Source organism: Micromys minutus (assembly GCF_963924665.1).
Source record: "Micromys minutus genome assembly, chromosome: 24".
Classification (NCBI taxonomy): Eukaryota; Metazoa; Chordata; class Mammalia; order Rodentia; family Muridae; genus Micromys; species Micromys minutus.
In genome coordinates, this window is record NC_137959.1 from 44,222,647 (window position 1) to 44,346,143 (window position 123,497).

The 123,497-nt window shown below is 54.8% G+C and overlaps 2 protein-coding genes across 2 annotated transcripts; both read left to right on the plus strand.

The window, feature by feature from the left end:
- Positions 1-36,777: 36,777 nt before the first annotated feature.
- Positions 36,778-49,190, plus strand: ZNF469 (zinc finger protein 469; the record flags this gene model as incomplete). Its single annotated transcript, XM_080937437.1, has 1 exon — positions 36,778-49,190. One exon carries the CDS (start codon positions 36,778-36,780, stop codon positions 48,097-48,099), a length of 11,322 nt encoding a protein of 3,773 aa, XP_080793563.1. The 3' UTR covers positions 48,100-49,190.
- Positions 49,191-59,040: 9,850 nt separating this feature from the next.
- On the plus strand, positions 59,041-111,833 carry ZFPM1 (zinc finger protein, FOG family member 1). Its single transcript, XM_080936589.1, has 10 exons — positions 59,041-59,381; positions 80,677-80,799; positions 82,766-82,915; positions 99,453-99,586; positions 106,350-106,452; positions 107,971-108,177; positions 108,705-108,935; positions 109,210-109,305; positions 109,391-109,537; positions 109,701-111,833. Exons 1-10 carry the CDS (start codon positions 59,342-59,344, stop codon positions 111,461-111,463), a joined length of 2,994 nt encoding a protein of 997 aa, XP_080792715.1. The 5' UTR covers positions 59,041-59,341; the 3' UTR covers positions 111,464-111,833.
- Positions 111,834-123,497: the final 11,664 nt, after the last annotated feature.

Genomic DNA, 123,497 nt, shown 5'->3' on the forward strand with positions numbered 1-123,497 from the left:
CACCTATTCTGTAAGTCATCCTTTCTGATGCCGTGGCTCCACAGCACACACTGTCCAAGGTCACTGAAGCGACCCCTGGACACAGCCAATGGTGCTCTCCCTGGACAGCCTACTTTTTACACGTGGCTCCCTACTGCTCCTGGCACATACGTCTGCACAGTGCAGTCTTCAGTCTCCTGGTTAAAATAAACAAAAACGGAAAACTATTGCCTGGGTCTGGTGTCAGCTCATCCAAACACCCTTAAGCCCAGCCCCAGGAGGCCCTTGCTCCAGAAGAGTACTCTACACTTTGTCCAGCATCAGGTTGCTCCTCGTGGCTTCCCTAGCACTTCAGTGAGGCCAGGTAACTAAATATCCAAGCTCCTCTATTGTCAACCAAGGAGCAGATGAGTTACCTAAAGACAGTCATCATCATACCTCACTGATGCCCTGCCAGATGCCCTGAGGGTGTCCCTGGCAGGAATGATTATGTCTATCCTTGAACTACATGCTCTGAAGACATTGCTGACCCTCAGTGCCCAGATGCAGAGGGTCTTTCATCCTGTGTAAGACAGCAGTTAACAAGGGTCAGCTGTGTTTGTGCCATACAAGGTGTGTCTGGCTAAGCGGCCCTAAGCAGCTCCCAGAGAAATAGTCCCTCATTTCCCCAATTAAGAGTTCAACATATCAAGGCTTAAAAAAGACAAGGTAACTGGCCCGAGACCCTTACTAGGTCATAGGAGCAATACCTGTGACCAGTCCTTGTAGTTATAATCCTGGGATTTGGGTTTCTTTAAATTTTGAGCTGTCCACAGCAACTGACTGTGATTTGCCTTGTGCTCTAGCAGAGGCGTGGTTTTGCCAGCTGCAGACGGTTTTTACAATTGTGTGATTCTTGTAATTCTGGGGACTTTGTAGGGGTATATAAATGCTAGAGCCTAGACAGGCAGAGTCAGTGGTTGTTGGTCATTTAAGTTGGTTGGGATCTGTTAGTAGCTATTGTTAAAGAAGAAAAGGAAAAAGATAGATTCAGGGATTTTCCTAGTTCCTCTCTCCCTCCTGGCCCTGTTGCTCTCCTATCTAGTGTTAGGAGGGAAACAGAGAGGATACAGGATGGAAAAGAGAAGAAGCCACAAAGTAGCAAAGAACAGCTACAAGTCCTGACTCCAGAGCCAGAGTGATGCTTGTCCTCCCGGCAGGTAACAGGTTTCTTCCTTCCCAGCAGAGGCCCTTGAATTCACTAGTAGACAGCGGCAGCTGGGGCACAGCACACCAGTGATATTTGGCTGATGGGTGTTTGCTCTTCATTCTGAGAGCCTGAAATCCCTGCTCTCCAGATGAGCCTGCGGAAGCAACTGTGGGGAGTGAAGCAAGCAAATATGGGCACTGAAGAGCAGCGAACAGGAGCTGGGTGTTGGGATTACCATGGAGACAGGGTGCTGAGATACCCCTGTGGGGCAGAGAGGATGCTGAGATACCCCTGTGGGGCAGACAAGGTGCTGAGATACCCCTATGGGGCAGAGAGGATGCTGCGATATCCCTATGAGGCAGAAAGCGTGGCATGCAGAGGCCATTTTGGGCTTCTGGCCTAAAAGCATATAAAGCTCCTTCAGGGAACAAACCCTGTCTGTGCCCCTCCCCCCATGGCATTTTCTTCTTCAGGCCCCAGTTCCTATGTCTGTGGTATGAAAAGCCTAGAACAAGCTTCGTCCCTGGGGCTTCTGGCACTGTTCTCCTCGCGACTCCACCCATGACATATGCACTCTGGGTTAAGCACAGAAGGCTTCCTGGGGGTGCAGGCTTCCTGAGAAGGTTTTAAAGGAGAGAAAGAGCTTCCTGTGTCCAAGATGAAAACATTGCAGGGGAGGGAGGGAGGGTGGTGTGATGGACAGTAGAGGTAGAGAGGGAGGGTGGTGTGATGGACAGGAGGGGTGGGGAGGGAGGGTGGTATGATGGACAGGAGGGGTGGGGAGGGAGGGTGGTGTAATGGAAAGGAGGGGTGGAGAAGGAGGGTGGTGTGATGGACAGGAGGAGTGGGAGGGAGGGTGGTGTGATGGACAGGAAGGGTGGGGAGGGAGGGTGGTGTGATGGACAGGAAGGGTGGGGAGGGAGGGTGGTGTGATGGACAGGAGGGGTGGGAGGGAGGGTGTTTTGATGGACAGGAGGAGTGGGAGGGAGGGTGGTGTGATGGACAGGAAGAGCGGATCCCATCTGTCCTCACAGAGGAGCCCACCACCCGAGGTCCAGCAGAGGAGTCGGGTGCTACAGGCTGCAATGTGAGGAGGTGGCCCATGTGGGTCTTGGTGTGAGTCTCTCCAGTGGGAGCCAGGAAGCCACGTGGTACTTCGGAGGGACAACGTGGCACCACAGTCTGTAATCTGTAGCTTAGAAGGCTTGTCCACAGACATTTCTGCAAACGTAGTTTGATTGACAGTGACCCTCATCAGCAGTTACTGCGTGACAAGCCGGGGTGAAGGCTTGACTGCTGCACACTTGTGGGAAGAGGCCTCGTGCCTACCACTCACAGTGACGGGGGCTCTGTGGGACAGGCGGCATGCTGAGGACAGGCTTGGTGCTGACAGTGGGTCTGAAGCGCAGTGGCTGATGACACCATTAGACTTCTTATGATAATGGAGTATTGTTTGTGGCCAGCGTGGAAATGCAGGCCAGTGGGAGAGAGAACGAGTTACCCACAAAAGCCACCGAAGGAGCTAGGGTGAGACTCTGACTGGTTAAGCTGAGGTCCTGAGTCTGCATCCCTGGCCCCCATGTGAAAATGCAGGCACTGCGCAGATCTCCCCAGCCTCAGGGCCCCTGAGCACCAGAGAATCCCTGCAGCTCACCAGCCAGACTGTCTAGCTTAATTGGCAAGCTGTAGGTTCAGGGAAAGGCCTTGCCTAAAACTAAGATTCACCAAGACTCGTGAAAATTAGCTCCTATGAGAATGTATCCCAGGCTTCTCTGAGTGCTCCGAACATCATCCTTGATCCCCATGGAGACTTGCTTGGGAAAACTGAAGAGTGGACAGGCGAGGCAGTGTTGGCATTTGAACCTGGAGTCTCTTAAGCTCACGAGCCCCTCAGCATTGATATGGAGAAATTCCAAGGTCCAGGTTTTTGCAAGAAGCCCACCAGGAGCAAGAGTTTACGTCATTATCACAGTGGAGTCTGAACATCATACCTGAAGGCTTGGTTTGTTCCCCCATGGGTTTCCTTCTGCCTGCTTTTTTTTTTTTTTAAAACATTTCTGTTCACTTATCCATTCAACAAACACAAGTTCTTACACATGGCAGGCATGCTCTGGGCCCTAGAGCCACCGCCACTGGCTGGACTTGGGCCATCAGCCTTCACTGTGGGGCAGAATGAAGTCTGCTGATGGGCTGACTGTCTTGTCTGTATGAAGTCAGAGAGGAGCATTGTTCAGGCAGCAGCAGCAGGTGGCAAAACGGAAGCATGGTTTTTCTTCGGTGTCACCAGAGGAAAGAGGCTCTGGTGTGAGTCTGGTCAGCCTGAGAAGGGTAAGTTATCTGGAGAGAGAAGGATCCCAGGAACCTTGCCATATTTTTTCCCCTAAAAGAATGTTGGAAGTCTCCATGGCCAGGTACAGAAAAGACAGCTTGGGCACACTGAGGCCATTCAGGGTGCTGACGCAGACCCAGGTGGCAGAGAAGGACACTGCTGTTCACCACAGACCCTCAAAGAGCCAGTTGTCTGTATACCCAGTGGGCACCCTGCAGATGGACAAAACGCTGCTCAAAGTGCCTTTCACACAGACCTTTCTCACAAACCTTCCACAACACCCCGAGGCAGTGAGGGACCAGGACACGCAGATCACAGGATTACAGAAAAATGCAGGCGTGATGATTTGGACAGAGGGACATCCAAGCCCTTCATGAGCCGGGTTGGGATGCAGAGGAGGGATGGAGGCTAGCCCCAGGCTGCTGTCCCTCTGTTCCCTACCCAAGGAACTGCCACTCCTTGGACCCAACCTGGTGCCTCAGCCAGGCCTCACTCCGGTTGTGACTCATGAAAGAGCCCATTCATGCCCCGGCTGCTGGCTTGGGTTACGGCAGCGGCTGCTCTCCGCTGCCTCTGTTTTCATTAGAAGAACTCCAGTCCTGAAGGTCTGTGCTTGGCTGAGTCAGGGATGCTCCAGAGTGGGTGTCTGGATAGAAGAGCCACCCATAGGCCCCAACTCATCCACTGGATGGCAGATGGGGAAACTGAGGCCCCACAGAGTGTATGGATGGTTTGGGCTTAGGCCACCAGCTGCAATGGTACCTCGGGACGCTCAGGGGCAGCCAGGAGGTAGGCTCTGAAGAGATGAATGTAAACCCAACAGGGCTCTGGCTTCTTTCAGAAATGCCCAGGGTCTCTAGGGACCCAGCCTTCCATCCTACACACAGGAGCAGTGTTTACTAGGGCTGGGAGAATAGAGGACCTCGCACAGACCTGGATCCCACAATATAGCCTCAGCCACTCCTAAGAACAATTTTCCAGGGGTCCAGACAGGTGTTCAGTACCTTCATACCCCTGTGGAGAGAGGGGAGCAAGAACCCCAGGCAATGCCCATGAAAAGCTCTACGGGAAGCAAGAGCTTCCTGGAGGTGTCAGCATAGAAGCCTTTAGAGTTGGGGTAAAAAGACTGTACCTCACACACAGACCTTCTGCCATCGAAGCCTTGACCAGCTGCATACCAAATGAACGTGGGTGGGGTGTGCATTGTCCCTGTGTGCCGTGCTCCCAGAAAGGACACCCTTGCCCACCCCCTCTTTAAAAAACTAAAATGGGATCGCTTGGAAGTGGGGCAGAAAAGTCTCACTCAGGGCTCTGAGTCATGCGCCACCGTCTGTCTGGAATGTCTCCTGGCCCAGCAGCTATTCAACCCTCGGCCCGCCCTAGCTGGGTTTGACCAGCACAGCTTAATACAGATGAGATGAGAGGATGGTATGACTGTAGACCCCTCCTCACACTCTCCCTCCCCAACCCTCACCCCTCCTCCTCCCCTTCCCTCCAACCCCCCTCTCTTCCCATCCTCTTCTCCCTCTCCTCTCCCTGCTCCCTCTAAGGTACAACCAGCCCCTTATAACACAAGGCGTTCAGAGATGAGAGGTCTATTCATTCCTGCTTGACTTCCTTCCTCTACCCCAGAGCCTGCATGTTGTCTTCTGATGCCAGGGGAAAACTTGGCTCCACTCTGACCAGACACCAGGAGCAGGGCAGCCTCGGGGATCACAGAAAGCTGTTCCCAGGGCTGGCACCCCCACGTCTTCAGGAGGTCCACATGTTTTTCCTGCCTTGGACAGCAGTTGCTATGTGTGACTGATCTCGACCCCAGGGCCCCTCCTGTGGCAGGGCATGTGAGGACAGAGACATGGAGGCCTGTTTCTGGCAGCTCTGCCTTCCTGACCAGGGGATGTTGAGATGGCTGAGAACCCAGAAGAGCAAGTGGACACTCAGAGAGGTTGCTGACTCCCCCCAAGGACACACAGCTGGCAGGAAGTGGGGGCTGGGCGGTGGGGAGGTGGATCCAGGGCCTTTAGTGAACTCTTTGGATGGCTACAGTCCTGACTTGTAACCTGACCAGTGGGACCCACAGACACTGGACCTGTTCCTACTACAACTTGTGGCTCTGCTTCCTAACAGCTGCACAGGTGACCCACGCAGCACTGATGTGGTGACCATTCCTAGACAGGTCCCTAGAGTTATCAGAGCATCCTGATGAGGAACAGCCATAGGACCTTCCGAATCCACTTGTCTCCAGTGGCCACAAGGCCCAGGACAGAAAGCATAAATCCACCACTGCCCTTTGGGCTTCTCTGCTACCTGAGGTGCTGAGCTGTCTGGGGCAGGGGATTTTACTTGACCCAGACTCTGGACCCCGGGCTCTTTTCAGTCTCCCCTGGTCTTGGTAAAGAGGCAAGACCTACAAAGTAGTGTGGTGGCTGTGCCCAGTGAGTTCCACCGGCCCCCCGTGTGCCTGTCTGGGTATTCTTAGCTCTTCCAGCTTCCGTTTCTCCACTCCAGCAACTGGCTTTGAAAATGCCCGGAGGGATCCAAGGAGCATACAGTTGTCTGGGTCTCTGGTTGGGGCTGGTCTGTGGGGTGGAACACTGCTTCTTGCCACTTATTGGAGTGTCCTGATGCCCCAAATGTGTCTGGTGCAAGCATGTGGGGCAGGGTGAAACCTGGCCTCCTTCAAAGTGTGTGTGTACATACGTGTGCATGGTGCACACATATGCGGGTGGATGGATGACTTGTGGCCACCGGCTGAGGTAGCTAGGGTCAAGCTTGCTGGAGTGTGACAGTGTGGTCCTGGAATCCGCCAGAGGCTTCGGCTCCTCCATTCTGCTCTGTGCTGGTGGTGTGGTTTGTCTCTGCATCAGGCAGAAGTTAAAGTGATGACTCAGGAACACTGCTGGCTCCCAGGATACCCCAGGGCCAGGAAGCCTCTTCTAGAGGTGGCCAGCGCTGGCCTTGAGTGCTGGGTTGAGAAGGGGCTTGGTCAGGACCAGAGACTTGGACTCTCCCAGTGTGGCTGGGTAAATCAAGTTAGCTTCTCTGGCTGGGCCATGATTTCTCTTGAGAATGGAGACTCAGAACTCCCATCCCTTCCCAAACAATTCATGTTGGGGTGAAGGGCAGGAGCAAAGAGGCCAGAGCTCCCCAGGAGCCTCTCCTCTGTCCCCCAGGCATATGTGTGTTAGCAGTTCCTCCCAGGGCAGACAGATCATACTGTCAGGAGCTCTGGCCCATGTTCAGGACTGAGAGGAGAAGGTAAGGCTGCCAGAAATAAGTCCATGGTGTTCCTGAGGACCCCGTCACCCAGAAAAGCCACATAATAGCTTTCTCATATGACTGATGTCTGGAGTGGGGGGAGGCCTTGCCCCTGCCACCCTGTGCACACTGAGGCTTCATGGTGTCATTGTGGCCACAGCTGTGTCTGAACATCACTGGTCAGCCGCAGGTAGAGATAGAAGAGGATGCAGACATCCTCCAGTCAGAGGACCCAGGACAGCACAGGAGCCTGGAAAGGAGCAGCAGCTGACAGAGCAGAGGGGTCTGCCTTGCTAGGGCTCTGAGCAGTAGAGCAGGGCTGTGGGTCTCACAAGGGCCTGGCTTGGGAAGCACGGGGTCCGTCCACTGTTAAGGCTGTGGCACCAGGAGTGGGCACCAGTGATCTCGGTTATGGTGTCTGCAGCCTGAGCAGTGTCCAGAGGCACACAGCTGGAGAAACGTGTCCAAACACTACATGCATGCACACATATGTACACACATGTATATGTGCACACATATATGTCTGCATGTGTATATGTGTGCACAGATACACACACCTAAGCACATGCACAAATAAGCACACTGGTATATTTTGAAATCTTGGCCTTTCTTAAAGTCAAAACAGACATGTCTTTCCAAGGTCTCCGGGGTGGGGGAACCCCAGCAGTAGGGGGCTATGAAGCCTGGTTTGCTGGGGCTCTCCTACACTCACAGTTAGTCGCTCAGACCCTTCCTGGGTGTTTTCTGAGGAGCAAAAGATCCCCGGTCCAGGCCCAGAATGATATGGCAGAAATGTGATCGGAGTTCCAGGGCTGGGGTACAGGGCAGGGTGAGGACCTCCCAGCCCAGATTTCATTCACATTTGCATCCAGTTCTGGCTCAGTGTCACGTGCCACACTCAACAGTCTCAGGAAGATCAGCTTTGCCCTGCAACCACTGCAGCTCAGAGCAATTCACAAGTGAGTTGTTCAGTATAGGCCTTGGGACCTGCCCAAGGCCAGGAGTTTCCCAGGAAGCAGCCTGTGCCCAGCCTTGCTTTGCATGATAAAGGTGTTCCCAGGAGTGAAACCCAACTTCTGAGTGGCAGCTAGACCTACTGGGGGTGCGGGGAGCAGCTCTCATTCTGACTTTCAGTGAAGGGCCCTCACCTGGTGGCCCACACATCCATGGTCAGTGACCCAGTCCATCTAAAGTGGGAAATGGACTCAGTGGTCTTCTCTCTCCAGACCTGGGTCTGTGAGCTCTCATTGTGTGTGTGGAGACCAGAGGTAGGCCTCGGATGCTGTGCGCTTTGTTATGGGAGACAGGTTGGGTGCCCTAGAGCTTACTTAGCAAGTAAGCTAGGCTGTCCAGCCAGCTAACCTCAGGGATCTGCCTGGCTCTGCTTCCCCAGCTCTGGGATTTCAAACACACATCACACCTTGCTTTGTTACCCAATGCTGGGGCATCGAATTCTGGTCCTCATGTTGAGCTCAAATCTTAACCTCTTCCAGCTTTGTGGCCTCTGGCACATTCCTGATCTGTGGAGCCTGGGTTAGACATAGCACTTTGTCAGATGATCTTAAAGGAGCCCCTCCATCTCTAGGGACCTAAATGGTTCCTTCCCTCCCCACTGTGTTTCCATATGCTTAGCCCCAGGCTGGATGATGATGGTCCAGTAAGAAGCTACAGTGGTTGGTGACTTGAGCTCTCCGAGTTCATGACAAAATCCCCCTGGACATCTACTCCCACCGCCACGACTCCTTGAAGTGTCAGACTTGTGTACTGGGGGAGGAAGAGGCTTAACCTGAAATTTCCCCTAAACAGGTGCCAGCTATGATCCAGGCCCTAACCTTCCGGGGCCAGAAGCCAGAGGAAGAGGTTTAGTTGCTTTTGGTGGCCCAGGGACTGGGAGGAGCAAGGGAGGGATAGAGCTGAGACTGGAAGCCACACGGTGGAATGGTGGCAGCCGTTTCCGAAGTTGCGCTGAAGCCAGGCTTTCCGCCCAGCGGCGTGCCAGCAGTAGGACTGGCCAAGGAGTGTGTTGTGGGGGGAGAGGGTTGGTGACCGGGGAGAGAGTTTCCCACCAGGCCGGCGTGGCTAGGTGGATCCCATGAAACCAACACCTAGGAAAAGCCGTGCTAAAAATAGCCGGGGCGGGGCGGGGGGCAAGCGTGTAACCCAAGCCGGGGCGCTGCTGTCGGGCTGTGCGTCCGGCCTCCGCGCGAGCGCTGCCCGCCGACCGGCCCGGGAGGCGGCCCTCTGCTCGCACCCCGCCCCAGGCGCAGCGCGGCGGCTCGGTGCCCGGCGGGCGGGCGGGCGGGCGGCCGGGGCGCTGCAGGCGGGGATGAGCGCTGGGGCTGCGCGGGCCGGGCGCGGGCGCCCCGCGCGTCCCGGGAACTGGAGCTACAAACGGCCCGGGGCGGAGGTGAGTACGCGTCGCTGGGGTGTTCGGGGACGGGCGCGGTCACTGCTGCGCTCCAGGCGCACAGCCGACCTCGGGGTCCGACTCACGGTGAAACTAGCTGCAGGCGCCGCGCACCGAACTCGGGGCGGCCTCGCCAAGCCCCCGAGAGAGCTGTTGGCGATGTCGCCCGTGGGTTACGAAGCGCAAAGCAAGCATCGCCGGAGCCCGGGGAGGCAGAGCCGTGGGGCTGCGGGAGGTGACCCGGTAGCTCATTCATTGCGACTTGGAGCCATTCGTCTGCTACTCCACAGCTGCCCGCTCGGGACACCCTAAGGTCCGATCCCGCGGGCCGGATGGAGTCCTGCTAACGGACTTGAGGGTCGCCACGCCGTTGCTTCCGCCAGGAGGCCCATCGCGCCCCCACCCACCCTGTGCTTTGGGGCAGCTCCGCTGGAGGAGTCCACGGAGTTAAGCTAAGCGGACTGCGAGACACTGCGCCCCTCGTGGCGATGGCGGGAAGGGGAGGGTATCGGGATTCAAGCGGACTTCCAGTGGCGGCCCAGACCCTGTCCTGCACCCGGGACCCTGGGGTGGAGGCAGGGATGCCCACAGGAGACGGTGGAAGCGGGTCAGCGGGGCTGCTGAGTGAGTAGGGCTCGGCCTCCAGCTGAGGCAGTTGACGGCTTTTCTGCCGGCTCCTCTGAGCCGACTGTGTGGGGACTGTGCCACGTGTTACTACTGCATTTAATCTTCGGTCGTGAGATGGGTGGAACCCTGTGCTCTAGATGAAGAAAGTGAGGGTGTACCACAGCAGGAAAGCAAGGCGGCAGAGGCGCGGACAGTTGTCTCTGGTCCAGTTCTGCCTGTTAGAGGGACAAAGGTGTGTTGAGGCCTCTGTGTCCTGCACTGTCCCAACCATCTTGACTCGGCCAACACCCAAGTCCGGAAAAAATAACAGACACGCGAGTAAAATGCTTGGGCGTATTGACAAGGCCAGTCGGGGAGAGCAGCAGCTGGGCAAGAGTCCCTTCGGGATGGCAGCCGGATGCCACAAGCTTGGCCTGGCAGGTCCCAAACAGCTGGCCAGAGCCAACAGAGAGTGTCTCCCTTATTGTGACTGAGAGAAGGGAGCAGAGGACAACATAGGGTCCCTTCAGCCTGGGAGATAAGGGGAGATGGAGTGCTTAGACTCCGGGCTGGCAGTATCCCAGGGCTTTGTGAAGGCCATCAATCAGGTTCCAGATTTCAGAGCCAAAGAGGGCTCTGAAATCATGAACTACTGGCCCTCATCAGTGATTTAGTCTACACAAGACTCCAACCCCCCAGATCAGTGGCTGCTTGTATGCCTCCAGTGACGGGCTCTGACCCCTCTCCACAGCCTGAGCCCGCTGTCCTGCCCCTACTGGAGGATCTGTTTCAGTCCAAGCCCATAGCTGTCAGTCACCTAGAGTGACAGGCAGCACATGAAGCAAACTTAGCGAAGTTGCCCTGGGAGAAGTTAGTGGTATGTCACTCCCCACCAAGTCTTGTACCTTTTACAACTTGGCGCTGCAAGCCAGGAAGCGACCTGCCACCTGCCTTTGGGAAACAAGCCCTGGGTCTCTCTCTGCATGCCCTTGCTAAGTACTGACATGGCCCTGGAAGCAAAGGCCAAGCCACACGCTGAAATTTATCTGCAGCTTGGGCTTCTGGGCCAGCCCTCCCACCCCTCTTGGGAAGAATTCCATTTCTGTGTCTGCTTTCTCCTCTCGAGGTGTAGCAGTGTGGGGGAGGGGTGTGTCTGCACAAGGATACCCAGGCTGGGAGCATGTATGGGAGGTTGTGTGGCCTTGGGCAAGTGACTAAACCCGTCTGGGCCTGGGTTCCAGCTGATGGTGTACATGGAGGCAGGTGGCCAGGGACTAGACGGCATCTGCTTCTCTTTCTTGGCAGCCTGTCATTGGGCTCACCTCATTTTCTCCTGGAACTTGTAGGTGAAGGATGAAGGGTGAAACACCCTTTAGCTCCTACCTCCCCACACCTGCCCTGGGTGGAGGGGGCACTCAGTTCCCTTCCCTCTTGAGACACCCCCCATTCTGTCCCTGTCTTCACTGGCCATCTGCAGAGCAGGTGAAGCTGTGTCCCCTCCCCCAGAGGAACAGCAATCACCGCACGGCCCAGCCCATCTCTGAACACCCCTCTGCTCCTTCCGCCTCTGACTGACCCCTCGTCCCCATTCTCTATGGAGCTGATCCGTCCGTGCTCTGACTGGAACATGGCAGAAGAGAAGTTACAAGTGGGCTCCGGGCTTTAGATTGAGGTCACACAGCCCAGTCACTACCAGGAAAGGGCTCTTGGGCCTCTGTCTGTCTGTGCTTGCCATTCACCCCGGGGGCTGGGGCCGGGGCAGGAGACACTGTCTTGCTGTGTTGTCCTGCAGCCCTGTCACAAAGTCTGCCAACAGCCCACCCTTTCCAGTGGCAGAAGAGCAGGGCCAGTACAGGTGGGTAGCGGTTCAAGGCAGTAGGGTACTTTGCTCACCGAGAGGCCACAAACCCCAGGACACCTCATCATATGTGTCAAAGCCCCTCCCCACCCCCTGCTTTGGTCCTGTGATGCAAGCTGCTGTTTCTGTTTCCAAGGGCTACACTCAGCCTAACCCACTCTGCATATTGGAAAATGACCTCCCTCCCCAGAGACACAAAAGCCAAGGCATCCATTATCCCCTCTTCAGGGGATCTTAGTGTACATCTCTTCCCCCAGGTATGGGGCAGGGTGGGAAGCAGGTCATAAGGGACCCACCTGCAGGCGCCTGGCCTGGCCGAGGTCAGCAGTGAGTTCCTGTGACCCGCTCTTCCTCGGCACTAGTCTCTGCCCCTCTCTCTGGCTGCTGCTGTTACCGCAGAAGCTTGTGCCCAGCCCAGGCTGGAGCAAGTGTGCCTGACAGAGTGGAGCTGGGGGCTGTGACCTGTCTTTAAACCATATGCTTCCAAGTTCAGCCTGGCAGGATTGAAGTGGTCTCTGGGAATTACACTGTTGCCTAAGTGGAGGCTGCTCTAGGGAGCCAACGCCCAAGCTAAGTTCTGCTGATGAGCACAGAGAGGCTGGAGGGAGGCTTGTCTCAGGACACTGGCCGTGCACCCAACACCCCACTATCCCAGCCTCCACGTAAAAGAAGAGGGGTCCACTGTCAGCTGGGAGCTAAGATCCAAGTCCTCTTTTCCTCTAAGTGATTCTGACCTCCACACCCCGCCTCTACTCAGTTCTGCTCCTCCTGGGTCAGAGGGGGGCAAGCCCCATGGGTCTTGGGGCCTTGGAACCCCAGGCCTAGTTTCATCTGTCCTGGCCTTCGAAGTGTGCAAAAGACCAGGACAGGCATAGAGCCACAGTCTGCATAAAAGTGGCCACGAATGGTAGGCCTCTATGCCTCCCCCAACCCTGACCTAGGGTGCAGCCTTACTGAACAGGCAGAGAGAGCAAAGACAGGTGAGAGCCACCGTGAATGGCCACACATGTGAGTCACTGGAGACGATGCCCAGGAGACAGGCAGAGGAAGCTTCCCCTCCCATCCTGGCTCCTCCTGCTGCTGCCGGTGCCAGTGGCAGAATGGGGGACATTCCGTCCCCTGGCTGTCTCTCACAGTGTCTGTCCTGTCTTTGGCTGCTCCACCGCTGGCATCTCAGCCAGCCACCTAACAGAGTCAACATTCATGAGCAGCAGTCAAGGCCCCAACCGGCTGGGGCACTGCAGAATGTGACCATTAGGAGCGCCCCTGAGCGGCATTTTCCACATTCCTCGGGGTCCACCGGGCCAATGTGGCCTTGGCCCTGTGTAAACAGGGTGCTCTGCAGGATCTGGATGTGGCCACTGGGCACCACAGGCGCAGGAGCATGGAATGCTGAGACCGTAGCTGGCCAGGCCAGGAGCCAGGCTGCCGGTCTGGTCCTTGGAGAAACAGCTCTTTTGGCAGAGGCTGGGGTGCAGGCTGTGGTGGGTACCATCACTGTCCGGGCAGCCTACAAAGCAGAGGCTTCACCACCATCCCCCACTTAATACACAGCACCCTTTCAAAGTGTAAAGTTCTGTGGGGTTTAGTATGCTCACGCTCTAGAACATTCCACCCCTCCCCCACCTCCTCCCAGCAGCCAATAATCTCCTCTATCTCTACCTCTATAGATTTGCTTATTCTGGACATCTCATGAGCATACGCTCTGCGGCTTTCTGCGTCTGGCTTTTCTCACTGGATGCCATGCGTCCAGGGCTTGAGCAGCTGCCTCAGTCAGAGCTTTTGCCTCTGACTGGCAGGACAGTGTCCCCCTGTGGACTCCGCGTACCTGTCACTGAAATGATGTGTGGTCATTGTGCACCCTGCTGCTGTGGACGTGTGTGCTCAGGTGTTTGTGTGTGCGTGTGTTTTCATTTCTCTCCTGTAGTTCCTAGCAGAGGCGCTGGGCCCACGGTCACTCATGAAGAGCCACCCGACTGTCATCCCTACAAGTCAGTGAGCTGTAGGAGCCATGTATTTGAGAGCCATGGACTCTGGTGGGTAGTGCATCATTCAGGGCCAGATTCCCACTGAGCTGCAGACAGAGTCATCAAGACAAAGAGAGCAGCCGTCACGACCCTGAGCAATGTCTGGGGGACGCTTCTGTCCTGCAAGTTGCTCCCTCCTGAGATGTTGGAGCCTCCATATTCTCACCTCATGGGGGACTGGGCTCCAACCTCTATGCAAAGCATCCAGTGTCTTCCTCATGAGACCCTGAAGGAGACTGGGCCTTGAGGAGGGACCCTAGAACATGACCAAAAAATACATCCTGTAAACCTTCCCTGTAGCCTCCTTCAAGGGAGCTGACTGCTGACTATGTGTTAAAGACAGTGGCATGTCAGACCCTTGGGGAGCCACTTGCTATGGGCTCTGAGCCACCACTGAGTGTGGGATCTTCTTGCCCTGCACCTAGAAAGAGGCTTCCAGAGGTCAGGAATTATTCAAGCCTGCCTCAGCCCCTGGGGACACTTAATCCTCTCTCATAGATCTCGCTCTGGGACACACTCAGGATCGGTAGACTAAGTGGGCAGCCTACACACGACTGTTGGCACCTTCCCCAAGCCACCCAGTGTAAATACTGGTGGTGAGAGGGGACCAGGCCATGCTGCCCAAAGCCTGAGCAGGAGGTTGCCATGATACCATGTATTCCTGCTGATGCAGCCAGGGTAGCCATGTCGGGTGGATGGAGTTTGACAGGAAGAAGGCAGAGCTCTCATGACAGGACCCTAATGTTGGCACCAAGCACCTATTCAGGGAGATCCTGGAAGCCAGGCTGCACCTCAGGGACAAGGGACAAGAGCACAAGCTGGGGGAGAGGAGTACATGGAGCCAACACCATGATGTGAACAGCGAGGAAAAGGCCAAGGTAGCCCTAGGAAATTCAGGGAGGATGTGGACAGCCTGTCTTGGAGCCTGAGCCCATGCACATCAATAGCCCAAGGACTTCTTCAGCTTCAGAGCCCCGAGAGTGACCAAGGGGAGGTGCCAAGGCCAGGCTCTTATAGGAGTGGTGGGACTCCACCTAAGATGGTCATCTTCCCAGGAGCAGCTTGCTGTTGTCCTGTTTATAGTCAAGGAAACTGAGGAACAGGAGGTGAAGGGACTTACCAGGAAAGATTAATGTCTGCCGTCAGGAGCCTGGGGCCAGTGTGTGTCACGTACACCTGGAGAGCCCCGGGCACTCTCAGAGGCTCTCAGGTGAAGGCTTTTCTGGAAGGTACTGGCCCAGTGTGAGGCCACCAGGGCTGTGCTGTGGTTTGTCACCCAAGGGTTTGTGCCATGAACATCAGGTCAGGCCTATTGTAACCTGTACTGTCCAAGTCTGAGAACAGGAGGGCTGTGGCGGGGACACACTTCATCCCAAAAGTATGAATGTCTACTTATTTAGTGTGTGTGCGTGTGTGTGTGTGTGTGTGTGCGTTTGTGTGTGCACGTTTGTGTATGTGCGTTTGTGTGTGTGTCTGTCTGTCTGTGGCTGTGTGTCTGTATGTAGGTCAGAGGTCAGCCATCATCCACCTTGCTTTTAGAGACGGGGTGTCTCATTGGCCTAGCATTTGTCAGTTCAGCTAGGCTTGCTGGCTGGGACTCCACCTGTCACCACGTCACCTGCATTGGGGTTACAAGCATGCATCATCATGCTTGAATTTCCTTGTGGGCCTCGGGGTGGAAGTCTAGTTCTCATACTCACAGTCAACGCCTTTCTGACTGAGCTGTCATCCCAGGCCTGGACATCCACTTCTTTCGGCTGCTGCACATAGCACATTGTTAGAAAGGGTTTTCCTTGTGTTGGTGCTGGGTGATAATACCCACCCCCCAAGTCTGTGATTCCTCTTGTCATCACATCTGCCTGGCTCACGGCTGTGTGCTGAGAGCCTCTAATGCCCTGGCCTGCTGACTGACACCCACAGCATTCTGCCTTTTTGTGCTTTTGCTCAGGAATCTCCTGAGCCGCCGGCTAGCCAGCTATAAGGTGAAGTGTATCCCTGCAATTCCCTTTGAGCAGATAACTAATGAAGATCAAGAAGACAGTTCAGCACTGAGGACCCAGGAGAGGCCCCCTGGAGCTATAGGTCTCGGAGATGCATTTCTTAGGATAACAGGTTTGCCAAGCATACCTATAGGACAGAGGAATCCAGGCAAAGGAAGCAGCATGTGCAAAGATCCAGAGACACATCCCTATGGCTTGTCCTGACCCCCTGGTGTTCCTTGTCTGTGTGTATCAATCCACACCAGTTGTACTCTATGAAGTAGTAATGGAATGGAGTTGTGAATTCCCCTGTTACCCACTATCTGTGAAGCCCCAACGAAGTCATACTTGTTGAGAACGTAGTTCCTCAGTTTACCAATAGAGACACAGGATACTCTGTTGATACTCTGGGAGCACTGAGGTGTCCAAGGTATGTGCTTACTCCCAAGGGGATATAGCACTGGCACCAGCGGGATTCGAAAGTGCCATAGGTCAAAGTCGCCAAGTCACTCTGGGAGAATTGAGAGTCTGTGTGCTATGAACGTGGCTATCCATGTTTCTCAACCCTGGCATCCCTGGTCTGGGTGTGCTTCTGGGTAAAGCCCTTGGGACATCATGCCCGGGCATCTGTGGGCGGAAAGAAGCTTTCCAGAGTGTGGTATGTCCATTGTGCTCCTAGGTGAGGTCACTCTGACAAATGAAATAAGCCAGGATCTGCTTCGCAGGCTGGCCCACACTACTGGAGAAAAATCTTCTGGACCTTCAGGGAACCAAGAATCTGCATCCACAAGTCTTGCCTACAAGCAGATGCTCACCACAATCACCTGAGAGGCTTTTCTGTGAGCTCTCTCTGGGAATTCTGTAAATGTCCAGACTCCTTGCAGGCTCTGGTCAGAGTTGCTCAAAACATAGTGTACTCGGGTGACCCAAAGGCAGAAGCTGTGGGTAACATTCGGATTCTACAGGGGTAACATGGTGCCTTGTTGATCCTTTCGATTTTCTCACTGGCCTAGTTTCTCAAGCTCCTAGACCATGATACCAGTTGAGGGCTGTGACCCTTCAAAGTCAGGGACCCAGCCTAGCCCTGGTGCAGAGGGGCCTCTGGGCGTGGATGTGGGATGAGTCGGGATGTGGGTGGACAAGTCGGTCCCTACAATCTCAGTAAACATCTGGCCACAAGGCCCAGCAGAGGAACCTGACCTTGTGGGCACCACTCCGCTGGCAGCTGTGACCAGACTATAAATACATTCTGAACTAGCGCAGCCCACATTCATTCCTGCCTCCGCACCCCAAGTGCCCTCCCAGCGGAAGACAGGCCGCCAGGGGCCTTGTGCCTGGCCAAGCAGTCACTCCTGGTGAGTAGGAATATGTCCACCCTGGGGTCAGCTCAGGGCTCGCAGCATCCGATTGTTATCTGAGTACCCACAGCCTGCCCAGCACCGGCGTCTGCATTTAGCTTGGGGAAAGGCTCCTGTGCCGGCAGCCTGCTTTTCTTGGATGTCTAGGCTGTGTTTATACCAGGCTGGAGCCTGGGGAGTAATTAGAGTCTCCAAGGGGCCTGCCTGCCCCGGGTGGCTGGGGGTCTGGGTACCAGAGCTGGCCAAGCAAGTGACTTGCTTGGGGAAAGGGTAAGGGTGCATTTACCCCAGGCAGGCTGAGTAGGCAACGTTTGTTAGGAGGGAACTTGGAGTGGGGTCAGCCCTGAAGCTGAAGGGCTTTGTTGAAGTTACCTCTCAGATTCCTGTGTTCATCCAGAGGTCATGGGCCCTGCTTTCTTGACTGGGGTAAGGCTGGCAGCTAATCTGGAAGCCTGGGCACACTGTGGGCTGGTCCTAGTGCCCCACGTTATTGTCTCCACAAAAAGTAGAACTGGTACTGTGTCGCCAGGAGTATCCTAGATACACCAGGGCTCCCAAAGCATGAGCCATGCTGGCCTCAGGCAGGAGGGGTGACATCCTCACCTGCACCAGCCAGGCAAGGTGAGCACGTGATCTGGTGTCCTTTCCGAAGTTGTGATTTATAACTCCAACCCGCTCTATTCCATATGAAATCTGTGGCATTCACATCAGGATCTGGGATGTTTTCTGTCTTTTAACTCCCAGCTTCAAAGGCAAGGGTGTGTTTACATGTGCTGCATCTTGGGAGCCACACGTGGTAAAGGAGCCAAGAGGGGCAGACCTGTGGAACACAGGACACATATCCCAACCATGCATGGCCCTTTGGAACATTTCTAGGGTTGTCTCTGCCTGGTATCCCCAGGACGCTAGCTGGGTGCTGACACTGACTTGGTTCTAAAGACCAGGGAACATCAGGTCCCCCAGAGGGTGAAGCACTGGAGAACCCAATGCACTAGGGTCTGTTCACTATGGCGCCTTCTGTGGTCTAGAGTCACTGCAAACACCCATGTCTACTGCAGCCTTGACCCTCACAGCTACCTGTCCTCCCTTACATTCTACAGGTGCCTTTACTATGTCTCATCCTCTGCACAACAGCTTTACCTGCACCAAGTTCTCTATTCTGGGATTCTGACTTTACTGTCAGCCTGCTTCCTGCAGCTTTGGGGTCCCTCCCATGGTTCCCCTAGGAGTGAGTTCTCCCCAGGAACTCTTTACCTGGAGGAAATTTTACACAGGAGAACATTTCTCTTATGAGGATGTTAAGGTGTACATTTCATACATTCTTGTAAGCATATATAATTATGTAGCTATATGTTATACATGTTATTATATAAATAATATGTAACTATATGTATATGTATACACTGTCACACATTTTTATTGTTACTGGGTGTTTGAAAGTGCCAGTCTTGACTATATCAAACATTGTGTAGGACTTTGACCTGAATTTTGGTTCCCATCTCATAATCACCCTGTGGCAGGCGACATTAATAACATGCCAGTTTCCACTTGGAGATCAGAGGCTAAAGTGAGATGCTCCAGGTTGCACAATCTGCAGGCAGGCGGCATGACTAACAGTATATAAACTCTAAGGTTGGTCTCCTGCACTCCACACTGGGGCAGATTGCAAGCACTTCAGCTGCCATCTTTGGTCTGGACCAGTTAGAATCAGGTGTTGCATCCAAAGAGTTCTGGCTTCACCTTCAGCACTGTGGCAGAATGGCGTGGCCCTGGCCGTGCTGGTGAACTTGGCAGGGCAGCGTGAGGTCATCTGCTGACACTGTCCAATAGCAGAGCAGCATGAGTTCATCAACTGACAGCGTCCAATGGCAGAGCAGTGAGCATGAGGTCATCCACTGACAGTGTCCAATGGCAAAGCAGTGAGCATGAGGTCATCCACTGACAGCGTCCAATGGCAGAGCAGTGAGCATGAGGTCATCCACTGATAGCGTCCAATGGCAGAACAGTGAGCATGAGGTCATCTGTTGACGGTGTCCAATGGCAGAGCAGTGTGAGGTCATCTTCTGTATGGGCTCAAGCTCCCACATTCAGCACTTGGAAGTTCTCAGAAATCGTCAAGCTCATCTATAATTTCTAGATCCTTCTGTACATTTGATCCTGTCTTCTTTCTCTCCATGACCCTGCCCTTTAGTTGGCTCTCCTTGTATTCAGGGGCTCAATTATGAGCAGTAGAAATACAATTCAGACACTACAGTAGGGAAGATATTGTCTTGTGAGTCCCATGATACACACACTGAGTGTGTTTCAGACAGAGGTGCATCCAGGTTCCCTGGCATCAGAATCAGCCGCATGCCTTGGCTCTGCTTGTACCTATTCTGGCTAAAGTCCCAGAGACGCTCTTTAGGGTAGTTCAGAAACCACATGCCCTATCCAATCATCTAGTCTATGACGGGTGAGTTCTCCTGCAGCCAGCTCCAAGTTATTTCTATTCCTGAGACCTGCAGTGTTATCAGCCCCTCCCAGGGCTCCAGAGTGGGTGTGCCCCACTCGCCCTGCCACCTTTTTGTCCCCATATCTCTAAGGCTGTTGTCTTGATGACAGTGACCGACAGGAAAAACACAGTAGTGGGGAAGAGAGGCTACATGGGGAATCTCAAGCTCTGGGGGCCAGAGCGGCAAGAGCATACCTCTGCCAGATTGCCAACATTGGCCATCCTGTGGGCATGAATTTGGTGTTAATACACATGGGCATGTGTGACTTGGGTACATGAGGTGGGCAAACAGAAAGACAGCATGAGGAAGGCAGGTGGTATAAAGAGAAGATGAAACAGCCACAGGCTGTGTATAAAGAATGCACGGGTCCTGTGCTCAGCGTGGCCTTTCATCCTGGCACCTGTGTGTGTGTGTGTGTGTGTGTGTGTGTGTGTGTGTGTGTGTGATCCTTTAACCAGTGCCTAGCTCTGTAGCCTCCAGCTCTTTGAGGGGCACTTGGTGCCCCTCACAACTGTCCCTGGAGGAAGGGCCTCCAGGGTACACAGTGGGTTCAGAGCCCCTGCAGCAGACACCAGCATTTGGCACGAGGTCTGAGCTCTCATCACTTCCCTACAGACCATCCTTCTAAAAGTTCTAGGGACAGGGAGGGTGACAGGAGTTTGTTTGGAGCAGTGCAGACAGCGTGGACAATGTGGATGTCAGGCTCCTGTGTCCGTTGGGCCTGCGGGAGAGCAGCCATCTGCTGTGTCACTGGTCACAGCTTATGCATGTTTGCTGCACTTTCTGGCCATCTGTGCCCCCAAGACCCCTTCAAAGAGCCCCTCACCCGTGCCTGCTTCAATCTCTAGTGTGCCACCTTTGAGGGACTGTCCTTCACCATCAGTGATGGCTTTCATTTTATTCTCTGGTCACAGGCAGGACGCTGCCACAGAGACACACAGCCATCAGCATTCTTGCTCAACCTCCTTGGGGGGCATCTGGGTGAGTGCCAGCCCCCTCCCTCCCTCTAGATGTGAGCATAAAGGCAGGAACCAAGGCCCAGACTCATGACATCACATCCTTCCAGACTCTTATGATGTCACTTCCTTCTATATATGTAGGTCAAAACTAGTCAGGGGCCAGCCTGGGTTCTGGGATGGGGATACAGTCCCTATTTTAATGTGAGGTGCCACACACCCTTGGTGGCCACATGATATTCCCTCTAGTGTCACCAGGTTCGAAGATGGCTACTAGAGATCAAAACAGGTTTGGGTGAGGGGCTCTCTACAGGGGTCTGGGGACCACAGATGGCCAATAGCCTATGTGAATACATACAATGCCCATGTCTATACATACAATGGTCAGCAGCTTGAGTGGGTAGCTACAGCAGCTGCCCTCACCCTTTCCCTCACCTAAGTCTCAGGATGGGTAAGTGGAGGTCAGAACCCTCCTGGGCAGCAGCCTCCCTCCCACGTTGCCCTTCCCTAGGGCTCTGCCATGCTGAGCTCAGCAGACGGACAGACTGATGGAAGTCTGGGACATGAACATATGGTGGGAAGACGGCTCTAAGACCCTGCCTTGGCTTCAGGTGGTGGCAGCATGGTGGCCCTGCCCTGGTGGCCCTGGTGGCCCAGTACTGTGTCACTCACTCCTGGAGTTCTCTGGACCTGGATTCTTTTCCAGGAACCTAAGGATTATGTCACTGCTACTTCAGCAGGGTTTAATTCAAGAGTCCAGCACAGATATGACAGTGGATCATGGGGTCAGGATGACATCTAGGGGCGCATCATCATTGTGGGGTCAGTGACAGCTGAATGAGCACTTCCATCACCGTGCTCCAGGGCAGAGCCTGGCTTCTGCACTTGTGAACCTGAGTTGGGTTCTAGTTTTGCCCCAACCCAGGAGGTGAGCCTGAGCTTCCGACCCTTGATGGGATGGATGATGGATGATGGATGATTGGCACTCACACACAGCCTCTGAGCCCTCACATCCCTACAGCACCAGAGCTAAGCATCTACAGCAATCCAGAGAGAGCTCCGTACACCCAGAACAGTAGCTCACAGTACGGCTGAGGGACCAGCCAGCCGGGACAGCAGCTGCTCTTCCAGATGGAAGAGTGACATATGTCACAGGCCAGGGCCCAGCCTGAGCCTCTGCTTCACTGAGATTACCCTTCTGCCTGCCAGCCAGGCCAGGAAGGAGCTCCATCCGGGCTACTGTGTGTCCTGGAACCTCTAGGCCAGGTGACCTCCTGGGAGCCCAAGATCGGGCTATCTCAGAGCAGTTCCTCCTCTCAGCCATGAGAGCAACAGTGGCGTCAAGAGGGCAGACCATTCCAGTCCCTCTCGGCCTCTTTAAAAAAAAGTAGCTGAGTGGTGGTGGTACACCTTTCCTCCCAGCACTCAGGAGGCAGAGGCACACCCAGCACTCAGGAGGCAGAGGCACAGAGCGAGTTCCAGGACAGCCAGGGCTACACAGAAAAATCCTGTCTCAACAAAAAAAGAACAAAAGAACTAACAGATAAAGTGTATGTGTGGTGTGGTAGGTGTTTGTGTGTAGTGAATGTGTGTATGTGTGTGTAGTGTTATGTAGTATGCATATAGTGTGTGTATAGTATGTGTGTAGTGAGTGTTAATGATATGTGTGTATGTGCAGTGAATATGTGTATAGTGTGTGTAGTGAGTGTATGTTATATGTATGTGTAGTAAATGTGTGTGTGTGGTGAATGTGTGTGTGTAGTGAATGTGTGTGTGTAGTGAATGTGTGTGTGTAGTGAATGTGTGTGTATAGTGAATGTGTGTGTATAGTATGTGTGGTGTGTGTGTAATGAGTATGTGTCTAGTGTGTGTGTAGTATGTGTGTGTAGTGAACATGTATGTGTGTGTGTGTGTGTGTGTAGGTATAGAATGTGTAAGTAGGTGATAACCAATTGCTGGGCACTGTGCCTAACACCAGGAGCACAGCAGTGACCCTGTCCCTGCCTCCTGGAGCTTCCTCCTGATGCAGACTCACCCTGGTCCTGGTAGACTAAGGACTTGCTCCCGTCCATGCTGAGGTCTTTGTTCTAAGCAGACACTGCAGCAGGACCATAAACCCAAAGATGTACATACAACAGGGAAGAACTACCGGGGAGGAGAGGCTTGGGGTACCAGAGCTTCCTGAGGGACGCTGGGTCTCGTGTTTCCACACTTGTGCAAAAGCAGCCATAGAGGTGGCACATGCCCCACACCCAGCAGATAGACGGTACAACCTGGGCATCTGGCTTCGTCGGCCTGTGTTCCTTGCTCATTCTGTATTGTTAAATAACATCAGAAACGCCAGGCCATTCGGCAGTAGGGAAGCCCTATCACTGTAACGTCTTCTGCCAAAGGCAGCAGGTACCCTTCAGTGTGTGGCAGGCATGAGAGACAGGGCTGGCGTCCACAAGGTGTGCCGACATGCCACCAGTGTGAGCTGGTTATCTGTGCAATTTCAATTAGAGCACTGTCAGGGTGACATTGTCCTGGTACCCTTTCCTCAGCCTCTTGAAAGGAAAGACCACAAGGAAACACTACTCCAGCCGCATGGCAGGCCCTGGAGCTGCCTGGAAACTTCTGAGACAAGAGTTCCTCAGCATAGCTGAAAGCTCTTACCAGGTGGCTGGAGCCCTCTGTGCTTGCGAATGTGGGCTAGTACTAATGAAGTCATGAGGCTTAATCCCCATAGCATTCACAAGTGACAGACCCAGGACACACCAGAGAGCACCCAGCAGGACGTTCTGTAAGTCCCCACATAAGTTCAGGTTAGCTAGACACAGGAAAAAAGAATCCAACTCAAAGTAGGCTTAGAAGAAACAGCCTGGCTTTGGGGGAGTCCTTTAGGTATAGCTAAGTCCAGGTGCTCAACAGCCTGAAAGGAGGGATTGGCAACTCCCCCAGAGGGAACTTGCTGCCAATAGTAAGAAGATGGGAGAGGGTGCAAGGAACTGAAAGACACAGCAAAGATTCTTTTACAGCCCTGAGGATATGCCAGGTTAGAAAGAAAGCAGAGCAGGAAGCCCCCAGCCCAGAGCCCTGGCTGTGGAAGGCCCCTGAGCCACACCCACCCAGCATGTGTTTGCTTTAGCCACAAGCTGTCTTAAAAATACTGCAAGCCCACAAGACTGCCCAAACTTCTGTAGAAACAGGAAGGGATGTGTTAGACATGGCGTGGGGCTAGGTACCGATGCCTGTGGGGTCTCCAGCACATCCTGTTTCCACCTGCCTTGTTCCTCACCCAGCAACGGGGGATCCTGGACCTTGCTACAGAAGGCGTCCAGGCAAGACATAGGTCTGCAATGAGGAACGGGCCTGCGGACTCCAAGGGAATTTAGAGCACCCCCTTCCCAGGAAATGCCAACAGTTCTTGAGATCTCCAGACCCCAAGACCAACCCCTTTGCACCTCCATCGTGGGAGGGAAGTGGCTCCTCATCTGACCTGTCCCTAGCCCTCCTTTCTGGGATCTTCCCCTGCCCCTGTCATTACCCAGGCCTGCCCTCTGCTCTTGGCCCCAGAAGCTGAAAAGCCCTGCAGCTCCATGTGGCCCTGTGTTCCCCGACCCCCTCCCTGACACACCCCAGAGCTTTTGGCAGCTGGAGAGTGCGCTAACCTGGCTGAATGACTTTGGGGGACTTTGAAGGAAACTAATTAAAACCAGCTGAGATGTGGGAACTGGGAGGTGGGGAGCCAGGGGCACTTTCCACAGGATGCAGAGGGTAGAAGGGCCCTTGCAGTAGTCCACTGCCTCTGTGCTGTGGCCAGGAAGCCTTGCTGGGCAGATAACCCACCCAGTCCACCTCAGCCTCTAGCTAAAAGGAGAAACTGGCAGGATTGGCCTTCTCTGAGGTGAAGTGGGGGGGTCTGACTATGGGAACTGGGCAGCAATGTTGTATTACATTGTTACTTGGGGTTTGTTACATTGTTACAATGTTAGGGTTCATTGTTTATATGTGCACGAGTCTCACACGTGCCTATGTTTATAAGTATACTCATGAGTTGTGACTCTCGGCAGTCTTATGTATGTGCCTCAGTTTACCCTCTATCCAAGGGTGCCAGCCTGCATTTGCTCAAATGAACACTGCCTCCTTCCCAGAAGGATCTGTCTGCAGAGCCAGGGCCACCTGTGCAGCAGGGAGCACCAGTTGGCTTCTATGGCTGGGGTCAGAAGTGATGTCTCTCCAGGACACTTTTCCAGTCCCTGGAGCACAGTATCTGAAAAAAGTCTTCAGGAAGGAACGGTTTGAAGGAACAGTTTCTTTCGGTTTGATGCTTCCATGGTAGTGGGAGAGCCTGAAGGCAGCTCCGTTCACAGGCAGTGGGAAGGTGTGGCAGAGGCCGTTCACATCACCAGGGGCCAAGAAGGAGAGAGCACAAGAGAAACCTGTGGCAGACACAGCCTTTTCTGCAGGGCCTGCTCTACTTCCGCAATCCAGGCCCCACCTCTTGGAGTTCCTGGAGCCTCCCAAAATAGCTGGAGCAAACACTCATAGCATGAGCCTATGGTGGAGTCTCATATCCAAACCACAGCAGCTTCTCTGTGTCAACCCAGCTGGGTCTCTCTCTTTTGCTTACAGTAATGTGGTGTGCCCTACTGAGCCAAGAGGACACTGGCTGCCTCCGCAGAGCCTCGGGAGTAAGAAAGCCAGCGCTGAGCAGGCCTCAGCTCCACAGCCGGGTCTAGGCTGGCCAGAGCCAGGGAGGTCTGTCATACCCATTTTTCGGATGAGAAAATGGAGTCTCTAAATAATGTTTTAATTTGAGCTAGGCTTGGTAGCACACATCTATAATCCCAGCTCCTAGAAGGCTGAGGCACGGGGGGGGGGTGGGGGGGGGACGTCCATGTCAGCTTTAGAACTTGATGAAACTCTGTCGTGTGTGTGATACATAATCTTCAAAAACTAAGAATGACCTTGGACTTCTGATCCAGCAGCTTCCAGGGTGTGCTGGGATTTCAGGCATGCATCAGCACAATTGGGATTTGGTTTGGGGGTTTTAAAATTACCCGGTTTGAGAATCAAACCCAGGGCTTCAGCATGCAAGGCAAGCACTCTACCTACTGTGCCCCAGTCCCCCCCCCCCCACACACACACTGTTTTTAAAGCATTCCCTTTTATTTCTCTCTCCAGTACTGAGCATGGAATCCTGGTCTCCACTTGTGTGAGGCAAATACTTCAACAGTTCGCCCTCCCCATAGCTACATCCTGACCCTGAACCACTTCTTCATAGGTGGTTTTTTTTTTTTAATATTTATTTACTTTATGCATATGAGTACAGTATAGCTGCCCTCAGACACACCAGAAGAGGGCATCAGATCCCATTACAGATGGTTGTGAGCCACTATGTTGTTGCTGAGAATTGAACTCAGGACCTCTGGAAGAGCAGTTGGTGCTCTAACCACTGAGCCATCGCTCCAGCCCCTGAACCACTTCTTAAGTAGCCACAACCACTCTTGTTTCAGGCCCTTCCTCACCACCCTAGGGCAATTGGGACAGATGATCATATGAAGGGCTATGACATCACAACCAGCATCAGTGAGAACTGTCACCTGCTGGACAGTTTGTTCCTACAAACTCTAAGAGGAAGGACGGTTTTCAGACCTGTTTGCAGGTGTCACATGAGGCTCAGAGCAGCTGAGTCAGTTCTCTGTGGTCACACAGCAAGAAAGTGCAGAGTCTGTTCTTTAACCAGCACCTACCCCACAAAATAGGGACTGTCAACTGAAGTCAAGTCCCTTATCTGTGTCATAAGTCACATCCCAAGCCCCTCCAGGGACACTGGCACCAGTTTCCCCATCTTGGCAGTGGGGTGTCACCTCCAGTCTGTAAGCTTTGGGTTCCCAGAGCTCTGAGCCCTGTAGGCTATAGGTACACAGACAACCCTGAGATTCCTCCCATCACTCTTGCCCAAGATGGCTACCCCACTGCCTAGGTTAGAATCTCATGTCTTTGGGTAAGATGTTCCCCAGGGTCCAGACTGGGGAGACCTTCTTTGGGGGGGGATTGTGCTCACAACCCTACAGTTATGGCGCTTGGTTTGTGGAAGGTCTGAGCTGAGTGACAAGGGACTTGTGCCTTGGGCTTGTGGGCAGCTGGGCACAGGCGTCTGGTCAGATGTGGTGGCACAATGGGAAAGTGGAAAGGGTCAGGCTCTTACTGCATCTGTGATGTGGGAATCCACTGGGCATCTGCGCTTGGTGGTGTTTCTGTCTGTGTATGTGTGTCTGTGTGTGTGTGTCTGTCTGTCTATGTGTATGTGTCTGTGAGTGTATCTGTGTGTGTCTGTCTGTCTATGTGTGTGTGTCTGTGTGTGTGTCTTTGTGTGTGTATCTGTGTGTGTGTCTGTGTGTGTGTGTGTGTCTGTGTGTGTATCTGTGTGTGTGTCTGTCTATGTGTATGTGTCTGTGTATGTGTATCTGTGTGTGTGTCTGTGTGTGTGTCTGTGTGTATATCTGTGTGTGTGTCTGTCTATGTGTATGTGTCTGTGTGTGTCTGTGTGTGTGTGTCTGTGTGTGTATCTGTGTGTGTGTCTGTCTATGTGTATGTGTCTGTGTGTGTGTCTGTGTGTGTATATCTGTGTGTGTGTCTGTGTGTGTGTCTGTGTGTGTGTGTCTGTGTGTGTGTGTCTGTGTGTGTGTCTGTGTGTGTATATCTGTGTGTGTGTCTGTGTGTGTGTCTGTGTGTGTGTGTGTCTGTGTGTGTGTATCTGTGTGTGTGTCTGTCTATGTGTATGTGTCTGTGTATCTGTATCTGTGTGTGTCTGTCTATGTGTGTCTGTGTATGTGTATGTGTATGTACATGTTCTTGCCTGCATGTATAAGTGTGTGAGATACTCTGCCTCTTCTAAATCATTTACTTCGAGGCCAGGATTGGCTGGTTCTCAGGGACGCTCGGTTTTCCCTCCTGTGCTCTCTTCCCTTTGGACAGAGAGTGGGAGAGACAAGCTCGCTGAGAATTATTCCTTTTGCCCTGGCTATCAGGAAGCTCCTCTGTAAGACTTCCTCTTCCAGTTTGTGTTGTAACCACCTTGTGATCGTCTTCACAAAGCTTGTTTTTGGTACCTTTTGGGCAAAGAGAGTGCAAGTTTTTGAAGAAACAGAGTTGGAACAAGAGGATTAAGGAATAGGAGAAAACTGCCACCATGGACCACTATATGATGAGCCTCAGAATGGCCAGCGGCTAGAAATCCATCCTGAAATCATCTATAAAGCACTGTAGGCATAGACCTAAACTGGAAACTCCCCATTTGTTTTTCTGTCTCCTCCTGGCCTATTCCTCTGCTCATCTTCTGACACTGCTCTGTCCTCTGACCTAGGTCCTTCCACGTTGGGCTCCAGTGAGGCCCCTGATCTTCACCCATCTCTCAGACCACAGTGCACCCCAGCCCAGCAAACACCCTCTAACTGGAAAAGGAAAACAGCCGAGAAGAGAGGGAGACAGAGCAGGAGGGAGGAGGAAGAAGGAAGAAGGGAGGAGAGAGAAGAGGGAGGAGGGAGAAAGGAGAAGTGGGGAGGGAGAAGGGGGAGGGAGAAGGGGGGAGGGAGAAGGAGGGAGGGGGAAGGAGCCATTCTGGCCCCAGCCAACACAACCCTGCAGGCCATGGAGCTGTCTCTGAATGTTACCCTTATTCAGCGGCACCCCATTTCCCTCAAACGGGCCCCTCTGTAGCTAGCTGCTGAGAGCTGGGGCTGAGCCCAGTGAGGGGCATCCCTGCTAGGCCCCCCTACATGACTGTGTGTGTCACATGGCCCATTGTCACAGAGATGTAGCCTAGAGCTGGGGGCCCAAACTCAGGTCAGTGTGCTGGGTGAGAAAACTCCTGACCCCACTGTACCTCAGTTTCCTTACCTTCAAGTGATGTAAGGTGGCCAGGCCTTGAAGAACCTCACAGAGCCAGCGTGGGCATGTGAGACCAGGGCTCCATACAATCTGTGACTTGGACAGGACCCACAGCAGGGATGCAGGGTAGAGATCATCTACACTGGGCCAGGGGAGACCTTACTGGGGAGTAGTGGCCTTTCTCTGTCATGATAGGAATCCAGAGAGCCCACGGTGGGAAGGGGGCCTCGCAGCGTGGATGAGTAGGACCTGCTTAGCATGCGGGAGACCATAGCAGGGTGCAGGAGACGTGCTGTAGAATTCACGTGTGTCTTACATATGATGCTTGGGCACAGGGAGGAAGCCAGGCCTGGAGACAGGGCTGGTTGAAACCGGAGGAGAATGCACAGTTTGTGCGGCCACGGTTAGAGGTCCTCACAGCTTGGCGGCTGAAAGGCCATACGCAGCAGACAGCAGGGAGAACCTGAGCTCTGGCAGCTTGGCAAGGTCCAGGCTTGGACATCTGCACAGCCAGTCTACCCCAGTCCCTGACACACCCCAGAGCTCACCCTTACAGGGTCCTCTCCACAGCCTCCTGTCTGTCCTTGGGCACATTGCTAGACACCTCTGAGCTCTGCTGCAGGAACAGCCTACGAAAGTACTTCTCTAGTAAGGAACTCCTGCCCCATTAATGGTTGTCAAAGTCCCTAGAACTTTCCAAGATATGGCATCCCTTTTAAACACAGGAGACCTTTACGTGTATCCCAACTGGACCAATGGGACCAGTTGATCTCAAGCACAGCAGTGTCCCATTTCTGAGGCAGAGTGTATTGGATGGGTGAATGAATGAGTGTGCGAATATATGAATGAACGAATGAATGAGAATGAATGAGTGGATGAACAAGTGAGTGAGTGAGTAGTGAATAAATGAATATGTGAATGAATGAGTGGGTGAATGAATGAATAAGTGGGTGAATAAATGGATGAGTGAGTATGTGAACAAGCCAGTGAGGGTATGAGTGTGTGGATCAGCTTGGGTGAGGACAGCTGGACCTGTGTGCCCAAAGGGAGGTCACACACAGCAAACCACAGGCTGGATGCAGCCACAGCTTCAGCCCACACAGTGGTTATTTTGTTTCAGGTGAATCCATTGCCAGGTTTTTAAATGGGGAGATTTCATTTTAAAACTTGGATTCCAGACTTTTCCTGAAAAATCAGGACTCCCGCCCTGTCCTTAGCTTCCTGACATCCACCAGCAGTCAGACTGCCGCAGCACCCACTGATCCAGGAGGGCTGGAAGGAGGCCCAGGAGTACAGAGAGCCTAATCTACCACCGCATGCACCTTTCCTCCGGCAGATGCTGCCCGCGTCCTTAGTCCCAAGCAGTGCCCTGGCCCTGGGAAAGACAGCTGTGCGTACTGCACAGAGATCTCAGCCCCAGAATACAATAGAAGAACCGGTAGCTCGGCTAACAATGCTCTGTGGCAAAGGTCAGTCACCCAGGGAAGGTCAGTGCCAGGGATGTGAGGGCTCCTGGAGGTGGGTGGGCTCAGTAGGTGACCGACACATAGAGACCCAAAGGACAGCAGGAGACAGGACACACCTGCAGCCACACAGACACCCCTGCAACATCCTGGCTCCTGCTCTTCCCAACAGCATCTTCTCAGCAGCTCTTGGCATCACAAAGCCAGCCTGTCCCAGGTCCCAAGCTCCAGGTTGCAGAGCAGCCATGCAGACTACAGATTGCAGGCTGGGTGGAGTAGCGGCACTGGGAAGGGCTGTGGTGGACGGGAAGAGCTGGCAGAGAAACTCCAGGCTTTGTGAAGCCTGCTTAGGACTGGGAGAGAGACATGGTGACATGCATGGAAGGGAAGGGACGTGGGGGTATCCTGAAGTGATGGCATTTGTGCATTTGGTCAGTCCAGCAAGCTCTGGCCATGGCTGTTGGGAGCAGGCCAGTCTCAGGTCTAGGATTATAAGCACCTGACATGGAGGGAATTGGGTGGGTGGGGGTTTAAAGGGGCTCAGAGTAGGTGACCCCACTGAGGAGCGTATTTGAGACTAGAGGGCAGCCTGCTTTTGTTGTTCAGTCAGGAAAGCCCTGACTATGAGGGGAGGGTCCCTGGGACCTCAGAGTCATAGCTGCCCTTGTGTCCTCTGACCCCGGGCAAGAGCAGAAGGAACACATGTGTGAGCCGTCTGAGAGAGCAGAGTAGCCAGGGGAGCCCTGGGTGACGGGAGACTTCCAGCCAAGAGGAGGGTCTGGCAAACCACTAAGCAGGAGCACCTGGGATATTATGGACAGGACCATGTGACTCAGTAGGATCAGAAGCCAAGAAAGCCACTGAGAAAGGACAAGGACAGGCCCTGCAGTAGGAAGCCAGTATGGAAGACCAGTGATGCCTTCTCTGCTCTCCCTGGCCAGGCCTCCTGTCAGCGTCGTGAGCAATCTGGGGAGGACATTCTGGAAGGAGTTAGTTCTGAGCAGGTGCTTCCCAGTCAGGGTGTGCTGTGACATCCCCCCCCCCAGGCTGGTGCAGCCAGACATCCTGTCCATGTGACATCCTGGGCCTTGAAACCACTGTGAGTTACAGGTAAGCAAAGGGACCAAGCCTGGGTTACCACCCTCCATCCACCAAACGGTCTTTCTAGATGGGGTTACCCACTCATAGAGAATGATACTCTTAGATCTTCCGGAAGTCATTGGTCAGCCAATCTAGAGGAGCAAGCCTGGTCTCTAGAAGCCAGATGCCCAGTGGTTGCGTGAGGCCACACAAACAGTGACAGTGGGCTAACTAGCTGGTGCCCTACAGCCCTGAGGGTGGCCATCAGTCTGAAGGCTCCTTTTCTGAGCCCGTTCCTCACCTCAGTGGTAAGAAACAGCAGGGTCTTAGAAAAGATGGACGTGCCAGCTATCCAGAGGCATCCTGGGCCTTGGGGCTATTGCTGGTTACAGCTAGGCTGAAGCCTTGACAAAGAACAGGGACCATTCCTGTTGGCAGCCAAACCTAGACCCACCCACCCACCCACTGCCCTCCCTTGGCCTCTCGAACCTCAGCCATATCCTCCGGGGCCAGTCCCAGAGAACAGAGGGGCAGCCACTGGGCGTGGCTCAGAGCATCCTAAACAGAGAGCCCTGGGCTATAGGAGGCACCACACCCATGTAGAATGGAGCACACTAAAGGCAGGACCACTAAGTTGGGCCTTTATCCCGGATCTGGCTGGAACCAACTCAGAAGAGGAAACATGGTCCCTCAGTCTCTGAAGATGGTCCCTGGGACTGCCATGGTCCAGTCCAGGTACCCGCTGAGACCAGCTCGTGCAGGAGCTAGGAAGAGGCAGTAACGGGATGGAGCCTAAGAACGCACATAGCCAGAGAGAGGACAGCCTGCGCGACAGACATAAGACCCGGAGCCCACACTCGTACTCTGAGCCTCAGTTCCTTTTCTGTATCGGGGGGTGGCACCCCCTTTCAGGGGTATGGCTGAAACAGGGATCTCCCTCCATACAGTCAGTGCTCAAAGACTTCCTTCCAAGTATGGAGCTCTAAGCAGTGCCAGCCAGGCCACCTTCGCTCACCCTCCCCCAGCCTCTGAGGACCAAACCTCCTCAGGAAACAAAAAGTCTAGTCACTTCAAAAGAGGAAGCTAGGACTGGAACTGAGACACAGCGAGAGAACTTAGGCATTCCCCCAGGGAGTGCATTAGCCCCGTCCCTTGGGACACATGTCCTTGCCCATAGCCAGTGTGACCCTCAGGAAGGAGACAGGCACAGATGACCACCCAGCTTACACTGTTCCAAGGTGCCTATTAGGGACCTGTCATTTACCTCAGGCAGCCTAGGCCCCCTTGTCATTGACCTGGTTCAAATACAACCCCAAGCCTGCAGGAAGGCAGGAAGACAGTTGAGGCCACCTCATGCCCATGCCCACCCTCACTCCGTGTCACACACCAAGTCTTCCTACTGCATGCCCAGGCCCAGCCTAGGGCTCTAGTCTCATCACCCCAGATAAGGTCACTGAGCAAGCCAGGCGGTACAGCCAGTGTGGTCGTGGAAGACACCCATGGTGACCTCACTCGGAGCTCCCTGGACCACTGAGCCCAACCTCACCTCTGCATGAGAGGATGCTTAGGATGCAGTGGGAGATGGCACATGGGCTAAGCTTGGCATGGACAGGGAAGAGTGAGCTAGGTGCCAGAGCATGTATCTTCTTGCCGTTGAGTTTAACCCTCTGCTCCTTGGTGCCTGAGAAGCATAACCGACTAGCATGGGCCTTGGAGAGCCAAATTCTGAGCCTGGGCTTTTGCCATGCTCATTCTGGTCAGAGAAGGATTCCTAGAGGCGTTGGTGCCTGGTCTGAAGGCTGGTCCTGAGACGCTGTGTAGTTGGCTAAGGAACTGAGTGCAGAGTCACCAAGTAAGGTCGCAGCTGTCTTGTGCACAGCTGATGTCTAGAGTCTGGATGAGCAGAGCACCCATCTCAGGACCAGCATCATGCCTCTGTAGCAAAAAGGGATGAGGAGACAGTGGCTGGTACCTGGCCCTGTCCCACGCCAGCTCCCACCTCTCTGCACCGTGCTACCCTCCTTGTCATCTTGGACAACATTATTGTCTCCCCCCATACACGCTCGCGTGCACGCACACACATACACACACACACACACCTACTAAAGGATCTCAAATGTGCACTCCGATAAGGCAGCAAGGCTGCCGCTTCCCAACCCCTTCCCAAAGCCAGCCTCCACTTTCCCCAGAGTAATTAAGATAAATGCAGCTGATAATGTGCACCGTTTTCTTAAGCCCACCCTCTGGGCCACATCGCAGATATAATTTTACCTGCCAAGGTTTATCTGAGCACTCAGGTAACAGTTTGTAAGGAAAGCGGCAGCGTTTGAAGAAACAGGAAAGGGGAATCGCTGGGAAGAAACATCAAGGCATTTGCAACCGCAGGCCCTCCCCAGGACACGGGGCAGCCCAGGCAGCTGAGAGGGGCTGCTGACTGGTCTGGAGAGGAAAGGAATGCCACACCCCTCCCGGGAAGCTGGTGCTGGCTGGGCATCTGAGGTTTGGATCGCTCCTCTAGTTCAAAGGGGTCCTGGCCGGGTGAAACCCACACCTATACAACAGCCCCGAGAAGCTTTGCCAGGAGCCCAGGCAGGGAGAGCCCCGCTCACGCCACCTGCAGCCCTTGCACCTGCACAGGGAGCCAGGGGCTGGTGCTCTAGCCCTAGGGTGCAGATGGCACAACATGGGTACAAAGACCAAGGACCGAGTAGATGGAGCAACTGAAGACTGAGCACGAGACCCTGGGAGCAGCCAGGATGGAAAGGATAAGAGTCCAGGTGCTGAGACAGAGACCCCAGGCTTCGCTGGGTGCCAGAGAGACAAGCACATACTCTGCCTGCATTTAGATCACTGCTTGACAGTGTCCCCACCCTGTCCCCTTGGGCACGTCCCACTCAGCCTTTATTCCCACCATCTATAGCTGTTCGCTGTAGTAAACCTGGAAGCCATGAATCAACCACACACCTCATGCCAGCCTGGCACAGCATCTAGTGCTGTGGATGAAGGATGAACAGACAGATGGATGGACAGATGGACAGACGGGTGGATAGACAGATGTATGGATAAATAGATGAATTGATAGATGGATGGACGGATGGATAGATGGATGGGTGGATGGATGGACAGATGTATGGATGAATAGATGAAATGATAGATGGATGGGTGGGTGGGTGGGTGGACGGACAGACAGACGGATGGAAGAATGATAGGACGGTGGATGCATGATAGGTAGTGGATGTGAGTTCTCTGCACCCCCGTGCCAGCCTCTGTTCCCCATCTCAGATAAAAAGGCCTCGGCCAAGCCTCTAGAGTCTGCAGCTGTGAAAAGTACCACAGAGTAACCATCAGTTCAGCAGTAGGTCCTTAGGGTCTTGTCATCTCTGGGGTCAGGAGTATAGGTGTGGCTGGTGTCCCACAAGGTTGCAACCTGGTGGTCTTGGTGGCCACAGTCTCATCAGAGGCTCAGCTGGGCCAGGCCCACTACCTAGGTGGTTCCTCCCGTGGCAGGCCTCAGCTTCTCACAGTTTCTCTCCAGACAGCCATGCAATGTCTCAAGTGTGCAGTCAGAGAGCTGGGAGATGACCTGGGCTGGGGAGCCCAGTACCCTCATTGCCACCAGGATCTGTCCCTTAGCAAGTTGTTATGTTCAGGCAGCAGGGGTGAGGTCAAAGGGTACTTAACTTACATTTAAAAAATACATATGTATTCAGTTTGTTTGGGGCGGAGAACATGCTACAGTGCTCATGTGAAGGTCAGAGGACAAACTTTGCAGGAGCTAGTTTCCTCCCTCCACCATGTGGGTTCCAGGGATCGAATGTGGGTTGTCGGGCATGGTGGCAAGTGCCCTTACTTCCTGAGCCATCTTGGCAGCCCCTGTCTGTATTCAAAAACCACACAAACAGCATCTCCAAATTGGAAGTCCCACAAGCCACCCCTTCGGGTCCCTTTCGCCGTGTGCAGAGGCCAAGGTAAGAGGCTACCCAGCATCCCTGAGGGCTCTAGACCTGGAGGCAGCCATGCGGGGATACAGATGGGGTCTTTGTGTGGGGTGCTGTGGAGTGAGCGAGCACCAAGTCTCACGTGTGCACAGTGGCAGCAAGCAGGGAGCAAAATGCCAAGCAGATGCTTGCCCAGGAGCTGAGCAGACTGATGGGGGCACGGCTTTGGAGACCTGCTCTTTGGGCAGTTTGAAGCCATGGCACTGGGCAGGCTAGAAGCCTCAGGTCTGACAGCTCCTGGGCTGCACAGTGGCCGGAGTGCAGCTGTGGCGGAGTGGCTCGCGCTGCCCATTGGCATTTACTCTGTTTCAACACACACTGAAGAAAAGCAGTAAGCTCTCCTGGGGCTCCCAGCTCAAGCAGGACTGAGCAAGAATCCTCTGGAGGAGACAGAGCATCCCAGATTCTAACACATTGTCCTCTCTCTCCTCTCTTCTACCGCCTCCCTCTCTAGACAAGAAGAAGGCCCTGTTCCTCAGGCAGTTGTTTGGAAGCCCACTGAGAGGCCCCAGATCTCCAGGTATGTGACAAGTACAGCTAGTGTGACTGGAGAGCCACCACTGACTGGAGGAGGTGCCCTATCCCCCAGGCTTACCCCGACCCCAGCATAGCAGCTCTTATCTACTACTCAGACAATAATTGGGGGTGGTAGCTGACTCCCCAAGGCCGTCTCGAGCTAACAGGGAGTTTGAAACGACAGCTCTGAGCAGGCTAGATGGTGGCATCACTCGGGGCCCCTGGGACCTAGCAGACCTGCAGCTCTGACAGCTCCTGGAGCATGTAATGGCTGGGGCACAGCTGTGGTAGACTAGACCTCACCACCCACCCGCAGCGGAGCTCAGTTCTGCCCTAGGATGCCTTCCTGAAGACAAGAAAATTCAGTAGAAACCCCACCTCCTCCTCAACTCTCAGCGAGAGCTCCTGTTCTTAGGTGGCCGTGTCACCATCAGGCAGGGGCTACGTGAGAGACCCTGGAATTTCTAGACCCAATGTGACATGGCTGAGTTCTTCAAAATACTAGGAGGTGCCCCTCTGCAGGGCCCACTCCCTTCAGTAGCAGTGAGGGCTTGGGAAAGTTGCCTTGGTTCCTCGCCCATCATCAGAGGTGACATAAGCGATTCTGACTGACGATGTCACATTGAGCAGTGCAGAGCTGGTGGTAAACACTATCAAGCGAGGCCTTCCCAAGGGCTGCCTGTGGCAGTGAGGACCAGAGAAGAGGAGGAGACCCTCCTCCAGGTGGGTAGGCTAAAGAGGAGCCTGTGTATGACAGAGGATAAAGTCCGATACTGTGGCTCTGTCACCTCTCCACGCACCCCCCCCCCAGACCCCCCACAACCAAGTTTACTTTGTTCTCTGGGCTTTCATGGTTGCTACCAAGCATGAGGGGTATGCTGCCCACTGCTGGTGGATATTGGAACTGCATCTACCCTGAAGATCTGGAATAGGCCTGCCCTGTATTAGTGGGGGCCTTTCATTCTCTGCAGGTAGCTCCTGGGACTTCTCTGCAGAGGCAAGCTGCCTTCTCTGATATTCAGACACCTCTCCCTTTCCCATTTTCTCCCTCCACTTTTCTCTATACCACCCTAGCATTTCTGGCTCCGTTGGTCAGGGCTCCTGCTGTCCCGTCCACTCAGCCTCTTTTCTGAGACAGGGTCTTCTGTGACAGCCACACAAGTGATGGCTGCTCCTGGACTCAGCCACCACAGGAAGCTACAAAGGCCATCATGGGATCCCTCCCCGCAGGAGACCCAGCCACCACGAACCTGCAGCTCACTGGTGTCCTTTCCTTGCAGGCTCTACACAGGACCATGAGTATCCGCTTCCGTGAGCCCGGCCAGGGGTTGAGGATGGCCACCCAGCCCATTACCGGGGCTCCTTCTCCAACCACTACATCTTCCTAGCACCCGGGACGGTGGGGCCATGCCAGGAGAGCGGCCCCCAACTTTACCCAGAGACTTACAGCCCTGCCAAATTACCAGGAGTCTAGGGTGCCCCTCTCAGCACACCCCCAAGGACCTCGGCTCTGCCAGAAGGACAAACCAGGGCATGAGAGATGAAGGCAACAAGGCCCGAGGTTCTCCAGAAGCCCAGCTGAGTCAGGCCAAAGAGGTGGAGCAAGAGGACCTCCTCCTGAGAGTTCAAGCCCCAGCGGGACGGAGCTGTACACATGCTTGCTCATGGCTGGCCAGCAGGATGGAGAGCAGTCACCCACAGCTCCACAGCCTAAGTACTTCAAGGATCAGAAGCATCCTGGATGAGCCACCGAAGGATCTGCATCATGAAGCCCCGCGGGTGTCAGATACCAAGGTTCCTCAAGGCCAAAAGACCAGAGCCCGCCACAGGCCTGGCATCCCAAGGGCCGAGGCCCTACCCTCCCCAGAAGACAATAGCTCCCAAAGGTGCTTTCAGGAGGCCCCTTCCAGCTTTACCTCCACCAACTGTACCTCACCAAGTGCCACCCCTGGGCCTGTACCCCGGAGGGCCCCCCAGAGCAGTGGCACCAGCCCCCATGGGCATGCTTCTGCCACTGACCTCCAGGCCATTGGGACTAACCCCTGGCCTCCTGCTGCTGAAAACAGCTTCCCAGGTGCTAATTTTGGGGTCCCCTCTGCAGAGCCCAAGCCCTTCCCTGAAGGCAGCAGGCCTAGCAGCCCCCAGGGGGTCTCTGTCCCCTACCCCTTCCCTGTAGAACACGTCCAGCATGAGCGGGCATCTGAGACAGTGTTGTTCCCCTTCCACCAGCCCCTGGTAGGATGGTCTGGGGAGACCCTGGGTGCAAACCCTACCTACCCATCCCTGCCTTGCAACCCAGGCCAGTCAGGGGGAGCCAACGCTCCCAGCGATCTTGGAGGTGCCCTCTCTCCACCTGGTGCTGCTCGCTTGGTCCCAAGCCCCTTCCACGATGGTTTGCACAAGAACCTAACCAGGGGCCTTCCTGAAGGGCCCCCTCCCACTCATGATGGACTAGGGAGCCCCAGAGGCCTCCCAAATCCTCCGCCCCAGAAGCACTTTCCAGGACAGGGGTATGGAGCTAATGGGGTGGGCACCAGCCCAGCATCTCTGGACGCAGAGCTGTCCAGCCCTGGGCCTCCGCCCACCCATCTGCCGCAGCTGTGGGATTCAACAGCAGCTCCTTACCCCGCGTCTGCCCTGGGCCCCGCAGCTGCTGCCAGGACTGCTTTCTTCGAAGGCCAGCAGCTCTGTCTTCCCCACAGTCCCCCCCTGCCCTGGTCCCCGGTGCTTACAACCCCTGGGCCGAATTCCCACCAAATGGGGGTACTGAGCCGACTGACATTCCCCAGGGGGTCTTCTGAATGGCAGGGGGACAGCCCGGGGACCCTGGGTACTTTGAATACAAACCCCAGGCCTGGGGAGACAATGTCAGCTCTCAGGAGCAGTGCAAGCCAGCCAAGCAGTTCCCCAGGGCTGCTAGCCTATGGTGGGTTGAAGGACCCTGGGACACAGCCTCTGTTCTTTGGGGGAACCCAGCCCCAAATGTCACCCCAAGGGGCCCTAAGCCTGCCCCCACCTAGGGTGGTGGGAGCCTCGCCCAGGGAGTCCCCTCTTCCCTCACCTGCCACCAACACAGCCAGCAGCAGTACCTGCTCATCACTGTCACCACCCTCCCGCAGCCCAGCCAACCCCAGCTCTGAGGACAGCCAGCAGCCTGGACCTCTCAGGTCCTCAGCCTTCTTCCTGCCCCCTACCCATCCCCAGGAGACCAGCAGCCCCTTCCACTCCCCAGAGCCCACATACACCCTCCCCACAGGATATCCGCCCGAGTCAGCCAAAGCCTTCACTCTCCGCACAGAGGGGCCAGGAGCTGAGGATGCCTTCAAGGGCCTGGAGGGGCCCTCATTCTCCCACAAGAGCCCCTCACTGGGCAGAGACGGGCTGAAGGGTTTCCCTCCAGAGCCTCCGCCGCCTTACTCTGCTCAGCACTTCTCCCTGAGCAGCGCCAGCCTGGACCAGCTGGATGTCCTGCTGACCTGCAGACAGTGTGACCGAAACTATAGCAGCCTCGCAGCCTTCCTGGAGCACAGGCCGTTCTGCAGCCTGCTGCTCACCAAGACCAAGACCAAGGATGGCTCTCTGCAGCCCCCAGGGCTCCCCACACCCACCACTGCCACCTCGAAGGCACCTGCAGAGGCACACACAGCCTTGCTTGAACACAACCCGGCTGTCCCCTTCCTGCTAACCAGAGATGACCAGGGGGACAGCAAAGATGACTCCCTGAGGACCAACTTCCTTCCTGGCTTGGCTGTCACCTCCTTCCCACTCCCCACCTCAGACCTTGACATGGAAGATGATGCCAAGTTGGACAGGCTCATCACCGAGGCTCTCAACGGCATGGAGTACCACTCGGACAACCCTGAGATAGATAGCAGCTTCATTGATGTCTTTGCGGATGAGGAGCCTTCAGGCTCCAAGGGGCCCAGCACTGGGCATCCCCTCAACACCCAGGTGGGAGCAACGTCCAAGAATGGTACCCAGCCCCAGCTCTCATCCAGAGCTGCTGTACCAGAACCCCAAACCCCCTGCACTAGAGGCAGGAGCTGCTCAGCCCGGAACAGGCCCAAAACCCGCTCCCTGGGCCTTGTATCTGCAGCGGCAGATGCGACCACCCTGGTCAGGCAGCAGAGGAGAGGGAAGCAATTCAAGTTGTTTCGAAAAGAGCCAGCTGTGACCAAGGGCACTAACAATCAGGCCAAAGCCATCTGCCTGAGGCCAAGGAAAAAGGGCCGCAGCGCCGAGCGGCCCCGGCCCCAGGATCAGAAACGACAGGCTCGAAAAGGCCATGCTCATGCAGGTCACAGAGCCACCTCCAAGGAGAGTAGGAGCTCCAAGCACTTGCAACTGCCCCCTGGGAAGGACTCCAGGAAAAGGAGGGGGCGGGGCGGCTCCTGGAGCAAGGAATTCATCCATAAGATAGTCCGGCAGAAAAACAGATGCCACCGGCAGCAGGCACCATGTAACCAGGTGTCCCATGTCCCCCCACTGCCTGCGAGACCACCTAGCACCCAGGAGGGCAGGCTCACAGGGCAAGGCTGTGCCTCTGAGTCTGAGGAAGAAGGTGGTGTGCAGCAGCAGGATTTGGGGGGTCCTACGCAAGGCTGTTCCCCCAACAGCCGCCAACGGCGGCGCCAGGGTAAGAAGAGGAAGAAAGAAGATTTGACCCAGAACCCAAGAAAGGTCATGAGGCAGGAGGATGGCGAGAACAGGGGTTTCCCCACGCCAAGGATGCAGAGCTTGGATGCTGGAGAAATTCCTGTGGAGAGAGGACCTGGACATTGTGGCCATCTCATCGTAACCCCAAAACAGTCTCCACAGGTCCTCACCACCACTGAGACCCAAGAGGAAAACCATGCAGCCCCGGACTTCCCGAAGGAGGGCAAGGAGCCTGAAGGTGCTGCTGTGTTACAACCTGATACCACGGAACTCAGAGAGCGGTCCTGTTCCCCAGCTAACTGTGATGGGGAAACCCTCAGTTCTGCTGTCCCCGTGCCAGCACAGGTTGGCAGTCCTAGGCCATCAGAGAGCCACCCTGAAACACTATTGGGAAAGAGCATGCCAGTGCCAGATACAGGCTGTCTGCTGGGCGCGTCTGGATGTATGAAGCCCCCCAGTTTGCAGACCAGAGAGGACTCTGCATCCCAGCCCGGAAGGTGCCTGGTACCCATCGATAAGGTGGCAGATGCTTTCTATGCCGAATCCAGCATCCCGGTTTTCAAGAACTCTAGTGCTGGTTGTGACCCTGACCACTGTGACAGGCACTGTACAGAGTGTCCAGCTGCCAAAAGAGGACCCCCACCTACCAACAACGCCTCCTGTGAATTGTTCCTTGGCTCCAAGGACCTAGCTAACTGTTTCCCTGGCGGTTTGTACGCCAAGCCTTTAGCCATGGACCCATTGCCTGCTCGCAGCTGCTTCCTTAGCCAGGACAGTATGGACACCCTTGAGTCAACACCACCCAAGAGTCCACCCTACCCAGTTGAGACAGACCCAGGCAAGGTGCATTCGCCACTGACCTTGGAGTCCACATCCCTGTTTGCGGGGCTGCCTGAAGACGGATTCGACGCACCGCTCTATGACAGCTTGTCAGCAAACAGGGTCACCAACGCACCCCCGGCAGGTCCTGACCCTCTCCCTAAGAAACCTCTGGCAGATCCTCTGTACCCTCCATTCTTACTGCTGGAGGAAGTTTCTCCGGTGCTACCTGGCTCCTTTCCTGGCCTCTCCAAGGGAAAGTCATTCAGCAAGAAGTGTCCCTTGGAACAAACAGTGCCTCCCAGCCCTCCCACTGTACCTGAAAAGGGAAGCGAAGGTTGCCTTACACTTGGGAGCAGTCTGTGTGAGGATGAGCTGGAGATCAAAAGATTGGTGAGTGAATTAGAAAGCCAGCTGCAGGGGAGAGGAAGCACACAGGGGGCCCTGAGAGAGCCTGAGGAAGCTACACGTGAAGGCAAGGTGGACACAAGCCCAAAGCAGGCCTCCCTTCTGCCCACAAATCAGGCCATCTCACCCGAGAGGGAGCCAGCAGGCAACCTTACAGGTCTTGAGGGATCAAATTTACAGCAGGGAGGGGCCCTTAGGTACCCCCAGAAACAATGGTCCTACCCAGCCTCCTACGACTCAGAAAAAACAGCACCTCCCCCTGGAACCCAGGAGGACCCAGGTTCCGGGGCTCCCCTCAGCCCTGAAGGATTCACACTCAGTTTTCAGAGAGCACAGGAGGCCATCATCCCTGATGCAGACAGTCGGGTCACCCTAAGTGACCACCTGCCCGTCTCCAAAAAGCAACAGGCACCCTTGCTACATGCCGAGAGTTTAGCCAGGTACAGCCCGAAGAATGGGCTTTTGTTTTCTAAAAATAACGAAGCTTCTGGGACACAGAACAAGAATGCTCAACCACTGCTTCCTGGTAAACATGCAAGAGGACATTCTCTGGACCCCTGCGAGGCCCAGGAGCCCTGCCCAAGTCCCCCTGCACTGGAAGGATTCAACAGCCCCAATGTTCACCTAGCCCTAGAACCCACCTTGATGCTTAAGGGTGATAAGGATGTCACCTCCCTTCCAAGTAACAGTCTCAGCCATGATTCTAAGGGACACCTTGAGAACCAAGCAGGGAGTCCTATAGGAGCTATGCTTAACAAGCCTATTGTAAAGGATCTTGGCTTTAAGGGTGAGTCTATACCTGCAGGAACCTCTCCACTATCCACCCTTCAAAGTGGTGGTGGGGTTTGGTCTCAACCCACGCCAGATCCTCCCTGGGAGCTCAGCGCCTGCACCGGACAGAGGCTCCAGGAACCAGCCTGCCGTTCCTTTCCTCTGCTTCAGGTCCTGGACGATACCCAGGGCCTTCAGTCTGGAGACCCCTCAGTGACAGGAGGGGCCAGTATGAAAGACGGTTCCACAAGGGCTGTAAAAATGTCAGTTCTTCCTGCAAATAACCAAAAACAGCTGAGGTCCAAGGCAGATGGACATCTGGGCTCACCAGGTCAACCTGAAAAGACCAAGGGCCAAAGTCAAGCCAACAGACTCCGGCCAAAAAGCTGGAAGAGCCCGGAGAACCCAGACGCACTCAACAAGGTTGGTGCCCATTTGGAAGCTAGGCCAGCCAGGGGCAGAAGGCCACGCCAGGGAAACAGAGCAGCCCGGGGCCTTAGGAGGCAAGCACTGTCCTCCACAAGCCCCACCTCCCCTGATGGCACATCCTTGATTCCAATCCAGAAAGTGCTCCCTCTCCAGAAGGAGCCTGCAGAGAGAAGCCTAGAAAAGGCAGCCAGCCCACAGCCGTTTAGCCAGGAGAATCCTGCTTCCACTAATAGAGGCCTGGCCACATGTGTCCTCTCCACTATCCCCCAAGCCACGCCTACGCCCAGTGCCCTGGAGCAGATTCCCCAGGAGGACCCCCAGGGCAGAGTCAAGCCTATTGGGCCACCAGCTCCTTCCTCCCACAGAGACCTACCCAGCCTCAATGATCAGCCAACCTGTCATGACCAAGCCACCAAAGATGCTGAGTCCCCAGCAACCCGTACATTATTGGTGACAAGCTATTATGACCCTGAAGAGGCTTTATCCCACCACACTCTGCTGGGGACCAGCAGTCCCAAGGACCCTCCCTTGGGGCCACTTGGCTCCGTTGGTTTCTCAGTCCCTGTATTACTTGAGAGGAACAGCCTGAAAGGCATCACGGGAGGAACATTGGAAGATTCTGGAAAAGAGGAGCTGAAGATATCTCCTGCCCATTCCAATGCTTCTCCCCCAGGGGATCTCAGCTCCCCCAAAATGATCATTGAAGCTACCCCTCTGACCAGCATTCCCCCCAAAGATGACCTAGATTCATGTGAGACACTTGAGATGCAAGACCCCCACTGCATGGGGGTGCCAACCCTCAGCAACCCAGAAAGGACATACTCCAAGGACCCTTCCTCAGGCCCCCAGAGCAGCACACCTTGCCCTGGCCACAGGGAGGGCCACAGCATTATAGCTGTGCCCACAGACCTTGCCACACTGGAGACTATAGGACCAGACTCTCAAATCTGCCAAGATGAGGCAGGAGCCAGCAGCAAGGAACAGGACAGCCCAGGAACACCTGGGACAAGACACTGTGATGTGACAAAGGTAGCCAGAGCCAGTGCCCAAGGCATGCCCACAGGGCTCCACTTGGCCCTGGAAACTCCTCTGAGCGGCACAGCCAGTGACTTCAGGTCTGACTGTCCTCAGTACCATATCAGTATCTCCCATCATCCTCCCCAGGAGGACTCCTCCGATCCCCAAGATCATAAACGGAGGCCCCGTGGCTTGAACAAAAAGCCAGAGCCCACCGAGAAGACCCCAGCAGAGCTACTCGTGACCTGCCAGCTCTGCTCAGCCTCCTTCCGCTCCAAAGCAGGCTTAAGCCGGCACAAAGCCAGAAAGCACCGGCCTAGGGAATCTAGATCCCTTCTGAGCCCCATGGTTATGCCAGCTTGCCAACCTCCAGAGCCCATGACCGAAGTATGCCAGACTCCTAGGAAGAAAAGCCGCAAGGTGTCTGGGAAGGGAAGAGCGAGTCACCCAGCCCTGGGCACTGGTCACTCTTCTGGACCACCTCCCTCCCAGGTCTCTACAATGCTGGAGGACACTGTGGGTCCTGAGATACTGAAGGTGACTAGTGAGAAGTCTGAGGGAGCTGGGACACTAGATAGTCCCCTCAACCAGCACCCACCCACCTCGGGCATGACTGAGCAAGGAGAGAGTGCAAAAGTTCCTGCCTCAAAACCAAGGAGACCAGGCAGGTGGCGAGCAGACCAGCTCCATCCCAACCAGACAGAAGTGAGGGGCCTGAGGCAAGGTGGGGAGCCTGCCAGTTCCCCCCGACACCCAGGGAGGAAACCAAACCGGAAGGGGGGAAAGCTGAGAGGGAGGAGGCAGAAGTATGGCCCCAGAGACGCTACCCATGTGACTTCAGACGGGTGCCTCTCAGACCCATCAACCGCCTGTGGCCATCCTATCATTCCCCTGAGCCTCTCACCTGAGGGAGAATGCAGGACAGCTGTCAGGCCTCCACCTCCATCCTCCACAGTACGGCCCAGAGCCCTGGAGGATGCTGAAGACATTGGCCCAGGGGCCCTGTGTACAGCACAGAGGGCCCCCCAAGAGCAGAGAGTCTGCCAAGGGACAATAGAGAAAGATCATCCAGTGGAGCAGAAGGCAACTTGGACACAGTGGTTCTGGAGACCAGAAGAGGCCAAGGCACTGAACATTAGTGGAGAACCCTCACAGGCTACTGAGAGCCAGCCTTCAGAGGACGGCACAGGAGTCAAAGGCAATTCTGACGAGGACACCGGGAAAGGAACACCTGACTTACCTGACAGGACACACAGTCTTGAAGTACACAGCACCTGCCCTGAGGGACCTATCAAAGACCCAGAAACCCAGAGTGGAGTTCTGGGGTCCGAGGGCGCCACTCCTGACGCCCCCAGCCCCGATCAAAGGGAACCTCCAGACTTGTCTGATGATGAGGCATCCTTTTCTCAGCTATTCCCCCTGGATGGCCGCCTCACTCAGAAGAACTTGCGGGTCTATGGGAAGCGCTGTAAAAGGTCAAAGTGCTCATCACCGAAGGAGCCCAGCACTGAGGTGATGAACAGCATCTCACTCAGCTCCACACGCCTGCCCACGGATCTCAGCGACTCGGGCTCTCTATGCCTGTCCCGAGAGGAAGAGGACCTGTGGGATGATGAAGTCATGAGTCTGCCTGAGTCCCTCCTCCTCGACGGGCTCCTAAGCAATAAGACACCTGGTCTTGACCCATGGACTCCCAGCCTCAGCCTGTGGGCCCTAGAATCCAACAGGGAAGCCAGCTGCATGAAGGAGGAGCCCTCCTGCTTCTCGGAGAACCAAGATGAATGGTCAGAGCCCATCCCCCAGCTGCACATGGTCCCAGCAGCCTGGCGAGACCTGGAACCGTGTAGCCCAGCCTGTGAGACAGTCTCTTCTATTGGAGGAGACATGAGCCCCGAACCCCCCAACCTGGAAAGGGAACATGACAGCAGGCCTCCCGGAAATGCCAGCCTGCCCCCACTTTACATGAAAGACTTTGAGATTTTCAGCACCCAGCTGGAGATACAAGACCTGTGCTTCCTAGGACCCTGTGATGACATTGCTGGCCTCTCTAACCCCGGTGCCCTAGACTTCCAGGCCACAGCAAGTTCACAGGGCCCTCCAAACAAAAGAACCGAGGGAGCTTCCAGGGCCAGACGAGCCAAAGGCAGAGACCTGCGGGTGAAAGGCAGGAGGGCCTCCTACAAGTGCAGGGTGTGCTTCCAGCGTTTCCATAGCCTGGGCGAACTGGATCTCCATAAGCTGTCGCACAGCCCCTCGCCGCCCCCCACTTGCTACATGTGCGTGGAGCGCAGATTCAGCTCCCGGGAGCTTCTGCGGGAGCACCTATGGGAGAAGCACGTGCAGGGCAAAGCAGGGCCATGGACCTGTGGCATGTGCCTGAAAGAGGTGGCTGATGTCTGGATGTACAACCAGCACCTTCGGGAGCATGCAGCCCGCTTTGCACGAAACGGACAGGCCCGGCGAGCCTTGGGAGACCTGCCCGGGTGCTTGGAAGAAGAGAACACCCTCACGCACTTCCTGAACACCATTGTGGAGCAAGCATCCAAACCCCAGAGGACCAAGCGCTCAATTGGCAAGGCCAGTGGGGAGCCATCGGAGCAGGAAGGAGAAGCTGGAAAGAAAATCCCAAGAAAGATGAAACGCAAGGCTCGCGCCTCAGTCACCCCCAGCCAAGACAGTGCTGAAGGAGGCAGCCCATCCGTTCTGACCAGCAGTTCTGCCACCTGCTCTGAGTCTGCCAAGACGCCCCCAACTCCGTCCCTAGACCCTTGGTCCCACGGTGAGTCCCCACTCCAAGCTGTACCAGTGCACGAGGACTGCAAGGACACCTCCCGTGACTGCCACCACTGTGGGAAGCAGTTCCCCAAGCCCTTCAAACTGCAGCGCCACCTGGCGGTGCACAGTCCACAGCGCGTCTACCTGTGTCCCCAGTGCCCACAGGTCTACTCTGAGCACTGGGAGCTGAGGGCGCACCTGGGCCTGACCCACAGGGTGACAGAGGAGAAGGAGATACCACACATGCCTCTCTACACCTGTGAGCTCTGCGCTAATGTCATGCATGTCATCAGGAGGTCCTTTGTCTGCAGCTCCTGCAACTACACCTTTGCAAAGAAGGAACAATTTGACAGACACATGGACAAGCACCTGAGGAGCGGCCAGCAGCCCTTCACACTCCGAAGTGTTAAGCGGCCAGGAGTTCCTAGGAGGAAGACCCATGTCTCCCAGGATGTGCTACCCAGCAAGCAGCACAGATTGACGGCCCCCTCCAGCACCCCTGAGCTCAGCACTGACGGAATCCCATCCACAACCAGCCCTATGCCAAGTGAGGTGTTCCTTCCTGCACTGCCCCTGATCTGTTCGGAGACAGCTCCTAGCCTCATCCTGGACCAGCCCAGTTCTCAAGAGAGACCTATGGACCAGGAAGATTACTCACCCATGGGGATCAACCCACCAGTGAGTGGCCAGGACCTTCCACCCCCATCTCTGTCTCCTTTCTCAGCTGCCTCAGCTGAAGGTACAGGTGGCTGCAAGCTGGAAAGAACCCTGGAGAAACCAGAACATGAGGCTTCCTTGGGTAGCCTTGAGCCATGTAAATGGCAGACTCTGGTAGGAGGAAAGAGGGACCTTCACCTGTCCTCAGGAAAACACAGGAGCCCAGGAACCAGAGGCAAATGTGTCTCTGGATGCTCCCCAGGAGACCCCTCTCAGCTCCAGGAGAGGCTAGTGACCACACTCCACATGGCACCCGAGGGGACAATAGAGGGCCCCTCCCAGAAGGGCAGTACCACCAAACCAGGAGCCTGCTCAAGTACCTCCAAGCACAGACCAGCAGAGCCCACCAAGAAAGCATTAAAGGTACCTGCACCACCCAGAAAACCTGTAGGGATGGGGATCCCGGCTGGAGAGCTGGTCTTGAGTCCCAAGGACAGGGTAAAGCCCAACACTTCTAAAGGTAAACTGAGATCCAGCTCTCAGAGCAGTGGGGGGCTCCAGCCTAGTACTCAGACAGGGGGTGGCAGCCAGCCCCAGCCAGCCAGTGGGCAACTCCAGAGTGAAATGGCCTCCACCCCCACTGAGCCCAGCTGTCCTAGCTGGGCGAGCTCCACCCCTGACCAGCCCGCACCTCGAGCCCACACCAAGGGTGTTGCCAGGGGGCCTGGAGAAGCTGTTCAGGGGGTCCAAGTGCATTCAAGTCCCAGGGAGAAAAGAGAAAGCCATGAAAAACAAAGGAAGGGCCAGGCCCTGGGACTTGGCAGACAAGGAAGTGTGGAAAACACCAGGAAAGCCTCCTCAGCCCCCGACAAGTCATCCAGGGCCCCCCGGAAGCAAGCAACTCCCAGCCGAGTTCCTCCTGTCAAGTTGAGGCCCAGTGGCCAGAGCAGTAGGGCAAAGCCACAGCCATCAGCGCAGCAGAAAGGGGATCCAGGCCACACTTCAGAAAAGGGTTCTTTCCCCCAGGCAAGACCCCTGCCCAGGCCCTACAAAAGGGTCAGATCTGTCCATGGGGTTGAACCCATGGAGTCTCGAGACCGCCGGACTGCAGAGGCCCAGAGCGACCTCCTCAGCCAGTTGTTTGGGCAGAAACTGACCAGCTTCAAAATCCCTCTAAAGAAAGACAGTTCCCAATGACCCACAAGAGAGGATGCCTGGGCAGCCAGCTGGTGGGCTTCCGTGTGGCCTTCAGCGTTGGAGACAACTCACTCGGAGACCATTGTCGGTTTCTCTGCACCTGACTTCCCACAAATTCTTTGACAGATTCGAGACTGGGTGTGTGCTCCTGAGAACAGGGCTTTTTGCTGGAAGGCTCGGAAGGACCGGCCTCTACCGCCCTGAGATGGTGCACCTACTTCCCTAGTACCAAGTACTTGAAGAAAGCAGTTCACAACCCACCACAGCCAGGCCCTGTTGGCCAGGCGCCTCATGCCATAAAACTTGTATTTGAGGGTTTGCACAGGGTCCCCTATCTCCTAGCCGGGAAGCACATGAAGGCAGTCAGCCAGCCAGTGACAGCTGCCTTTGCTGCTGCCCTTGCTAAGATTCCAAAGTGTCCTTAGGCGTCATAGTAGAGGGACCATGCCGTCTACTTGGGCCATTTCTGAGCCACCTGGTCTTTGAGAGCATGGCAGGACCACCCTCCCCCACCCCCAACCACAAAGTCATGTTGGCCTTTGGCTGCACTGCTGGTGTCTCCAGCTCCTCCCCCACCCCGCCCCCAGGAACAGGGTTGCTATAGGGAATGCAGAGAAGGCCCTCCTTAGCCAGCGCCCAGTGGGTCTCTCGGCCCTGTGGGGCCTTCCTAGTGCCTTCCTTCCCTGTGGGGCTCCGTCTCTAGTCCCACCAAAGGCTCTGGTGCTACTCCCAAGCTGTAATGTGAATACAGACTCCCTGGTCTTCTTTAAACCATGGGATGATTAGGGTGGGGAGACCTAGCTGGAAAGGCTGCAGCCCAGGACTTGAGAGATCCTCACTCACCTGTCTCCCCAGTTGAGCTCCAGCCCAGGGTCCCAGCAGTGAAGGGACCCTCCAGGCTGGGCTGTGGGTCTGGCCTGCACTGGCACGAGCCTACCAACTGCACGCCTGTCTGATACAGCAAAGTGGGCAGGAGAGAGAAGCTTCCCATTTCTCCTGGGAGTCTTAGAGACTCCTGGCTTATTTTGTTGTATAGGTCTTTTTGTTTTTGTTTTTTTTTTTTGTTTTGTTTTGTTTTGTTTTGTTTTTAGCTTGGGTGCAATGTGAATGTCAAAAGGTTTTATTTTGACGTTTTTTTTTTTTTTGAAACGAGACCAAATCAGGCCCAAACTGCCTCCGTAAAAGGTGCTGGGGTCTTTCAGAATGCCTCCTTCAAATGGATTTAAAAGATGTGGGCGGGGAGGGGGCGTTCCCCCCCCCAAGGTCGTAAAAGCTACAGCGAATTTGTCTTTTCAAATATATTCCCACTATTTTCGCAGAAGCCTCGTGGCTGTGTGGCATCTGTCCTCAACCCTTGCTTCTCACCGGAGCCCTGATGTCCTGTTTGTCATTCCCCAGGGTCACTGTGTGTTGCGAGCCAAGCCGAAGTTGTGGGGACACTTGAAGCAGGATCCAAGGGGGATAGGAATCTTCTAAAATGGATTTAGGAAAACATGGAAATGAGTGAGGTGGTCTGAGCCTCGGACCGGGAAGGGGCAGGGGAGGGGCGAGAAAAGGGGAGGGGTAAGGGGAGGGCTTTCACCATATGGGGCCTGGGCCCTCACTTGTAGTACTGGGGTTGGGATGCTCAGGGGAGTGACTGTCTGTCTGGGCCTTAGAAAAAGGTTTGATAGGCCCCAAATGAAGACCCAGTGGACCAATAGCGTCCATCGCCCTGCTTTCTCTCAAAAGGAGTCAAAGAGTACCATGGTTAGCAGCAGCTCCAACACCTCACACTAGGCTTGAGTTACTGGTTATGTGTCACAGACTGGTGGGACTCTGCCCGCTCACACACCCTTAAGAGCTGACACTGGGGACAATTTCTTAGAGCCATCTGGGCTTGATAGGAGTAAGGTATGAACCCCTGTTCATACCTGCCTACTCCAACCAGAGGGCCTAACCCTAGCCTGACCACCAGGTGGCAGCATCTACTCAAACGGGGAGCCTTGACTTGCCACCTGTGCGCAGATGCAGCTCTGGGGTACCACAAACCGCTGCAGACAGAACTAGGGATCTCCAGACACAGTCGGGTACCCTGTCTGCTCACGTGGCCCACTCTGTTGAGTGTTCACACGTGTATAGGCGCTCTCTGAAAGCACACCTGCTCCGCCTCCAGCTCATATTCCAGGTCCCCATTGCCCACCTGGAAAATACTTTGATGTGTGTGATCTGGGATGTATCTGGCAGACAGGGGGCCTGGCTCTGAAGGAGCCATGAGTAAGTTGCCCTGCCAAGAAACAGTGAGTTACCTAGAAAAGTGACTGCAAAGAGTCCAGGCCCTGTGAATCATTTGGGGTCACAAACCTTTCCTTTGACCTTAGACAGGGCAACTCCGCCCCTGAGGCTCTGGGGTCCCTTCTGGCTGCCATTTCCTTCCAGGAGCTGCTTTAACTGGGGGGGGGAGTAGACAGACTATACCTTTCTACAGCCCCCCCCCATCTATCTCAGCCTGACTAGGGAGGAGGAGAGAAGAGATGACCACGCCCAGAGTCAGATGGAAGACAGACGAGGGGCAAGTAGAAACTTTGAGTTTCAACTCTGGGCCAGGTGGCATAGGTAGCCACATGTAAAGAACCAGGTTCAAGTGGACCGGGTTCTCTAATGAAGAACCCGCAGCACCCAGGAAGCTCAGCATGTTTATTGTATAGAGTTGAGCCGGGAGTGGGGCTTATGGGGCACAGCTGAATGGAGGAGGCCAGCTTTGCTAATCTCAGTAGGCACAGTCTCCATGGGGAGCAGGCTTTGGGCTGTAGACATCCAGGGTGGCCATTTCTGCACGCACTGTCAACATCCACGCATGGGCCAGAAGAGCAGGCTTTGCTATTTCCCTCTGGTTTTGAGACTAGGGTCACTGACATGGCCCTACCCATATCAAACAGCACACACTCACTCGGAGCTTCCTCCACACCGCACGCACGGGCTGCCTTGGATGTTACCTTTTCTTGGCTTGCTGCATCACCTTGCAGAATCAGTCTGTGCCCCTGGGCCTAGGGAAGTGTGGCCAATATGGGAAAAATTGAAAGCACAGAACTGAGCAGGCAAGATGGTGGCTCCGTGGGTAAAGGCGCTTATCTGGCAGTCTGTGTTCAATATCCAGAGCCCACATAAAGGTGGAAGGAGAGAGCCAGGCCCTGTCTTCTGGCCTTCAAATACGCACACACCCTCACACACAGCAGTGATATAACAAAAGACAGGTCCAGAAAGGCACCTTTAGTGGAATACATGCTGCCTGAGTATGGGAGGGAGCAGTGAGGTGCTAGGTGACCATGGCTGGGTCCCTTGTGGTGTTCCCATGAGGCACTGGGATCCCAGAGGCCACAGGAAACACACATTTGTCCATGGTCCATGGCCAGGCAGACCCAGTTGCGACACATACATTCATCCAACCTCCAGCAGCCAATAAGAGTGAGCTAGGACAGTCCCCGATACCCCGGGTGTGGGGAGGGGGCATGGAACATCCCCGTCAGGCAGACACAATGAGACCTGCACTGCTGTCCTCCAGTTTGCAAAGGAACCCAAGGTCACAGGCCACTTTCACGTAGGACACTGTCTGCCTCCCTGGCTTCGGGCACGGCCTTGAGGGTAGAAGGTCAGGGCTGATCTCCAGCTCTATGGGAATGGATAAACAGCACCTCAGTCTCCACTGTTTAAGATCCCCCCCCCATCCCGTGCTGTTTCTGGGTCCCCAGGAAGAGAACATGGGACTTTACCACTGCAATGGTAATGCCAGGATTTGCCTGTTTCCTCTGGCCCTAAACGGACATCATTCTCGACACACATCCTGCCACCTGGCTGGCATTCGGTAACTTTCTCCTTGGCCCCGACTCCAGGTGGAAGCTGGCTGGCACGGAGTGGATTCCACCACGGAACCTTGCCTCCATGGCAAACACTCACTGCTAAGAGAAAGCAGAGGAAACAGTGGGGGGTGGGGGAGGGGTGTTATCTACACTGTTCCAAGCTCCTACTGTAGGCTGCGGAGTGGCATCACACACAGCTTCCACAGGGTGTAGAGCAGGACGTAAGACAAAGGCCACCCGAGCTCCCATATGGAAACGGGGAAGGATGACACACAGCAGCTGCAGCCAAGAGAAGGTCCACCCAGGTGATGCTCGCTTCCTTGTTCCCACCCTACTGAGTGAGCCCCGTGAGGATGAGGTCTAGCTCTGCCAAACTGTTCACTGTTTCCCCCAGGACAGCCTGGCAGATGTCCTTCCACCTGATCATGGCTAAGGGTTGGTAGAGCCCTGGGGACATGGGGACTCTGCCTGTGCTTACAGCCACCCTGAGAATCTTTGCTTCCATTTGCACCAAGGGCTCCTCGACCTTATAACCACATCTTGGACATGTACAGCTTGCTCGCCCTCCCTCCCTCCCTCCTTCCCTCCCCCCCACTGGCTATCTTTCAACCTGTCATATTGAGGTTCTTGTGCATTGCCTTAGCTCTGCTTAACAGTAACAGTGTGTTCCCCCAACATCTTGTCATAAGCAACCATGGGAGCCACAGCACATTAATAACTTCCCTGGCTACAGGTCATGACCCAAGTTCCTTGGCACCTTGCATCCCAGAGGCTCCCATGCCCAGCGCATGGCTGGTGGCCCTAGATGTCCAAAGAGACCCCTTCCAGCCTTCATCTGCCGCTGGTCCCATGACTGGCACTGAGTACCCCGCCCACACATGACTACTGCCCTGGAGCTCTTCCCCCGGTAGCCAAGGCTGAATACAGAAGGATTCCGCCCAGGTGCTGGTTTTGGGTGCTGACTGAGCAGCTCCAGTCAGCTGAGGTGCTGAGGTGGCTGAACACCTAAGCAAGCTTCCTAGTGACATTTGCCTCAGTCCAGCCCAACAGTGCCCAAGGGTTTAAAAAACAAGCACATTCATCATCCTTGCTGACTTCCCATTGGCTGAAGCAGGTCTTGTAGCCAGAATGTGGGTGGGCCTAGGAGGACTGGGTGAGGGCTAGGCAGTGAGGCCTGCTCAGCCTACACCTGGTCTTCCCTAGGTATCAGTCCCCTCCCTTACCTCTTGTCTCTATTCTGGTCACTGTATCACTAGCCTCCCCTAGCCACAGCTATACTGATTTAGCTTTGCAGTTACTACAACACAATGCCGGAGGCAGCCATGCAGACAGAAAGGTTCCAGTGAACTCATAGGTCTGGAGGTTTGAGGCAAGCAAGCACCTGCATCCACCCACAGGTAATTGGTGAGGATTAATGGTGAGGGAGCAAGCATCCACAGTCAGAGATCATAGGAGAAGCAAAACTTGGATGTTGATTAGGAGCAGAGGGCACAGGGACTCCCTGTCCTTTTAAGTGCACAACCCAGTGACTAAACAGCCTGTACTGGACCAGAGCTTGATAAAGACTCAGTACCCCTGAACATTGCCACGTGTGAAAAAAAAAAAAAAAAACTTCAGCATAGGCTTTAGGAGGAGACTCAGCATCTCAGCACTCAATGGCACCCCAGGTATAGTCTTCCCTTCTTGACTTCCCAGGACACTCATCCTTCTGGTATGTTCTACAGCCACCCACTGTGTTTAGCCTTTCAGGGCTCCCACAGAACCAGTGTCTGACCTTCCAGGACTATCCACATCCCTTTGCTATCTGTCAGTCTAGCTCTGGCCTCTGTCACCGCTGCATCTAACCTTCCCCTGTGATCCAGACACCCACTGTTCCGTCCAAGTCTCCCTCTCTCTCCAACCTGTACACCGGTGACAGGGACATCTGGGGTCCGACGCCTCGTCTCAGGACGCCAACCTGGGCTCATGACGTTTTGTGAGGAGAAGGAAGGAAAGGAGGAACGGAGGTAGGGTGGAGGCAGGGAGACTGTGAGGTGAAACCGACCAGGCGTGGTGAACGTGCAGAAAGAAGCAGGTCCTGCCAGTGACATGTTCTCCTGACCTCGAGCTCAGATGTAGGTGATGCCCAGGGGAGGACTTGTTTCTGCCCACACCCCTGCCTGGAGGGCAGATAAAAATCACATGAGAAGTAACATGAAGGGCGGCTCTTGGCTGATGCTCACAGTACCCAAAGACAGCAGCAGCATCAAGGCTTTAAGCCTGTGGTGGCTGTCAGGACATGCTTGTTAGAGACCATGGCTGTGAACGTGGAAGCCAGGTAGAAGGGCTTATGCAACTGGCCCGAGCCAGCTCTTTCTCCCGATGATGCGGTCTTCTGATCTCTTTGATGGCCAAGAACAGAGACAAGGACCGCCTGAACCCTCTCCCCAGAACCAGTCAAAGCCAGGAATAACAGGCCAGAGGCCCACACAACCTAGACAGCCAGCCAGGTGGGGGAGCTAGCGCTGTAGACCTGCCTCCTTCAGTGGCCTCCCAGTTCCTAACTTAATTTATTTTGACATCCTGGGCTGCCGGTTGACCTCCTCGGGGAGTCACGTGGTGTTTAAAACTCATTATCCTTCATTGAAACAGGAAGTTAATTAAACCCTTCACAGAGCTGGCGCTGACAAATGTCAGGATGGCCCTTGGCAGGACTGCCTGGTGTCTTCAGGGCCGGGGATGACTGACAATACAGGAGGAGAGAGGCCTGACCCAAGCAAGGGGTAGGGAAAGGCATGAGTCTCTCTCCAAAACAGCATTCAATATCCATTCTAAGACAAAGTATGGGCATTTCTGGGGGGGGGGGCAGCTCTGTCCTTTCCTGCTGTGTGGCTCCAGGCAAGTGACTTCACCTCTCTGAGCCTCCATTTATCTATCCACCTGACAAATGGTAATTGTATCAGTTCCTCCTTCAGAAGGCTGTGTGCTGTACTCATGGACAAGGCAGCTGCCATGGTGCCCCTCCTTGCCGCTGCTAGTGAGAGGTGGTGAAGTCTCTAGTGCTGAGGGGCTGCCTACAGCTGCCTTATAAGCTGGAGCGGAGAGGAACAGGAGTTCCCTCAGGAAAGGTGGATAGGACGGATGGGCCAGGCGATGGGAGGGAAGGGTGCCCACAGCACCGGAGCAACAAATGCAAAGGCCTGGTGGCCACACGACTTTGGGACCCACATGTAGGACCTTTAGAAGTTAAGGCAGGGCAAAAAACAAAACCAAACAAACACCCCCCCCCCGAAAAAAGAGGGGATCTCACTCAAGGTAATACATGAACTCATGGCAATCCTCCTGCCTCAGCCTCCCTAGCACTGAAATTAGGAACATGTACCACATCACCCAGCTGAGACAAGTGGTCGTGTAGTTAACATCATGCCTCTTGGGGAGGTCCCACTTGCTTCAGCCTCTAATGGGGATATGAGTGGATGTAGGGATGAACCAACTGGAGCTGGGGATAGCGGTCAGGATGATAGTAAAGGAAGTCAGGAAATGTGGTGAAAGCCAAGTCGCAGAGTCTGAGCCACCGGGAATTGGCGCCACTGAGACTAGGTGGCTGCAGGAGCAAGTGAGGTTTGGAAGGGACAGAGGAACCAGTGCAAACAGTCATCCTGTAGCCCTGACCTCCGGCCCACAGCCTCATGCCCCACATCTATTTTGGTGTCAGATAGGAGTTCATGCACACGCCTCCCAGCTTCTGTACGAGAGCATCTCCTAGTACTGCATCCTTATTCTCCGAGGTTTAGTATCATTTTCTACAACACACCTTGAGTTCCTAGGTTCTCTTCCAAAACCCAGTGCAGGGCGTGAATCATCACAGAACATGCCCACCCGGCAAAGAGCCAGCCACAAAGCAAAGGAAACATAGCCAGACAAGACATAAACCTAGAGCCCCCGGGGAGGAGGATGGAGGTCTGAGGAACCCTGGGCGATTGTAATCCACTTCCACCACCAGTCGCTGAGGAGGAAACCAGAGTCCTTCCCGGGGTCCCACCCTTCATAACCACAGAAGGGGATCCAGGGCAGTTGGACCTGTACCTAGAACCACCCTGCTGCTTTCTGCCTGTAAGATACCTCCTCTGTGGTATAACCCTGTGAGACCTACACAGGGTCCCAGGAGAGAAAACCCAAGATAGCTCTGAAGGGGGCTCAGAAATTGTTGACAACAGCAAAACCTTCACCCATCCTGTGTGCCCAGAATGGGTACTGGCCACCTTGGTACCTCTCAGCCAAACTTCAGAGGACCTGCTAGTAAGCCTTGGGTCTCTGGAAGAGCAGAAGTCCCTGCAACCACAGTAGGGCTTCCCTGCTCTGAGCAGAGTCCTCCTGCCCCACAAAGAATCAACTAACAGGCCCTTGGCTGAAGTGACCCTGTTTCCCTGCTGACTCTGGTCATGAACTTGTCGCTTCCAGTAGACAAAAGCAAGAGAAGTTGTTGCCCACAGTGGGAGCCGGTGGGAGATAGAGGGGAGGAAGGCAATCAGGAAGCTGCAAGCCCAGAATCCTGGAGGACACATATCCCCAGACGGGAGACTGTATCCTGTCATCACACAGGGATTCATTTTTAAACAGGGTCCCATATTTTCATTTTGCTTTGGGCCCCACAAATAATTCAGCTTGTCCTGGCCCTCAGGCTCTGTGTTGCTGGCTGAGATACATATGTCCTTCTGTCCCAACCTGGGCTCTGTATACATAGCATCATACAAGTAAATCAGGTCAGGCAAAGAAGGGCCCAAAGAGACCCCATCTCATCCTCCTGCATCCCAGGCAGACATTACTAATCGAAAACTAGTTTCCTCTCATGACTCTCAGATTTCCACTCAACACAGATTTTATGCAGCAACTTCAGTCTGGGTGCTACTTACTGAGTGCCCAGGTTCTCACCTTACCCTACCTGCCAGCCTCTAGCCACCTCCCAGGACTCCCAGCTCCTAAGCCCCATAAAGTGCCATCCCCTTAAGAAGATACAATGTCCAAAGAAATAGACAAAGTGTGCCTTGTCCAGTTCATAAGCATCTTGGGGCCCCTAGACTGAGAAGACCCAGCAAATGCGGGGTCCCCAGCAAGAGAAGAATAGCTCCTCTGAGAAGAGCTAGAAAGCCAGGCAACCTTGTGCAAATCTTGGATCCTGGCCTTGGTGCTCCTGTATGACCAACAGAGGGGGCAGTATTCTGTCCCACTTGCCAGTCTTGAACAGTGGCCTTCCACTGAGTAGACATGGTGGCAGGGAAGAAGCAGCCACCTCTCTCCTTTGCAAAGACCTCAGTATCAGAAGCTGGAAGGAAACAGGTCTCATACCCAGAACGCCTGGTACCTGGCATCTGGCATACTTCCAAGGGGATGTGGATGGTGACAGTTGTACCAACTGAGGACTGTGTCCCAGGTAGGTGGGGCCATGTGTGGAGACCTTTCTGTGTCCCTGTGTGCTATGAAGAGAGGCAGTAGACATCAAAGATGCCATTGGGTTGTTACATTTGGATGAGGACATGACCCATCCCCAACTTTGTGATCTTGTTCATGGAGTTTCAATATCCTCAAAGGACAAGAGGTACATTCTTGACCTGGGTCTGGAGCACGCTGTGTGGGCACTAGAAACCTGTCTCCTTAGGCTGTGAGGGCAGGGAAAGCTGTGGGTGTTGGGGGGGACACCTCCTTGGAAGATTTCACTGTGGCCTCGGCTGCAGTTAAACAAGGCCAACTGACGTCTGACTCCTCCCGGATTTCCAGGCAGGTTTGATTGAGATCAAGAGGGAAAAACCTGAGGTCCCTCCCCCGCCCAATTAGGCATAAGACTGAACCACTTGAGGCCACAGCCATCGGAAGTTGCAAATCTCATACTGAAGTTTCCTTCTAGACTAGAGCCTCAGTCACACTCCAAAGTCCAGCAACTATTCTGAGTCCAGGCCTCAGGCATCCGGACCCCACTGCTGGCTGCCTGAAAGGCACAGCTTCTAGGGGCAGCACAACTTAAACCATGGGGGCGGAGCTCCAGAGCGGGGTAGGGTAGGGGCAGGGCCAGATAAGCCAGGGGCCTGTGCCTCGGGGCTGCTGGACAGAACAGGTCTCCAAGTCCTAAACAGGCCTGCGGACGTAGCCTCAGGAAACTGGAACTAGCGAAGGAGGCTAGAGGTCTACCTAGAACCGAGGGTGGGAATTCGGGGCAAGGCCAGCGCGGCCTGGGGACAGTCCGGAGGAGGTGAGGACAAGGCTAAGGATTGGACCGACCTAAGCAAGGCCCGGGTGGGGGGCGGGGAAAGTCTGTGCGAAGGACTATGGAGCAGAGGCGGGGCCAGGGAGAAGGGCGGGCCTGCTGAGGCGGAGCGAAGGCAAAGAAGAAGGAGGCATGGGCGGAGCCAGCACGGTGAAGAGGGGGTTGTGGGCGTGGTCATCAGGGTGGCAGGGAATACAGGGGCGGAGCCCGTGGGAAGGACAAGTGAGGGGGTGGGGTCAGTTTGGGGACAGCTGAGGCGGTGTTCTTCTGAGGAGGAGCAAAGGGGCGGAGTCAACATAAGTGTCGCTAAGTGGCAGGGTCATTGTGAAGAGGTCAGAATGAGGGGCAGGGTTAATTAAAAGGAGGCCCACCTGAGGCGGAGTCAATATGAGCTGAACGGCTGAGGAGCAAGAACAATGTGAGGGCGGATCAGGGGCAGGGGTAATGTGGGGACGACGACTGATAGGCGGGATCAGGGTCGACAAGAAGAGGATGACTAAGGAGCGGGGTCAATGTGAGGAGGACGAGCTGAGGGGCGGGGTCAGCATGAGGGGCGGGGTCAATGTGAGGAGGATGGGCTGAGGGGCGGGATCAGCACGAGGAGGACAGATGAGGGGTGGAGCCAGCGCGAGGAAAGAAGGCGGGGCCCAGTCTGGATGAGTACGCGGAAGCCGGAGCAAGCAGAGAAAAGATGAGCACTAGTTTGGGGCGGGGCCAGCGGGGTGGGAAGGCGTGACCGCGGAGGCCAGTCTGGGGCGTGGCGAGAGGCGGAGCCGCCGCCAACTACGCGAAGGCCCCGCCCGCCTGGCCAGCCTGCAGTGAGCGCCCTGGCGGTGGCCGCCGGTTCGCCGCTCGCTGCTCGCAGGTTCCATTGAGAAAAGCTGAGCAGCGGCGGCGGCGGCGTCTGCGCCGAAGCAGAGAAGCCGCCACCAGCCCGCCGCCCGCCGGGCAGTCCGCGCGCCCGAGCACAGGGCCGTGGCCTCGGGCCTCCGCGGCGGCGCCGGGGGCCCACGCGCGGCGCGGCGGGCTGGGGGCGCCGGCCGAGGCAGCCGTGGAGCCCACGGGCCGGGGGCATGAGCCGCCCCGCCATCTCGCCGCGCCCCTGCCGCCCGCCGCCGCCCGCCAGGGGCTAGAGGCGGCCGCCGCGAGGGCGCGCGGCGCTGGAGACATGTCCAGGAGGAAACAGAGCAATCCTCGGCAGATCAAGCGTGAGTCAAACTTTGCCCGCGGTGCCCGTCAGACCCCCACTGGCGCCCAGCCGCCCCGCGCCGCCCCTGTGCGGCCGCCCAGCCCCGCTGTGCCCGCGACCTTCACCCCGCGCCGCGCCCCCCGCGCCGAGTGCCAAGCGCGCCGTAATCTAATCTCTGCCGGCGGGCAGGGCCCCCGCGTCTCGGCGTGGGCACCCAGGGGGTCCGGGCCCCGGAGAGGGTGGCGGGTCTCGAGAGCCGGAAGGAGAGTGGCTGGGGGCGCGGCTCCGGCAGAGCCTGGCCACCTCGCGGCCTGCACCTCCCCCGCATCAGAGATGGTGCGGCGATAGGGCGGCCCCGATCTGGGCTCAGATAAAGTTTAAAATATTCCATTCTGCAAGTCCCATCCTGATAAGATCGCTCTGTCGGGACGGGCTGAAATTGTGATCTTATCTGGCGCGCTTGACTCTCCCAGGCTTTGTATCTAGAGGCAGAAGGAGAAAGACCTGGGACTAAGGGGGACTTGGGGCTGTGGAGACCGGCCGGCGCCCACCGCAGCGCTTTGGCTGCAGAGCGACAAGGCAGCGGGATAGGTAGTGGAAACCCAGGCGCTCGGCACTGGTGGACCAAACCCTCTTTATCCGCTCCGGCTCTAGAGTTTTCGATGCGACCTCTGCCTGCTGGGGAACATGTGGAGGTTCGACCCACCAACTGTCCAGAACAACGCTACGCGGGCAAATGATGCCCTTGTGTGCCCATGAGCACCTCTCTCTCCACCCCCGAATCCGAAGGGTTATTCGGAACCATACAGGGACCTCAGGGACGCAAACGTTGTTCCTGAGTGAGTCCAAGTTTCTCGCAGGTCCTCCCGTGGGCACTTTCCCGAGCAGGGCAGGCCCCATCCTCCTACATCTACCGTGCCCTACAGTAAGGGCCTTTTGGGCTCTCTGGCCCACTAGATTGCGGGGCCTCTTGGCTGCTCTAGGAGCGAGTAAGCACACAGGAAGAGCTCCTCCCCACGCCACGCCAATAATAACTTCGCGCCTCTCCCGGCAGGGCGCGGGGCTTCCTCCCTGGAGCTTCCCTTTGGCGAGAGCGACTGGTCATCTGGGCTGCCCAGGAGGTGAGGGGAGGGGGGCTGGGCATCCGGCTTCCCAGCTCCAGACGCCTGAGCTACCCACATGACACTGCCATCCCGACCCAATGTGCCTTTTAGCTTGTGAGAGTACCCCTACCACTGAAGTCTCGAGGGGGGAGGGGGGACGCAGCGAGGAATCTGAATTCTGGTAACCCGACTCCCCAAATGCGAGCCGGACCTGTTTTCCGAAAGTCTCCTTCTATCATGTCAACTGAAGTATTAAAGCCACCCACAGGTCCCGATCTATGCTGGTTCTCTAGTTTCTTTTTCCTCTCTTCGCCTGTGCGCCTCTGCTGGGTTCTGTTCTCGCGTGTATGTGTGTGTGCGTGAGCGTATGTGTGTTTCAGTTTGATGAGAAATGCAGATTGCAAGGGCAGGGAGATCTCAGGTTGGGAGCGGATCGCCAGCGCTGATAAGCCCGCAAGAGCCCAGCAGAGCCCAGCAGAGCCCAACCCACTTGGGTCAGCGAAACCCCGCACTCTGAGGTCCAGGACCGAGACTGTGCAGGAGAGCCCCTCCGATCCCCTCACAGTGCCCCAAGACTCCAGAAAAAGAGGAGAGCAGGCCTGGGGGGCGGGGCCCTGAGCCCTCTGTGCAACTCGTGGCCCGGGCCCCTCCTCCCCCTAGCAGATCTAAACGCGTTAAGATGCGAATGTTGATTGTCACCATGCGGAGGCGCCTGCTGGCCTGCTCTCTACCCAAGGCAAATGCGTGAGGCCCTCACAGCTCCGCCAGCTGCCCTGGCCTCACCTGTGGCGGGTCTCGGGGTGCGGAGGGGAAGCATGCTGAGCTCTAGGGGCCGACGCCCTCCACGCCCCCACCAAAGCCTGGTTGCAGCTGCCCGCGCCTCTGTGCGCCTTTTGTTCTGCGCAAAGATAGATGTGCCGAGCTGATAAGGCTTGCAACCGATGGCAGCTGCGATAGCGCTTCCATTTATTAACTTCAAACGTGGGAGAGGGGGGAGGGCGAGGCAGGAGCGCGGCCTTAGCCAGCCAGATGGCTGACATGATAGGCCAGGCCCCTGAAGGGGGCGAGGGGCAGGGTGCAGCTCGGGACCCTCGGTGCCCCGGCCCACCAGCTTTCCTCCTGCCCAGTCGATGTAAGCTCTGATAAGTGGGGGCCTAAGCGTGGGCCAGTCCGCCCAATGGCGATTGCCAAGAGTGATAAGAGGCCTTATCTACGGCCACCAGGCCCCGCTGGGTTGGAGGCAACAGCAGTGTGGGGGCGTCCGGCGGCAGCAGGGGGCCTGGGCAGCAAAGCGAGGGAACTACGTGTGTGTGTGTGGGGGGGGTTCCATCTGGGACACTTTCCCCAAACATACTTAATTAGCAAGAAGTTGATCTTCCCCCTGCGGCCAGTGGTACAATCCGTCAAAATGAAAGAAAACTGACTTCGTGCTGCCTGAGAGGAAGGGAGAGAGTGAGCGGACACTCCACCCCTCATTCCATCTAGGTGGCACTCAGAGGCTAGGGGCGGTTTGTCACCTGCGAAGGGTGGTTTCCCCTGAATCATGCTGGGTTGCTCTTGGTTCCTGGCAAGTCTTAGGTGTGACCTGTGTGGAGTTATTGAAAAAAAACTCGAGGTGGTTTCCACTAACCTGGCTGCTTTTGGGACGCCCAGGAGGGGCACAGTCCGAAGAGATCTGTATGGATCTGAGCAGACAAGCAGTTATTGAGAGCTTGTTGCGTGCTGTGTGCAGTGGGGTGTTTATTGTGCTCCCGCTGTATGCAGTTCTCTACTTATTAAGTACCTGCTGTATGCAAGCACAGTTCTATCCACAATACGAGTAAGGGAGCAGAGCCAGAAGGCACAAGCAGGCCAGTCAGGGTCACTTCCCAGCAGCTAGCCTCTAGACTGTCAAGAAAAAGCCAGCCATGGGTGCACTTCCATTGATAGTTACCTGGCTTTGGAAAATTACGTTTCTGCTTTGGAAAATTGGGTTGAGAGTGTGAGGAGCTGAAAGACAAGATGCTGGTGAGAACCAAATCAGGAAGGCTCTGACACGCAGGGCTGGCCTCAGTTTCCCTCTCTGAAATAAGATCAGTTGAAATAAGCATCTAGCGATACAGGGAGCCCCCAGGTCAGGCAGGAGATACTGATCCCAGTTGCTAAAAAACATAGGTCGTAGGTCACCAGACACAGGTTTGAAGGCGGAGTCTAGGACTTAACACATCCCACTTGGTGCAGCAGCTCTTGCCTCTGAGGAGATGTTTTCACACATTCTTACAGTTCAGTTAAGCAAATTAGTGGTAGCCACAGGATGACTAATTCACTCCAAGCCCAGAAGCCATCTGCCAGCTCCTTCTAATACCTAACACCCACCCACAGGGCCATTGGTGCTAACAGCGGGGGACTGCCCCATTCCCGGGAGCGCCATGGTGAAACCCCAATAGCAGCCGAATGAGTTTTTTTTTTTTTTTTTTTTTTTTTTAAGCAACATTTTATGGACATAGGAGGGACCCTTTACAGAGAGCAGTCCCCACTCCCCTTGGTAAGTCCCTGGAGTGGGACCCTCAAGGGCTTTTGTGTGCCATGACACCTCCTGGAGGTTACTGTCTCCATGTCTTCCCTTCCTGACTGTGTCTGCCATCCGGAGCTTAGAGAGTCTGAGCAGGAGGCTCAGGATTACCCCCCTTCAGCCTTGGCCCCACTCTCCCAACCCTGGTCATTAGCATTGGCCTGGTCCTTGGTTCTGGTCCTCTAGAGTACCAGAGAGGCAGAAGGCACTGTGGTGAACCCTTCCCAACTCTGCAGCCCACATGAAGTCTCCTGACAGTGGCATTCCAACCTTCCTGGAGCCCCAAGAGGACAGTAGGGGGTACAGTACAGTCAAAGGCAACAGTATCCCGGTCATGGATAACCGCCAAGTACAACCCTGTGCCAGGCCTGGATGAGCCCATGTTCACATTGTTGTACCTCCAGGAACCCGAGTGCTAAAAAGTAACCTGTGCCCCGGTAGTGAAGCCAGAGATGGAAGCGTACAGTGGAGGCTGCCCTCTGACTTCTGCCTACTCTCGGTCATAGTCCTCAATTTTCACATCTGTACAGTGGACCTCTGAGGGGACGCTGAGGGCCTCTGTCGTCCTATTGTTCCTTTCTGAGATGCCGCAACTCAGGGGCAGCGCCTGGGGAAGCCTTGCCCAGCCCTATCCTGGCCTGAGCCTGGGACCCAGTCCCAATGGCTCAGGCCCCTCCCCGGAGGTCACAGGAACCCAGTATGGCACCGATTTAAGTGGGTCAGTTGGGGAGAAAGGAGGAGGAATGTGATGCCATTAATTGTGCCCCTTATCTCCTGTTTCTATGCCAACCAGACGGTCCCGGGGCTTGACGGCTCGTGAATAATACTCCAGGCCGGCCTATCTGCCATCGACAGGCCTCACGGAGGCAGCTGTTGCCTCCTGATTGGTATCGGAAAAACCCATGAACCCAGCCCACATGGAGCTGCCTAGCCATACTCAGGCCCTGCTGGCTCCTGCCCACCTGTCCACCATCCCTTTGAGGCCACCTGGAGGTACTTATGGTGCTTGTTCCCATTTCACAGATGGGGAAACTGAGGCCATAGCCACACATTGCCTTGCAGACCTCTTCGAGCTGAAGGTATGGCAGAGGGAGGGGCAGCAGCACTTTCCTGTCCTACATACCCCATCCCCTCCCGTCTGTCAGGCCATGTGACCTTGGCAAACCCCGTTCCTGTGTGGTTCACACGTTCACTTTGTGTCATTAGGGTGTGTATGGCCCCTTGGCGGGGATAGAGGTAGCCCAGTGAGGGCTTGTGCTCCAGTAGAGACATTAAGGGCTGTGTTCAGGCATCTTCAGCCTCAGTGCTTTTACAGGGCTTCTTCTGGGGTACGTTTGCTGACACCCAGCTCCTCTGGCTTCTGAGGAGGAGCCTTACTCAGCCATACTCAACTCCTTGGGAGAACCGTGGAAAGGCTGAAAAGGCATCATGAGAGCAGGAACCCTGCTTTCCCACCACAGTGTGGGGTGAGAGTGCCTGCCTCCAGAGACAGCTGTAGCCCCTCCCCTGCTGCCCCTTCCTCCCTTTCTCTTCATGACCAGGCTCAGCTTCTCTGAGATGGGACATCCCTGTTGCCAAGCTCTTCCCCATGAGATCTCAGCACGTCACGTACAGGGGCCCTGCCCTTGGCCCACAGATGTGGAATAAGTGTGAGGTCCCTGTTCCTGGCCAGCTTCTCCCTCCTGCACACTCACCGACCTGCTGAGCGCCCCCGGACTGTGCAGCCGTGGTGTGCTGCTTGCTTTCTGTGACTTCCTTCAGACACCTCTGTACTCTGTAGCGGTGTGGATCCAGGCAGCCGAGTGACAGAGGAGCAGAGAGAGGGGGGGGGGGGGGGGAGAGAGAGGGAGAGAGAGAGGGAGAGAGAGAGAGAGAGAGAGTGAGTTGGGCAGAATGGGAGCGTGTGACAGCATGAGGAAGACCAAGGTGCACCCACAGCATGTAGAGTTGCCTGAACAGAGCCCTCCACTGTAGCACAAGCCCCCAGTGGGCTGCTTCTGCCGTCAGGTAGATGTGCATGCTTGTGACCTGCAGGAAGCTAAGCTCTTACTGTGGGCTGACCCTGACTAACATGAGCATGCCGATGGAGCTTGCCAGGCCACAGGAAAAGACCCCTGTCCAACTTCACACAGGTTGTCTAGGCTCGGGAGCCCAAATCAACCCTCACCAGGGCCCAGAAAACCACAGGGCTGCTGAAAGCCTGGACAAAAGCAGCAGCCACACACCGGCGTCTGGTGATGCCAGCAATGCTGGCTAGGGCTGTCACCATATCAGCCCTGGGTAGTCTGTGTCTAGGAGGCCAGGTCCTCCCCTTCCCTCTCTTCCCATTCCGGGTGTGCATTCATCCCTAGCATATGGTCCTAACTTTAGGATACTCAGCTCCTAGCCCCAGTTTCTCCCCAGGGGCCTCAGCTGGTCTCATCCTGGTGCTCAGCCAACTCAAGTTCTCTCACCCACAGAGTGGGAACGGCAGGTCCTACTTAGGAGTGGTAGACAATAGGTACTTGAGGAACAGCAGCTGGTCAGGGGAGACTCAATCGAAGGGACCCTTGGTAACATGACCCTGATCGCCTATGAACTGTGGGCTACAAGCCTAGCCCTTGCCTAGAGCCTGGCAACTGTAGAGGGGTCCCCCCATGGGGAACGGCTCAGCCTGGCTTCTCTGGGGACCTGCGTGTGGGTGGCCCTTCCACCTCAGTCTCTACTTGTACATTAGGAGTCTAATAAGAGCATCTCCTTTCTAGGGCCATAGAGAGCTTGGGGGTTCGCACTGCAGTCCAGGTGACTTGGTGCTCGGGGGACACTGCCAGTTCTGCTGGCTTTGGTATTGCCATATGCCTGGTAGTCTTTCCCCACATTCCAAGGCCAACTACTCAGAAGCCAGGGTGGAGTCACTGAGCGGAAATCCGCAGCCCGCAGGCTTAGCCCCTCTCCATCCTGCATCTCTGGAGCCTCTCTGCAGACTGACTTTTCCCTCCTGCCTCAGCAGCCCTCTGGACAAGAATGTGGCAACTTATACAGAGCTGGCCAGGTACAGCAGCAGCAGCATCCCCACATACACACCCACTGGGCCACTGCTACTGCTGCCACCACCACACGTACCTCAAGTAGCCCTTGTCCCTTACCTGCTCCAACTGGCTGTGGCCTCAGCTTTTCCATCTGTGGAGTGAGTGGTGGCTGTTGTACTCTGCAGCCTTTCTGTGCCAGTGAGGTAGAGGCTGGTTCCATGCTTTGATCAAGGTCTACACTAGACCCTGGTGGTGCTCCCCATCACTGCAAATGCTCCTGTCTACTCAGTGCTCGCCCCACATCCCTAAGCACCTCTCTCTAGGTGCTTTCTTAGGTTGGAGTTCCCCCTTTTATGTGGAAGAATTAGAAGATTGGAGCTCTTTTCTTGCTCCGCAAGAATTGGGAGTATCAAAGAGGTTGCCCCAGGGTCTCAGCTGTGTACTATATTCTCACTATGGAAACGGCCGGCCTGGGATGGGGTGCAGCCGGGTCTGCCCCACCATGCAGGTGGGTGTTCCATAGGCCCCTGGGGCCCTCTGTGAGTCCAGCCTTCTTTAGTCTCCCTGCCACACAGGGCACTGTGATGCCTGCCTGGCAGGGGAGAAGGATTAAGGAGAACTGGCAAAGGACACATGGCCAGCTAGAGCCACAGAAGAGGGAAACAGGCCTTTGTTCCCCCCCACCACCCCCCCCCCCCCCCCGTCGCTGATGGCCAGCTCTCAGTGTGCAAATCTGTCTCCCCTGAGACAGCTTCTTGCCAGATCCTCCTGATATCTGACTTTTAGCTCTATAGCTTTCCCATCTTCCCCTAAGCTTACACTTGCCTCAGTTGCCTATTCTCTCACCCTAGGAGGAAGGAAGGGGTCAGGGCTAAGGGTCTCAGCTCCTTCCTGCAAAACTCACTGCTGTTCAGGGACAAGGTATCCATTCCCACATTGCTGGAGTGGCCTCCAGTGAGGATCAGGATCTGCAACTATCCCTTCAGCACCCCTCTGGCTTCTGGTACTCAGAGATTTGTGATGAGAGGGGAAACTGAGGCTCAGACACTGGTGTGGGCGCCCTCACCCAGTCTCCCCACACTCAGCTCAACTTCCAGGTGTGACCGTGACCACATGCCGTGTGGGTCCCACTTTCTCTCTGCTCCCCACCAGCCAACAATCTGGGCTCAAGGCCTAGATGGGGAAACCAAGGCTCAGAGAGTTAGAAGATCAGATCCGTGGGAGAGTTACCATGTGGATGTTTGGAGTGAGAGAGAGTAATAGCCACTGGTTGCTGGGGGGTGGGAGGGGGAGATGCCACGCCCATTTTCAAGCCCAGAGTCTGAGGCTCTCAAGTGGGCCTTGACCACAGCCAGCTCTGGTCTCAACACTGCTCCCAAGGTTTTAGCAAAGGTGGAGGCTGCAGTAGACGGGCCGGATTTCACTCCTCTGCTGCCTGCATGCTGTCTGTCCGTTTATCTTTCTACTTCCCAGGCCTCCGCAGCACCTCTTGCCTCTGTCCCCCCATTGAGTCCCAAACCCTGCTTGACCAAGCTCAGTTACCCAGGGACAGGGTCATCCCCACTTGCCAGGCAGCCTGGACAGTTCATAGGCCCTCCTTCACCTAGTTGGCCAGCCAGCCCTCCTTTGGGGCTACCGCAACCTGGTCCTTCCTGCACTGTCTCCGGCCCCAGCCTCCTCCGGCGCAGGTTTCAGCTCCTGTGATAACTCGGAAAGTTGAACTGGCCCCATTACTGCACTGAGATGGTTGGCAAGATACAGCCCGATAATGGAGGAGATACCCACGTCTCGGTGGCCAGCGGCCTGGGCTCCCGCCCATTAACATTCCCCACCAGCGACCGCCCATTAACATTCCCCACCAGCGATCCGCGCTATCTCCTCTCCTTCCACTCCTCCCGCAGATAAGAATGGAAATTCTGACTTCATAGCTCGCTGATTAAAGTGTCTGGATTTCTTGATAATACACAGATAAATTATGTTTTTGAAAAGGAAGGTAGGGAGGAGGGTGGAGAGAAGGGGGCCCTAAAGGGGAGCCCTTGGCCAGCTCTCAGGAGATGGCCCTCCCAGCGTCTAGTCCAGGCTGGTGGCCACCAAACGTCCAGTCACTGAAACTGCAGTCAGGCCTAGTTAAGCCCGGCAGGCCCCACTCAGAACAGACTCTGGTACAGGGACTTCCAGGCTGTAGGGTCCAGCCTCCAGACTGATGGCTACCCCCCAGCACACACACACACAAACGCACACACCCTTGGGCAGATCTCTGTAACAACATGGCCTTGTTTGTTTGAGCTGCGACCTCACCAAGCAGCTTTGTCTGTGTGTTCTGCTGCCCTGCAGTGCCTGGTTAGACCATAGGTAGGTAGTTCAGTGTTAGTGTGCCCATGCGAAGCCACGCCCACCGGCTGTGAGGGCCCTGCAACACTCAGAAGCCCAATGGGGGTTCCAGGCCTGTCCTCAGCCATTGTGCCTCCCAGCTCATGACAGGCACAGGCGGCACCCAGATGGGACTCGGGTGCATTGCAAGCTTGTCTGGATAAAGCTGCCTCCTTCAGCTGATCCGAGATCCTCGCTGATGCTGATGGTGTGATGCGCTGAGATTAGAGCTTCGCCAGACTAATCCTGCTGCTGAGGGACAGGTAAGGCAGCTGTGGGAGAAGTGAGGCACCTGCCGTGTGAGAAGAGAAACCAGGGTCTGTCAGCCCCAGACACCCCTTGGAATGGTGGCCAGGCCACACTGGCGTGAACCCCTTCACAAGTCCCCCTGGGCCCAGTGGTGTGGGCACACTCAGCTCTTTCCCTGGCCCATGTATATAAAATTATTCCTGAGAACTGAAACTCAGGAATGCCAGAGATGGGGAGGCCTGAGGAGTTCGTGAACTTTCCTGTGCAGTCCTGGGTCTTCCCAGGTATGGTGACCCCATTGCTGGCCATGCTGAGGATAGCTATCTTGACTGAGTTGTGTATGTGCTCTTGGGCTTGTCCTGCTTCTGACACAGAGTCCTCCCATTATCCCTCATTCCTATTCTGATGACTCAAGGTCACACAGCACAGGAGGCACTCTGACCTGGAGGCTCTGTCCAGATCTGAGCCTCCATCTAGCTATAGGTTCTGAGGTGTTTGCAGATACAACCCCCCACCTCTATAAAGGGGCCTGGTCTCTCTACTTTAAAGAGAAGGCATGGGCCCAGAGTGGGCAAATGCTCAGGATTACCCAGCCCTATTCCCAGATCAATGCAGATTGGTCTGAAGGGTCTTGAATTCAGAGACCCTCCTGTCTCTGCCTCCCAATGCAGATTAAAGACGTGCACCATCACACCTGGCTAACTTGGTGTGATTAGTCTTGCTGATTGCTTGTAGTAATGTCATTTGCCCCCACAAAAGAGGCTCCTTTGGTGAGAAAGTTGGCTTGAAGGGATGGAGAGACAACTCCGTCAGTAAGTGCTCTCCACGCAAGCGTGAAGACTTGAGTTCAGATCACCAGCCCCCATAGAAAGAACCAAGCATGGTAGTATGGGCCTGTCGTCCAGTGCTGAGGACACTGAGACAGGTCGCCTCTGGGTGATACTGTATCCCTCTAGAGCAAACAGCTCCCACAGGACTTCTTGATGAGGAGTTAGGCTCAGGGTTTCTGACCACCACCACCTGGATGATTCTAAAATGTTTGTTTTTGTTATCCTGGGTCATTATCCCCACGCCCTCCTAACTAATCACCAGAATTTCATACCTGGAGTGTCACAGGATTCACTCTCTGAACCGTCAAGCTCAAGAATATGAGAGGGGTTAGGGTCCAGCCTACCCATCACCCTTTAGGCATCTCCCTGTTCTGAGCCTCAGTTTCCATATCTGTAAAACAGGGCTATAGATGCAAAGATTGCCCTGCAGTCCTGGTCCTGCTCCCCAGAACCCTAGCCATATTCTCTGGCTGCCCCATCGGCCCCATACTTAGCTGTGCCCACCAAATCCAGACTGCTAGAATCCAGGCCAGAGAGGCACCGCTGGACTCAGCCCCATCTGACCTGGCTGTGTGACCTTGGGCCAAGCACTTCCCTGGGCCTGGCTACCTCATACAGCAAACAAGGCAGTGAGTGTCCTTGCTGGTCCTTGTGAGGAGCTGAGGAGACAGAGCTTAGGAACCCTGGAGTCCTGGCAGACAGGTGGGACCCCCCCATACACACCCCCAGATTCTTCTCAGGGCCTGTCTCCCTTCCTGGCTGGTGCCTGAAAGAGAGGCCTCCTGTTAAGCTCCACGGGTGTGGGAGGGAATGGGGTGGGTGTGTTCCGCCCTCCCAGGCCCCCAACAAAAAGAAGAAAGAAAGGGAACCTTGATAAAAAGAACGATAGACGCCATGCGTGGAGGAGCCGCTATCACCCCATCTATCTGCCTGCTCACTCGCGGTTCTTTCCCCTTATCTCACCCTCCAAATGCCAGGAACAAAAGCGTTGCAGACTTACACATATTGCCAAGCCCATGGTCCAACTCAGGGCTGCCAGGAGAGATGGCCCTGAAATCTAAAAAGAAAGTCGAGGCCCTGCACCCTCGTCATTCCAGAAAAGGAAGACCCAAATGGCCCCCTCTGAGGCATCTAGGACAGAGTTGTCTAGGAGTGGATTCCTGGGGGGGGGGTTCCATGGCACCCCTCGAATATTGGCTGTGTGACCTTGGGTCAGTATCTTCCCCCTGAGGCACCCAGGGTGGATAAGTTGCCAAGAATAGGTTTAGTGGAGCCTGGGTGAGACCAGTCTTTCCCCATAAAGTTCTTTCCTACCTAAATCTTCCTTGGGTCAACCAGAATCTACTAACATGAAAACTCCAAAGCCCTATGGATTGTCTTAGAAACTTCCTGGGCTCCTAAGAGCAGCACCACTGAGCCCTGGCCCCCAGAACTACATTCCTCCCACTGCTGTCCGGCCACTGCTAGCAGCCAATGAAAACAGAGCGTGCAAATGAGCAGACATGAGGCTCAGAGATTGGCTACTGTTCCATGGAGGGGGTGGGGCCTTATCAGGAGTGTGTACCTGTCCAGTCTAGACCTACTGGGTAGAAGTCCTCCCGGGCTTCTGAACCTTCTTAAGGGACCTTGTGTTTGCTTTGGACAGACCAGCTTTTGAGTAAGCTCCCCTGACTTCAGCCTAAGCCACACCCTCCGGCACTAGGACCTGGGCATTCCACAAACGCTACAGTCAGCCCCGTGCCCAGTGAAAATGGGGAGGAGGTGAGAAGTGGAGCCAGGATAAGCAGCAAAGGCTGGCAGCTCCCTCCAGACCCTACTCCTGTTATGTCCCCAGGCCTCTGTGGCCCTTAGGCTCCTAGGAGCACAAGGATCTCCATTTGTCACACCGTAGTTTCCTAATCTGAAAAATGGAAAGGAACCTAGTCCCTCAGCCTGCCAGGATGCTTTGGAACCCCAACCCTCCCCCAGGCCTCAGTTTCCCCACCTGCATCATGAGGCCATTCTAGAGTTGCCCATTCCATATTCTATTCAAAGCTGCAGAGATGGGAGCCTGATCTTGGCTCCAGCCTCAATGCTCCCCAGTGCATTGCAGAACTGAGCACCACTGACTCCACGGCGCCCTCAAGCTTCTGACCTAACAGCCATGGGTATGGGTGGTTTTTAAAAAAAAATGTGTAAGTGCAAAAAAGTAGTGGAACGAGGTCCACTGGAAAACAGGCTGAGACCTAAGGAAGAGTCAGGAGTGACCTCATGGCCTCCACACTCTGAGGCCCTGTCACCTGTTTTTATACACTATGTGATGGCACACCATCCCATCACAAGGCCCTCCAGGTGGCCTCCCCCCAAAGCACAGAGCTGGATAAAAGCTGCCTGCTTGTTTCTAGATCAGCCTTGCTGTCTTGGGAAGGAAAAGGAGGAGGAAAGGAACAGGTTTCAGGTCAGTCTGGAAAGCTGGCATTACCACAGAGGAGCCTGAGGAGTCCCAAGGGATCGACCAAGTGCTCAGAGACAGGGAAGGGACCTTAGCTGAGGCACAGATGATGCGGAGGCCCCACAGTGCGGAGAAAGCGTTCTTGAATCAGAGATGGAGGCGCAGAGCGGAGCGGGGCTGGGATGTGAAGGGAGCACAGCACAGGGCCTTGTGTGTGAGCAGGGCAGGCAGAGGACGGGGTACCCATAGTTGGGTTTGGGTAAGTGCTCAGAGCACTGCTGTTCCAGGTGGGCACAGCCCAGCCTGCTGAGTGGAGGGCTTGGCACACAGGATGCCCTCCTGAGTAGCCATCTGCCTCTCTCCCTCTGACCCGTGCCACACAGTGCCGGCTCCGTTAGTGAAGCCTGTTCACATGGCTCAGTTCTTATCGTCCATCTAGAGAAAGGATCACTCCAGCCTCAGCACCCATCTCCACCGTTCTGCTTCCTCCCCTTTGCTTCAGGCCCTGAACTGTCACCTCAGTCGCCCCTGCCTGGCGCTTGGCCTCAACAGCCCCAGGCCCCATCCCAGCACAGGACCCCAGGGCCCTGACCATCCTCAGGGAACACAACTCTCCAGCCCCTGTGATATCCTGGGCCCTCCCCCACGGGGCCCCTCCCCCAAAGCTCTGGCCGTGGCTTCCCGGAGTGAAACAATCTTGTGTAATCTATCAGTGGCTATCAGCCCCATCGAGGGGAGGGACGGGAGTGGCTGGGCCTAGAGATGGCGCCAACCTTTAGCGTTGATAAAGTTTCCGAGTTCGGCCGTGATGAATGTTGAGTAAGCGCAGGCCGCAGATAGGATGTGAACTTGGCAGGCCCTGGGCTCCGGCTGAAACCAATCTCTCTCTATCAGCCAGGCTGGGCTTTCTCAGGCCCCCAGCCCTCTTCCCTCCTCCTAGCCTCCCTTTCTCTCGGCCTTGCCCTACCCAGGCCCCTGCCCCTGGGGACAGGGTAAAGGACCAGCTTACCGGTTGGATCTGTCCCGAGAGAGGAACCAGGCTCACGCCAAGGGGAAGATACTAGGGAGCTCACAGAGGTAACTGTTGAAACCTGGGGGGTGAGGGCCCAGGACAAGCCCCCACCCTGACAGGTCCTGCATCTTCAGGCTTGGCACTGAGTAGTGCTGGGCAGTGTAGCAGTGTACGGGGATTAAACCTCAGCTCCCTCCAGGGCCTCAGACCTAGGAGCTCGGCTGGGACTTTCTGTGCCCCTCCCCACACCAACTCTTTTTGCGAATAGTACCTGAGTGCCCTCCCTGGGCTGTTCTCATTTTAGTTTAAATGCCACCTCCTCTGAGAAGCTCCAGTCCCCCACAGTCCATCCCCTGTGGACTGAGCCAACCCTCTGAGGTACATAGGCCCACATCTGTCTCCTTCCTACACTGAATCCCCTCTCTGGTCTGAAACAGTCAGCCCCCAGCTAGGGATAGACCCTGCCTGGAACTTTCTGGTCCCTCCAGAGTCTCTCCATCCACTCTTTATCAGATGTGAGGTCAGATGTGGGTCCCTAGACCTTGCAGTCCAGCTAGGTCTCCATTATGTATGTCCCTGAATAGCAGGCCAGGTGGTGGCTAGGATGGCTACCCTCCACCTCAGTTTCTACCTGGGTTCACAGATCCACATGCCTGCATGTGGTGCTGGTCAGGCTCACAGTCTCCAGGGAGTGGTTGAGGACAGTGTGCATATGTTGCAGGGAAATGGGCTCAAGGAGCTGTAACTTCTAAAGACTACAGAAGTCAGAACACCCACAAAACACAGGGGTGTCCTGACTCTACCTGTGCCAGGAGCAGCTAGCTGAGGGAGCCCAGGTTCTGGTTCCAGGAACACCTAGGAACCAGGGGTGGGCAGAAGCAGAGGTGGGAAGGGGATGGGGGATTAGGGAGGGAGCCTTAGTCCTCATCTCCTGTGAACCAGAACTAGCTGAGAGCCTTGCTGATCTACTGGTAGAGAAAGCCTGCTACTCTCTGCCTCAGTTTCCCATACTTAAAGCAGGCTAGCACCAAATTGGAGAGTTAATAGTGTCATGTGCCATTGGAGTGAGAATGTTTGGCTTTCCAGCAGCCCTTGATGAGCCCAAGGGCTGAGGTCTATCTCTGGCCACTGTTACAGTGCGAAGCCATTGGAGGCACACGTCTGGGGTGCCTGGGTCCTCAGAGGCTTCCTAGGGGCTACTCAGCTACACACAGCCAGAAGAGCAACAGCCCAGGGCAGTGAAGCCCACCACGTTCTGCTCATTACATCAGGGTTGGCTTCTGTGTGAGGGTTGGACACGGGAGTAGGGTACGTTTCCAGGCAGAGCGAGCTCTGGGCTGCCCATTCGCCAGCTAGGCTCACAGCCGTGTGAAGCCCTGGGCCCTCTGGGGATAAGGGAGGGAGGGTGACTGATGTCAGAGATTTTCAGTGACTCCTTTTAAAAGTTTCTGGAACCAATTTGACCTCAGGTCACCAGCGTGTGGAGACAGCGTCATGCAGAGCTCTGCATTTTATCTGGGCTGCATGTCACCCACACACACCTTTTTCTTCCCAGTAAAGATCCATGCCTTCACAAGTCAAACAGCAGGAAAAGCCTGTATTTTATTGTGTGTGAATCATATCTCAATAGGATCTTTTTAGTGTTTGAATGCTGAGGTCTGCAGAGACCCATGTGTACCCTCTGCTTGGTGCCTGTACTGAAAGATTGCCCAGTGACTGAGGAAGGTGTTTCTCACCTCCTAGGATGTCCTGAGCTCCACCCAAGACCACACAGGGTAGAAAGGATCGGGCACAACATGGAAGGTCGTAGGGCTCAGACCCCTGAGAAGTGAGCTCCCTGTCCCAGGGGACACCCTCTGTGACACACTGGGTGAGAAACAAATTCTACAGTCCCATCCTGCATCAATTCAGCCCCCACCGATGCTGTGGATAGGTCACAGACTCAAAGATGGTGGCCCCTAGCTGCTGTCCCAGCTTGACTGTCATCACTGGGAACCCCAGGGGGCAGATGCACCTCTTCTTCTCGGGCAGAGTGTATACTCAAGTGAACCAGTGATGCTATGTGGCCAGCCTAGTGTGGACCATGTCCTTTCTGGGCTCTGTGTGATGGTGTTGCTCCAATAGTGTCCCCAACTCTACCACCAGTTTGGCTGTCTCTTCAGTGCCACCCTAGTAGCATCTTAAGTTGAGGTTGAGGTCAAAGTTGAGACCAACACTGAGCATCAAGTGACCCTTCACCTTCCCAGGTACACTGGACACCTGCTAAGCCTAAGGGACAAGGGTCTCTGAACTTGTAGTGTGCAACTGTGATAAGGTGGTGGCCCCCAGAGGACTGAGATGGCCACAGTGAGTGTGGGGACCCCGAAGGAGGAGAGAGTTCTTAAATAGACTGAGGGGGTGCAGTGGGTAATTCGGCAGTCACTCGAGGCCAGATTTGGGCACTGGTGACGACTGGCCCTTCCCTCACTGGCAAGACAACCTGGGCTATGTCCAAGGAGTATAGCCATAGACGAAAGGGACTCTGCCCTGCCCATCTGCAGTGAACATATTGTGGCCTGAGATGATCTCGTGGCACTAGGGTCAGAGTTACACCAGGGCTTCTCACCATGTCTGCCAATACTTTCTGTCTGACTTGGGTATCAGCTATTAGAACTGAAAGTGAAGGCAGGTCTGAGGAGCTTGAACTATGCACTGGGCTGCAGTGCTGGGACCATGTGCCTCTGCTTCCATACCTTAGCGTCGTCGCTTAGAGCCGAATGCCTACTTAGATGGGGCCTGGATTCCATCTAGTCCTGCTGACTAGGACTTACTGTCAGAGGTCACGGTGTCGTTAGCCAAGAAGTAAGGCTTTAGAACTTAGACCTGAGATGCAGGCCCTTAGACTGTTTGGCCTTGGTGCACAGTGGGCTGAGTCCTGTGGTGCTAAACTTCCTAAACTCAGCCCCTGGGGAGGGCAGGGCTATCTTGCCACCTGCCTGGCCCCACCATGACCCAGGATGCCTGCTGCCCAGTGGTGGGAAAGTCTGTATCTGTTGCTGTTTTCTCTCTGCTGTCATGACCTTATCTGGCAGCTGGTCCTGCTGAAGGCCAGGGTCTCTCTCCTGGCAGTGCCAAGCCACTCCAGTGAAGGGAGGGAACTCTACCAAGCAAGGTGGGGGGGGGGGGGCTTCCTATTCCTCTTGATGGCCTGCAAGAAACAGCAGTTGTCACAGTAGCCCCAGGCTGAGCTCCCACCCCACTGCTTTTTCCCTGGCCCCACTGGCAGGAGCCTCCTCTGTCCTCCTTGCCACCTCCTCCAGGAAGCCTCCTCTCTTGACACCTCTCCCTCTTGGCCACACACACAGGTACCTTTTTTCTCCTTTGGGGAAAGATGTTTAGTCTCCAGCTCTTGGTCCTGAATATGGCACAAGGGCATGGGGAGGTTTGGGAGTGTGTAAGCAGATGAGACAACTGTGGTTAGGAAGGAGGCTGCCTGTTCTCTGGGCTCTGCCTGGAATCCATCTGTGAGATCTGCGGCCCAAGGATGGCGGGCGGTTTGCAGATCACCTTTGTCCCTCCATTATAGGAAGGGAAGAAAGACTCCCTGAGTGTCCCTGAAGGGAAGACCCCAGGCCAGGCAGGCTCCAAGGGTTTGGAAAGGTGGGTGCTGCTCTGGTTCTTCCGTCTTAACAGTGGCTCCCATCCCACGTGGTAGTCTGCAGGGGGCTCACCCATGACAGACCCCCCATGCTGCCAGGGTGACACAGACTGGGGGATTTAGTCTTTCTAGGACCTGCAGTGACCACCACCACCACCTTTCAGTGAAACTCCTCAGAGCCAGGAGAGCTGCACTCATCATCACGGACAGGACTTGGGAGGCAGTGGGCATTAGCCTGCTGCACAGAGCCGGCTCCATAATTCAGTTTTAAAGCATGAAAAAGGGAGTTGATGAAATTCCGCTATCAGCGCCGAGCCAATATGCAAAATATCTCACCCCCAATCAAATAGCTATTATGTTTTCATTCCCAAGCGGCGTCCAGCTTAATGAGCAGGAGACGGATGGGCGCTCGGGTGTCTGCTCCCCGTGATAACCAAGGGGCTCGGGGCACTGTGGGGCCTGTGGGTGCCACTGAGAAGCGCAGTCTTGTACTCAGACCTCTCTAACCTGAGCAGTAGCCAGGCACCAGGGCCAGCGTCTGCCTCACTATGGGTAATAGGAGCTGTGGTTTGAGACTCTGCTGAGGAGGGCAGCAGCCTGTCTGGTCAAGTATGAATGTGGTCCAAGTTCCTTTTTTCTGCTGGCGGCCTCCCCTGCCTTTCCTTGAGAAGCATGGGCGAGCTGGTCTGTCTTAGTTGAATGGGCCTCAGTTTACCCATCCATAAAGTGGGTGTGACCCAGACTTCCCTTTTGAGATGGGAGGTAATGATTGGCTGCTTATGGAAATGGAATTTAGGACTGGCCTTGGGTTCTCTTACTTTCCTTTGCCCCCACTCCGTGGTGTCAGGTCTGGTTCACATTACATATTCTGTATGACCTCTGACACCAAGATCTAACCCAGCACAAACGTCTGTGCCTTCGGTTCCCCACTGAGACAGGACTGGACGATGACCTCACGGAGCTATGTTAGGAGGGATCAAGGAAGGACATTTGTGAAGTTCTGTGTTTAGGCTTCTTGTACACAGTTTGTGCTTAATAACCACTTCGCCCACCACCCGGCCCTGCTGGGTCATGGGTGGCAGGAACCGGCAACAGCTGGTGTTTGCAAAGCACTGGCCCCAGCACCCTATACTGCACTCTGACAGTGCCGGCCTGGTCCTGGGAGGCCACAGCTGGGACAGTTTCCATTCGTAGCTCAGGCGAAGGAGTACAGAGAGGTTGAGCGGCTTGCCCAAGGTCACACAGCAAGGACACAGTTTTTATCTGTCATTCTACCTGGCTGAGAACAGTGAGGGTCCCCAACCTATCACAGGGCATCCTGAGGAGGGACAGTGTCCAGCCATGGTTCACAGATCCCCTCACCTCCAGGATCAAGTTCCCCCCTTTCTACTCTCCACAGCCTTCACGGGTCTAGGTGGACCAGAGAGCCCAGTACCAGCATAGGCTCCACTGGAGCCAACTGAGGGCTCAGAAAGCCATAGTGGCCTCAGGCAGAGATGCCACATGTCTGTGGGCTTGCACTGTTTGCTGGTGCTAATTGTCTCCTGCATTATCAGAACCATTTTAATTGTTCTGGAACTGAATTAACAACATCAGAACGAGCCGCTTGCAGCCCGGCTTCTTTCTCCACGCTCATCCGCGAGGCTTTGTGAGGAGCCTTTGCCTTTGTTCTTGTGAATGGAGGAACATCCCAGCTCCAGGCGGCTGGGTGTGGGGGATCCACCTGGGTGGGCACCAGGTTGGGCGCCATGACATTACTGGAAGATTACTTCAGCTTTGTGCCCTCTCATTGGCTCAGTGCCAGTCTCAGAGTTCCTGGGGACAGGCTTAATCCCATTTACTGGAATAGGTAACTGAGACGCCGGGTCCTTCCTGGCCCCTGGAGAGGCATAGCTCCAACAGAGGGCTAGGAGCATGTGCCTAGGCAGAATAGTCTCCAGCATCCCGAAGGGTGGCTCTGGTACAAGGTCATAAGGGTCAGCACGTGTGTCCAGGCTGCCGTGAGTCTGCCACTGTGAGCCTTAGCCCTGTATCTGGAGGGCCTGGGTCCTGCCTGCCAATGTCCTATAGCAATGCAGCTGGAACAGACTCACTATTCCAGTGACCTGGGCTGAAGACAGAGTCCCTCTTTCCCAGCCTCAGAGGCCAGTGTGGTGGGCCTCTGCCTCTAAGATTTTGCTCACACCCACCACCCAGCGCTGCAGGCACAGATACCTTCCTCCATGAGTCATACTCTGAGTCTTAACATCTGCTCTTGCCCATGTTCCTGGCTTAGGAACCACTGTGGTCCTTTGGTCTTACCGTCCCCAGGAGCCACATGTGATGTCCAATGACACGAGACCTCTGCACCCTAGAATGGTGTCTGGCCATCTGAGGCCGGCATGAGCGGGATAACACTGACCCCAGCAGTGCGGAATCATGCACCCCATTTACAAGATTGCTCTGGAAACCTGCCATCTCTGCCATCCCCATGGGTCACCATGCCGTTGACATGACCAATACTTTGGATCCCACAGTAGATTCAGAATTGGGTGCAGGCTGACCCGTGTTGATGTCGATGGTCCTATCACAGGCCTGTGGGTCTCCCAGAGAACCTCCATTCCTTCAGAGAAGTCACAGCCTGAGCCACAGTTCAGGGGAGAGGCAGGTTTCATTGGCTTTGAAAGGCTGGGACTTCTCAAGCATCAAAGTGGTACATCCTAGTCCGCCCCCTGTCTGAAGACGCCAGCTGCCTCCAGAGATGGCTCTGAAGCGTCCAGTTGGTAGAGAGCCTTCGTCTACCGTACACAAAGCCCTGGGCTAGATCCCCCACACTGCGTATACCAGGTGCGCGCATGCGTGCTGTAGTCTCCGCACGCAGGAAGTGAAGGCAGAGCCTCTACCACACAGATATCGGTTCTCAGCCTTCCTAATGCTGCGACCCTTTAACACAGTTCCTCATGTCATGGTGACCCCAACCACAAAATGATTTTCGTTCTACTTCATCGCTGTGATTTTGCTACTGTTACAAGCGGTGATGTAAATGTCTGTGTTCTATCCCGGTTTTAGGAGACCACTATGGAAGGGTCGCTCAAGCCCCAAAGGGATTGCGACCCACAGGTTGAGAACCACTGACACTTTAAGTTCCCCCCATACCTGTGGGTGTGCCCAAGATTCACGCTCTTCGCCCTCCTCAGTGACCACAAAATGACCGGACAGGGGTTCCCTGGAAGCTGTGGCTAAAGAGCATGAACTGGGGGCGGGGCTATGACTAAAACCATTGGCTGGGGGCGGAGCAATGGCTGGGGGCGGGGCTAGGTGAGGATTTCACCTAGTAGGATTTCAGTAGAGCCTCTGGTCTCTGTTCCTGTCGCCCATATGCTGGGGCGACCTCATAGATTGTATCCTCTGGGCCCCCTGGGAGTCACTGTGGAACCATGGGGGCTTATTCCAGCCTGCCATCTCCACTGTAAGATAGATGCCCACCAGCTCGTCTGGAGGGAGGGAGAGGAAGGATTCCCAGTCCCCACTGTGAAGGACACCTGCACTCTGAGCGTGATCATGCGTCTGCCGTGTTTGTGCCCATCATGGTTTTGCTCAATGTAGTAAGCACAAGAACTCACCCTTGGAGAGTCCTGGACCAAACCCCAAGGGCAGGATGGCTTGACAGATGGGGCCTGCAGGAAACCATAGAGACAGCAGACATGACTGCTGTGTGGCCCTATGAGTCTGTGTGGCCTGTGAGGCAGGAAGGCCTGCAGTGTCCATCTGAGCCCAGAAGGATCCTGTGTTGGTTTCTGTTGGTAGTGTGTGACTGGGAAGGTCGGGGCTCTTGTCCTGGCAAGAAGGGTGCCCATTGCCTGGGGAGGGACAGACAACAGGAAGGGCAAGGACAGAACATGCAGAAAGTGACCCCAAAGCTTAGGAATTGCTGTGGGCTGAGCGTACATGGGGTGGAGTTCACATGATTGGTGCCAGAGGGACCCAGAAGGTATCATAGCCTTTGCCCCCGTGGGTAGCTGCCCCATCCCTGTCCTGTTACCCACTTTACTCAGGCACCAAAGCTCGGCCTGCGTGGCCATTAGGAAACCAGGATGGCCTTATCCAGAAGCACCTCATGATTTCCTGGGGCTCATGTCCACAGGTTCCCTCAGAGACATGGAGGCCGGAGAAGAAGCCAAGGGCGTGGACATCAGCCCCATGGAGCAGGAAGCCACAGCTCCAGAGGCTCCAGCCATAGAGGAGCCCCCAAGTTCACCCAGAGAAGGTGAGTTTGCAGGGAGGTTAAGAGACTTGTCTGGGGTCACACAGCCTACATCCCAACAAGGATCTGACCTAGGTCTGGGTTTAGACTCACGCCACCCCTTTTCTCAGCCCCATGGCCTCCTCAGACTTTATTGGGCCTTCTGGTTGCAGTTTTCTAGGTCTGCATTTCTAATTCTGAGGACACCATGGAAGGAAGCCCCACAGACCCCCACACTACCCAAGGAGGGCAGTTCAGACCAGATCTGGATGTAGGGCAGTAAGACTTCAGGAGCCCCTGAAGGCCTGGGAAGAGGGACCTCACAGGACCAGAGTACTTGGGAGATCAGCACTGCTGTGCTCTGGAGGCTGCTGAGCTCAGGAGGAAGGGCAGGGAGCTCTGGGTATCTAAGAAACACCTGCATCCTGAGCCAGGTATTCTGGGCTCTACCTGGCTGTGAGTCTAGAGCTCCTCTCTCTGCAGCTCTGAGCCTTACCTTATGAGCCTTTCTTCCTCCTGCAGCCCCCAGCTGCAAGAGAGGGTAGAGCAAGGAGGACAAAAAACGGCCTGTGGAAATGGCTCAGTCAGTAACGAGCTTGCCACACAGGCTTAAGGACCTGAGTTTGAGTCTCAGCATCTCTGGAAAACCCAGATGTGTGCTGCAGGCTTATGATCTCAGCACTGGGAGGGTAGACACAGCAGGCCTGGCCAGATTGGCGGAATCTCGAAAAACAAGGTGGAGAGGAACTAAGGAAGGACCTCCAAGATAGTTCTTCAGCTACCACAGGCGAAGAGGAACACACACGCACACACGCATGCACACGGAGGTGGGAGGATGTAACGACAGGACTACAGAGAAGACAAAGGAAATGAATGACAGAAGCCAGAAGGGGCACGAGAGTCTTCCCTCCCTGGGGGCTCCTCACTGTGCACACCACCAGTGCATCAGTGTCCCTGACTGAGTGGGTGCAGGCCGGAGACCCTCTCCTTCCCCTTTTCATTCCAAGCCCATCCCCCAGCCCTGGGGGTCAAGGCCTGACTCCCCTAACCCTCAGCTCCCGGAACCCCTGCCTCAGGAAATGACTAAGTGTCAGGCCTGGCACGCAGCTCTGAGAGGTGAAGCTATGGCTGCCTCAGTTTCTCCTGGGTGGCCTCCAGGAGTGCAGGTGCCACACAGAGGCTGCTACCTTATCTCCTTCATCGGTGCCACCATCAGGAGCTGCGGTAGTGCAGCTGTGGCCGAGCTGCCAAAGGGCAAGTGGCTGGTGGCTGCTGGACTTTGACCCATGGCTTCCCGGGGAACTCGCCTTTATCTGATTGGGGAGCTGGGGCTGCTGAGGGGGTAGGCGGGTGGGGCCGGGAAGGATCTGGGACAAACAGCCAGGCCTGCACCTGGCACCGGCCGCCGTGATAACGCAGTGATGGGCTCGATAACGGTGCTAGAGCATATCTGACGTTCAGGCGGGTCCAGCGCGGCTCCTCTCGGTGGCTGGAGCTCAGATGCCAGCCACTTTGATTTATAGCCAAAAATAATAGGACTTTTATACCATGGGATTGATTTATTTGATGTTAATCACAGCCCTTATCGCGGTATTAATAATCTGCTGGTCCCATGACGTCACCCAGGGGGGTTTACAGGAGCTCATCGATCGGGGGCCACACTGGTTATCTGGCCCGCCAGGAAGGCAAACATGCCCTTTGGGCTGGAATTGGGTGCGGGGCTGGTGGAGGGGCCCAGCTGTTGTAGAGACCAAAGAGCCAGAAGCCACGGGCCTTGGTGCACTGGGTGGGCACTGGGCTGTGACAGACAGTAGCTAAAGGCCAATTAGTACTGTTGCAATCAGTAGGGGCTGAGAGCTTTTCAAGGCTAAGAGGAAGCCTGGAGTGGTAGATAAGGCAAGAGGGCAGGTAACTGCGCCCCAAGGCCTCAGTTTCCCTCCTGGTCACAGGATAGCAAAGCAAGGATGTGACAGTGCGTTTCTCTCTACAGACGTGAGCCCGCCTACAGTGTCGGCACCCCTTGAGTCTCCAGAAGATCCTGAGGATATGGAGGGGCAGGAGTCAGAGATGAGGCCCCAGGATGAAGAGAAAGAAGAAAAGGAAGAGGAGGCAGCCATGGCTAGTCCTTGGAGTGGGCCAGGTAACCAGGCTGACTAGCCCCATATGGTAGTAGTGCAGTGGCCCCAAGGCACCTTGTTACAGCCTTCTGGGCTAGCTGGGGACTAGGCTATTCTGGGATCTTGGTTCCTTGGAGATCACCAGTGCCCAGGTCTGTGTAGGTGGCCCAAACAATGTGGTCTGAGATGGTCTTGTGTGTACCCACACCCAGAGTCTATGCTCTGGGCATTTGGAGGGTCTGGTGTGACTGGCCATGGGGGCCAAGAGATGGGAACAGGAACAAGAATGTACAGGGACCATAGATGGTGTGTCTGGCTACTGAGTGTGTGTGTGGCTGCTGAGCTGAGGATTCCGGGCAGCAGATGGTTGGGATTCTGAACTGGCTCGTGCCCAGGTGGGCTCAGGCTTCGGTGAGAAGGACAGCTGCTCTTCCTGGGGGCCACAGCCCAGCTGAGGTTCCTGTTTACCATCTGCCCCACAAGCCGGTCAGCTCCTTTGCCCAGACAGGGTGCTGCTAGTCACACTGGCAACTGGAGCTCAGACCTCACAAGTTCCAGAGTGTGGCGGTCACAGTTTTCTTGCTGCTGATAAGCAGATACTATGGGGGAACCGTGGGCATCAGTGATTTCTAGGGCTCTTATTGAGGGCTGAGAACCACTGTGCGGGGCAAGGGAGCACGTGAGTGGGTGGCATATGTGTGCAGAGTTATTGTCAGCTGTGTGTGAACATGCAGGTATAACACAGCCAGCCTGTCTGTGGACAGAAGGCATGTCAAAGGGATCAGAGAAGGCTTTGCCAGGGCAGAGACTCTGTCCCTCCTCTGGGAAACTTGGGAACCAAATTGGGAAGAGGTATAAAGAAATGAACTCTTAACTGGACATGTGGATGTTCCGGTGGGGTCCTAAGGCATTATAGAAGAGAGCAGGAGTCAATTGCTGATGTCTGCCACCAGTGACAGAGAGGAGCTGCACAATGGGGCATCAGCCTGAGGCCATCGAGGGAGGACTGACCTAGAAGGTCACAGCTAGATTGGGGACCTGCACCCTTGGGGAAATCGGGCCCACCACAGAATGTCCTGTAGCTAGTTATCCCAGAGCACAGCCCTTTGCCACATGGACATCAGATGCTTGGCACATCCCTCGGGGCACTAGGTGACTTGGCAGAGGTATATGGCAAAGATGTCCACTCCTTCTGGAGTGCCTGGTGGGAGCTGGGCACTAACCCAGGGGGTCCTATCTCATTGAGGCCAGTGTCACCAGATCTCAGCATCATAGAGTAATCGCACCCAATCATGTGGCTGCCAGACCCTTTCCCACTCACAGGTCAGTGTCCAAAGCCATGGAATTAGGCAGAGCTTTGGGTTCAGCCTGCCCAGCTTCTGCCCAGCCCTATGCTGACTCAGTCTCTCCAGCTGGGGGGGGGGGAGGTCTGTGAGTGCTGACTCAGCATCAGGAGCCTCTGCAGGCCCCTGTTTCATATCCACAAGTATAAAGTGAACACTGCCCACAGGGACGGCAGAGATCCTGTGTGTCTGTGGGCTTCAACACTAAGCAGGTTGAAGACGTGGGTGCCCCTCCCGTGGCCAGCACAGTGCCATACCTATTTCAGTGTGGGGCAGGGAACAGCATACCACATCACTGGCTGAGAACTGTCTTGCTACAGAGGCCCAGATGTGAAGTCACCTACAACAGTGTGGAACACTGCTCACTGTCCCCGTCCATGTAGGGTTATTACTTCTTTTCTAAGGTGGAGACACAAGGCCCCTTCAGCTTGCAGTCCACCCTGCCCCCTGTGAAGGCCATGCTCCGTGGGCTGTGGTTTGGGGTCAGGGTGCACCCCAGCTTCCCGAGTTATTTGCATCCTTGGGGGCCGGGCGGTACACTATCAGCTCCCACAGATAGGAATTTCTGTGCAGTGGGCAGCGATGGGGTTGATAAGTGGCTTCTGGCCAACCGCCGTGGTAACCATTGACTATCAGCTCCTGAACAGGCCGAGCTTATCGCCCGGCAGGGAAGCTGCTGGAGAGGCCCAGGGGGCTCTTATCTCCAGGGCCGCCCGAGCCTCTGATGGGGTTGTAGGGTTAAGGCCTGAAGGCAGTGCCCAGTCTGGTGACAGACCAAGTACCACTTTTACCTTGAGGGTTGCTTGTGACTCTTGCTGACCTCTGGATCGTAGCTCCCCTCTGGCAGGTCCCAGGGACCCCGCCTGAGAGGTATCTTTCATTGTTCCTCTCTGGAAAGAAGGCACAGAGCTAGCTCTGACTGGCTCAGGGAAGTGCCTGTGCTGGAGCCTGTTCTCACCTGCTCTCCCTGAGATCTGATGATCTCTGGACCCATGACAGAGCTGAGGGTCCAGGGCTGGGATCTCCAGAAGGCTCTGCCCATACTGAACACTATCTGATGATGCATCCCAGCTTCTAAGTAACAGGGGCACTCGTCAAACCCCTCTCTGGATGAGACAGGACTTAAACACCAGAAAGTGGCTGTCACGAAGTTGGGTCGTATTGCTTCTTCGTAGCTGCTGTAGATACCCAAGACAGCTCATCTCCTGATGATCCAGGCCTAGAGCAGATGAAGAAGAAATCCTTCAAGAAGGGCGGCAGAGTGGCTTAGTGATTAAAGTGTTTGCCATGTAAGCATGAAGACGGGTATTTCACACACATGCCAGCAGCCCGCCAGTAGTTCCAGGCAGAGACAGGATTCCCAGTGTAAGCTAGTACCGGACATGATAAGAGATCCCCACCTCAGTGAAAAAGATAGAAGAGCAAGCAACGATGACTTCAAGCGTCAACCCTGGGCCTGCATACTTGTGCATGCACACATGCACACACTCAAAATAGGAAACCCCTACGTGGTCCCCTAGTGCCCGTGATGCCCAAGGGGCAGTTAGTTTACTGCTGCAGACCCGGCTGCAGTCTTACTTGCTTTACAAACTCTAGAGTGCAGGCCCAAGGTTGTGAGAATCACTGTCACTGTCATGATTTCCTATCCTCTCCTGCTTCTGTCTCTGCCCCTGCCTGGGACTTGGTGACGGTAACACTCCACAGCTTGGGTCACACATGGTGAAGTTTTCATCCATTGTCAAGAGTTCTGTATCTTGCCAGGTACTGGCCACTTTTCGGTGCTGCTGTTGGGAGAGGCGGGAGCCCAGCTTTTTGAAGTTATCTAGGGATGGACTGCTGACCTCTGGACCTTAGTTTCATGTTCTGTAAAACAGAGATGGGGAGAGTCATTGCGGCCCTCCACCTTGTCACCCCTAGGCAGCCTGGTTTTCTTCGCATGGAGGAACAAGCAAGCTCATAGCCCTCCAAGCAGCGGATTTTCTCTTATGTTTCCATCAGAGAGGCACAATGGGCAATGCCTTGTTTGCAGCTCTGATACCCACACTGCCCAGTGCCCTGCTTTGCAGTGACCCTACAGTGTGGTCTCAGTACCCTCTCCCAGGCAGTGGGAATGTTATAGCCCAATGTAGATTATAAAACCCAAGGAAGATACAAGGAAAGTGTCTCTAGAGCACACGTGGCCAAAGCCGTAAGTGCACAAAACAGGAGGCCCCGCTCTGTGCTCTGCAGGCTGACAGTGACAAGATGGGCCTTCCAAGGAACACTGAGGGGTTCGGAGATGCCAGAGAGAGGAGCCATAAGAAAGGGATGCATGCAGAGGTCCAGAGGACCTGGAGTCTGAACAGTCCATGAGCCAAGCAAGTGGGAGTGGACAGGGGGCAGTCCAGGGCCTGTGGATTTGGGCCTGAGTCCAACAGGTGAGGGGAAAATAGGAGGGACTATGGCAGGAGGGCTTATGTGTCCCTGAGGCACAGCGGTGACACACCCTGGGCCTGATGGGCTACAGACCATTCTGTGGGTCCAGAGCTCTGGGACATTGTGTACAGGGGCTGAACTCTACACAACTTCCTGAAGCTGAGCCCTAAACCTGCCTTCCCTTGGCTCTCAGCTGAATTCTGACTGAAAGGAAAAGTAGAGGAGAGAGTCTGAGCTGTCATCTTTGAAATGACTTTGTTTGCAGAAGTGATGACTGTTTCAAATCCAGCTATGCAGATGACCTGGAAGTAGATCTGTAACCTTGTGTGGCCACCTTGCTGTGGGATGTGGAGACTTGTCCCTGGAGCTTGGTGCCCCCCAGTGCCATACTCCTATTATCAGCCCTTAAAGTCAGGTTGCAAACACAGCAGCCCATCTAACTCTGTCAGTCCTCCCTCTCCCCCTTCCCCTGGTCCCTTGCCCCTCCCCCTGCCGTCACCACCTCCCCCACCTCTCTGGCATGGTCTTGAGCAAGTGGCTCAAAGGAGCAGAAGTAAACAGGCCTGGAGGCTGCTGTCAGTCAGGTATCACAGTGTGGGTCCTCTTCCTAGGGATTCCTCCAGGGCCAACCTCAACAAAGGAACTGATAGACCACTCAGTTCCTTCCAAAAGCCTACACAGAACTGGGGATTCGGAACACAGAGGGACCATGACCTTCCCAGGTCCCCTAAGGCTGCACGCATGCAGTACACCAGCTGTGTGCTGTCCTGCCAGCAAAGTGACAGTCCATCTGCAGTGAGTCTCCAGCCAGCTGAGGGTCTGTCTGGAAGGGCAAACTGAGTCACTATGGCGGCCCCAAGCCATCCCTGGTTTGTGCTTCCCTGTAAAGTAAGGGCAGAGGCCCAGAGAGCCAGAATGAATGCTGCCGCAGCTAGCAGTGGGGGCAGGGATCTGCAGGACTTCAGCAGTGTTCTGCTCAGAGCTTATTCTGGTCACCACTGTCTGAGAACAGGTCCAGGAGCAGAGCCTGAACTTGAGGCCGACTGAAGGGGGAGAAACGGGGTAAGAGGACATCGGAGTAACTTAGGAAGGCTATCCTGAGCACATTAGCACCAAATGAACATGCTAGGTGACCCAAGAGCATCCATTCCTAGGCAGGAGTCCTCATTCTAGAGTCTCCTGGAGGGAAGGAGAGGCATAGGGGAGCCACCTCAATCCCTCAGGCTCACTACCCTGAATCCATGTGGATACACAGGAGGCTAGATAAACAGCCCTGGCCTGGCCTTCTGAGGGGGTCTAGACAGATAGACCGGCCTTCAGGCGTGAGGGCCAGGGACAGAGAGAATAAACAGATATGCCATGGGAGTGGGGCAACATCCCCATACAGTGGCAAGGTGCTAGGTGCAGATCTGGCAGCATCCTGGGGCCTGAGAAGGATGTGGAAAGAGAGACTCTGGCTAGGAATGGGGTAGCACCTTCCCCTGCACACGTTTGAAAAAGATATGACTGGAGCACGTGGTCCTTAGGAAGAGTTAGGACCTGTAAATCTGCCACCTCCCAGCTCCAGAGACAAAGTAGAGCAGGAAAGGGGAGCCCTGTCAGCTGAGACCAAGCATTCTGGCTGACCCCACAGTCCTGGCCTGAGGGAGCCCAGCTGTGTGCTGAGGCCTCTGAGCCAGGCTGCCCAACTAGGGCAGGAAGGACTGTGTCTCTTCCACCCAGGAGTTTCTTAGATCCCAGAACTCTTTCCAGGAGCTGCTAGGATCTGAGAAAGAGCCAGTCAGCCCATCCCAGCTCCTGGAGGCACAGCCAAAAAGGCTGGCCCTGTATCAGGCCAGTGTGTCCCTGAACAGTGTCAGTCAGCACAGGGGGTGCCTGAGTGTCAAGGCCAAGTGGGAGGTGGGAGAGCAGGGCACAGCACTGGAGAAGGACCCCCATCTCTAGGCTGATGAATGAAAGGCACATTAGGATGAAGGGATGTATTCAGGCAAGGAGCTAGATGGGCAGAGGTCCTTGGCATTGGGGTCATGGCATGACGGATCCTTAGGGCTATGGTGAACATAGGGAGAAAGAACGCAGGGCACAGACAGGTCAGGGTCCAGGTTATGATAGAGCTTGTGGACAGCCCTCACAGCCTTGTCTTGTTATGCTGCTAAGGATAGACTCCCAGCTCTCAAACATGCTAGGAAAGCCCTTCACCTCTGAGCCACACCCAGTCGTAGAATTATTGGCTGCACAATGAAGATGCTGAAAGGCACTGGGCAGCATTTGATCTCCTGCCTGAGAGAATAGACCAGTGTTAGAGCATCCCAGGGTCTTGGGGTAGAAAGGACTGCTAGGGCCACAGGAGATGGTGTTGGCCATTTCCTGTTGGAGGCCCCGGCCAGATATCCTGCCTAGGGTCCCAGGGAAGCAGGAGACAGGACCCCTCCCTCCCATGGAGCGGTAGTTTGTTATCTAGACTGTGTCCGGCTGACTAATCTTGCAGGCCTGGGGTTTCTGTGTGAACCTCAAGGCCTGTTATCTGGCGGCTGAGGCAGGACGGCTTGTCCTGATGGACAGCCTGGGAGATGGGCCGATAGCTGCCCATGCTCCCTCCCCATGACCAACCGGCTGGCATGTGTGGGTGGGAAAAATCATCCCAGCTATTCTGCGTTATCACAGGGGCCTGGCGTGGCGGGCGATAGGCCTATTTGTCTAAGATTAGTCAGCGGGGGAGGGGGCACTGGTAGATGATAGGGGTCACTCTAGGGTCAGCTTCAGAGCCCAACCACCCCCCCCAGCTTGGAGCCCCTTTGAAGACTCGTGTTTTTCTGAGGCCCCAGGGTTGCTACGAACAATCTGAAGCTAGATGGGTGGAAAGACCTAAGGAAACTGTATCTTTACTGTCGGGCATCTTCCTGAATAGCCACTGAGTACCTTCATAGGGCAGGCACCCTTGGGGGCTGGAAAGAGTGGCCTTGCCCTCCTGGGATGTATAGGAAATACCACTCTTCATGTCCAAGGCCACAGATGATCCTAGATGGCGTTGGAGTGGGACTTCCTGAGCCAACACACCACCAGCTACCCAGGAACGGTGTGCTGGAGCAGAAGACACCAAGAAAGGCCTAAGCTGAGTCTACATTGCTGTATCTAACTACAGGGTGAGGAGGAAGAAGGCTCAGAGGTAGGGGACCCCAGCAAGGGGGGACTGTGGTGATAAGCAAGTGATTGTTCTGGAAACAAGGGTCAGAGGTCAGAGCCTAGGGTCAGCATGGGCCATGGGAGGATGGCGCTGTCCACATGAGTTCTAGGCTAGCCATGACAACTGTTCTTGAGCCGTGGGCCCCAGAAGCTGCAGAGGAGGGGGACTCTCCCAAACTGCCCTCCTCCCATGCTGTTTCCAAGCTCCTCCTTTCTTCTAATTCACTGAGCATCTGGTACATGACAGCCTGCTACAGAGCTTGGGGTTGAGGAGCCCGTCTGAGCGGGAGCTGCAATGGCAGCCAGTTACCAAGGGACAGAAACGTGTATTATGGGGACGGAGTTATGCAGTCCAATGCCCAGGCTTCTCAGAGTTCTCACTCCTGATGAATGGCCCTAAGGCATAGCAGGTATAATGGCATCAGGAGAAGTAGGGGACCGGGCGTGCCAGGCCGGTCTGCTCCTGTTGTGTGGGTAGAGACAGAGCCCTGAAAACTTCTAAAAGTATACTCTCCGGGCAGCAGGAGGCACTGCGGTACCCCATAACAGATGTAGAAACTGAGGCAGAAAGGATGGACAGCTCTTGGATGAGCAGACCTCTTGGTCCATTACCTACCACAAAGTCTCTCAGCAGGCACTATAGGCAGAGGGTAAGTGGACAGACAACAGGACATCCAGTGGGAAGTGCAGAGGGGGCCCCACGCTTGGCTGCCACCATGTGTGGCCTACTGACCTCACCCCCTTCCGGACCTGCTGTCTGTGGCCAGGACAGGCTATCTTGGTGGCGGCACTAATCAAGTCGCTTCCTTCTCCGCCCTCCTACCAGCTTCCTGCCCAGCTAGCAGCCCCACGGCCAGCCCAGACATCAGCCAGGCAAGTCCCAACCTTGCCAGGGGACCTACAGCCATTGTCTTTCAGCAGTTTCCCTCCTGTCCCTTCCCTGGTTATAAGGTCTACGTGTCATTTTAACCCCAAGAGTCATGATCTCCTCAGAATGGAGACCTCAGGTCTACCTTGGGCTGTGTGTGGTGACGGTGAGGGACAGCTGTTGTTACTGGTGTCATGGTTAATGAAGCCATCTGTGTGGCTAGTTGCTACTATTCTGAGCCCAGAGTTATGACCATCTTTAACACTGCCACTTGATTTCTGGCTACAGGTGCCCTAACTGGCTATCTCTGACAAATTGCTCTTACTAGCAACATCACCACAGGAGGGAGAGCCAGCTCTGACTGCCACCTCACTCAATCTTCTCTGGCTGTCATGCCCCATCCTGACCGGAGTCACATCTGCCCCAGCCATTTCTTACCACGACCAGGGTACCTAGTAGAAATAAGATGGGGCATCCCATCTTCCTGGCTTCTGTCACATTCCTCTCATCTTGACTGGCAGCCGTGATGGCTCTCATCTAGAGAGCTGCCCTTTCTCTGGGACATGGACAGGGTGACCGTGGTAAGGCAAAGCAGCCAAATGAGCAAACTTGTACTTCCCTATGCCCAAGGCTGGGATCCACACAGGTCCAGGGTCCAGGCACAGTACTGAGATGCACAGGTACTGGGACATGCTCCCTCCCTTTTCCTGCTCTTGCCCTGCCCCAGAAGGGAAACTGAGGCAGCTGTGCTTAGTTGTGGGTAGTGCCGGCCTCCTGTGAGACCCAGGATGGGAGCCAGGAAGCAGCCCCACTCACTCCCTGCCAGCCAGCCCCTGTGACATTGCTGTCCTGAGAGGCACCCCTTCCCCACAGCCACACGTCTCCTTTATTTATTTATTTATTTATTACCTCTCTATCTTTGTGCGTAACTTTTGATTTCCTCGCTGCGTTTTTTCCATTATGGAGGCAATGGACGCAACTGATAAGATCGGTCCCCAGAGATGGGACAAAGGGGCCGCCGTCGGCTCGAGGGCTGGTCATATCCTGCACGAAAGGGCCCAGCGCGGCCTGAGATGAGGCGAGATGCTATCAAACCTTATTGTGTCTCATGGGGGCTCTGCCCACCGGCCCTGCCCCCAGCTGGGCTATCTGGGCCCTCTGGAATCGCCACAGGCCTTGGATTTGTCCTTCAAGCCACTCCGCACTGGTGCTATGGGATGACTTGGGGACCACTAGCCAAGGCCTGTTATAGTCCTTTGCCGCATAAGCAGAGACTCAGTGGAGCCCTGGGTATTTACCCAGAGAGCCACAAGTGTAGACAGCAGAGCAGTGAGGACGGTCATCATAGTGAAGCCAGAGGACACTTTTGACCTTTAAAAAAAAATTTCTACAAGAGCTGGGCAGTGGTGCTCACACCTTTAGTCCCATCACTTGGGAGGCAAGGGCAGGTGGATCTCTGAGGCCAGCCTTGTCTACAGAGTTCCAGGACAGCCAGGGCTACACAGAGAAACCTGATCTTGGGGGGAAGGCTATAGGAGAGCAGAAATCATTCTGACAGATACAGACTCCATAGATGCTGTAGAAAGTCCCTGAGCGTGACAGTATTGACCGACATGGAGCCACCAAGCTGCATAGCTTCCCACCCCTGCCTTTGGCTAGTTCTGCTCAACTTCCCCACCCCCACCCCCAGGTCACAACATATTCTAGATAACTTGTAGATTGTGGGAAAGTGAGACAGGGTACTCTGCTCCTGGGACAGGTACCCCAAGACACGCTCCAATGCCCAGCCACGCTGGCTACTCAGTTCCAGGGTCAGCAGATGTGTGGATGTAGGGCAGGGCCAGCGTGTTGCATGCTCCCCTTTCCTGAATGCACACCAATCCCTCACCATGGCATCCCTCCTCCCTTTCTCCTCAGGGAGCCTGAGGAAGGACAGAGCCAAGTCAAAGGCTTGGGTTTGAATTTCCGGTGTCCCAGTGTGACTCCAGCTTCCAAGTTCTAGACGGACGTTGGCAGAGGCCTTGAAGGCAGAGGTTATTGCAGATGGCGCTTCTGAGGAAAAGCTAACAAGTCCCTACACTTCTTTGTCTCCCAACCCCCACAGTGCCTGACTCACCCTGGGGCAGAGGCTTAACACTCAGAGTGTCTGGGAAGTCCTTCCTGTACCTCCTTTGTAGGGGCCTCTGGGCTGTGTGCTCAAGCCCTGAAAGACCAGTGAGCTCTAAATGGAAGTTGTGTGGGAGTCGTGTCCTGCCACGCTGCCTGCTCAGCACCTACCTCAATGTCAGCTATTAGGATGTGTCTGTAGGCAAGGCAGACAGCTGAACTCCAGGCAGAAGAGGACTTACCTTTTCACCCTTGGCAGCAACAACCACTTCCCAGACCCTCACATGCCCTCATACCCACCCAGACCGCTTAGACCAGAAACTGGCACCAGAGGGCAGCGGAATGAACACAAGGTGGGTGGGCACACAGAGCCGGAGCCAGGTGGAGCCAAACTCAGGGAAAGACCAAAGTGCCTGGGCCAACACAGGTAGGCAGAGCGGTGTGGGGGCTCTAAGCTGATAGGACCTCACTGTTCCTATCCTGGAGGGAAGTTGGTGGAGCATATAGCAGGGAGCTCTTGGAGAAGCCTAGTTTATCTGTGGGGTGGGTAGGAAAGAGCTCCTTGCCTAGGTACAGTACACAGTCCGCCAAGGGATCTGTGTGTCTTTTGGGGGGGGGGGTTAGTGGGTGCACAGGTCACTGTTGCCATGGTGCCGTGGTTGTTTCTGTTACTCTGGAGGCTTTGGCTGTGCCCTGAAGGGACAAAGGTAGTGTCCCTCTCCAAGAAGCCCTGTCTCCAGGTTCAGTGGGGGTGCTCAGACCTAGAATCCTGGCTCCGAGCCATACAGGGGTCTAGGAGGAGCAAGGAAGGGATGACTTCCACCTGGCACCCCTTGATCCATTACAAACTATAGATGCACCTTCTCTGAGAGCCAACCCTTCCCCAGAACAAGCTCAATTACCCCAGGTGGAGAGAGGCCCCCACAGGTCCTTGGAAGGAAAAGCCCCACCCTCCGTAGCCTGTTCTTCCCAGATGGACCCAGATCTGACATTAGTAAGGGCCAGGGTTCAGCTGATAAAGGCTGGCTGTTGCTCCATGTCAAAAAATCAATACTCAACAAGCACAATCCCAGAGACCAGGGAGGAGCCATGGACTAGCTGGAGGGGCGGGACTCCAGCACCCTGGACCAGCCCTCCTCCACCTGGCACCGGGGTTTGAGGTTCCCAATGACCCAACCCTAGGCCAAACTGACCACACACACCTACCCTGCTCCCTTTTGGTGGACAGGAAGCTTGAGGTTGGCTTCTTCCTCCCCAGGGCTACCAGAGTGGTGGCTGAACCTGAGGAGGAGAGGGATGAATGGGTAGAAAAAGAAGTAGGGAACAGAAGCAGGGGTACTTTCCCATCTCTCCTGGGTCTGGGGCATGTGATGCCCAGAATATCCCTCAGGGCTGGCAGTCTAGGAAGGAAGATACCTCTTTCCTCTGAGGTTTGAGCCACAGTGAGGAGAGAGGGAGGGACTTGAGCAGAGAGAGGAGAGGAATACGGCAGCCAGCTTTCCCGGATCTGGTGCAGCACTTGTGGGTCAGCCCACCCTAATCTGTTGTGGACCCTGCTCTGCACCTGCATGTCCCAGCGCCTTTCCTGCCTTCACAAGAGTGGATGGAAGTGGCTCGGAGCAGGGCTGCTTCCTGGTATGAGTGGGTCACATCCTCACAGGACCTGAACCCAGCTTTCTGGTGGCCTCCAGTCACCCAGCTTGCTGATCCCCGTTTTCCTAGTGGCTGGCAGCTATAGGCACTCTGCAAAGTCAGAATCTACCTCCCAAGGGGCGGGTGGGGACCCCCTCCAAGCTCATTGGGCTCTCGGTGCCTCTGCTTCTGAGGGTGGTGCTCAAGCCTGTCCACAGTGCCTGTCACTCTGCAGCTCATCTGCCCAGTGCCATCGTCTCCCTCTGCAGGATGCCTGGCAGAAAACACTGTATGCCCAGGACCATTTTCTACCCCATTGCTGCTCACGCTCCTACCTATAAAAGGGAAATGCTGGGGCAAAGGTCCGGCATACCCCGATGCCTACTACGGGGTAGGGGTTGCTGTGAGTGAGCCAGCACCACCTGCATTTGAGTCACGATTCTGGGGTCAGTGAGAGCTGGCAGAAATCTCCTTACTGGCCATGTAACCTCTGGAAAGTTCCTTGACCTCTCCGCAAGCTTGCTTTCAGTGCCCCTCCCCTGGCTTCCCTAAAAAAAAGGTTTAGCAGACAGAGACTCTGAGCAAGGACAGCCATCACACACAAGCCCCCTTTTTACAACCAGATTTGTCTTTCAGTGTGGCTTGACCCAGAAACACATTCCAGCTGCTCTCGGACCCCTTCGTTCTCTGCCGTAACTCTAGGGAGTCAGTTGCCCTTCCTGGTCCTTGGTTTTAGTGGGAGCTGATGTCCTCAGGACTATGCAGTTTGCCTAGGCTGTTCTGTAGTCGCACCTGCAGAATCTTCTAGACCCCAGACTTGGGGCTTCCCTCCCTCCCCATTCATGTCTTTTTCTTTCCTTTACCGTGACTTTTATCAAAAGCAAACAGGGTGATCCTTGTGATAGGGGCCACACCCCGGCTGCCCTGAGAGAGCCACAGGGCGGGTTGGTGAACGATGGGCTGATTAGATAAGTAGGCACTGGTGGTGAGCCGGTGGGCACCCACATACCAACCTCAGACCCCACAGGCATGGTGGGGGCTTTGGGTGGTTGGTTTGGTGCTTCAGAGGCCCTGGTCTTTGGCACAAGGGGTCTGGCTCCATTTTAGGTAAGGGAGCTTCTAACTGACGTTCCCACACACCACAGACTCCTGTTTTAGATTTGCAAGCCAGCCACAACTCACATGGGAAAACGGGGGTGACTCGTGTCCTATCAGAAGGGCACTCTGAGGTCAGGGCTTAAGAGAGGCCGTACCTAGCCAGGTGGTGGTAGTGCATGCCTTTAATCCCAGGACTCGGGAGGTAGAGGCAGACAAATCACAATGAATGCAAGTCCAGCCTGGTCTACAGAGCAAGAGTCAGGACAACTGAGGCTACACAGAGAAACCTTGTCTCAAGAAACCAAAAGAGAAAGAGAGAGGGGTGGGGCGCAGGGCATACTTGGGGAGTAAGAGGGTTAGGAGCACTTAATCACTTTTCTAGAGAACCCAAATTTAGTTCTCAACCCTCATATAAGGAAGTTCTAGCCCCAAGGGATCTGACACCCTCTTGTTCTTTGTGGGCACCTGGATACACACACGGCATACATACATACAGACCCATGCACCATAGATAAAACATTTTAAAAGGAGTGGCCTCCCTCGGGCATGAGACCTTAGGGATTTGCTTCCTCCGTCTCCACAGAGAAGAGGCCAACACCAGCACGAGGCAGTGCCGTGCATGCTGCTGATGGGAAACACTTAGATTTCAAGGTAGAGCTACGTTAGGGGACCTCTAGTTAGGTCTGAGGGGCTCCCAAGGCAAGGGCACCACCTGTGAGGCCCTGTAGTAAACCAACAGATGCAGACTCTTAGGATGATATGTGTACGGCTCCGGCAGGACAGGAACACAGACACTAGGGTAGTGTCAGGACTTGTTGGTTTGAACGCCGGTTCTGCCGCCCAGAGCACCCCACCAATGGCCAAATCCAGTCAGGCTCCAGCTGAGAAAGTGGATCCTGGGCTTCTGTTCCTGGGGGGGTGAGTGCCTTGAGAACCATGCATGACTGACATTGTAAGCAGATAAATATGCATTAGGTTCCTTGAAGATGCTTCTGGGGAATGCAATTAAGTACCAGCACGTGTTCTGGAAAGCGATGTGGACAGTTGTTTACCTGAATAAATTAGCCCTTGACCCAGTGCTGGGCCTGGAGTGACAGCCTGGCTCCTGTCAAGGGTTCACCAGGGAGCATAGGGAAGCTCAGGCCAAAGCCAAAATAGTTCAGGCCTAGAAGAAGCCAGTTGCTCCCTCCCACAATCCCTCAAATGGGTACTAAGGTTGTTAAGTGTGTCAGGACTCGGCCATGCACACAGCAGACTCTCCGAGCCTCAGCCTCCCAAGTATGCCTGGAGGAATCCTGCAAGTCATGTCTGATGCTGGGCTATGACACAGAAATGGGATCAGGGTTCACGTTAAGATTGCAAGTTTTAAGTGACAGGGCACATTCTCCAGCTAAGGAACAGGTGGCCAGGGCCTGAATCAGGTTGGAAGCAACCATGACAGCCCACCATGGAGTTGCCTGTGCCCATGAGGGCATCTGAACATTTACATTGTTCCTGGAATCCCCAGGATAGAGGCTGTGTCCCCAATCCCTTCCCCCAGATACCAGGACTTCAGAACTGATAGTGTGTGCCACAAACCCAGAGACTGGATTATGCCTCACCCAGCCCAGGGTTTTTGTCACCACCATTGTACCCCAGTGGCATCACATCCCTAAGCCCTGGGCTGGGATGCAATGTAGGTTTCAGGGTCCTTGGTAAGAGAAAAGCTTCTTCAAACCACACTTTTCTTGTGCTGTTTTACTTGCTAAGAGCATGTCTGCTGGGTGCTAGCTGTCTTTTGGCTGCAAGGGGTTAGGGCAGGAACTAAGTTATGTAAGTAACTGTTGGATATCACCAGAGCTGCTGGGCACAGTTGCACAGGTGCTGGGGTGAGCTGAGGATGAGATCAGCTGCCCTCCCCTTACCAATCTGCCTCAAGACGCAGCCTCAGATTGGCTGATCTGGACCCTGAACCAGAGAAGTGTGTTACCATAGTAACTGTTGTACATCACCACCTCTCTCAGGCTTCCCCCAGACCCTGGGTGCAGACTGAGGTGCTTCCCCCCTGGGAGAGGGACCACAGTCCTTATCAGCAACCAGCCCTCTCTGGCAGTGTGTGATACCCAGAGGATGGGATGGCTGCCGTGGGAAATGCCAGCCATGCTCTTATCTTGAAGGCTGGGCCATGGCCGTGAACTCTGATTAGGGTGCGGGGCCGTTTGCCAGTGGGTAAGCAAGGGGTGGCACCGACTGCCTCCTTCCCCATAGGGGCTGGAAGCAAGCTGGAGCCCAGGCTGTCCAAGAGGCCCTGGATGCCATAGGTACCATCATGGACAGGTGTGTCTGTGAGACTGCCTGTGTCATATCACACCCTCAGGGTGACCTGCATGGACTGCCTCCCTACCTTGTACCCCAATTTAGGACACAGCCTCAAATGAAGGTATCCCTGTAACCGGAGCTCCTGCAAGAGGCCAGGCCCCATCTAGAGGAATGTTCTAGACACAGAAAGAAAGTGGAACTAGGTGACTTAACTAAGGTCTAGGGACACCCGTCTCAGGATGGAGGTCCCACGACCCCTTTCTGACACCTGGGTGGGACTCTGGGTAGCTGAGCTGCAAGCACAGACTCTCAGGAAAACTAATTCCATTTCTTTCCTGAGAGCCATTATGAGGGGACCACAAACATAGACACAAAAACCAGGGGAGGCTGGCAGATCACTGTCCTGCCACAGATAAACGGCCCTGTAGTAGAGCCAGGTTTGGATGCTGACTCCTAGCCAGCAGTGGGCCTCTTAGGGCCTCCGTTTTCTCCCCTACACTGGGAATAAACTCCACAAGAGCTAGTCTCTGCATCCCTCTCAGGACAGTACTGCCCAGACCTTGTCCCTGCTCTTATAGATGGTACTGACCATCCTGGTGGCAGCTTGGGACCATGCTCTGTGGGAAAGAGAAAGGGAGGGGAGGGAGCCATGGGACAGCCCTACACCAGGACAGTGTCCTGAGTGAGGTGCAGAGGTCTGTTTGCTTTTAGGAAGTGTAGAGCCTGCCTTTTGGCCTCTTAGCCCCTCTCCCACTCCCAGGCTGATAAAGGGGCGCAGGCCTCCTTGGCTTCCAGTCCTGGTCCACTGCCATCTTATCAGCCCCGGGAAGACAAAGGCCCAGTTACAGCTCTCCACGGGGCCTCCTGCCGTATTTACACCTTATCTCCACCATTAGCTGGCCAGTTATCTGATGATCGCGCCCATTAAGGCCACAGCCTGCCTGATGGGCTCCAGGAAGTGAGGCCGCCACAGCACTCTGGCCAGGGGACCAGGCCAGGCCATGTGAGGCCTCCATGTGCCGGCAGCCTGGGTAACAAGCAGACAGGGCAGAGGGTGTGTGGCCTAAGGAAGCACCACCCTCTGAGGAAATGACCATGCTCCCACATCCTTTACAAAAAATGGAGACCCAAGTAGGGCGGGTGTCCAGGTGTTTCACAGCTGACACCAACCAGTATAACCAAGGAGTCCTTTCCCTGCCTCATGTGGCACACCTTCTGGCTCTGTCTTTTCCAGCGGTCTTTCTTAGGGACACTGTCTTTTATTTAGAACTATCTGCTATTCCAGGGTAATCTGATCTCATGATCTTTAGTCATGCCTTCAGGCCTTTTCCTACATGCGAGGGACATTCAGAGTCATGGGTGATGTCTTCTGAAGGGCTAGCATTTAGCCTCGCACAAAAGGTCCTGCATGCTGTGTGTGGCTCACACACAGGTCCTGCAGACCTTGACCAAGGCTATGGTGTGGCCTGCCTATGTCTTCATGGTGTTTCTACAACCCAGCATGTCCTCAAAAAGGGTAAAGACCTGGCCCTAGAACCAGACCGGAAGTGGGGGCTGTGAGACAAAAGTGGGCTGCGGGTTACCAAGCAGCCACCTCACCCATTTGTTTCCCTTCAGAGGAGCTGGAGCTGGTACTGCAGGATGGGCAGAGGTGCGTACGAGCCCGGCTGAGCCTCACCGAGGGCCTGTCCTGGGGCCCATTCTACGGGAGCATCCAGACCAGAGCTTTATCCCCCCAGAGAGAAGAACTGGTAAGGAGCTGAACCCCAGCTGCTGACCAAACCCCTTGCCTTTCCTGCAGAGAACTTTAGTAGAACCCAAAGAGGCAAGGATAAAAGGAGGGACTTCCCAGGAAGCCTCTGAGGGGGGGTAACACTGTGCTTTGGGGACCCCAGGGGGCCTTCCTAGAGGATCTATAGTGGAGCCAAGCAGAAAAAAGGAAGGAGGTCCAAAGGAAGTGAGCAGCAAGGAACTGAGTTGGGAGGGAAGGGGAGGCTGCAGAAGGGAAGTTCCTCCTAGTGGGAACAGGTGCTGGGTGGGTGTGGCTTCCCAGCACTGGGGACACTGGGACACTGGCTCACCATAGCAGCCCTGCCCCGCACAGAGTTCCTAAGGCAGCCTCCTTAAGAACAGTCATGCTGCCATTGGTCTTGGACTTGCTTCTTAGTCTGCTTCTGTTGTGGCAAGTCGGCCTGGCTTCCTCCTGCTGGGAGGTGGGTTCCTTTTGAAATCATTTTAGATGGGGAAGGACACCAGGACACAGAGACCTGGGTACAACCTGGGGCTGGCTGCCGTCTAGGCAGCAAATGAGCAGGAACCGGATGCAGTGTCCACACATATGATGGCAAAGGCCCTAGGCTTCTTGGCCAGTCCTGTTAATCCCAGGATGAAGTGTCTCCCTGCCAGAGTCCTGTGGTGTAGGCCCCGTTTCCTGATGTGGAGTTAGAGTGTGGATTGATCCAAGATATTCACTGGCTGGCCAGTGTCCCATGCTTCTGGGATCCTTGGTCTGGGAGCCCCAGGCTGCCTTCTTTGTGCCCTTTGTGGGGAAGGCTGAGACTATAGGCTGGACCTCCCCAGCACCCCGAGGCCAGAATGCTGCACACATTCAAATACAGACTCATCTTAAGTATCTCAGGAGCACAGACTGACGTAGTGTCCACAGGCAGGCGGGAAGCAGAAGACCATCACCACTGAGAACTGTAATATGGTAAATCAGAATCTGTGCTCACGGGGTTCAAATAAACTACCTACTGAGGCCTGTAGCCTGGCCACATAGTCTCCCAGCCACCAGGATAGGTAACTTGTCCCAGACTGTCCAGTAAGAGCAAGAGCTAGCTCTGGACCAAGCATGTCCACCTTGGGTTTTGTTTGCTGGATTCTAGGCAGATCCTTCCTGCTCAGAGCCAGTTTCCTCAGTCCTTGGGTCCACAGGGAGTTTGCGTGGAACCCAGAGGCTTCCTTTAGGCCTAGACCTGAAGAGAAAGTAGGACCAGGCTGTACTGTGAGGTAGGAGTTGATCCCCTGGCCTGCTAGCAGCATCATGAACTGAGAGAGAGAAGTCTGGAGTGGTACTTGACCCTGTATATACTCAGTAGAGCCCGAGGATGGAGACCGGCCCAAGGTCCAGGGAGGAATGTTATAGAATAGCTGATTAAGGTCCTGTAGGAAGGAAGTCAGGGTTTGCTTTCAAAGTGGCTCTGCAGGGTGGGTGTGTCATGTGTGCTGTGCACAGCAAGCAACTTGGAGAGTGAGTGCACTGGGCAGTCAGAAAGAGGAGGCAGTTTGCAAGCAGGAACCTAGAACCCGTCTCCAGACTTCAGTCGGAAAACCCAAATGTAGCAACAGGAGCAAAAAGCAGGTCTGTCCAGACCTGGGAGCCAGGTTCTGGTGCTGTGTCTGTCTCCGTATTCCTTGGGGTGGTCAGCCAAAGCTAGGACAAAGTATGTCCCAGGCAAACTCCACGTAGTATCCAACCCTAGGAAGCAGGCCACTGTCCCCAATTTTTAAAATTCTGTCTGTCTCTCTCCACCTGTCCATCCATCCATGACCACACACACATGTAGAGCTCAGAGGACAACTTACAGGAGTTGTTTTGTTCTTTCTACCTCGTGAGTCCTAGGGATTGAACTCATATTGCCTTAGAGACAAGCCTCTTTACCCACTGAACCATCTCATTAGCCCACGAAGTCCCCATTGTATAGATGACAAAGCTGGGACTCTGAGGCTCTGGCCCAAGTCACCAGGCTCCAGAGAGCTAAGAAGAACTAGAACCCAGCCCAGCTGTGTGCGGACGTCTCTCCTGCCATCTGCAAGCCACCCCTTTCCACAGAGCCCCAGGCCTTGCCACCCTCTGCTGCTAATTTGTGTCCTGGGAAGGCAGGAAGGTAGATTTTCCACCTAGGTGTAAGATGCTGGCCAAAGCAGTGCAGTCCCAGCCTGAGGCACTCAGAGAGAGAGGAAGCGCCTCCCTCTCTTCCCTCTATCTCACAGAATTAAATCCTTGATTAACCCTTATCTCCCCAGCAAGCCACTATCTCCGCCTTGGCGCCAAGCGTCCAGACACACGGTACAGATGATTGATTTCTGAAAGATATGGGCGCCTTTGCGATACTTCGTTTATTGTCTAAATATTTTTGCTAACATTCAGCGGGCTCTTATCGAGTTCGGCTGATGGGTCCCAGTTCTCCCCGCAGCCTAAGGAAGAAGTCGCCTCCTGCCCCGTGGCCCTATCACCCGCCAGGCAGTTCCTCCTCTCCCCTTAGAGAAGGAGGGGGCGCATGTAGATATGGGGCCTGTTTCCCCGGGCTTCTCTTAAGCTGGGGGCTGCTCACCATGGGGACGAGTTGGAAGGGAAATCCCCCTAAACACTCCCACCCGCACCAGATATCCAGGGTTAGTATCCAGGAAGGAAACTGAGTCACATAACCCTGAATGGAGAATCGGTAGTCTTGTCTTTATCGGTTGCTATGGTTTCCATGCCTGTAAGAGGAGAGTTTGAAAAGCCTCCTTAGGGTCACAGCTTACAGTGGATAATGAGGGAGGAGATGAGGATGTTTTAAAGTAGATGGGTGGATGTGTGGGTGGGTGGATGGATGGGTGGGTGGGTGGATGGATGGGTGGGTGGGTGGGTGGGTGAGTCGGTGAGCACCGAGTTGGGTAAGTGAATGGAAGAGTGGATGGGTAAAGGATGAGAGGATGGATAATGGACATAAAGATTAAGTGCATGAGTAGATGGGGGTGGGTGGATGGATGGGTGATGGGTGCATAGGTGGATGGATGGATGGATGGATGGGTGGATGGATGGATGGATGGATGGATGGATGTGTGGGTGGGTGGATGGATGGATGGATGGATGGGTGGGTGGGTGGGTGGGTGGGTGGGTGGATGGATGGGTGCATAGGTAGGTGGGTGGGTGGGTGGGATAGTTAGGAGGAACATTTGGCTCAATTTCCCAGGCCCAGTCTAGGTTTGCCATTGGCTTTGTGGGGCCTGAGCACCCTTCTCTCTGTGCTTCAGTTTCCCTCCCTGCCTGCCATGGTAGGAGTTTAGGAAATATCCCAGCTTCCCACTTCTCTGCTCCTCCATCTGCTCCTGAGCTGCTGCAGCTATGACCTCAGACCTGCCTGCAGCTAACTCCATCCTTGGACCCCAAAGATAAAAGGCTGGGGGCCAGGGTGAGGGCCCACCCCACACAGAGGGATGGCTGGCAAGGATGGCATGAGCCATGCACCTGTGACACTCCCTGCAGGTGATTTCTGCCCTCATTTCTCTGCCTGTGATGGCCCAGCATCATCCCTGGCTCTTCTCCCAACACAAAATGCAGTTAACAGTGAGCCCAGGCCTGGTGTTTGCTGGTCCCTTGTCTTCTATCGTCCCTGGCCCTTGGTAGGCCCTGGACTTTTTCCTATTTACTGCATCCCTAGTACCTGGCACACAGCTGGCCTTCAGGGACTGAAGGAGGAGTGAATGATAAGCAATGGCTGTGGGACAAGGCAGAGCCTCTCAGATTTTGGTTCTAACCCTGTGTTCACAGTGTGTAGTCTCTGTGGGCCTCAACCCTATACCTATGAGGTGGGCAGTGGGCATCTGGAAAAAGAGAGAAGCCATAGGCTGCCATCACTGTGGAAAAAGGGTGGATCAGTAGGAGAGAGGTCCTAATTGGAGTCACCCTATGGCCACAGGTCTCAGTACTGGTTCTCCAGCATATGGGCACCTGAGGCCCAGGGAGCATTGTGGGATAGTATTTCTGGGCCAAGCTGCCCACCTGAGAGGGCCCACCTTCCCTATAAATGGCTTTATGAACAGCAAGGTTTGGGAACAACCTCAGATAAAGTTGTCATAGCGGATGGTGCTCAGATATGATTTCTGATGGTTATCAGCCCACAGCGTTGAGACACTGACCTCTTTGTTGGGGGAACAGGAGCAGGCTCAGATCCACAGGAGAATTTAAAGTGGCTGATGTCATCCTAAGCTGGGGGTAGTGGGAGTTGGAGCCAGGAGGGAGAGACAAACGGTGGCTCAAGGGGCAGCAGGTAGGACAAATGCCAGGGCTCTTCTCGGACCTAGACACACCTGAACAGACTGAGAGGAGCCCAGTCTGGTCCCAGCTGGGAGCTGAACTCCCTCCTTCGGAGCCTAAGAGACCCAAACGGGGAGAAGAGAGTGAATGCAAAGCCCTGTCCCAAGCTTGCCCAACCTATGCAGGGCAGTGACAGGCCCCTGGAAACAGAAGGGACCGTGCATGAAGGCCCAGGATATCAGTTTTGGGACAGCCAGGATCTCATGACCTGGGGACTTGATGTGATCATGGACAGCAGTCACTAGCTCCCTCCTAGCTCTGCTCCCCAAGGTTGCACCCCATGACACCGTGCTGCAGGGGGTTGCAGAATGCTGTTCCCTGCACCGGGACCTCCACAGAAAGAGCGGCTTGTGCAGCGTCAGCAAAGTGGCGCGCGCGTGTTTTTATCATGCGGTGAACATGCTGCTCCGGAGAGCGATAAGCGTTAAACCGACGGCGAGGCTGTCAGTCTCAGTTTGAGGGTTTAGAAATATTGGGACGAATAATTAGATTTCATATCGTTACCACAGCACCCATCAGAGGATCAGGCAGATTAATTTTCTCACCCTCCTCTGCTCATTAATATTCATTAGAGATGTGGAAGGCTGAGGCAGGGAGGGCCAGACCCAGCCATCTGCTCAGGCCAGGAACGGCTAGGCTGTGAGAGTCAGAGGTCCCCAGTGTGGCTGTCCACACCCCATCTGCTGCATTAACCCCGGGGTTTACTCCGTGCTATCCAACCGTGACCCTGAAGGCTCACCCATCCCCTGCATCCCTGGGAGTCAGCAGAGTAACCGACCACTAAGAATGAGCCACCCTCCAGAGCCAGCAGACCTGAAGCAAGCTCTTGGGTAGAATGCACTCCCTGGCCCCCAGCCCTCCCCCAAGAAATGGTGGCAGGACAAGGAAGGGGGTTCCCTCTCCCTATCATGACAACAGTGTTGTCATGTGGGCCTCACCCTGCTGGCCTATAGGAAACTGAAGCCAGAGGTGCAGGTGTTACCTGCTGGGACTCTAGGGTTCTCCTTCAGAGCCAGCTTATCTCCACTCACTGCTCCATGACAAGCCACATGGCAGCAAGCAGGTGACGTGGAAGCCACCTGGCTGGGCTGTCATGACCTCATGGGACATGGTCACTGGGAATTCCCAGCTAGTGGGCCTTATCTTATTAACTCTATATATGCCATGTGAATGGGGTCACGGGGGAAAAGTCAAACTTTTCCTGAACTAGACCCTGGTGTGGCCCCAGAGCGTATGTGGGCACCACACACAAGAAAACCCAGGAATGCCAAGCACTAGCAATGCCCCATACAGTCAGCAGCCTGTCTCTCCTATTCCAGTCATTGTTTATCTTTCCTATCCAGTGAGCTGGTTGCCACGAGAACCACAGGGGTTCTTAAGAGCTTCGGATAGAACAGTGGCTCTGGGCCTTCAGTTAAGTTCTTGACGTGCAAGTTTCTAATTGAAAGGCATTTGTTTGAATAAAACAGCAAGTGGCTGACAGAATAAAGCACAGGCATGCTCTACTTTTACACATAGTGCACAAGTGGCTGGGTCCCACAGACAGGAGAGCCACGGGTGGGAGTAGTTATCCACCCTCCAAGGACAAACTGGACTGGGCCTCTGCTGTCCCTGCCTGCATCTCATCCTCCACGTGAGACCAAATCTCAGCCCAGCCTTCCAGCCCGGGCTGTACAGAGACTGGCCACGTATACTTCCTTTGCTGCTGGGCTGAGAGCCAGGGTGCAGGGGGCAGGAAACAAGCAGCTTTGGGGGCCTTGGGGGCGTGGGCTGAGCCCAGAACATTTTCCTTCCAGGTTCAGACCGAGCTGCAGAGGAAGTGTGTGGCACAGGCCTAGCCTGGAACTTCTACCCCCAGCCCCCTACCCTTTACTCTGCCTCAGCCTCCTAGCTTATATGATTGATGGTGAAGAGGGCAGAGAGCCTCAGCGACCCACTACCCTTAACTCAACAGCGCAGCTGGGCTTGAGTTGGTGTGACCAATCCCAGGGAAAGGACAGCACTGTCAGTGATTGGACAGGAGTAAAAATTCACCCTGTACCAGAGAGAAAAGCTCTACTGTACAGAAACAGTTTCTCTCTCTCTGTCTCCCTCCCTCCCCCATCCCTCTCTCAGTTCTCTGCAGGCAACTAGCAGTTATGTGGCATGGGCCATACCCTCGGTACCAGCTGCTCTGCTGTTGCTGAAAGGGAACACACATCTGCAGGCTCTCGACTCCCTAGCTGTGTGCCCTTGGACACACTGCTTGATCTCTCTGGACCTTTATTCCCAAAAGAGACCAGTGCCTTGCCTTGGGAAGCACAGCTCCCTCGTGTTTGAACTCCAGGTCCAGCTATGAGCTGTCAGGTGACTGACCACCACCACACAGCACGGCAAAGGTCTGTCAGGTGCTCCCATGCAGGCTGACCCTTTCCTGTCCCTGCTCTTCCTAGGGCCCAGCAGCGGCGACTCTAATGGTGGATGAGAACTGCTGGCTACGGATGCTCCCCCAGGCCCTGACTGAAGATGAAGCCAACTCAGAGATCTACAAGAAGGGTCTGTGTCTCATGGGCCTGCCTCCCTCCCCTCTAAGGTCTTTCAGTTGGCTCTGTCTGGTTCAACTCTTAAAGGGACACCAGCTTGTCTGGGTGACAGTCAAATTGCTAGAGAGTGTACTCCGAACCCGTCTGAGAGGATGGTGGACAATCTAATTGCTGCAATCCCAGGCGAATCACATCCACTGACATGAGAGCTGGGGCCCTCTGCAGCCACTAAGGTCACAGCTTCTCCACATGGGCGTAGGTAGAGACTGAGCAATGAGGGCTTCCAGGGCTCACCAAAGGCAGCAACCTGAGGCCCTACCTGGGTTCTGATAGCCTGACTTTGTTCAGACCCTTGCTAGTTGTGGGACTTGGTGGTGAGCCCTTTGCCTTCCAGATTGTTGCTCCATATAGGAAATGGGGAAGAGGCTGTGGCCAAATGATTTCACTGTATTTGACACCACCACCCCCCGTCCGACCTTCTAAGAGCTGGGGGGTGCAAACGGGGTCCTCCCTCAGCTCATTCTGTTTGCTAAATGTTCTGGAAGTTTTGTCCTTGGAGTCAGCTCCTGAGTAGCACCTTCCCAAAGTACCAAAGGTATTGAGAGTTGAGGTCGGGTACACGGAACCTTTGCCAACACTTCATGCTCCCTGCAAGGCAAAGGGGATCATGTTCCCAACCCTACCAATCCAATGGGTGGTCTAAGGAAGGAACATGTTCCAACACCAGATTGGATGCTGGTAAGCAATCAGCCACGTGCTTGCACCAAGCCTGACCTGCCCCTAGGTTTCTACAGCACAGTTCCGCCCAAGTGTGCCAACCACAAAAGACAGAGCTCCTTATAGGGCTGATGCTGATAAAGGTGGCATGACCTGGGTAAGGCCTGCAGACAGGGTCATAGTGGCCACAGACATCCTATGGACATTGAGTGCTTTTTCCTGTACCACTTGCCCCATAATGGGACTTACACAGGCTCTACACTGCAGCTCAGTTCAGTTCCAATGCTGCCTTAGGACACACATGCTCCCCTTTCTTTTCCCACCTTCTGCTGGGAGTGGCCACTAGCTTGGGACTGATGCCAGCAGTGTCCCTACCCACTGCTCGCAGGGAAGTGCAGCCTCAGGGTTCCAGGCCATGAGGATGACTGGGTTTTGTTGATTGAGGCTGCCCTCTACAGGCCTCCTTGGGAACAGCACCTGGCCCATTCCTAACATGAAAGCCTGTCTGTTCTGGAGCCCCCCTGAATTGGGACATCCCTCCCCCTCAGCCAAGTAGTCACATAGGATCCCCCTCAATTATCCCTGCCAGTCCCATGTCTGCCCTTTACTGGAAAATGAAAGCTTGACTCAGACACAGGATGGTACACCACAAATCCAGCCATGCATTACTGCACCTGCATGTGGCCACCTTCTGCCATTTGCCTGGCTTCCCCCATCCCTGGCAATACTGTGGGGCCCCAGTGTGGGAGACAAAGAGAAAGGCCCCCATTTTAAACCCAGAATCACTGGAGTCATAAATGCCTGTATCCTACAGATGATGCCCTCTGGTGTAGGGTTACCAAAGTGGTGCCTTCTGGTGGACTACTACATGTACTCCTTGTGACGGAGCCTCACAGTACTCCCAGACACGCTGTGCAGGAACCAGTAGAAGCTGGAGGCTCAGCCCCAGTGCACACAGACATCCAGCTGCTGCCCCAGCAGGCTGGCATGGCCTCCATCCTTGCTACTGCTGTCATCAACAGTAAGTATGCGACTCCCAGGGGCAGAGTTTGGGTGATACTCAAGTCAAAGGTCAGGGTGGGTTCTAGCTATCAGCATGTAGTAAGTCCAGTTTCTACACACACACACACACACACACACACACAGGGGCAGGATGAATTCTGCTCCAGTAAGACAATGAACTGAAAGACAGCACCCAACTAACGTAGGGTGACCTGCATGTTAGAAGACTGTAATGGCCTGCTACCACAGGGAGGGCTCAGCCTGCAGGAGATCTGGGTACAGGCCCCATGAGAAACATAGAGTAGGAAGAGAAGGTGGCAGCAGGTGGGGGGATACATGCCCAAATGCAGCAGGAGGAGCCGAGTCTCCATGTCCCCAGAGCCTGGGTGAGTCCTACCATGAGGCAGGGCCTTCGGGATACAATGAAAGGGGACTAGGCCACCAAAAGCCAGAACCTCAGCCTGGAACTATTAAGGCTAAACTTCACAGGCCAGTCCCTACAGTCAGGGCTGTACCTACCTCATCCCCACTTGTGCCCCCTACCAGAGGATGTCTTCCCCTGCAAAGACTGCGGGATCTGGTACCGCAGTGAGCGGAACCTGCAAGCCCACCTGCTCTACTACTGTGCCAGCCGCCAGCGTGCAGGCTCCCCCGTCTCGGCGACCGAAGAGAAACCCAAGGAGACCTACCCCAATGAGCGTGTCTGCCCCTTCCCCCAGTGCCGAAAGAGCTGCCCCAGCGCCAGCTCGCTGGAGATCCACATGCGCAGTCACAGCGGTGAGTGCCCCATGCCTGCTCCTGGCCTTGCTGCCCTGGCATACCCAAGCTCTACACCAGCCTGGTGCTCAGGACGCTTACTCTGCCACCGTGTGCCATGCAGCTGTCCCATCCCTCTCCACAGCCTAGCACAAGGCTTGCCTGTGGCTACGTGCACACTGAATAAAAGGCTGGTTTGTGCTTGGACCCTGGGAAGCACGTGGCTGATGTAAAACAAAAAGGGCCAGGGTCTCATGTTCCTTCCTCACCACTGGGATCCGTCTCCATGTTCCAGGAGAGCGTCCTTTTGTGTGCCTCATCTGCCTGTCAGCCTTCACCACCAAGGCCAACTGTGAACGCCACCTCAAGGTGCACACGGACACACTCAGCGGTAGGTGGGCTGGAGAGGGCCGGGATGGGGTCTCTGGGGCTATACCTCAGCCCCAGGAACCTGACCACAACAGCGTGGCCTACAGGTGTCTGTCACAACTGTGGCTTCATATCCACCACAAGGGACATCCTCTACAGCCACCTGGTGACAAACCACATGGTGTGCCAGCCAGGCTCCAAGGGTGAGATCTACTCACCAGGGGCTGGACACCCAGCAGCCAAACTTCCTCCAGGTAAGCAGCCATAGTGGTCCCTCACTGGCCCTGATAGTGGGAGGAGACGGGGTTTGTCCATAGAAATGGTGTCCTTGTCAACCATGGTCCTAAATCCCTTTTGCCTACCATATCCTACATAGGGCCTGCCCTGGGCCTGACATGCAACCCTGTGTTCTTGTAGACAGCCTGGCAGGCTTCCAACAGCACTCACTGATGCACAGTCCCCTGGTTCCTGCTGACAAGGCACCCACCCCATCCCCAGGACTGGACAGTAAAGCCTTGGCCGAAGTCACCAATGGAGAGACCAGAGTGCCCCCCCAAAATGGGGGCAGCAGCGAGTCCCCTGCAGCCCCCAGGACCATCAAGGTGGAAGCTACAGAGGAGCCTGAAGCCGCCCGTGCCTCAGATCCGGGAGAGCCAGGTCCCCAGGCTCCATCTCGGACACCTTCACCACACAGCCCCAATCCAGTCAGGGTGAAGACAGAACTGTCCAGCCCCACGCCTGGCTCTAGCCCGGGGCCGGGAGAGCTAACAATGGCCGGGACGCTCTTCCTGCCACAATATGTGTTCGGTCCGGAGGCGGGCACAACCACCATCCCTGCAGCACCACAGGCCTCGGAGATCCTGGCCAAGATGTCGGAATTGGTGCACAACCGGCTACAGCAGGGCGCAGGGACCTCAGGCGCGGCGGGAACGCCCACAGGCCTCTTCCCCGGGACTAAGGGCGCCACGTGCTTTGAATGCGAGATCACCTTTAATAATATCAACAACTTCTATGTGCACAAGCGCCTCTACTGCTCAGGCCGCCGTGCGCCTGAGGACCCGCCCGCTGTGCGCAGACCCAAAGCAGCCACGGGCCCGGCCCGCGCGCCCGCAGGTGCCACTGCAGAACCAGACCCGCCACGCTCGTCACCGGGTCCCGGGGCACGAGAGGAAGAGGCGAGTGGCGCGACCACTCCTGAGGCCGAGGCTGCAGGTCGGGGCAGCGAGGGCAGCCAGAGCCCGGGCAGCTCCGTAGACGATGCAGAGGACGATCCCAGCCGCACGCTGTGCGAGGCCTGCAACATCCGGTTTAGCCGCCACGAAACCTACACTGTGCACAAGCGCTACTACTGCGCCTCGCGCCACGACCCGCCGCCGCGCCGGCCACCGGTACCGGTACCCACACCGGCTCAGGCGGCACCTGCGCTGACAGCTCCTCCTGTGCGTACGCGCCGGCGTCGCAAACTGTACGAGCTGCCCGCAGCCGGCGCCCCACCCTCAACAGCAGGCCCCGCCCCTTTGCCGGTTGTACCCTCCCCCACGGCGGATCTGCCCTCTTCTCCGAGACCAGCGAGCGCCAGCGCCGGCCCCGCCCCCACGCCCTCTCCGGGCCCGGTCCCCGACGGCCCTATAGACCTGAGCAAGCGGCCGCGTCGCCAGGCCTCGGATACACCTACTGCTCTGCCCGCGCTGGCCGACTACCACGAGTGTACCGCGTGTCGCGTGAGCTTCCACAGCCTCGAAGCTTACCTGGCTCACAAGAAGTACTCGTGCCCCGCCACGCCTTTGCGCACCCCTGCCCTCTGCCCTTACTGCCCGCCCAACGGGCGCGTTCGCGGCGACCTGGTGGAGCATTTGCACCAGGCACACGGCCTGCAGGTGGCCAAGCCGGCAGCCAGCCCGGGCACTGAGACTCGCACGCCTGCCGAACGTGTTCCACGCGACAGCCCCGATGGCCGCGCACCACGCTCTCCTTCCCCTGCTCCCGAGAACACGCCTTCTGACTCAGCCGATCAAGGCGCTCGGACACCCAGCAAGGGCCCTCCCGTCCCTGCTCCTGCGCAGGGTGGCGGTGGCCACCGCTACTGCCGCCTGTGCAACATTAGGTTCAGCAGCCTGTCCACCTTCATCGCACACAAGAAGTATTACTGCTCTTCTCACGCTGCTGAGCACGTAAAGTGAGCCTGAGCGACCGCACCACCGGGACCTTTGACATTTAATAAAGACCTTCAGTGTGATAAGTTCGCTGGCGGGCTGCCCGTTGTCTTAGATCTAGTGGGCCTCTTTCCATACCCCAGCTTGTGCAGACCTGCAAAGGGCTCCCCACTGTTTCCTCTGGGACCTAGCCCACTCCAAGGGCTCATCTGCCTGATGCAGAGTTCTTTTCCTCTGCTTCTAGCTTACCTGTGGCCCTGCCACTATGCTGGCCAGCTATAGGCCATGTCTGGTAGAACCCAAACAACGGCAGTCTAGCCATTGCTTTGCCACTTTGCTTGGTCCCCTGAGAACATAAACATGCCTGTTCAACTCTGTAAGTCTTAACCAGCAACTATGGAGGCTGAAAATGAACTCTGAAAATACCTCTGGGGACCTGGCGCCTGTAGGCCAGTCTGCCTCTCACCCAGCCTTAGAAGGTGACCTGCTAATGGGGCTGGGTTTACCCAGAATAAATGTTCCTGAGAGTCCATTCACATGTCCTGCCCAATTTACCACAAGGGGTACAGTAAGAGCCAAACCTTTCTAGTAGGTATTGCTATGAGCCCCCAGCCCAACTGGATCCCAGGGGATTTGGTTAGCAAAGAGCCCAGAGAAGTCAGGCAGCCTCTTCCTGGGCCCTCTCTTCACAAAAGCCAGCCAGATGGGAAGTCCATAGAAGCCGAAGACCCTCTCCCTGTCTTGCCCATCTGCACATCTGCACTGTGGATTTATGTGCAGGGAGGGCTCTGGTGTCCACTCAAAGCCTGGTAAAAGGCAGTTGCCTCCCAAATTCTGCACTGGAGCAGTTTAAACAAGTTTTACAGCATGTGCCTGAAGTTGATTAAAGGTGATGGGAAACATCAGGGAAATAGAGAAGGCCCGAGGTTACCCCCCAGCCTCCCCGTTCGCCCTATTTCATACACAGGTGCAGAGTGTACCACAGGCTCACCATATCATCCAGTCCTGCCTCAGTTTCCATGTCTGTTAATTAGGATTTGAGCCTTTCTGAGAACTCAGAAAAGGGACCCTGTGACTGTCACCCAGGCTGAGCTGCAGGTCAGGCCATATGTACCCTGATGCCAGGAAGTCCCTCTTGCTCTCCAAGCCTTGGGCTGTCCTGCAGTGTAATGCTGGATCCTGTGTGGTCAGGAAACAGCTTAGACCTGGGCGGTGTGCTCCGTCCAAACACATCCATGCTTAGCGCTCACTGGATCCTGGCAGACTTCCACAGATGTCAGCAATCCCTGTGCACCCTCACATTCATGCTCCATGTTTCCCCCAAAATCCCCCATGGCCCAAGGGGTTTCCAGCACCTGCTTTATGGCATATGCCCCTCACAGATGTGGCCACCATAGCAAGACAGCCCATAGACACTTCACATACCTGCCCTGGGTATCTGTCCCCTGCTCCCAGGATGGCTGTACTCTACATAAGACCCGTCTCGGCCTCCCTTCTAAAGATTTGCAGGGGCCGTGAGCACTGGACACCCCTGAGTTTGTCACAGGTCTGGCCATACCTATTCACTCTGGCTCTTGACTTCTGCTGAGAGATATTACCCCAACTTTTCCCTAGGGCATTATTCCACCCCGAATGTGAACCCTCTGCCTCTAGCGCTGTCTGTAGTGATGCAGGCACCAGCTCCACCCGCTGCACTTTTTGTAGCTGTAACTCAATGTTGACCTACATACCTGTCTGGAACATTCCTCCCAGTCTCCTCTTAAGGGCCCCATCCACATCTTCCCAAAATGCCACGCTCCCCACACCCCATTCCTGATGCTCATGTCCAAGGCCAGGCCTCTGAACTCAGTCATTCTATAAACCCCTTTCTCCACTCTAGCAGAGCCATGCAGAAGGAACAGGGTCTTTCTCTGGTCCCATTGTCAGGACCCCAACCCTGTTCAGTCTACCCTATTTCTTAGCTGCAGGTCTTTACACTTGCCTAACCCTCCTGCCCTTCACTATCTGGCCTGCAGTTGGTTCCCAGTCACAGGCCCCAAGGCCAATCACCATGAGCTTCCTAACTGCTTTTCCTGAGTGTATCCACCTCCTAAGGAAACAGTTCCTTATGTGTGCAGCCAACACAATAGCCACTGCTGTGGTCACTGAGTGCCTAGGAGCCTGCTTGCTAAGCCACAGTAGTTTCCTTCTGCCCTGCATGGCACACTTCTACCTTCAAGATGGCCTCAGATCACCATGGTCAGCTGCTGGCCCCGGCTCTTGATGGAATCCATCTGCCCCTGCACCACCTCCTGATGCTTGGCACATGAGCATCCACGAGATGACACAGGGAATGGCACTGCCCCCAGCTCCTCTGTCAGGTGTACAAACCCTTATCTTCCCCAAGCACTGGGGACATCAAGCTCAGTGGTGCTAAGCCCCTGACAGAGCACCTCGGGTACAATTGGGCTTAAGCTAAGTTGGCTGGGCTGCCCCCTGCACTGGAGTTCTTAAGCCCAGGCCCAGGCATTACCTGCATAGAGCTCAGCCCTATTGAAATCCACGGAGCTGACCCGGGGAAGGGTTGGAGTAGGGGCCTCATGCTGCTGACAGTGTTTCTCCTCCAAAGACTCCATATACATGTCTGATTGAGGCAATATATACCATCTATTGGATCATCTGGGAACCCCCATTTAGATCTTTCTCCCTTCTGCAGCAGTCCGTGACCCCCTAGTCCCACCCACCAAATCCTGCTCTTGGTTTCAACCCTAGTGAAGACTCAGGACAGTAGAGGGCAGTGATGGCTCATGGAAACGCCTGGTAGGCCGGCCCACCACTAAGGATATGTATGCTACAACCCCTGAGAAAGGAGTCATGAGAACCCCAAGTATACCGATCCCTTCCCCCACATCCATTGATGCCTCTGGGACTCCTGGAAAAGCCCTGGGAGACAGAGGAGCAAGCCCTGCAGGCCTGAGAAGAAAACTGGGAGCCAAGCATGTGGGCTAGCAGCTCCTCAAGGCTAAAGGCCGAGGTGGGCAGGTCCTCTGTGTCACTTGCCTCTGCATCAACTGAACACACATGCCACAGAGCTTCTAGGCACTGGAATTCAGGCCTGAACAGAGGCCTCTGTATCCCGGCAGCTGCACAGGTAGGTTCACACTGTTAGCACCTTCCTTGAAAGCCTCATGAGCAGATATAGTGCCCACCTGCTGAACAGACCTTCAGCCCCTAGGGAGGGGGAGGAGTGCCATGCTGAGAGAGGCGGAGCTGAACCCAAACTCTCATCCAAGGGAACCTGGTCCCTTACATGGCAGCTCCACTCCGACCTATTTTGCCATTCACTCATCCTGGGCATGAACACCAGGAGCTTCTGCCCCCACCATGCACAAGATACACCGCACAGAGCTGCCAGGCACCAGCAGGCCAACTGAGGCATGACAGAGCTGATCATAGTGAGCTGACTAGGGATTATGGGGAGGGAAGAATCATCTCTCGAATGTCCTAGAGGAGACCTGTGCATCCAATTGTTCCAGGTTGAACCTGAAGTCCAGGCAGCCAGTGGGCGCGTGGGTCTGTGCACAGGAACGGTCTGAGCAATAGAGGTTAAGGAAAAGCTATTGATGTTGAAGAGGGCCTTGTGCTCAGAGCACATGGTGCCTTCTACACTAACCTCATCCTGAAATTCTGGGGTCCACTAGCACAGCCGGCTTCCCCAGAGGTCAAATGGCCTAAACAAAGGTGCATGCAACCAATCTGCCTTCAGTGTGCCCAGTGTCCATCTTAAATTTGGCTACTGCTACCTTTTAAGTTCCTACCATCCATCCTCTTTATATATTTTTACACGACATCTTTCTTATATCTGTTTTACCTTGCTATTTTCCTTGGGACTTATTGGGCTTTTTCCCCCAGCCTTCTTCCTTAGAGTTTACATTTTTATTTAATTTTAGATTGTTTTAGATATATTTTGTGTGTGAGTGTTTGGGGTGACCAATTCTCTGGAGTTGGAGTTGTGGATACTTGTGAGCCAACATGTGTATGCTGGGATATAACTGTGTAGCCCTGGCTGGCCTGGAACTTGGTATTTAGACCAGGCTAGCCTTAGACTCCTAGAGATGCATTTGCCTGCCTCTGCCTCCTTAGTAGTAGGGATTAAATGCACGTGTCACCACAGCCAGCTTAAGTTTTTATGTCCTGTTTTTCACTGTGGGGGCTGCTTTAACACTCTTGCTACATGGTACTATATCCTAAAGCTTAAACATCTGCACCCCTCCATGACAGGAACCTTAACTTCACCAGAGTGAGCCACACAGTGACATTATTGTGGTCGGTCTGACTGCTTTGACTCTATAAATTGCAATTTTGGTTAACTCCGTTAATGTTGCTGTTGGTGTTGTTTTGAGAGGAGGTAGAGTCTTGTTCTGTAGCTCAGGCTGACCTGGAACTCATGACCTCCACACCTCAGCCTCCTGAGAGCTGGCCTTGCCCCTCGATGGCTTGCTGTCTTAGCATCTAGGTTTCCATGGCAACCCAGCCCTGTCTCAGGCAGTCCCTGCCTGGGCCCCAGTGGTCCTTGCACACCCTTGTCCTTCTAGATTGTGGCTCCCACTCTAGAGACACTTTCCTATTCACGGAACTATGATGACACACAGGTCCTGTGACCTCTTGCTGCCATAGGAAAGATGTCTCCACCCTGCGCCCTACAGGCAGGACCTCAGAATGTCACTCCAACTCTGCCAGTTTTAATGTCACACAGAGCTTTGCAGGGATGAACTGGTATCATGTCTGTTCTCTCTGCTGTTTGTCTTGCTTCCCTGGTCTCACAATCACCTCTTCCACCCACACGAACTTTTCTTCTCAGCCTGTTCTGAACTATTTTATTTTTATTTCCATGTTCACAAGGTTGCAGAAAAGACCTCATGACAGGTCTCCCTCCAGCTCAGACACTCCTGCAGCTCAGCTGCCAGAGGCCCTCTGACCCCCGTGTAGTGTGGGGCTCCTGAAGAAGGTTTCTGTGGCTATTTTAACAGAAGCCCCAGATGAATGGCTTAAAGAGCACATGTGACTTCTGTCATAGTCACGATGCACAGGGGCTCAGTGCTGTCACAGGAAGCGGAAGGACAAACATTAGTAGAGCAGTTCCTGCCAAAGACTCCAAGGAGAATCCTCTCCTTGATTTCTATAGCCTCTAGAACAGCAGGGGGTTTTTTGTTTTTGTTTGTTTGTTTGTTTGTTTTTGTAATATTTATTTATTTCATATATGAGTATGCTGTAGCTATTTTTCAGACACACCAGAAGAGGGCATCGGATTGCATTACAGATGGTCATGAGCCACCATGTGGTTGCTGGGAATTAAACTCAGGACCTCTGGAAGAACAGTCAGTGCTCTTAACCACTGAGCCATCTCTCCCTCCTAGAATAGCAGTTCTAAAACTGTGGTTAGACCTTTTGGGGTGTGGTCAAACAACCCTTTCACAGGTGTCCTTAAAGCCATCGGAAAACATGGCTATTTTTTACATTACAACCAGTGATAAAATTACTGAAACAGTAGTAAAATTACAATTACAAAGTAGCAACAAAAATAATTTTATGGTTGGGGTCACTGGAACATGAAAAACTGTAGTTTTTTATTCTCCTGCTGTAACTGTTGTCTCCGAGGCTTACTAGGCCTACCCTGGAAACTTCTAGCCTCCATACAGGATGTTTGCAGCCTGTGAGACTTGCTGCTGAATAAGCTCGCCCTTCCTAGTTCTTTCTGAACTCTGGCTGGCTGTTCTGCTCAAACCTCTTTTCCAAGCTGACTTACTCAATCTGGCTTTTTTCTCTCAGCCTCTCCTGAATGGCTCTACTTGGCCTCATACTAACTTTAGCAATCTGCTCTAATCTTCTGCCTCCTTCTCAATCTCTGGCTCCTTCGTCTTCACCTGTGTCTAGCTTGTTCTCTCTCCAACCTGTCTCTGTAAACTCTCCTGACAGAACTCCCCCCTCCCCTGCACTGCCCCTTAAGTGCCTTTCCTTTCCTCTCTCTCCTCCTCAGAGCTGGGCACATCCTATTTTGTTAAATCTTTTTCTGATTGCAGTGTTCAGGAGACAAGGTGCTGGAGAAGGAGCCAAAAATTCTACCTTTTGATCTGAAGTCAGCCAGAAGACTAACATCCAGGCAGCTAGGAGGAATGTCTCAAAACTCACCCCCATAGTGACACCCTTACCTACTCCAACCAGGCTACACCTCCTAATAGTACCACTCCCTGGCCCAAGCATATTCGAACCACCACAGTGAGCACAGGTAAACCTACACACCCCGGGCAGTGCCATTGCTAAGGCTCACAGCGCTGGGTCACAGTTCAGGCTGCACAAGGGTAAGGGGCTGAGCTGGGGGCACACTGTGACACCCGGACACTCTACAGGACTATTACACCCACACTACTAGAAGGCCCTGCAGTCACACGTAGAGTCCCCATTTCCCTCCATAGCGATAAGGCCAGTGTCACCTCCAGTGTGTCCAATACAGCTACTGGCAGGCATGATATGTACTGTCTGTGTGCTGACAGCTCACTCCCTGCTCACCATTAGGTCAGACCCAGAAAGCCCCTGACAGAGGTGGACAGGGGTGTGACCGGCTTTACTGCAGAGGGTGATTTTCCATTCCAGCTTACAGGACCCAGCCCCAGCAGAGCCTGTGTACCTAGCCGAATGTCTCTGCTCTTCCTGCCCTGCCTCCTCACAGACACTGAGACTCTCTTCAGCCCTCTAAGAATACTCACAGGACAGGACAGGGAGGGCATCAAAGGTCACGTCGCATTTCTGGAACACTCTCTTGTAGCTGGTCTCGGCTGCTTTGTGGGTTCTTTTTTTCTACCCTTTATCCTCAAGTTTCACCCCCTAACACCAGATAAAGAAGGAGAGAGGAATTGGGAAAAATCCCTGAATCTGAGCTTTTTTTTTTTTTTCCTTTTGCTTCTTCTTTGAGCATGACTACTAATAAACATTAACCAACCTCAACTCTTGGAACCCCACCATTTAAATACTGTTGGAAAAATTCCCAGAATCCCAAACATCACAGTCTCAGAAACTGTCTGCAGCTGGCAAAACCACGCCTCTGCTAGAGCACAAGGCAAATCACAGTCGCTGCTGTAGACAGTCCAAAGCAGCCCCATTTCCCACACCTGAGATTAAAACGAAAGCATGTTCTTATATTTTTCTGCTTTTTAAAATACCAACATCCCAGAATCTCCCAAAAATGTCACTCCGCTCTCTCTTCCCTGAGGAACAGAGAATCCAAAGACACCCAGGAAGTGCCAGCATCAAGGCTGAACCTCACATTAAACAGTATCCAGTCACCGAGGACAACCCCAGAGTTAGCTGCATTTCTAATCAAATACATTCATCACAGAATCCCAAGACTTAGAGGCCAGCTAGGGGCTCCCATGAGACACCCTACTTCCTAGAGGAAATTACTGGGTGTCTAAGGACAGATATCCCTAGAACTCCAGGGTCTGGGTGGTAGATGGACGTGGCTCCTTGAGTGAGGGCTGGGCCTCCACACTCCTTGTTGGGATGAGTTGTGTGTGTCCACAGAGCTAAGCAGGTCTCTGACTATGCATATGGGATAGTGAGAAAGGAGACTAAGCTTGATGTCACAGAGACAGACCTGCCTCCTGTCCGTCCTGTTGTCCCATCCGGCCTCACCCATTATCTAACACAGACTCCAGCTCCAGTTCTGAAAGACTGCCCTGGGGCTCCTCTTTCCTAGTTGATCCCCCATTGGCACTGAGAGTCCTATCCTCACATCTCCAGGGCTCTACTTGCACTTTCTGGGGTGATTCTGCCACACTCCCTAACTCCTCTTTCAAGTCTGAGGCTTACCTCACCGTGGCGCACATGTGATGGGTACCCAGCACCTGATTCTCTCTAGCCCAACCACACCTAGGCTAGCCCACCACTGTCCATTTGCACTGTGCAGTCCCCTGATAGAGCCCCATTCTCCGAGATGCACAGAGCCTAGGTGCACCCCACCATTCTTGCATCTGCACAGGGTCCTGAGACCATCAGTCTCCCAGCTGAGAGCTGTAGTATCCCAGTTGCATGGGGTCCCAACACACACACAACCCTCCAAAATCCTAACCGTGATTGTGTTCAGATATATGCGTTTTAGCATATCTCCAGAAATGAACCAGCATCTAGGGCCTTCCAAGGAACTGAGGACATCGGTCAGGTATGGAGCACAAGTCAGGGACTCCATTAGCAACAGAGACACTGAGGGGGGTGAGACAGGCTTGGGTCATGGGCTTGTCTCTCTACACACAGCCCTCACTAAGTTTCCTGAGGCACCTATAACCAACAATTGAAAACTGTGTTGCTTCTCTAAGAGAGCTGTGCCTCTCCTGAGTCCTCCCAGGGCAGGGGCAGGGGACAGAGCTAGGAAAAAAGAGGGATGGGACAAGAGCAGGGGTGGGGACAGGGTGGGGAGCGACAGGGAAGAGGGAGAGGGCAGGGGTGGCAGTAGCAGTGGGATGGGGCGTGGGGGGTGTGGGGCTGCAGGGGGTGGAGCGGTGCACCTCTCCATCCTGTTTCTCCAGCTCCTAGAGGACCCAGTTTCCTTGGTCTACAGCCACCACCTCGCTCCTGTCTGCCTCCTCCGCACAGAGGCATTTCTCCCTGTGAGTCTCTAGCTCTCCGTTTCCAACTCTCCCTTTTATAAAGACAGCAGTACTGAAGTAGATTCACCCTTGCAATGTCCTTTTAACCCCATGAATTCCGAAGAAACTAGATTCCTGGGGTGGGGGACTCTGTCCCTTACCCTTCCGGACTCCACCTGTGTGGACTCACCCCAGCAGTCTGTCTCCATCCCCTGCAGGCTTTCTCCTGTACCCTTCCTGGCCTGCCTCCTCCCCCACTCCCAGCCTCAGGTGTAGGACCCACCCCCTCTTTGCTCCACCATCACTACACCTGCTAATTTCACATTATCAATAAAGGCAGTAGCCTGAGGAAGTGGGTGAACATAGTTCCTGTGGAACACTACCCAGGGCTTTCTGTGTGCCAGGACTACATGTTCTCTGCAAACACACACTAGGCATGTCAGCCCAGCTCACAGCATGGCCAGGCCAAGAGCTGGACTATCACAAGACCGGCCTGGGTGGCGGGGGTGGGGGAAGGGGGGCAGAGGAGGGTGTTGGACATTCTCCACATCTAGGCCCTAGATCCCAGACAAGGATATAGACACTATTTCCTCTCCTAGTACAAAGAGCCATTATGGGATGGAGCCACAGAATGGTGGTGAGAACCCAGGAGGAGCACTGTGCCCTGAGGGTCCACGGTCCCTGGAGGTCCGACGGACTGTGTCATGGTGATTGGGAGAGGTAGCTCAGTGAATAGTCTCACAATAACAAGATTGGACCTGCTATGTCTACACCCCATGACAGTGGACATCTGGAAGGTTTCACCAGAACATGTCCCATAAGCCAGACTATTGGACGGTGGCCCCTGTCCTCAGCCTCATCAGTGTGAGAGACTGAACATGAAGAACCCTCTGTTAGGATTAACCTTGACTTGTTTACTCTTCCTTTCCCAGGTTCGGGAGGGGAAAAGAATAGAATGAGGTTGCAAAAATGGAGGATCTGAGTAGAAATCAGAAGCTAGAGTAAGGAGGAGCTACGTGGGCGAAGAAGGTAGAGGATGGAGGAGGGACAGGGAGAGAAGGATGGGGCGCACACACAGAATTACAGCTGCTCCATGGAGCACTGTTTTTAGCTCTGTCCCCAGAGGAAAGTGAACCCCTGCCTACACGGGGCAAACAGGTCAACTGACTACTGCTGCTTCCACACTTTAGCTAATCAGCTTGTGTCCGCCCACCAGCCACCAGTGGGTGAGGAGAGAGGGAGGCAAGCAGGCTGGATGACTGGCTCTGTGAAGGAAAATGGGGTCCCTTCTTCCCTGCAATCCACAGTGAGGTAGAGTAGGCAGGGTGTGGTGCCCTGGGAAAAGGCCGGGCTGTAGGTCCCTCACTCTCCAATGATCTATAGAACAGCATAGCTGTACCCCAAACACCTGCCTGCACCTCAAAACCATCCCAGGGCCTCAGCCGCTTCAGGTCCCAGGAGGTTGTACCCAGAGGCAGCTCTTACATAGACAGTCACCTAGCCAGCACAGTTCATTGGCCTCTAGTGGCCTCACAGCGGTGGATCGGTCACCATGTTCAACTCTAGAACAAAGTCACCACCCCAAAATGAAACATGACGTTGAATATCTCACTACAGCTTTCTAAACATCTGCTAGTCAGCCCTCTGGCTCTGCGAATTTGGGGGTCCAGACAATTACTGCCTAGAGAGTGGTCTCTTGGTCTAGCTTCTTTCACTGAGCTCCAGAGGCTCTGGTCATGCGTGCTATGGCTGGTCGTGGTGCTTCCTGTTTATGACTGAACAGCATTCTGCTCTGACATCTTGACTGGCTTTATCTTACCAATAAGGACACGGTCGGTTTGGCCTCCTATTGTCAGATTTCTTGGCTACTAATTAGTCTGAGTATTAGTCAGGGTTTTACTACTGTGAGCAGACACCATGACCAAGGCAAGTCTTAGAAAGGACAAAATTTAATTGGGACTGGCTTACAGGTTCAGAGGTTCAGTCCATTATCAAGGCAGGAACATGGCAGCATCCAGGCAGGTATGACGCTGTAGGATCTGAGAGTTCTACATCTTCATCCAGAGGCAGTCAGGAGAGGGCTGGCTTCCAGGCAGCTAGGAAGAGTGTTTTGAAGCCCACACCCTGTTACCATTTTGTGTCCCTGTCCTTTCATGCCACTGCCCCCACAGATGAGCCTGTGTTTCCTTCCCTTGGTTGGAGAGCAGTATCCACTATCTTGGCATGAACTGGAGTCTTTGTGACATCAGCCGCAGGTCAGGAAACATGGAATTTATAGGAATGTCCTTGGCCCCGCCTACTCTGTGAGCCCCATGGTGGGGCAGTTCACTTCTAGGACCCTCGGGCCTCTCTCTGGTCAAATGGAATATAGACATCTCTGGTCTTTAGGAGAGTGGTAACTGGATACAGCTCTGTGCACAGAGCTGACCACCCAGACATGGAACTATTGTGTCTGACCCCCACCCCTAAACAGGAGCCTTGGTGGGGTTGGGGGAGTACTAGGTATAAAGAGCAACAGGTAGAGAGACATCTCAGGTTCTGGGTCTCAGAAGAACAAGCCCCCTTCCCAGGTGCATAGGGCAAAGCCGGCACACATGCTCTGGTGACAGTTTCTGGGGCTTGGGAGCAGCAGACAAGGAAACTGGTCCCCAAAGCCAGACAGATGGCCATGGCGAATCACAGCTCATAGTACGTGGTTCTTCGCAATGGCTCTGACTGAACCTGTCATGGCAGGACTTGGTCCACAGTCTACCACCCTGGTCCCTAGCTGCCCTCACAGAGGACCTTCTAGTCCACACACACACACACACACACACACACACAGAGCTCTGGAGCTAATACTCTGTGAGGCCAGCCTCCCCCTGACTGGGCATGTAGCCCACACCTGCTTTTCTGGGAAGGATTTCTGAATTCCTCTTCCAATGATCCCTGGCCCCAGGTGAGCTTGCTGACTGACCCCAGGATGGTCTCACTGTCAGGGATGACCCTCCACTGGCAAGACAGGAGAGCCAAGAGCCCCACACTCACAGGGGCTTTGTGAGATCCTATCTGGAGTTCATCAAAGAGGATTAAAGGCCAGCCTGAGACCTTTGTGTTGGAGATTAGAACTGACAACCTGAAAGCCACAGGGCTAGTGTCTCCAGATTTCACAACCAGACAATTGTCAACAACCACCTCAGGTCACACAGGCCTCAGGCTTATTTTACTTTTATTTTCGTCAGAATACACTGACATTAATTTTTTTTTCATTATTGAAATTATTGTTTAGCAGTCTCAACCTTTCGTTTAAAACACACACACACACACACACACACACACACACACACCACACACACACACACATTTTAACACCCCAAATATTAGGAGGGTCTGAGAACAAACAAACGCTAGCCTTTGGGGGCTGAGATGGCTGTCAGTAAAGTGCTTGCCTTAAAGTGTGAAGA

Bases quoted from the DNA above. Each gene is read 5' to 3' on its own strand.
- ZFPM1 (XM_080936589.1), top strand. From the start codon at position 59,342: ATGTCCAGGAGGAAACAGAGCAATCCTCGGCAGATCAAGC. The intron at 108,178-108,704 runs GTAAGTATGCGA...GCCCCCTACCAG, and splicing joins TGCTACTGCTGTCATCAACA to AGGATGTCTTCCCCTGCAAA. The intron at 109,538-109,700 runs GTAAGCAGCCAT...GTGTTCTTGTAG, and splicing joins AGCAGCCAAACTTCCTCCAG to ACAGCCTGGCAGGCTTCCAA.